Source organism: Plectropomus leopardus, chromosome 10, assembly GCF_008729295.1.
Source record: "Plectropomus leopardus isolate mb chromosome 10, YSFRI_Pleo_2.0, whole genome shotgun sequence".
NCBI lineage: Eukaryota > Metazoa > Chordata > Actinopteri > Perciformes > Serranidae > Plectropomus > Plectropomus leopardus.
Genome location: NC_056472.1, coordinates 896,364 through 1,018,259, shown reverse-complemented (window position 1 = coordinate 1,018,259; position 121,896 = coordinate 896,364). Strand labels below are relative to the sequence as shown.

The 121,896-nt window shown below is 39.9% G+C and overlaps 5 protein-coding genes across 5 annotated transcripts; 2 read left to right on the top strand and 3 right to left on the bottom strand.

The window, feature by feature from the left end:
* Positions 1–1,137: 1,137 nt before the first annotated feature.
* tmprss3a (transmembrane serine protease 3a) lies at positions 1,138–28,955 on the bottom strand. Its single transcript, XM_042494653.1, has 13 exons — positions 28,889–28,955; positions 28,677–28,723; positions 25,102–25,336; positions 23,461–23,574; positions 13,450–13,566; positions 12,767–12,890; positions 11,005–11,124; positions 8,103–8,149; positions 7,500–7,665; positions 5,646–5,815; positions 2,460–2,555; positions 2,207–2,349; positions 1,138–1,302 (listed from the first exon to the last, which is right to left on the bottom strand). The coding sequence occupies exons 1-13, from the start codon at positions 28,953–28,955 to the stop codon at positions 1,138–1,140; spliced, it is 1,611 nt and encodes a 536-aa protein (XP_042350587.1).
* A 5,113-nt stretch (positions 28,956–34,068) lies between these two features.
* fgf9 (fibroblast growth factor 9) lies at positions 34,069–36,494 on the bottom strand. Its single transcript, XM_042494652.1, has 4 exons — positions 36,335–36,494; positions 35,344–35,472; positions 34,436–34,539; positions 34,069–34,251 (listed from the first exon to the last, which is right to left on the bottom strand). The coding sequence occupies exons 1-4, from the start codon at positions 36,492–36,494 to the stop codon at positions 34,069–34,071; spliced, it is 576 nt and encodes a 191-aa protein (XP_042350586.1).
* A 2,846-nt stretch (positions 36,495–39,340) lies between these two features.
* Positions 39,341–58,806, bottom strand: ccdc93 (coiled-coil domain containing 93). The gene is made up of 23 exons (XM_042494989.1): positions 58,714–58,806; positions 57,376–57,489; positions 57,023–57,117; positions 55,446–55,557; positions 55,043–55,141; positions 54,106–54,162; positions 53,790–53,890; positions 51,820–51,856; positions 51,301–51,399; positions 50,866–50,916; positions 50,669–50,755; positions 49,052–49,168; positions 48,616–48,678; positions 47,760–47,833; positions 47,098–47,179; positions 46,856–46,930; positions 46,643–46,714; positions 43,521–43,629; positions 43,333–43,415; positions 43,110–43,147; positions 42,920–43,004; positions 42,523–42,636; positions 39,341–40,014 (listed from the first exon to the last, which is right to left on the bottom strand). The coding sequence occupies exons 1-23, from the start codon at positions 58,798–58,800 to the stop codon at positions 39,958–39,960; spliced, it is 1,908 nt and encodes a 635-aa protein (XP_042350923.1). The 5' UTR covers positions 58,801–58,806; the 3' UTR covers positions 39,341–39,957.
* Positions 58,807–60,850: 2,044 nt separating this feature from the next.
* Positions 60,851–63,779, top strand: si:dkey-251i10.3 (uncharacterized protein LOC553498 homolog). Its single transcript, XM_042494574.1, is given in 3 exon segments — positions 60,851–60,889; positions 60,891–60,931; positions 60,933–63,779. Coding segments are annotated over 3 exon segments (2,502 nt in total). The 3' UTR covers positions 63,355–63,779.
* A 12,591-nt stretch (positions 63,780–76,370) lies between these two features.
* insig2 (insulin induced gene 2) lies at positions 76,371–89,934 on the top strand. Its single transcript, XM_042495098.1, has 7 exons — positions 76,371–76,494; positions 79,502–79,715; positions 79,816–79,988; positions 84,067–84,191; positions 85,180–85,346; positions 86,351–86,450; positions 86,973–89,934. The coding sequence occupies exons 2-7, from the start codon at positions 79,594–79,596 to the stop codon at positions 87,012–87,014; spliced, it is 729 nt and encodes a 242-aa protein (XP_042351032.1). The 5' UTR covers positions 76,371–76,494; positions 79,502–79,593; the 3' UTR covers positions 87,015–89,934.
* The last annotated feature ends 31,962 nt before the right edge of the window (positions 89,935–121,896 follow it).

The following is a 121,896-nucleotide window of genomic DNA, read 5'->3' as shown; positions in this document are numbered from 1 at the left end:
GCATTTAACGGGTTAAAATTCTGAAAATTAATGAATATTTGATATATATGATTAGAACTGATGTTGGGTAAAAAATAAACTCAATAAAAGAAGAAAATGATATTAATGTATAATTTTTTTAAAGCTTGATTTTGGAAAGCTCATTTTGTGTGTAATATAGCGCCCTCTACGGGTTGATTTGTATGATATGAAACGGTGATATTAATGAACAGTTTGTGTCTATGCATGCAGTAGGTCCACTTTAGCAAAGTCCGCCATGTTTCTACAGTAGCCCAGAACAGACAAACCAAATACTGTGCTCTACATGGGGACATTAGTGTTTTAGTGTGGCCCACTGGAGGTCTCCTACATGCTTTAACACCGGAGAAGTTTCAGTTATGTAACCTCAGCACTTGATGCAATAAAATCCCATACGCTAGACCTTTAAATATAGAGTGCTTTTTCTTTTTACTTTTATAGTTCTGGTGAAGCAAAATCAATAATTTATTTTATATGTTAGGAAATTCATGTTGAAAATTCAAAAAGACTGGGAACTGCATGACACCGCACTAGTCGTCTTATTTCCAATCCAAAGCCATGTAGGCGTGTTATGGAGCCATAATGAAAAGACACGCCTCTCTCACGTGAGAGCGGCCACGTATGAGGATTTCACCGAGGAATTTGGGCTTTAAAACTAATGGATGATCCGCTCAACTTTTGAAGAGTCACGTGATGCAATAACACCTCTTGTAGCCACTGCTGCATCATGAGTGAGCCAGTTCCTACTGACAAGCGTGTTTCCATTGCAGTTTTGCATCACCTGGAAATACCTCCTCATGCAAGTGTAAACACTTTTTTGCAATTTTTGGAGTTATTCAAAATGTGTTTCATACATGCTTTTTCCCTTTGCACAATTTGAGGGTTACTGGAAACCTGCCTTCTGCCAAGGTGACATTGGAGCTACTTAGTAGAGCGTCAATGTGGGTTGATGAGGCTGTTGAGTCTGAGTGTGTCTGTAAATTCAGCTGTGTGTGTGCTGTGGAACATGCTGACCATACGCTGAATCTGGTTCAGTGCTAGTCTAAAGTTCTCCAAAGACCAAACCTTTGAAGGTCTGCTCCTTGTAAAGTGGCAGGTCCTGACACAGGACACAGCTTGTCATGTGCTGACCTCCATCTGTTGGCGGATCCAGCTGAGTGACTGTGTGATGCGAGTGTAAACGCCCGGCTTGTTCCTCATAGCGCAGCCGATTCCCCAGCTGGTCGCACCAACCAGCTTCCATACCGACGAGTCTTCACAGGCCAGAGGACCTCCACTGTCCCCCTGAGGGGACACACACACACAAACCAAAGTTACTAAATCACCAGTGCTTCACAGTCTTTAGAAACAGATGCGAGCAAAAAGACAGAATCATTGCACTTCCTGTTGTCATAACAGAATATTTGTGTGTGATTTGTGGGGGTCTTTCAAGATCTGTGATTTTATTTCTATAATGTTTTGAAAGTTTATATACATTTAAGGCTACGATTAGATGAGAACAGCCCTACTAAAAACGAAAAAGTCTTTGCTTTGTTTTTTTTAAAAGATCTGCATTCATATGAAAATGTGTGAAAATGACCCTCGTGTACACGGACCCACAAAAACAACCGAAAACGCTGTAGTATGCATGCCAGGCCAGTAGCTGGTGGTGTAACTCTATAATGACACACCATAAAAGAAAACCACACGCCTGCGCAAAGTGCTGCCATGACATCACTGTTCTCACAGGATCCGCACATTGGCAGTTTACACCGTAAAAAGTGAACTAGCTTCATTAAACCAAAAACCCAGAATTAACCAGTTACCTAAACCCAAAACCTGTTTTATGATTCAGGCCTCAGGTTTCAAACACAAGGTCACCACAAGTAGTTCCTCCTTCACAGAAGGAAATTTTAAAAACGACTTGAAGACTGTGCTGTATGACAACCAGAACATGTTTGGAGCTGAGGTTGAAACTGATCCTGCCTCTCTCCTCATTTGTCTTCCTTGTCTGCACATCATCACTGTTGCATCATAATGTGCAAAAACTAATGACTTCTGATAATCTCCTGTTAGATCGTGATGTAGCCTCAAGCCTACAATCAAAATATTCATTCTCTCTGAGGCAACAAAGACAATCAGATCAGTGAATCTTAGTATATAATAATAATAATAATAATAATCATAATTAATAGGAAACCCTGTGTACCTGGCAGGAGTCTGTTCCTCCCTCCAGGTAGCCTGCACAGATCATCCAGGGGGAGATGAAGCCCTGGTAAACCTCTGGCTGGTTGCAGGTCTTGGTGGAGAGGAGTGGCACCATGGCTGAGCGCAGAACCACACTGGTCTCTCCTGCAAAAAGCACCTCATTTCAAGCATGTGTTCCACTGTTATTACAATATTCCCAGTTTCAAATGTAGTTGTGGGTGAAACAGCAGACCAGGAATGATGTTCACACTCACCTTCATCCTCAGTTGCTCCCCATCCAGAGATCCAGCACATGGTGCCCTCCTCAAACTCCTCCCCGTAGTTCGGCAGGCAGATGGGCTCCACAAAGCCTGCAGAGGACCACTGGAATGAACTACATCTCCCAGACAAACTGTACACAGAAATGTGTTTGTGTAGTTTCCTCTATGACACCAATCAGTCATGCAGCTAAAGTGTGATAACACTCACAGTCTGTTTTCAGATGGATGCTAAGTTTGGACTGAAACGACACATCAGCTTCACACTGACATTCACACTGAAAGGTGAAGGCTAACCAGTGAGAGCTGAGACTGTGACACCTGACACACTTAATGACACTCAGCTGGCAGGAAGCAAGAGACCTCTTTCACATGCATTTAAACTTGTCAAAACTGATTTGATTTCTCTCCAAAACATGGGAAAAAACATGAGTATCTTGGCTCCACAAATTTCAAGAAAATTTTGTAAAAGGTCACAAAAATGACCTCATAATATTATAAGATATTCTAAAAATACAGGGAAAATATCCAGAAAATTGTATTCATAATAATTTCACAGATTATTTAAAATTGTCAGAAATATCTGTATATGTTTTTTTTTTAGCACTTTTTTAAAGCTCATTTTATTTTTTGTTTTTTGCTTTTCTTTTTTGCCTATTTGCTGATAATTTTCTTTTTTACTCATTTCTTGCTTATGTTTTTTGTGCTTATTCTCAGTGCTTATTCACAATTTTCTTGTAGCTTATTACTGTTTTTTTGCTACTTTTCTTCTTATTTTCAAGTAATTCTTTAGTAATTTATTTTCCATGTCTTTAATTTCCATGTAACTTTTCACTAATATCTTACCATTTCTTTTGTAACTTATTTCCAGGTAATTTTTTGTGTGTGTATGTTTTTTTTTGTTTGTTTACTTATTTCTTGCAAATTTTTGGACCATTTCTTGTTGTTGCTTGCCACCCTCTTCCCATGTTTTTTAAATAAATCAAGCCAATTTCTGAATGGTTCAAAGGGTTAACTGGTTCAGCTGCAATTGATGGTTAAAAATATATTTTTTAAGTCTGTGTTTTTCTTGGTTGTTGGGGGAGCGGGGGTGCCTCTCTTCTACTGTTTTGTTCTTTATCGCGCTTTGCTGTACAGGTAAATGTTTCCGTCTTGATTATGTTCTGTTGGTTGCTTTTAAGCTAGAGATCTTAGAAATGTACAAACTCCACTGGACTCATGTATCTCTTGGAAAAGCCATCTGCTTGATGTCCAGATTTATTGTCTGAAAGACCTAGTGCATCACCATCGCTTCACTGTTCAGTTCCCCTGAGTGCACTTCAGTTAGCCGTTGACTCAGTCTGTCATTGGCCAGCAACCTCTCACCCGAGCCCCCAAGAAGTACGTCTGGCTTTGAAACAAATTTTGCATAGTAGCCAAAAGTGGAAAAGACGTTTTCCCATTGACTTACATGATTAAAGAAACGTTTGTGTATCAGCTGATAAATTTTTCTGAGAATACAAACCCCGCAAAATGATAGTTTCACTATCAGGACTTGATCTTGTCAGGGCCCACACCTTTGAATCTACTAACTGAACTGAGTTGGAGTAGACCGGCTGAGGACGGAAACAGAGTTTAACCAGTTGACAAGCTGAAATCAGGCAAAATTTAAACCATTTGGTCTGATAACATTTTGAAAGTCTAGTAGTCATAAGATTAAATCATTTTATCCCCACTCAAGTTTTCAGAGCGCTACACCTGAAGTGAGACGTTCAACCATGCTCAGCCACCATAAGTCTCTACTGCACCTGCTCTGTGGGCACCATAATGTGGGATCATTATTTCAAATCATGGAAATCAAGGTTTTTGGGCTTTATGCACTGCTAAGCAAGTTACATATGAATAAACAGGGTCCCACCTCTAATGCTGGATCCAGTTCTCTTAATTCATCAATGCTCCCACATCCAACATACCCTGATTGTCTCCTCTCTGAGGTGGGAAATTTGCAGAGCTCACCTTTAAATATAGGGTGGTTTAGCTGCTATATACGATATTTCGAGTCTTTACGGAGACTATCTGCGGCTCTCACGTGTCTCGTCAGACAAAAACATGGAGTGCCAGCTGCAATTAGGGTGTTAAGCACTAACAGTGCTCAAAAAACAGCAACAGCAGGTAGTTTTTCATTATAGATTTGTTCAAATTTTAAGCGATATTTTTGAATTGTTGAAAAAACACAAATGCGAGATGACTGCATTTCCACTGAGTGATATTATACGACTTTTCTGGTGATAACAAGAAGCACGGCGATGGATGTTCAAAACATTAGCAGCTTTATTTCTATTGCAACCACCACACTAGCCGTAATTGTTTCCAATCCAAGGCCACGTAGGCGTGTTATGGAGCCATAATGGAAAGGAGGGAAGCAGCCATGTATGAGGGATTTCGCAGAGGAATTGTGGATTCAAAATTTCTAGATGATCTGCTTAACTTTTGAAGAGTTATGTGATGCAGTAACACCTCTTGTAGCTCCTGCTGCATCATGAGGGAGCCAGTTCCTACTGACAAGCACATAGCCATAGCATCATGTGACCTAGAAAAGACAAAAGAAGTGCTTCCATTGCAATTTTGCTAAATATGGCTTTTTTCTGTTTCCATTAGGCATACTTTATATTTGCAATTTCAATTTGTGCAATTTGAGGGTTAATGGAAAGCTGCCTAGTGCTGATAGAGCTAACAGTGGTAACCTGGGTGGGAACTGAAGGGTGGGTGTTACACTTCTGGGATGACCCCATGCAGCCACTGCAGGTTGGTTTTATCAGCTGTCACAATTGTGTGACTTTGGTTCTTAAAATGACAATGAATAAGAGATGGTGCTGAAGATAAAAATACATTTATTACCGTGATCTAAGAACTGAACTCCCTGGGCTGTTTTTAACACCCCCCCACCGATCAAAATGACCACTTACAGACTCACGGCCAGGAGCGACCTACGACCATGGTCTGAGCACAGCAGTTTGACTGGAACAGGGCTAACTCTGTGCCTTGCTGCCGGTCTAGTGACTTAAATGAACCTACTGGACCTTGTGAGTCTGATGTTGGAACTACAATAGAAGAGATGTGAGTGTGAAGATATCAACACAGAGCAGGATGTTACTGAGACAGAGAGTGAGGGCTCGGCAGGGTCTGGAAACAGAACACCAGTACCATTGAAAGCAAGCGGCGTGGCCAACTTCATCAGTGCGATATCGTAGTTGAGTCCTTTAGGTCTGTAGCGAGCGTGATATATAATCTGCTCCACGGCCAGAGACTGAGCCCCATGGACTGGCTGCTCCGTCAGTCCCACATGGACCGCCCACCTAGAGGGGTCTGCAAACCTGATGACACACAGCAGCAGATACAGTGAAACACAATATTCCTGTCAGGAGATGTGAGGGAGACAACGAAATCAGATCCCACCACCTCCAGGGTGGCTTTCTGTCCTGGCCTCAAGGCTCCTCTCTTAAATACTAACCAGTCACAACATCTAAACGTAACATGTTTATTGGACAGAGCTTTGATTTAATTTAATTTAACTTATTTTATTCATTTATTTTTAAGTGCACTTTTAAGATGTTTTGATTGAGTTTTTATGCAAACTGTGTGTATTGTATTGAGCCGGTCAAAGGAGAATTTCTGTCACAACTTGGGACAGACAAATCTATCTATCTATCTATCTATCTATCTATCTATCTATCTATCGTAGCATCCTACCACACAGCCAGCTTAAAGCAGTCGAGGGACAAGCCTGTTTCCAGCTCTTCTATGAAAATATATATTTACTTGATCCAGTTGTCCTAAAGGGCGCTTAAGATTCTTAGCTAAGACTTGTTTTTTTTGTCACAAAATTGACACTTTTGACCCTGTTTCCATAGCTGACATTATGTTTCATGAATGAACCAATGTACCATGAGTGCAGTGATTGGATGGCAGGTGATCGTTTGTGTAAGTCAAAGTATTGATCAAGGTGTCTGCAGAGCTTAGTCCAATACCCCTTTCACACCAAAATTACCGTGTGCACATGGGGTTTTCAAACACAGGTAAACCCACTAAATAAAGTGAACACAGCTCTGCAGCAAATGAGTCTGCTTTTCTGTCAGCTTTTGTGTGCATGTGTGGGTCTTTTTTTGTTGCTATGTCACAGACAAGCTGGAGAACAGGTAAAAGCAGCAGAATCAGAGGTATTTGAAAACTTGTCAGTGTTTCCTCTCCTTATATAGCTCTTACTTATCCAGTCTCTCTTTCAAACTTGGTGCAAATGTATTTGGATCAGTGTTTTAGCGCAGCTGAGGGGGGAGACGGAGGGTAATTAGTGATGGCGCATTGCATCTCACTGATTAAGGATCTGAGGTTAGCGTGTTCATGTGGGCATTGTGTTCCCATCAATAATGATCGGAGCCAGAGGCAATTAAAACCTGTGTCAACTGCAGAACCATTTGACTTGGGTGTGAAGGCAGATCGTACGCATTCTCATTGTATTAAAAAGCCAGATGTTATTTGAACAGTGGGAATGAGTTAGATTTAAGACTTTTAACAAGCTTTTTAATAGCACTACTTAATACTTATTTTATGGTAACACCTGTCAAAGATGGTAAGTATGATAGAACACCAGATGCGATGAACTAAAATTATTCATTATTATATCGCATTTTTAGTAAAGCCCAGAAGTTTACAACAGTAATTCTTAGCAATATTATTGATGAAATGAATGGAACCTGGACAAAGGTATAGGGCAGATGAGTAATACTATGACACAGATAATGGGTGGATGAACTAACCCTCTCAAATCTGTTTGGACATCAGTTTTATTTTTGCTGCGTTCAGACCCTTGTCACAAGCTATTTAACTCTTTGAAAATGGAACAAATTGGTTTGAATTCTTTCAAAAACATGGGGGAAATGCAATTACCAACTTCGAAATTATAAACAAACGTAATTGGTAACTGACCATATATTACACGCCCTCTCTGGATGCTGGCACAATATAACAGCTCACATGTGGAGTGTCTGCAGTGTGACTCACCCAAACACACAGTGTGCTGCAGTGAGGACCCAGCGTGACGTAATGATGGAGCCTCCACACAGGTGCTCACTGTCGAAGTGGAGGCTGACCTGCCAGGGGAACTGACCTGGCCTTGAGATGTTTCCTCCAACGATACGAGTGCTGTACTGGGGCCTGGAGCCGCACTCTGAGAACAGACACAAGGAGGGTCAGATCATGCACCTCTAACATGCAAACACAGCACACACACACACACACACACACACACACACACACACACACACTGGATTAACACCATTCGGTGGAGGCTGATATCAGTAAAGAACTGTCACGAGGAAGCTGGCTGGAGGAAGTCTCTGCAGAAGGTTAGTGACTCCTTCTATGCAACATATTTTTAAAAAATGTGGGCTGCGTTAGTCTGTAAATACAGATTACTTGTTTTAGCAGGCAAAAGTTACAGCACACACACAGATTAACCACACATTACCACACAATTGCACACCATGCAAGAACATAAACACATGCAGGAGCACACATGCTCCTCTTGAGTCCACCTGAAAGCTTTAGAGAAAGGAAAGTGATGGGTTAAACACAGATCAGTGAATGTGCAGTGTGTGTTCTCACCCAGACATTTGAGAGTGGCCACCCTCCCTGAGCTGCACTGAGTCTTACTGGGACGACACAAGAGGAGACACTTAGCACACATGGAGCAGTAACACAAATGAAGGTTTCAGTTTCCAGTGACATTACAGACGAGAAGGAGACACAAAGCTCACATGTGGAGGAAGATTTCTTAGACTGGCCCCAACCCACCAAAATCTGACAAGTTGATTTAACTGAAAAGGATCTTAGAGACTGATTGCAAAAGGAAAGTAAATATAACTACAAATCAAACCAAAAAAATCTTTTTTAGCTAATTGTTAAGTTCATTCCAAATGTAACTGTATTTACTTAATTTCGTGAAGCTGTGCAACCTAAAAATGGCAAGTGGAATTATCTTGTTCTTTCTAAGTGTTAGCAACTTCAGTAAACCAAGTTAGTGTGACTTAACTTGATCATAACAAAGAGTTTTTAGCCAGTGATGAAGTTAAGAGATCTACAAGTTCTGCTTTCTTATAGCACAGTAAACTTGGTTTACTGAAGTGGATAAAACTTGAAAGATTGATTTAATTAAACTTGACATTTTTAAGTTGCAACAACTTCACAAAATTAAATATCACTAAATTTTGAGTGAACTTAACAATTAAATATAAAGTAAACACAAATTAAGATAAATACTTATATTTACTTGTATTTTTCAAGGCAGTTGGTTTACTAGATTTTTTTAATAGTGAAATCAACTTGTCAGTGGAATTTAAATACCACCAAGTTAACAGAACAGTACAGTCAGACTAACTTGGTTTGATTAAGTTGCTATCACTTCAAGAGCGTGTTCAATGTAGAAATTTATCTCATCTGTGGATCTTGAACAAATGACTAAGGACAAAATCTGGGCCCGTTGGCTGGACCAGCTGGGACAACAAAGGGAATTTGAGGGAAGCTATTGTGTATTGCTCTTTAACCCTTTAAGACCTGGATCGACATCAGTTTTCTTGTGCTGCTTTCAGATGCCTTTTAGAGCTGCCTAACAATTTGAAATGTGAGGAAATTGGTTTGATTTCTTTTGAAAACATGGTCAAGAAAGTCAGTGAGCAGCTTGGTGAGAAATGTCCCACAAATTGCAAGAAATTAGAAAAAGTTGAAAAGAAAATGGGAAAAATAGACAAAAGGATAAGAAAATCTATTCATAGTTATTATACTTATATATTTAAAACTGTTACAGAAAAAATATAGATATTTTTTTTTATTTTTCAGCACATTTTAAAATATTTTTTAAACTCAGTTTATGCATAATTTCAGGTAATTTCCTTGTAACTTTTCCTAATTTTTTGCTAGTTGTTAGGCCATGTCTTGTTAAGGTACTCATTGCCTTGATTTGCAAGAAATCAAACCAAACTGGTAAGGTTTCAAAGGGTTAACAAAGGAAACCAACCAGTTAGTCCTCATCCTTAATTTTTTTCTCTTGTAAAACAAAGAAGGCATCAGTCTTGTCTTGTTTTTTTGTGGCATGAGTTCATTGTTTACCCCTTGAGGCTGCTCGGGGAAAAACATAAACTACAGCTGCATTTCTTGGTGAGCAAAAGGCCTCAGACAGCAGACAGCCACGTTTATTTTATCAAGCGTCACAGAAGTCAGATTTCTGCTTTATCAGAGGTGCTTCAAACTGTGGCTTTTGGTTTTACGAGAGAAAAGGTTTCAGAGGCTTTCTTGTTCCCTTGTCCAGTACTTTTCATTGCACCATTGACCCCATGTAAACCTTCATACCACTAATAAAGTAAACCTAAAAATAAAGAATAAATGCTGAAATTGAAAAAAACAAACAAACCAAGAAATGATCCCAAAACATGCTTAAAATTAAAAAAAAGTATAAATATTTTTCTGTACCATGAATTTTAATATATAATTAGAATAATTATAAATGTGGTTATCACTTTGGACATTTCAGTGTCAACTGGACATTTTTCCTATTTTTAAATTTTCAGGTATTTTTCCTCATAGCATTTACTTGTTTCCTGCAGTTTGCATGTTTTTCCCCCCGTATTTTTGAAATAAATCAGATCAGTCAGGTTTCAGAGGTTTAAATGCTTGTGAAGGGCATCTGAGCGCAGCACAAGAAAATTGTTGTCAATCCAGGTGTTGAAGAGTTAACCTCCATTAAATAGCCACACACAGCTGCTGCCCTGAGATTTTCTACTGAACCTTAGGTATCTGATGACCAGGCCCACATGGAATCTGTACGACAAATCTGACCGTCAGCACACAATATTGTCCTTTTGACATGCTTTTAAGTCTTAAACTTAAAAGCATCTATAAAGGACATTATTGTGTGCTGATGGTCAGATTTGTCGTATATTGCTTTTTATGTCGTGCCCCTTGAAGAGTTTTTCAGTTGTGGTTGGAGGAGTGCTCATTTTTTCCTTGCCACATGGAATCTGTGCCCTCAGAGGTCCAACAAACATCTCTGCAGATCCACAGATTCGGGAACAAACATTTGGCAGATTTTCATTCTGGTTCACAGCTGAAAACTGAGAAAAAGAAATCAGCAGATTGTGTTTGTGTCTGCTGATGCAGACGTAAGCTCCAGCTCTATTCTCTGCATCTGTCTGGTGTCAAGGATCCAGTCAATGTGGATCTGCTGTGTATGTGGGCCACCAGGTGGCCAAATAACAGGTACACACTCCTATTTGCTTTTGGCAAATATTTGCTTTTTAAGTTAGCACACAGTTTCCCATTTTAGGACCAAACTAAATCAGACTGAGCTGGATGAGGCTTCATTCTACCCTCTGAGCTCCAAATAGTCCAGTTCTAACAGAGATCCTTTAGATGATTCATCTGCTGCCAAATGTTAGTGACTTTGATATTATTATTATAACACAGTTAGTCTGCAAACTTTTCCATAACATTCACATGGGGCTGTGCTTTCTACCTGAAGGCGGTGGCATTCTGCAGCTTTATAGCGTGCGGCTGGCTCAGGTTGATGGACACCAGGTTTGACTGAAGGTCCTGCTCGATGGAGGTCAGAGAGATGAAGAAGGACTCCAAATACCTGACAAACACACAGCAACACACACACAGCAACACACACACACACACACACACACACACACACACACACACACACACACACACACACACACACACACAGGGTTCTCAGATATTATTCATGTTAGGGGAGACAGCACAGCTGAAAAAAATGTAGAAAATACACATTACATTTCCTACACTTCAGATTTCTGTTCTGGAAATGTTTTGTAAAAGTTTCATCAGATCATGCCTCAATGACACATTTAAATGTAACATTTCCTGCACAGCAAGCAGACATTCCTGGTAATTACCTTTGCCACACGGACACTGCATTTCTGCTGTTAACTTTGTGATCATTGTGGCAAAAGATACAATGGCAGACACTGTGATAACTTTATGCAGTTGTAAAATCCTGTCATGCTATATAATGAACCAGTGTGAAGTGTTTCAGCATCTAATAAGCCTCAAACTCAAAGATCTGTTAGTGAAACTGGACTTTCTAGTAGTAAAGAAACATGGCCCGCAGCGCCACTAGTGTTATTACTGCATACTGCTACCCGCCTTAATGCCCTCTAAACCCTCAGTGTCTGGCTGACTAGTAGCTTGATACAGTTCACAGTTCTCTTCCCCACACATCAAACAAGAAAACAGCACAATCTAAACCATCTCGCAGTACTGTTCCTTCTGTCTGGCTAACCAACCCTGTCTCTAAGAGATTATGTTTGCCTTTTACTAAACTGCTGTCTTAATTATGTTGTTATGGCAACATAATCACTGTCTACATTATGTTCAGAGACAATGTTTTTTTCAAGTAACGAAACCAAACAGTCATCTACAGTAGAAGCTTCGTGTACGGAGGATGGTGGGCCCACAGAGGGCAGGATCTTGTCACCAGGACTTGAGGTTCACTTCTACACTCCTGTTTCTGGTCAGGTTTAGGCAATGAAAGCACTGGGGTTAAGGTTAAGGACAGATGGGGATTTGCAGGACATTTTAATAAGAAATTCAACAAAGACTCTTGACTTAGGTTGAGGCATCTAATGCTCTGTGGTTAAAGTTATTGTAATTTTATTAAATATTAATAAAAAAATACTGCTGTAGTCACTACGAGTGGATACTTGGTACGTTTACTTGATTTATTGTGTAAGTCCGACTAAAACTGGACTTTTAAAATACATGTTAACATATGTTAGTCCAACTGAAATCATACTAAGTTGAATTTCTTGATTTTGAACTAACACGCCTAGATTATGCTGTTACTCTTTCATGTATATGACAGAAGCGGACCTGAACTGGCACACATTCTCATTTGTAGAGGAAAGTAGGGAAGAAAATGAAACCAAGCAAAGGTAAAAAGTTAATGGTAGAGTATATAAGAAATGTAGAGGATTTATCCTCTGAGGACCATGACTGTCTATATAAAATTCCTAAATGATCCATCTAATAATTGTTAGATATCTCCCTTTGGATTATTGTGTTGGACCATACGGTTGTCTGAACAGTGTGGGACAATTCAGGGTAAGACAATAAGCTGTCAAGTGGGACATGGACAAGAATCTCCCATCACACTATATCATGCAGAACCAGCTGAGAAAAGACAACCACGGGACAGAAATGAATAGACAATCGGGACAGAAAAGAGGATGTTGAGGTGCAGTCTCAACCTGGAGTATCCCAGTTGCTTGCAGGCAGAGACTCCCAGCCAGTTGTTCCAGCCATCTGAGCACACTGTTCTCCACACTCCACCTCTCTGGACCTGCAGGACCGAACTCCTCCCACTCAGACGCACTGATGGGCACAAAGAGACAGACAGACAGACAGAGAGACAGACAGACAGACAGGCAGATAGACAGCGAGACAGACAGAGAGTTGAACAGACAACAAACAGACTTCCGAATTACTCATCCATCCTGTCCACTGGAAAGCTTCTCCTTGACATTTCACTGCAGCCTCTTCCACATGTTTACTCAGTTGTGTCATGTGACCTCAGTAACTTTGGTTTAAAAAAAAAAAAAGAAACCAAAAAGACATATTCATATTCATATATCTTGAGCGTTCATCGAGCCAACAGAAAATAGTTAAAGTGCAGCTTGTTGCTGTTAAAAGATAAAGTGTTCGCAATTACAGCAACAGGACCAGGAGGAGAGCTTTATTAAAACGCCACGTTTTCATTTCCATTTGAAAAATGTGTGCTGCTGCTGGCACAGTTAAATATATTATTTTAGAGGACTTATTTAATAACCCTTTCCCAATTTTCGGTTATATAATGGTTGTTTAGCTGAATAATTAACTGATCTTTTGCCTGTATGTGTGCCTGTGTGTGTGTGTGTGTGTGTGTGTGTCTCACCACAGCCGAGCTCGTCCTCTCCGTTGTCACAGTGCACCTCTCCGTCACACTGAGCCGACGCACTGATGCATTGTGACGATGAGCCACAGCGAAACTTCCCTACACAGCTCAGACCCACTGTGGACACACGCACGCACGCACGCACGCACGCACACACACACACACACACACACACACACACACACACACAAACACAGGGAGGTAGATAGAGTGACGGGTCAAACCCAAACTGCAAGATAAATTGCTGACATAGTTTAGAAATTCTGTTAAAGACATATTCCCTGACTAAAGACGTCTTCAAGGATGTCAAGAAGAGCCTTCCAGAAAGAGGGATGGCTTATTCCCCGCACCATCCAGCTAAACTACTAATTAAGCACAAGGGAACCATCAGGTGGTTCGTGGCACCTTCTGCAGTGGTGTAATTTTTGAAAACGATTGACAATGACAACTAACTGAGCACCTGAGAAAACACATTTTATGCATGGAGTGTCTTCCACCTGTTGGCGCTGTTTGCACTGTTGTGAGGTGGAGGGGAGGACGCGTGTAAATTACATCCGGATTATGGAGAGGATGGCCTTATAATATTTGAGTTAACTATTTTTCTTACTTTGAAAAACGGCCTACTGCACAATCTCAATACTGTCTTCTCTTTTTCTGTTTAAAAGCCGGTACAAAAGGACAGTCTTTTTTGTACTCTTATTCTCTACACCAGTATGGACATTTACATTGTTACTTAATGATTTAGTAGTTAAAATAATGGTTGTGCCCACCTGATCTCCTGGAATATTTGTTTTACTTGAATAGCATGATTGCCCAATTATTATTATTATGTTATACCTCAAGTCCAGTTGACATTGATTTACCAGGTTCTGTGTTCACACTTTAAATTCTGACTGTTGTTGATTGAAGACTGTAATTCGTAGGGTCTTTAATGTGATTTGATGCTTATTATATGTCTTTTGTAACTGTTTAGAGGCATTGTAGAGTAGAGCGTAAACGACCCACTCGGGTCTCTCATGGGGGTATGGTATGGTTTTCTTTTATAGATACTGTCATTTACACAGCTCCCATGGTATATGTATGCTCTGAGGTACCCAAAATTTTTCACTTTCATTTTGCATTAAGGTATGACTAGTCAGCTAAAATTAATTTCTTTGAATGTCAGGGCGATCAATTCTCCAATCAAGAGGAAAAAAATTCTGACATATCTAAAGAGACAATATACTAACATTTCATTTATTCAAGAAACTCACCTCTCCGACGCAGAACATGTTAAACTAAAATGAGACTGGGTAGGTCCTGGTTCAGGGCATGAGGGATCTTGGATTGTGTGATATTTGGCGTCAGCGTAACCCAAAAGTAAAAGACTTTTCCTTCTTCTCAAATGTTCACAATTCCCACTCTAGAATTGACATGTTTTTAATATCCTGTAGTATGATTGCCAGGGTCACTGACTGCTCCTATCTAGCAGCTATATTGTCCAACCATAACAATTTAATGATGACATGGGATATGGACGCCACACAACCAACACCATCTACCTGGAGATTTAAATCTTATATGCTTAAGGACCCCGAATTCATTAGTTTTATGAGCAGTCAATTTGACCTATTCATGGAAAGCAATATAAATTCTTCTTATGCCAATATACTGGAGGCCTTATAAGCATATAAGGTAAAATTCTTTCATATAGCTAAGATAAAAGACAAAAGGAAAAATATTACGGCTCTGGAAAATGAGATTAGAGATCTCGAGCGTGAACACGCCCACACCAAAAGTAATGTGGCGCTTAACACTTTGGCTTTAAAATGGATTCAGTATAATAATTTATGTACCGACAAGGCTGAGGCTGATTTAGAAAGGACCAAATACCACTACTATGATTTTTGGAAACAAGACTAGTAAGCTACTAGTATGGCAAATTAAAAGAGAAGAGAATGAGAGGTTTATACACTTGATTATTACAGATGATGGAAGGTCCCTTTGATTCATGTGATATCAATCATGAATTTCAATTAATTTATAAGACACTATATAAGACATACCATGAGGTAGAAAAAGCAGCAGCATTCTTGAAATCATTAACCCTACCTAAACTAGATTCTAATGACTGACTTTCTAGATGCTGATATATCTGAAAAGGAGGTTCTTGATACCATTAAGTCTTTGCAGAATAATAAAGCCCCTGGGCCAATTGAATATTTTAAAAATGTTTCTGTTAAGCTTCTAACCCCTTTAACAAACATGCTAAACAAAGCACTGACTAATAAGACTCCCTAATTATTTGGAACTGGCTACAATAATATTGTTGCCAAAACTGGGCAAGGATCGCCAAAAGTATACTTCTTATCATCTTATCATAGAAATTTATATGGATCAGACAATGCGTAGAATTTTTTATTTATAATAGAAGCAGCCTGCTCACAAAAAGATCCCATGCTATTACTGTTGATGGACACGGAAAAGGCATTTGACAGAATTGAACCCAGCTTTCTTGTCCAAACTCTTAGGGTGATGAATTTTAGAAGTAGATTTAGTCATTACATCAAAACGCTCTTTAATGGCCCTAAAGCACAAATTTAAATTGATGGAGTACTGTGGGATGTCTTTTCATTATCCAGATTTGTCTGCCAGGGTTGCCCTAGTTCTCTGCTGTTGTTTTTGATAACCATAGAACCTCTGGCTGCTGCTATTCGCTCTAAAATTACCGGTATTAATTTTGGATCTAGTGAGCATTTATTAGCATTTTATGCAGATGATCTTTCAATTTTTCTAACTGACCCTGCAAACTCACTCCCCCCATTTTTTCAGTATTTCCAACAATACAGTGCTGCTTCTGGTTATAAGTTAAACCTTACAAAAAGTGAGGTTCTGACCTTAGATATACAGGACAACTATATCAAGAACCTAACCAAACCTTTACAAGCCCCCAAATGGTTTTAAATACTTAGGCATAGAAATTTGTACTTCCATTGATAAAACCTTTTAAGACAACTACATAAAACTAATAGATCAGGTTAAAAGAGATTTACAAAAATGGAGGGACCTTCCACTATCATTAATTGGAAGAGTAAATGTTATCAAAATGAGCATAGTCCCTTAATTCTTATATTTATTCCAATGCATCCCATTTAAAATTCCCAAATCGTTCTTAGATGAACCAAAACAAATGTATATGAAGTTTTCTTTGGAAAGGCAAAGCCCCCAGAGTCAAACTCTCAACCCTTCAGGCTCCATATTCCAAAGGAGGACTAAACCTTCCCAATTTTAGATGCTATAATCTTGCAGCCCAGTTTCGTTCAATATGGTGCTGGTTATATGCTGATAACATTGAGGCAAGATGGCTTCCTATTGAACAACAACAATTAAAGAATGTCCCTTAAAATTCTCTTCCTTTTCTAACCTCTAAGAAAACATTATTTACCATCACCAAGAACCCCATAATTTTAAACTCCTTTTCTGTATGTATATATGTCTGTATATATTATAGAACTTATTATACTCCACATAAACTGCATACAATACACAGCAACTCCTCTCCAAATTGTCAGTGATGTAGAACCTGTGATTCATATGTTGTTGGAAATGTCCTTTTTTTGGAAGAATTACTGAAATACAGAATTAAAATAACTTCAGAGTCTACAAAAACTAAGATCCCACCTGAACCGAGACTATCGATTTTGGTTGATATACATGGGCTCATTGTGAGTTTCACTAAAAAATACTTAATATTACTGGTAGGCACAGATGGTAAAACGTATATTCCACAGAATAGGAAATCAGAGCTTCCTCCATTGCAGAGACAATGGTTAAATGAATTATATAAAGTACACCTGAAAAAAATGTATTTAGTATTAGGAGGAATCTAGAAAAATATGAACAAATATAGGATTCTTACCTGGCTTTATTACCACCATTACATCCACTAAACTAGTGAGTCAGTGCAAAACTTGCCCCCTCTGTCTACCTAATATTTGTGATATACATGTTATCAACACTTGGGACTTCATGTCTTACTTGATTGAATTTTATTTCATTTTTTGGTTGTAACCATGGGAAAATTTAATTTATTGCCGTAGTTATTTCTACCACACCAGTGATGCGGGTGGGGGGTGGGAGGGGCACTGTGTTTTTATTGTGTTTGTTTTTTTGTTATTTGTCTGTCTTCTCTCTTTTGTATTTCTATATGAAAAATGCCTTTAATAAAAATATCTTTAAAAAAAATCTGTTAAAGACTGACGGAGGACTTCAAGTGTATTTCTCGTATGTTTCATTAATGGCTACTAATAAACAATGTTGACACACCATGGCAAGAATGAAGAGATCATTAAAAGGTGAAGTGGTAGTTTAAAATAATAACAGGGAAGGTGGAATGCAGAAAGTTCAGCACATTCTTATCCCAACTTGTCACATGGTGCCGCTCTGTCAGTGACCTTCCCATCTGCTTATGACATTTTAGGTATCCTTCTGCGTCAGCTGTTTACGCTCCCTGATGTCGTTACTGTGATGTCAACAAATGCACATGGTGGGATGAAGCAGCATGGTCCTTATGTTTACTCAACAGTGTAGACTGTCACAATGGTCGGGATTGGGCAGCAAAGTCAAAGCTGTGGTTAAAAGAAGTCTTTGCCAATTTCCAGCCAAGTCTGTGTTAGCATGGTATAGGAAGTGTGTGCAGATAATGGTGTTAACGGCTGACCCGAGCCATGCAGAAATTTCTCATGATAGATTTTAGCTAGCGGACATGTGGGGAGCTCAGAAAGCTGCTAGGTAGGGAGGCGCCTCATCACCTTTCATTTTTACACAATCCCCACACCATGCTAGCACAGACCTGGCTGAAAACCGATAAAGTAACCGTTTAAAGTGTGGTTAGTTTTGGGCAGAAAAACCCTGCCCGTTCTCACTCTGACCTCGTTGAATAGCTCTGTCAGTGCTTTCTGTGTACGAGCATGATGCCAAAAGCCAGCCTCTGCCTCCAACCAGAATGCAGCTGGACGGTGTCAGATGAGAACGCACTCGGACAGAACTAGTGGCGTTGTTATGGCGGATGGCCTATTTTTCTGCCGTACCTTTGTATCATAAATCAATCAATCAGTTAGTCAATATTTATTTCTATAGCCCTTTACAATAACCAAAAAGGTACCCAAAGTGCTTTACAGCGGTGTCAGAAATAATAGTGTAGATAAACAGTGTAAATAACAATAAAATAAACGAACCATAAAACAATACATAAAAAATACAGAGGGAGGTGCTACACAGCTGCAAAGTGTTAAAAGCCTTTCAGAAAAGATAAAACAAGATAGAACAGTATGAACAGGATAGCCTTAGTCAGAGATTAAAAGCCATTCTAAAAAGTAAGTCTTCAGTTTAGACTTAAAAAGGCCGAGATCAGTAGTGGTGCGAATGTCGGGGGGCAGCATGTTCCACAATCTGGGAGCAACGACAGCAAAGGAACAGTCACCCCACAGTTTATATTTCGACCTTGGGACATCTAGCAGAAGCTGATCAGAAGAACACAAGGCCCTCGTGTGATCACGGATAGATAAAATCTCTGACAAGTAGAGAGGAGCCAGGCCTTGAATGGCTTTAAAAACAAACAACAAAACTTTAAAATCAGTTCTAAACCTAACTGGGAGCCAGTGGAGTGAAGACAGGACAGGGGTGATGTGCTCATGTCTGGATGTGTAGGTTAAAAATCTGGCAGCAGCATTCTGTACTAGTTGGAGACAAGAAGACAAGGAGAAGAAGGGAAGACTGGCTAAGTCCGACTTAAAGGGCATTGCATGTTTAATTATAATTGATCCCAGTGGTAGCAAATATAAGGACAAAAGGGTAGGGCCAAGAATAGAACCCTGTGGCACCCCACAAGGGAGAAATGCATGTGATGACTGGAGGTCACCAATCAACACAGAAAAGCTTCTATAGACCAGGTACAACCTAAACCATTGAAGAGCGGTACCACGGATGCCTACAAACTGATCCATATGAGATATGAGGACTGCATGGTCAACTGTATCGAAAGCTGCTGTGAGATCCAGGAGCACTAGCACAATGGAATTCCCAGGATCCACAGACCATGCAATGTCATTGTGCACCTTTAACAGTGCTGACTCGGTGCTATGTCAGGATCAGAAACCAGACTGGAATTTCTCAAGGATCATATTTGACTGTAATTGCATAAAAACAACTTTTTCAAAAACTTCAGGAAGGAAAGGCAGATGGGAGACAGGTCTAAAATTAGACAGCACCGAGGGATCAAGATGGGGTTTTTTAAGGAGGGGCCTAACCACAGCATGTTTGAAGGCAGCTGGGACAAACCCTGAATAGAGACAGGAGTTAATAAAAGCAAGCAGACTTGACCCAACAGAATTAAAAACCTCCTTTAAAAGTTTGGCTGGATTGACATCCAGGGGACAGTTAGTAGGTTTCATGCTACTAACCACCTTAGTGAAAAACGGCAGAGAAATTGTCTGAAACTGCTCAAAGACAGTTAACTGAGCAGGAGGAACACACATCACCAGGAGACATAGATACATTACTGACACTCTGCCTGACGGACACCACTTTGTCGGTAAAGAAAGAAACACACTCTTCACAGGTTACAGTGGAAGCATCACACAGGACAGTGGGACATGGATCTATAATATTAAGTAACACTCTTGGACGATGAGAGCTGTTAGTTATGACAAAGGACAGATATTTGGACTTTGCCTCCTTGAGAGCTCTCTGGTAAGCAGCCAAACTGTCCCTTAACAAGCCGAAAGACACATGTAATTTATCCTTCTTCTTCCTTCTGCTTGGCCTGCCTGCATTGTTGCCTGAGCGCACAGGTGGAATCGTTTACCCAGGGATCTGCCTTGGATTTGGTGTTTTTTTGCCGGAAAGGGCAATAGAGTCCAGAATTGCAGAGCATGTAGAGTGGAACGCGAAGAGCAGGCTATCTGGGCAAAGGGGAGAGACAGTGCACTGTTAGCGTACAGCTGAGTCCTTGAAGGTAGCAGCAAACTCTCCAGCCGTTGACTGGGTAAAGATACAGCATCGGCAGGCTGGTGAAACAGGACTATTGGCAGGTAGGGGAGCAGCAACATCAAAAATAATGGGGAGGTGATCTGAGATAGCAGTATCCACTATTTCTCTGAGGGAGACAGACAGCCTGTGTGAAATTACAAGAGAATTATCAAGAGTGTGCCCATGCATATGTGTTGGACCATTAACTGACTGAGTGAGACCGAAAGAGTCCAGAAGGCCTTTAAACTCATTGGCCAATTGATTTGCTGCACAACAAACATGAATATTAAAGTCCCCACAGATTAAGAGTTTATCAACTTTGGGATAAAATCAGACAAAAACTCAGAAAACTCTTGAATGAAATCCTTATTAAATTTAGGTGGGCGATAAATGGTGGCACACAACACAGAGCAAGTGAGATCAATCACAAATAGCTGCAGTTCAAAACTGGAAAAATTATTTGCGGTTATCATTCGGCATTTGAAGCTGTCCTTGAATATAGCAGCCAAGCCGCCACCACAACTGAAGAAGGAACAGCCGGGAGGGAGGAGGGAGGAAGGAGCTCCGAGAAGGTGCTGTCATCACCTGGTTTCATCCAGGTCTCAGTCAACAGGAGGAAATCCAGATCATGCTTGATGAAAAGTCATTCAAAATAAATGTCTTATTAATGAGAGATCCCGTATTGGACAACGCCATTTGGACTGAGAATTGGTCTGTCCGCTCAGACATGCAACCGAGCAGGCGGAGATTCCCCGGCACATGGCCCCACTAAGAGAGATCCGCACTGGCCGACAACACGGAAGCGGCTCCCTGGTGTCCCAGACAGCTGGCTGGAGTCACCGGTACCTGTACTCCGTGGAATTCAGCAGATCGTAGCCGCCGTACTCCATAGAAGATCTGGCTGAGTGATGGGGATCGTGAAGGGAAGAAGCCAAGTAAGTCTTCAGTCTAACAGGACTCCTCCTCTCTTACCACGTCTTATTAGGGGGCTCTTGCGAGGTAACCAGCATGAAGGACGCCATAGAAACAGTGGTATGGACGCCAGGGAAGGTGGGAGCGTCTTAAAATGCCCATCAAAGCCACGAATAGGCAATTTTTGCAACGACGCGGATGTTGAGAAGGGTGAGGCGATCATACACTTGCAGAGGTGGCACACTCCATGTAACAAGTAGCAGGTACAGGAGAGGGAGCCGACAAGCCCACAGGGGGCACAGGGGCGCCATCTTACGTAAGTGTGTGTGACTATATATAACTATAAATGAGGGCCACTGTGAGAAGAAAAAACACCTTCTCTGCTTGGTTGCATCTCCTCAGAGTTGAATTCTGTCAGCTCCTCTCAGCTGTATCCAAATGACTAAGTGCATGGCCCGGCAATGCTGTTTATTGTGGTCGAGTTGAGGTTACTGTTGACCTCTTCAGAGACATGAAGTGAAACTGAAACTTTAGGTCTCTGTTCCAGAAGGAAGAAAGAATCTCACTAAAAATCTCCAACATCACTAACAACACTGAAAATCCAGCCCTTTGTTTCTTGCAGTATGTCATGTTGCTTGCTTCGTGTGTCTGGATAAGAAGAGTCGGTCTCTATAGAAAGGATTTAATCTTCAAAATTTCAGCCTAGTTGTAATAAACTGAAATTGTGTGCCTAGTTGAGCTGACTAAACTCATTGTCCTGTCAGTCTCTTTGAGAAGAAGCTGATTTATTGGAATACAGCCTCACTTTTCCTCAGTGAAAACCACCCACATTGTGCAAACCTGCTAAACACACAGAGGAATCTTGCCTGTCTCACTGCTGATCGACCTCTTCATTAACCTTTTAATGAACACAGTCAGCCAGTGTTTAGCTCTTCATACTCGGTGCAACAAACATTGGAAATAGACCTCATAGTGAAGGAGGTCACACAACTCAGAGTGAACTTTCAAACAGACACGTTAGTTTGGAGCACAGAAAGCAGTTTGTACTCATAATATGTGTATTGCTGGGAAATAAAACGCATTAACGTAACATGGAAACAACCATGATATGTTTATCACAAAAAAAACACATAGAGTTCCTTTTAAGTTGCGAAATTGTTTGAGTTACCCAACAGACCAGGTAACTGCAGGTAACAGTGGAATGACTGTCAGTGTGTCACCTGATCTGGATCCAGCTGATCATGTGTTTTACCAGTGACTAAAACCAGCCTTTGGCCAAAAGGTTCCAAGCAAGTAGGAAGAACATGAGCTTAGATTACTGACACACATCAAAACAATCAAAGATTTGGAAAGCTGAAAGTAATGTTTTATTTCGAGTTTCACATAATTTCCCCAGCTAACATTTGCCAGTAATCCCAGAATGTAAAGCCAAACAGCAGATTAGAAGCTCTGCAGTTTATGTTTTCAATGTGACAAATGTGTTTCCTCAAAGTTTTGAAACTTGCTCTGTAGACATTCAACTCACTCTTTTCAGATATTTTACTTAAAGAATTATTTCAGACATTCAAGTCAGACTTTAGAATGTTTATATCCTATTCTTGTATTTTGAAATAAATTTACACTGTCGAAATTTATTTTCAACCTTTTCAAATCTTAGATGAAATGATTTGATATGTGATGAGGATCTGACATCACAGAGGGAAAGATGGTGGCAGTACAGGTCCAAACGTGTATCAAAGGGAAAAATGTCAAATGTCTGCTGATGTCTGTGGGTTAGAGACATCATCAGTATCTGACTGCAACACATAATGACTTTATCATGTTAAATTAACTATCAAGGACATTTTCTCTCCCCTAAAATTGTGGCACAGTGTAAAAAGGACAGTTTGTGTTCAACCAACACTCAAACTCAAGCTGCAGGTGGGATACATTGTGTCAGTGACCTCATATGTTCTCACTGCACTGTGTGGGAGGGACCTACATTGTATAACAGGTAAGGACCACATCAAATATTGATGGAGCCAAGACAGTCCATGCTACAGTGGCTCTATTCTAGCCGAATGGAAGCACTCACAGTGCTGAGCTCCTTACCTCCGAGGCCGATGCCGAGAGCAAGAACAACCACCACGATGAGGCATGAAGCAATCACCAGCTCCGAGCGGTGGGCCAGCAGTCTGTCCTTCCAGCTTTCCTTCATGTCATCCTCTAGGGACACAAAATAGCCCATTATCATTTACACTGATTTAAAATTATACAATATGAGCTGCTAACACTTCAAATGCCAAGAAGAGATAACATCCGAGAAAAGAGACATACATTAATACATAATACATAAAATAAAACATGAAATGTGGTGTTCTTAAAGGTATTGCATAGCCACAGAATTGAGAAACTTTTGAAACACCATTTAAGAAATAAACCACTGTGTGTTTAAAAGAACATGTAGTTTTTGGACAACAATTAAGTTCTAGGGCTCAGAGGAGGATAATATATCAGGCTGTAGATACACAGCCTGATATATCTGCAGGGTTATATGACTCTGCAGTAGTCTCCAGTATTTATCGGCTCTGACTGGCAGTAATGGAAGCGCAACACTAGAGTGAATGCACTGATTTTGGCCCAATTTCTGGTGAAATTAATGACACACCACCACAAAATACTGTGCGTCTGTGTCCAAGCAGCACTCAAACATCGTTCCAAATGAGTCTGCACTGAGTTTGACAGAGAGACTGATTAAGTACGAGATATATAAAGACAAGTCATCATAGTAAAGTTTTCACAGACCTCAGTCCATGCTGCTTTCTGCTGTTTACTAACCTATTCTCCAGCCTGTCTGTGACATCAAACATGACACACAAATAACACACGCATGCACGCACTCACACACACACACACACACACACACACACTCACACACACACTCACACAAAAAGAAAAGGATACTCATCTGCTGTGAATTGAATGACGCACCACCACAAATCACCATTTGTTTCCGCCATGTACACGGCTCTGCTCTATTGGCAATGGGAAAGCAGCCTGTGGCCTATTTTCAGTGGGTTTACCCATATTAAAAAACTGCATACACCCTGTGGAGGCTTGTGAGAACTTTAAGGTGGTTACTTTTTATATATCTCTTACTTAATGACTCTCTCTTACAAACTTGATTATGTTATTATTATTAATTATTTGGAATGATGTTTGAGTGCTGCTTGGATGGAGATGGAGGATATTTATTGGTGGGACACCAGTACGTCTTGTCAGTTAAGGGGTTAAATTGAGACGTTCACCTTATTGTCGTGTTTCCATCAATGGTTATCAGAGCCAGAGCTGATAAATACCTGTAACTACTGCAGCGTCATTTGACACGGGTATGACTGCTGACTGTACACTTTCCTATCACAATAAAAAGCCAGATGTTAGCAGGTGTTTTGTGAAGTGGGAAAGGGGCTTAAGTGTTAGCCCCGTGTTAATAACTATTCACTATATACTAGCCAATCAAATTAATGCCAAAAGCAATGGCATGATGTCAATATACAGAGTGACTTTCTCTCAGCAGCTCTGGCTGACTACAGCGTCTTGTAGGAAAGTGAGGAGGACTTAATCCGGGACAGATGTAACACTGTTATCCTCGTAATGCCGTGTGTCTGTCACATCATTTCACATTTCAAGCAGAGCCCATTGTTACTCCACCTGAGAGCAGTCATACCCACACAGAGGATTGCAGGGTCTCACCGTGGATGAAGGGCTGCACCTTGGTGATTGGCATGGTGGGGCTGGGTGCAGCTGGAGGTTGCGGCTCCTCAGGTTTGGCAGAATGGTTCTCTGATTCGGGGTCAGCAGCAAAGCTTCCCAGGGGGCTGACGTTCAATGTGTTGGGGGTTTCAACAGTGGGGAGGTCTTCCTCCGTCACCGAAATCACTTCTATCCTGGAGGGGTCTGGTTGTCCAGGTGCCGCTGTCTTAGGTTCCTTAAATTGGGTGACAGAGAGGAAAATATCCCATGAATCTAACATTTGATGACTTTTGCCCGGAGTGACAGCAGAGACACATGTATGAAGACTTTATCCAAGCTATCCAAAATCTATGAAAAACATATTACCAAAAGAGATGTTAAGGCTGACGGTGTGACTGTAAGGCCAGTCTGTACACACAGCTCTGTGGTAAACCAGTAGTATCTGGGCTTAACTGAGTGAAAAGGAACATGTTGGAGGGTTCAGTATTGCTTCAGTGCAGCGTTCTGCTCCTGACAAGATCTGACAACAGTGCAAACTACAGTATCAGAGTGCAGCGGTAGGAGGATGCAGAATGTAGACAGAAAACCAGAAAATGTCCACATATTACGTATTCTAGGTATTCCTATGCTGTGACGTTCCGAGATGCTGCAACCAAAAGGGATGTCAACAAAGGCACATAGGAATAGAATGAAAAGCACTAGCAGCACTAAAAAAATGAAAGTCTGGGATTTGTTGGACCCATTCACTTCCCCACTTGCCCACCCTAAAGGGACCTTTCTGCTTCTTATATTATGTTTTTACTGGCAGCGTTTCAACCTGACACATCATACTGCATTGCTAAGTGCCATCCGTGCAAGTGCATTGCATCATAACCAGTTCAAATTTGATATTTGTTGTACATATTTTCTAACATGGACCTCCAAACTGTCACGTGTTAAAAAGCAGATAAAGGAAAGCCAAGAGTGTGTTCTCTGGACCAAAGAAAGTCTCTGTTTGATCACCAGCGTGTCTTTTGGATGGTCTTGGTGTCTCACCTAAATGGTGGCACACAGACAAATAATAAAATAAATATAACTACATGGTAAATGATGAAATGGACTTGCACTTCTGCAGCACTTATTATGTGTTTTATTTATTTTTGTTTCAGAATAGAGCGACATCACTTTTCTTGTGCTTTTTTCAGACACCTTTCACAAGTATTTCAACCTTTGTTGAAAGTTTTTTCTAAAGGAATCATGCCAAATTGCCAAGGTTTCAAAGGGTTAAATAAAATGTTTATATTTTTTGTTCATTTTTGCCTCTCAGAATGTCATATTATGCAAATTAGTTGATGACGTCACCTAGCGACTTTTGAGAGAGCCAATAGCAACTTCCCTAACAGAGGCGTTGGCAACACCTCCCACAGGTCCTGAAGGTATCATCATCAGCCTGTGAGGCCTACAGGAAAGAAGGACACCATCACCAGCTACTTTATACACACACACACACACACACACACACAGTGACAGGGGTAACTGTTAGCATCACAGGGCTAGCGTTACTTCATTAATAACAGTTAACAATTGAGTCATTTCAGCTCAATTGAGCTAGACAGCTTGGTGTCGGATGTTAGCTGCTGCTGTGTTAGCTCTTGCTAACTGGGCAGACGTTCAACTGACACAGAGGAGAGCAGCTCAGAGAGGGTCCTTTAGTGCTGCGCTTAACCTGGAACGAGCTAGAGAAAGTGTGCAGATTTTTCTCATGTTAACTTTCAATTTATGGTTTAACAAGATAATTAAGGTCTGACTGTTCAACACATTAATTTGAAATTGCACCCGTTTTCCGTTATTAGCCAATTTACATCCCTGTTCTAACATCACCTATTTAAGTGCACTTGAGTTATCTATGATAATTTAATGTGAGTACTCTGATAGGGAAGTTACGTAGAATGTCCATCCCAAGTTACTGCAATACTCAGCATATAACACCATGTTTAAATGAGCAATAATATAGCATCGTGAGCCAAATACAATCATAATATTGTATTGTTTGGTCTCTGGTGATTCCCACTGTTATAAAAAATTTGTTTTTTTTAATTTATTTTAGTTTATGCATTGTTGTCCCCCGCTGGCCAAGCTATTTGATAGACGCTGACAGGATACAGAACCCCTATTAAAAGGAAGTGAGGCCTTGAGCCTCTGAAATTTGAAAGTGGAGGCCTGCAGCTAGGACAGAGGCAGTTTTTTTTAACACACTTACACTGATTCTTACTCACATCTACTGCCAAGCTCAGTGCTACTTTTATTTAAAGTTATAAAGGCAGTTGATCCTTGCCTATTTTTTGTTGTGTTAAACACTGCAAAAATGTGTTACTTTGTTTGAGCTGCAACATGCGTCCGAACTCCCCCACCGTCTCTTCTCTGGCTGGCAACCTGAGAAAGGTAGGACATGCCTCTATAACACCCACCCCTAGTAAAAAATGAAATGATGCAATATGTTTCAATTAGTATAATATTACTAAAAACAACGTAATAAGATGGGAGAAGAAAAAATAGATAAAGAAAAAACCGAAGAATAGAGGAAAAGAGGTGAGATGGATAAATGCAGAGTTGAATTGATACAGATTTAAATATCCAAAGATCATCACAACAGGGACCCTCAGTGTTGATGAGTGGAAGTGCAAAGTACCCCAATAATAAACTCTGTTAACTCTGGAAACCACAACCACAATCACAGTTTGTCTAGTGCATCCAGTGAAACCTATTTACCTTTTGACCTCCTATCTTCATAAACACCTCCAATACCTTGCTTTATTTCACAGAAAAATATCGTATGATAGCAAAGCTATTTCAATAAATCAATCCACAGTATATCTGTTTCCCTGTATAAAAAGCACATTTTGATTCAAAGGTAATCAGTTTCCTGGTGACCGTGCTGTGTGGTTAAAATTATGATGAGCCATTACTGTTTTTATAGGTGTAGCTTCACACTGAAAGGCTCATGCACACTCATACATAAACACACACAGGGGACGGAAATGTGCATGGAAAAATACACAGCAGCAGAAGCTCATATATAGCTGTACACACACACACACACACACACATCTAGGAGTCTTCCTCCATCAACACTCATGCTACCACACTAACACTGGATTTTTTTCCCTCTGTCAGCAGCCTCACTGTTTGTTGTGGTCAGTGTGAGCTATATGAGATGTGTGTTCTGTATTAATGGTCACCTGTTGATATGGGCCTTTAAAGCAAAAACAAGAGTCCACAAACAGTGTGTAAACATGCAGAGGCCCCTAAATGATGGAAAACAGGTGTAACTTTCATCAGTTAGTTACATGTCATTAAGATGAGAGAATCAAACTGACTTTATGATTAATCAGTTATTATTTCTGTTTATGAAATGTCAGAAAAACCTTTAAAAAATCACAATACGGAATTTTCTCAAGGAAATTTCCCAATGTCTTGTTTTTTTTTTTTTTAAACTAACAGCTCCAAACTCCTGCAGTATTCAATCAGTTCACAAATGTGTAACACAAAGAATTTTCTTCAGCACTTATTTCACTGGCTGTATTTTGTCCACTTACTGTCAGGGCAGTGGATGTGTCAGCAGCAGCAGTGTTGGCAGCAGGATCTGTGAAACAGAGATAAGATGTGGTGGATTTGTGGAGAGGACGGTGTCAGAGGAGAGACAGAGACAATGGAAGTGAATGAAAAAGAGATGATGAAAAGAGAAAAACAAACAGGCATCCTCAAGAAAAAGCTGGTTCAGTCCATTTCCAAATTATGTCCAACATACTGATCTCCACGAAGCTTTTCGTCATCATGCCATTGTCCACACTCAGCTGTGCTTTTTCTAAGACCATATCCTCCTTACTCCCTTTATCCCTCTCCCTTTTTTTGTCTCTTTCCTCTTTTTCCTCTTTGTCTCTCTGCCTGTCCTCCTGCCGTGCCTACAATGTGGTACAAAGAGACACCTGAGCAGGTGAGTGCAGCCACTAGCAGTGGGGATCGGGTGACCCTACACCACCCACTCTGTAGGTAGGATTACATACTCGTGTGTCCCCTAAGTGTCCTGGAGTCTGTGTGGACAGGCAGGTGGAGGAGGAGGGAAGCTTCTGGTCACCGTCCAGTGGATTCACCATCCAGCTACTTCACCATCAAGCTGCTTCAGAACTCCCGATGCACAAGTGTTCTTAACCACCATCTGCTCTGATCAGGTTTGCTCACTGATGAATCCCACATGATCTCAAGTAAGGTATTAGCACAGGTAACACCCTCTAAACACTCTATAAGGGTGCTGCAAAGATGAAGAGGAAATTCAGCAGTGGTGAAATGAATGTACTATTCAATAAAAGTAAATGTGATGCTGTGGTCCTGTCTGACGCCTATTACTACTGCCATTATGCCTCCACTAATGTAATGTAATGTAATTTTATTTAGACAGGGACAGTGCACAACAAAACATTAACCTTATATAAAACCATTAGAGATGCATTGTACCAGGTTCTAGCAGAGCTGCTATTTTCCCCCTGAAGTCCCTAAGCAGGTTGGTTGAATAAATAAATACATAAATGACAGAATTTGATTAAATAAAATACAAAACATCAGTTCATAAAATTTTACAAACATTGTTATCATCATATCCCACCTGTTGGAGTATGTAAGTATGTAACCTAAATCTCTATAACCGAACAATGATTTCAGCTAAAGTGTGATTATAATGCTAGGATAGGGAACAAGTTTCATGTGACATGAGCCCTTAAGGATCTGTCTAAGAAAGGTTAAAATCGTCATGCAATTGCAAAAATTATGAAGTGAGAATGTTGAAATTACCGATAGAGGAATTGAAATGCTATTGTATAGGTCATTTAGGAGTGTCATGTTAAGGTCATCCGTAAACAGAGATAAAAATGAGGAAATATTTTTGTATATGAGACAAAAAAGAGAGAGTGTGGGTGTCTGGTCTCTGTGACTGAGTTCAACAGGTCATGCAGAAAAGGAAAAAAAACAACTCCTAAAAAGGGACTGTCCTCGAAGTTGACCAATCCAGAGAAAATGCCACGCTAAATGGGGAGCCAGATGACGAGGGGAACCAACCAGAAGATGATTCTACCTTCATTCACATTTCCTCATTGTAAATAGTATAAAATACTGGATCAGGGAAAGACAGGTTGTCAGAATGCAGGCTGACTCGCTGATGTTATCGGCTAGGGAGATGCATTTCTGATCCAGAGCTCTGTAACTGCTCATTGCTTGCTTGAAAAAGATTCACTAAAAGGTTTGAATTCAAGATTCTAAATTTTGTGTGGACATTCAGTTATTTACTGTTTATTGAGTTGCTTTTAAGAATTCTGAACATTGCGCTCACCCTGGGAGGGTGAGAGTTTTTCTACTTGCAGCAACCAAGAGAAAAAACTCCTTCACACCCCACCTGATCAAGAAAAATCTCAAAGTTGTGCAGAACTGCTGCTACAAAATTATGAACGTATCAGGGCACAGTCATTCCCGCATCCTAAAACCAGTTTGCCCCCCTCCCACCCCCTAACATTCAAAAATACATGCAAGATAAAAAATTTAGATATGCATAATGCTGTACAATCCTAAAAGCTGAACCCCCCCCCCACGCTGAAACACAAATGTGTGCAGGTCTGCTGTGACACTATCCAAAAATTAGTTAAACATGAAAAGGTATGGCAGTTGGTACATGTTATAAGCTCTGTGGGAAGAGTGCTTCACTGATTTATGGCTACAAAAGAAAAACATGATTTTCCTAAGTCTTACATTTTGGAATACTGCACTCTCCCCTGGTGGCTGACTGAGTGGCTCTTGTTGTTTTTTTTTAGCGTAAGTGTAACAAATGTTTTTAAAGGAGGAGCAGGAATATTAACAATGATTAACAATTTTAAAGAGTATGCAAAGATTATGCATTATCAAATTTTCCAAATTTTAAATATTATATTTGGTGAGTATATGACAGTGGTGGTGCTGACGTGTTTTTTTTTTGTTGTTTTTTTTTAGCGTGGATCTTAAGAGCCCTTTTATATAATGATTCAAGTGGTCTTAAAGCTGTTTTACATTCCTGAGACCAACTTGTCATGCAGTACAAAAATGTGTAAGAATAATTGCATTTATTTAGATATTAGAGGCCTCAACAGTAAGAGGTTTATGTATAAAGTTTGTGAGGTTGGTTTCCTAAAGCCAACTACTAACTATTATTATATACATATGACTGTTATTGCCTCATACATGAATTACAATATTTACATGTAACATTACATGCTATCATATATTACATTTATAATTTTAATGTCTATTACTATTGTTAAGCGTTATGTTAGGTCTGTCTGTCCTGGGAGAGGGATCCCCCTCAGTCACTCTTCCTTGGGTTTCTACCATTTTTTCCCTGTTAAAGGGTTTATTTGGGGATTTTTTCCTTAGTTGATGTGAGGGTCTATGGACAGAGGGATGTTGTATGCTGTAAAGCCCTCTGAGGCCAATTGTGATTTGTGATAATGGACTTTATAAATAAAATTGAATTAAATAGAATATTTTTTAAAAAATATTTTCTTTAAATTAACCTGCATGTCACGGTATGCCCTAACTCAGGTATGTTAAACTAATGGTCATTCTAAGTACTGAAAAAAAGACTAATGAGTGTTTCAAATGTGGTAGGTGCTAGACATGTCTTTCAGCAAAAGCAATAATTGACTGAATCAAACGCCATTAGAAGGAGCCTGCCAAGCTATCTACCTTAAGTTGATTAGCCTGGCCAATGTCCAACCAGCAGGGGGCGTCTATTGACCCTCCAATATAACATGTTCAACAGTAATGGCGCTCAGGAGGTAAATGTGTTGTCCTCTGATCAGAAGGTTGGCGGTTGATACCCAGCTCCTTCAATTAACACGTGGAAGTGTCCTGGGTCAAGAAACTGAACCCCAAATTGCTCCCATTGACTGTCCCATTGGTGTGTGAGTGTACATTTAGGTATGCTCAGTCGGTAGTGTATGTGGATGTATGTGTGAATGGGACAAGTTAAGTGTTGAATGACTGGAAAAGTGCTATACAAGTCCATAAATTACAAAAAGTGTCTCTATTTCACTTGCATCAAACTAAACATAAAATGTATTTGCCCCTCTGAATTTGTGCAAAGTTTCTGTAGCTTCAGATCAAATTCAATTTAGCAACAGATGGCTTCAACTCAATATGATTATAAAAATATAGATTTTATTTGACACTGCACTCTGAAACAAAAATGAATAAAGCTGCACCTTCAAAATAAATAAGACTAGTAATCAATCTAGGTTTCAGTAATAATATGCTGATAAACATACTGCTCACTACCTACTCTGCAGCACACACCACACACACACACACACACACACACACACACACACACACACAATCTGAGGAGTTGTATTTAGAGAAGTTAAAGCTACTGACACAAAATGATTTGTAATGACAATGAGACACATCTGCACTTTAGGAGTCATAATGGATGACAAAATGAAATAAGGTTGGCTGTTCATACAGAACTGGGTTTGACTATAGTGACAAGCAAAAAGAAAAAACTTTTAGAAATGTAAAAAGTTCTGTTTTTTAAAATCTATGCCTAAGGCCCCCTCTTGCTTACACCAAGAGGGTGCCTTAGGGACCGCGGCCACCCTGATACAATCACTGGTCCCCCTTTATGAAAATAACTGGAGGCCTCTGTGTGTTTTTTTAACTTGAGTTGGCTTCCCAGTAAATGTTTTGTTCCTTACAAGCACTGTGCTTACTCACTGTCCTCTACTCATATTAAAACTGTATACTTGTCTTTTTTAGAAAAAGAAAACTAGCTTTTTAAAAGAAAAATGAATCACTTAGCACAAGTACAGATACATGTTAAAACAGGATTGTTGTGAAACTGGTCACAAATGAGTCTGTGTCCATCAGACAATTAGTAATATTACCTGTTAAGTAAGAAACCAAAGTAAATCAGTGTGTGATTCCTTCACTCTCATACTGACAGTTTTCAACTAGCCTAGCTGGTAAAACAGCATTATAGAATTCCTAAAATTTGAGTTATGGCTTTTGATTTCATGTGCCACCCAAGAACAGCCAGTGGCCCCATCTCGCCACCCCTGTGAAAACACATCTGTGGGCCCCTCTGGGTAACAGCCGTATTTTCTGTTTGGTTATTATTTAAATGATTGTTGATATAAAAATAAAGATTATTACAGCTTTAAGGACTGTAACAATCCTGCTAATTTGAAGACAGAACTGGTTGCAAACAAAGAACTGACTTTCATGTGAGAATCTGGAATTGCTTTACTTGTGGATGTGTGATGTTTTTTTCTACACCTTAACATGCCCCTCTTTTGCCTAAACCTGACCATCCGTGACTTCGTTGACTAATCCTAATCCCATTGTGACAGTCTGTGTTGATTGCCATGTGCTGTTGTGTAAACATAAGTTTCTTATCCCACCATGTGCATTTGTTGTCACAGTAACTGCATCCCGGAGCGTAAACAGCTGACGCAGAAGGATACCTGAAAGTTGATAAGTAGACGCAGAAGGTCACTGACAGAGCAGCACCATGTGACGAGTTGGGATGAGAAGGTGTTGGAGACACACATGCCTTATCCTTGTAGCTTCTCCATGTATTTAATGGTAGAGTTCATGCATTGACATGTAGCTGCATTGCACCAAAAGCATCCTCAGACTGTGTCAGGTCTGATGGTTCATCTGGTGAAGGTGCAGGTGCAGTAGATGGGTGTGACACAGTGTTAAAGCTCAGTTCACTGTCCTTACTCACAGTCAGTAAAGCTCCACAGAATCCCAAGTCATGTCTCTTGGATTTGGTTCTAGTTTTACGCTTGGGGCCCAGTTGCTGTGTGGAGGCTCATTTCTAGACTTGCTTTTCTCGCAAGCTCTAGATGCAACCATATTCCTCACATGGCTCTAGCTCTGATGGAGCTGGCTGGTGGTGCAACTTGGTCATGCTGTCCTCCGAGGTAGAAAGTGGGTGCAGGCCTGGTGGCGGCCCACGCTGTTTCCCCTCCTGAGCTCTCCTTTGTGGGACAGAGCCAGATAGATACCCGGGTGAGACAGGGAGGAGTAGGTGGTGTAGTGATTCTCCTCCAGGTTCTCCTTCAGCAGGCAGTCATCAGAAAACTGCTCCTGGAGAAGACAGTGAGCAGGACATGTAATATTATCTGCCAGCATTTGGGTTTCTCTCTGCAGCCTGCTGCTTTAATGAGGACAAGCTATGTAACAGTTGAACCCAGGACTGACAGAGTGCCACAACGTGCATGAACAACATACTGAAACGCTGCTGTGTTACTGTGTGAGCTGAGCTACATACTGCTCCATATGCCTGTCCTTGTCCACTCATGCACAGGTACAAGCCACTGTTGACCCCTCTGATCCCCACCACTCCATGTTTCATCGCAAACACCTTCAGCCAACCTGGAGGAGACAAGTACAGATACAGATTCAAGCAACACATAAAGGCTCGGATGCGTTCCTCATCACATCACAGATTTGTCTATCAACTTTCACACACGATCTGAGTCTAAAATTACAGAAGTTTAAAACTGCCAGGCCAGAAAAAAAATAAGAAGGAAAGATGAGTCTCAGGTAATAACAAGATGTTGGTTGTAACAAGATGTTTTTTTTCACCTTTTTACAAGACAATTTCCTATTCTAACTATGTGTATTTATGTTAAAACAAGTTGTTTTTTCACCTTTTTATAAGATGATTTCTGTTATAACAAAAATATACTGTGAGAGATTTCATGTTATTATGTGATATGAGATCACGTTATTTCAAGAAATATTTTATGTTATAGCAAAATATATAAGTTCATTGTTATAACAAAAACCATATTGTAAAAATGTGAAAAACATTTTGTAAAAATGTAAAAACAAAAACTAAAAATGTTCATCTTGTTATAACATAATTACATCTTGTAATAGCATAAAAACATCTTGCAAAAAGGTGGAAATTTTTTTGTTATAACATAAAAACATTTTGTTATGAAATAAAAAAAAAATTCTTTTGACAAGAAATGTTTCATATTATTACCTGATACTGACTTTTTTTCCCCGTCTTGGCAGGTCTATGTTTCCATGTAAAATATTGGCCATATCTCCAGAAAAAAAAGGAAAAAAAAAAAAAACAACACACAGGTAAACAATGCAAGTTTTAGAGCCTCTACACATGAGTATATGGTCATGTTGAGGGGGCCTATACGTGTGAAGTGAACTCACAGTACTCGGTGGGTTTGTGGATGCCTCCAACAGAGCCGCTGGGCAGGATCTGCAGATGGTAGCCAATCCCAACACGGCAGTACAGCAGTTGCTGTTTGACCCCTTCTCTATTTGGATGAGGACCAGAACCTGCTTTACAAAAGCATGATTGGTTGTTTGGAATAGATGACTCTTTGACAACCAGTTTTCATACAACAAAGGACAAACCAAAAAAATTAGCTGGTAAAAATGGACTGCACTTGTACAGTGCTTTTCTAGTCTTTTTGACCGCTCAAAGTGCTTTCACACTACATGTCACATTCATCCATTCAGACACTGGTGGCCGAGGCTACCGTACAAGTTGCCACCTGCTACTCAGTAACAGTGGCAATTTGGGGTTTTCAAGGACAATTCAACATGTTGACTGGATGAGCCGGGGATCGAACCACTGACATGCCAATGAGAGGATGACCCGCTCTACCTCTGAGCCACAGTGGCCCCAGGTTGTGATTTATCGAGTCATCCTTGATTCACCGTCAAGACCTACCTTTCACACATAAGATCTTGACTCACATTTAAATTCAAGAAATTCAAAGCCCAATATTAATAAATCTAAGACATTCTGACTTTTAAAGGGCCTGGATACCCTGATAATAAGAACTTACTTTTGGTGCTTTCAATATACAGTATGTTAATGCTAAAATGTATGTATATTTATTTAAGGAAGATTTTAAAGGCAGAATTGTAACTTATTACAGAGTACTTCTACACTGTGGTTTTACTACTCTTAATTAAGTAAGTGCTTCTTCCACCTCAGCCGAAACAGAATGCAGCCATGATGAATGTTATTAATAACACCTGTGATTGTTTCTGACAGGATATTTTGGCAACTTGAAACACAGAAAAGTAAGATTTGGGGAAAACAGTTTGAAGTAATTCAAGAAAACTTGTGTCGACTGACAGATTCCACTGTGGAAGCACAGGGTCAAGAGTTTTCCAGGTCCTTGCTCACCTTTTCCTTTCAGCAGGGCGTCCCTCATGTGCAGCTTCCAGAGGCCTCGCAGGCGAGAGCCGGGGTCCTCCAGTGGAACCACTGTGTCTTGTTTCTTTGCTCTCACACTGGCCATCAGGAGCAGCAGCAGCAACAAGGATGCACTCATAGTGAGACACATCAGACACCTGCCTGCAGACCATGCAGCGATGTCCCACAAACACTCATGTCCACACTCCCCAGGCTAGACCTCGTCTTCCTTTGCCGAGCTGCTACTCTGCTCATCACCTCTACACACATTTCCTGCTTTTATCTCCTCACCGCCTCTGTCCACAGTGAAGCACTGACTGACAGTGACACAGTCAGATACTCAGCTGAACACTATCACTGTCAGTGATATGTCAGTAATCTTTCCAACAACAGCCTCAGCACATGGGATGTTCTCTGAAGCTGCTGCAGAGCGGCTCCATGTATTTGCACTCAGACGACTCCTCCAGTGTGAACCTGCTGGAACTGATCCTCTTCCTTCAGCCTCTGATGCGTGGGGAAAAGTTCAATCATGTCAGCTTTGGCACTTAGTCGTTTGGGTGCTGCCTGCGTACATGAATGTGTTTTTATGTCGTCCAATCAGGCCTCTGACGGCTGAGAGACACGCAAACTGTCTGTTCAGTATCACAATCAGTGAGATTGGAGAGCCAGCTGAGCTGATAGTGAGAGCACAAACACACTTGTAATACACACACACACGTATGTTGCAGGAAAAAAAATGTATCTACATTTTTTTTTAACATTTACAGCAGTAATTATTTTTTTTCTTTGTTTTTTTTCCTTTTATTCATTCCTTTTTTTCTTATCTTATTTGCCTATTTTCAGGGAATTTTTTTGTAACTTGAGTTAAAGCTGTACGCAGACTAGTCATTCCTGTCAGACCAGTTATTCTGCATCAAACTGGGAAAACTTGGAGTCACTGTCACGATGATACAGGAAACATATTCTGCTAAACATGAAAAAAAAATCAGTTTGCATAAGAAACAAAGGGTCAATCTGATGTAGGTAACATGATGATACACAAAGGAGTTAAAAATTCCTGTTTGTAAGATATCATGTTCACAAGAATGAAACATATGCAAGGTTACATTGACTTTGACCAGATATATTAAGTTGTTCGTTTTTGTATCCAAAGGTATGTTTGTGCTAAATCTGAATGAATTTGCTCAAAGCATTATTTTGCCATGATTGGCAAAACAGATTGACTGACATCTTGAAAATATAATGCCTCTGGCTGATGCCATCGCTGGTGTGGAGGCATAAAAATTATAGCAGGCCAGTCAGGAGCTATGGTTACGCCTGACAGTTAGTCTGCCCAAAACCAAGTTAGATTACCCAGCATGAGGTGCTTGAAGCTTGAACTATGTTAAATTTGTTTTATGGAATCCAATCATCAGAAAGTGAGTCAGACTAACCAAAACAATTCTAGTTTATTTGCAAAACTGGCTCCATGGAATGAATCCCTGGTGTGTTCTGGTGTTCAGCCCGATGGGTTAAACCACCATCTGATCCTCCATGACTGTGAAAGCTATCAGGAGACGTGCATGTAGAGCTAGTTTTAATCTGATCTGACTCTGTCTGCCGTACACTCTCCAGGTTTTTGCCTGGCTGGTGGGAATTCTGGTCACTGTGTTGGAACACGTTTTTTTGGCCACCCAGTGCATCTGCACTGACAGGAGATGCTCTTATGATTCACAGGATGTTCCCTCACAGATTCATCATGTGACTTGTGATAGTACACTGTCTCCAATCAGCACACAGTCTGTGACTGAGCACATCTTGTCTGAAATGAGTCACAGTAAAGACACTAAAAAGCTTTTATTCATTAAACACTGCTGCAATGGATGATGACGAAGGCAAATCTAAAACATGAGGTGAGTTCAAACTTCAGAGGCACAGAGCAACATCACGGGCAAAGAATTTCACATACAAAGAGCTGCAATGGGAAACTCCACACATCACATGTGACACTGGAGTTCATAAAAACCCTGTAAGATAATATCAGCAAACACACAACAGGTTCAGGCACTCTGTCATCTCTCTTAGAGCCATTTTTCACCAAATCCTCTTTGAACCTGGGTGTTCTTTCGGGAACCTGCCTGTGATTCCACGAGTTTAGACTAGAGTCATTGTAATAAAGGATGTGTAATTAACTGAAGGTGTTTGACAGTGCACAACAGAAATAAACAGTGGAAGCTAAACGGCAGATAACACTGATTACCTGCAAACTTTTGTTCAGTTTTTATAGATATCTGTTTCTAACCATAGATCCAGCATGGATACAACTACATGCTCTTTTTTATGACTTCTCCATTCTACAAATAGGACACACCCACTGATGTCGTCACAGTTCACACCCCAGGTTAACCCTTTGAAACCTGGATGGATGACAGTTTTCTTGTGCTGCATTCAGATGCCTTTCACAAGCATTTAGACATTTAAAACCTAAACAAATTGCTGCAAAGTCTTTAGAACACACGGAGTAAAAGGCAATAGGCAGTTTGGCAAGGGTTGTCCGGCAATATGTAAGAAATTTGTAAAAGATGAAAAATTAGAAAGATGGAGAAAGAATTATTAAAAAAAACAAAAACAAAAAAAATCTAGGGGAAATATATAGTTATAGCTATTATTATACATTTAACATTATGTTACAAAAAGGATGTATATTAAAGATACATTTTATTATTATTATTATTTTCCAAGTTATTTTCTAGTTTATTTGATTTTTTTCCTTTTTTTAAAAAATATGTATGCTATTTTTTCTTGTAACTTTTACAAATTTCTTGCTTATTTGTTGGATCATTTCCTGTTAAGTCGCACATTGCCGATTTTCTCAGGTTTCAAAGGGTCACAGAAAACCAGCTATTTTTTTGGTTTCAGCTGAGAACCAACTTCTTTGGCTCAGAACCAATTTATTTTAGCGGAAATGCTGTGAATGGTTCAAAATGAGGCGTGGGAACCAGAAAAGACTCAGTTCTCTGTAACAGCTCCACTTTATGATCAACATGATTTCATACAGCAAGCACCGCTGCCCAGTGCAGCCACAAATAAAGGTGGAAAGTAAATGTTAGTGGACTTTTGATGAGCTCTGACATTTACACTCCTTTTTGTACAGTCCCAAAGCGCAACATTTGTCAGATCTTATTAAACACATTATCAGGATTTATAGGATTGTTATGGGGCCCCTCCACATTGTTCACTGGGAAATTAGAAAAACATTCGGACTCGCTGCTAAGAAAAGGGAGGGACAGACATTAGTGATTAGTGTAGTGAAGCTGAAGGCTCTCCCAGAATATGTGAAACACTCAGAGCCTCTTATGACTCGACCAAAGGAAAGTCATGTTTGTTTTGTGTTTTGTGCTTTTTAGTGGGGAGAATTTGGCACACATGAAGTATGAAGTATAGAATAAGTACAAATGTCATGTACACTACTCCTCCCATAGGGTTTTAGACACAAGTCATAAACAAGAATGATGAAACAAAGTGTGGAATGTTAAAAAAAATCCATACATATGCAGATAATCTGTCATCAACTCATCATCATCATCATATAGATGACATATTTTCTTTAAATCAAAACAGTTTAAGGACAGTGGTTAAGAGGCTCCTTTAGCTCTTAGTTTGGACAACAGCATCTCATTCTTCCGACACTCCTGGAGACACAGAAAAAAGGAAAAGTCATCATTGCTGTTTTATCATTATTTGTCATGTGAGCTTTTATCTCAGGCCAACCGAGGAACAGAAATGACACGATGAGTTTTTGGAAAAGGCTGATAACAATCATGATACACTCGGGCTGATATCTGCTCACCAGCACACATTTTAAGGTCACTAACATATATTTTTCCCCAAATTGCTACAACACTCCACTGCTGCACACATGTCAGTGCATCAATTGATATGATCACAGTTAGGGGACATGGAGGGCAGAGTCTTGTCCCCAGCCCAAATGTTGGGAAAGAGACACTATTACATTTTTATACTATTAACTATAGATATGATTAATGAAAGCATCCCACCGTACCCTACAGACATTAAGGCTGTGTCAGAATAGAGCAGCATATTTTAGTGAATTCCACGTTTCCAGACAGTACTAACGTTTCTCAACAGCATTAGCCCGTTTTTTTTTTTTTTGTCAAGGTGCTTTAGTGTTAACACACAGGGACTTGCAACCTCAGCAGCTACAGGTCCTTGGAGGTTTCTACTGTTTTACCAGTGACTAAACAACCCATCACTGTTTGAATAAAGCATTAGATTCTTTATGTTTAACCAGAAACAAAGAGCCCCAACCTCACAACTGCCAAACCCACCAGACTCCATTTCAATAAATAGTAATTTAGGTGTGTTTAGAGTTAACATATTTTCACATCTGACTGGATGAATTATGGGTTTATATGAACCAAACCAGCATCAGTGACTATTGAAAAAGTGGAAAGACAAACCAAAATGGCTTTTGTGAATTTTAATTTTGGTCAGGGTTCCTGCAGCTCAAGGCGAGGTAGACTTTTTGACACTTTTTTAAAGCCACTCAGAATTAAATTTAAGACCCTTTTTCTAATGAACAAAAAACATTTTGAACATTGAACATTTTGTTCAAAACATTTTAGTTTTACTTTGTCCAAATGTTCATGTAACATAAAACATGACTTTTTTGTCCACTGAAGAAGTTAGTACAACCCTTTTCAGAGCGCAATTATTTGATGACAATTAAATAATTATATTATCACAGAAGTATCTACTTGGTTTAGCGACAGAAGAGGGAAACATCAGGCATTTCTGGCTGGTTTTCTTGGTGATTTTGTGTTTCTCAATCTGCATGTGGGATTCCAGTGCTTGCATTCCCTTCATGACTAGTTTAAGAAAAGGAATTTATTCAATTATTGAACAAAAAAAAAATCATTACTTAATATTTAGAAATTTTGAATGCAGCATCAGAAAAGATAAATAAAATAATAAAATCATTTTTTAGACTTTTGAAAGATTAATTTATGTCAATTTAACACCAATTAAGGCCTTCTTTTTAGTTGAATGAATTCTGTGCCTTTAAAGACTTTTTAGGAACAATGTTGTTTCTCTCAACTCTGAATAAAGTGTGTTTAATGATGATAAAAACTACTGTCTATTTAAAGGGAGTCTGGTGGGTTTGACAATAGTGATTTTAAGGCAGTTTTTGGTTAAACAAAAAGGACCTTGCTCTTTAACAAAAAGGTTAATCTCTGTGGGGATCCTTGAAATAATCTTGTCAGACTTCTAGTTCTAATTTAATCTTGTTAGATTTATAAAATCAGTTTCAGCCTGTCAAAGGACGTAAACTGACAGTGCAAACATGCCCGAGTGTTTACACTGCAACCTGGCTCTGCTTAATACTGAACCACTTTGAAAAAACATTTTGGAATTAGTTACTTAACACAAAAAGATGGCAAACTATGGCCCAGGTTGAGAAAAATCTTTTAACTCTGGATGTTGATGCTTATTTGACATGCAGAAAGCCCCACAGCAGCTCTTCCCAGACCAAGCTGTTGCACAGGATTGTTTAGAGCCGACAGGACACAAGACTCTGATGCAAATTCAAAATATGCACTGCAGGAATTGTATGATGCCATCAGCAGCAACATGCTTGAGCAACCGGATGGAATTTTTATAGCAGCTGCTGATGTTAATCAACTCATCCTTCAACTCCAAAGATGTAGCAGGATCAACGACAAATGCAATTTCATTTTTTGAACTTTTTATTTAAACTGTGTTTAAAAAATGACTAATAAATCTACCTTGTACCCCTTTTTCAGTACAGCAGTCATTTTATTGCCCTGTTCTTGGTGTTATTTGGCATATTAACGTGCTATGCCTTTGCAGTGTTTTTATGTCACTGGTCTTGAAGCCATAATATGCACATGTATGTTTTTGGTTGCTGTGATATTTATTTACCAAGTTTTAAATATCTGCACTTTTTTCTTACAGTGTGTTTTCTTTCATTGTGTTCTGAGCTCACATCATTTATGTTTTGTGGAATGAAATTGAACATGTGGTAATTTATCTTAAGTGTGGACCTTGACTTAATGACTAAGGAAAGATTTTGGAACTCGTGGCTGGACCAGCTGGGAACCACTGCTTTAGTTCATCCATAACTAACAAAGCACAGCTGACACTTCACTGTTTCTCACCTCTTTAAAGTCCTTGACAGTTTTGAAGTAGAGCCTCTGCTTGTCGAGCAGCTCCAGGTACTCATCGTTCAGCTGATCTCTCCTCATTTTGTTCTCCTGCTTCTTCTTCTCCATCTGGAAAAGCAGACGAGCAAGGAGCAGGCATCACACACATGCTGCAGCAGCTTGTGTTGAAATTGTGCAAAGACTGTTAGAACTTGGCCTCTGAATAATTGTGCTTTATTACACTGCAGCACCTATCTCACTGTCTGACTGCTTCTGTTTCTGTTCAGCAGTGTCACCATGTTCCCAAATCTCAGCATTTAACTCCATGAGTACAGGGACCATATACATTAATTAGAGAACACAGTAAAATCCAAGTTTTACCCAGTGGAATGATCCTTCAGGAGAGTTTTACCTTGATGCGACTTTGTTTGATTCCCTCCACGATCTGCTCCATCTGCCTGAGGAACTGCTCCTTGGCAGCTGAAGAGGACATGGCCCTGACAACAGCACAGCAGGTTACATCTCATTCACACTCTCACTCACTACTATACCATCACATCAAATATATCAGACACCCAACAGATGAGTGTGTTCATACTTACTGCTGGAAGTTGTCGTGAATGGAATTCAGTAGATTCACCTACAGAAAAGAAAGTTGTTTTCTCTCATTAACATTAATAACACGCATTTGTCTGCAGCTGACTTTAACCTTTGTCAACTAAATTGGAGATGCTAAAATCACAGACAAATCCAGATTTAAAGCCATATTTGACCAGACTTTGGGATTCTACTGGCAATTATTTCCTGACTGCTTTGATGACTAACCTCCTTCTCCAGATAGACCTTCTTGTCGTCTAATGTGTTATACAGTGTGAAGAACTGCTTGGTCTCTTTGTGTGTTGCAGAAACTGGAAGGCACAAGAAAATTAGCATAGATTTATTGTCTTTGTTTCTTCTTTTTGGAGACATTTAGCACAAACGGTGGTTACAGTGGATACTGGGGAGGAACCCACCTTGACTGTAGAGTTCAATGAATCTCTTCTGGTACTGGGTCAGCTCAGCTCGGCTCGGCACCTCGTCAATCTTCCTCTGCAGGATGGCAATCTCACGGTTCCTCCGAGCCTGAACAGGGTGAAGGAAAGTCCTGATTTACCTCAAAGAGTTTAACTCTCCCCACAGAGGGGAAAGGGTCTTGGTGCTGGACTGGGGTGAGGTAAGTCTGAAGCTCTTTCATGTTTACATCTGTATTGTCTTGTTCAGAGTTTTGTGTTTTGGTCAATATGTGATTTATTCTTAAAAAAGATTTGAGTGATCTGACAAGCACTCATAGAGGCTCATTAAGAAACCACACAGGTGGCTGAGGGGGCCCTCTGCCTCCCCCTAGTGGTAGAAATGGTTCTGCCTTGCCTACATTTCAGGGTACTATATGGGAGATTCTGCTGAACTGCAACATAAAAATAGAGCCCTTCTGCAACTTTCTCAATTGCGTATAATCACCAAATGTCCCATTTCTAAGTGAGGGGAGTGGGCTGGATTTTCTGCTAAAATCCTGAGGATGTGATGTTGATGCACGCATCCAAGTCTGCTCACCTAACTAATAAAGCTGGCATCAAAACTAACACACATTGCAAAAGAAAGCTGGCAGTTTTTGAAAATATATATGGGTAAGCTTCATGGACTTTTTGAAACAAAATGTTGACCAGCACCAATAAAACCAAAGATGGGTCGGGGGAATCGGAAATGAAAATGTTGAGTGTTGTAGCCAATGTAATCTTCAGGATTGCTCTACATTGTAACTACTATAACAACAGCTGGTTTTCACCTCTGCTTTCAGTTTATTGTTTTGTTTGGTTTTTGGTTTGCCTTTTCATTTTATAGTATATCACATTTGCTGCCAAGACTATTTTATTTAAATGTAATATCTGTTATAAGTGAAAACCCCATTAACAAAATTGTTGAAAAAAAAATAAAGTCAGCATCACCAAATGGTGACTGCAGTGGACCCAGTGATGTTGCTATCTAAACCTGTGACCAATTTCTGATATGCAGAGGTCAGCTTAACGGTAATGACAAGCCGGTGTGGTAAGCTTACTAGAAAAACATTAAAATCTCAAAAAGTGACAAAGTGACTTGTCACGAAGTGACACAAACATTGGTGGTAGTGATCTTGTCTTGCCTCAAACACTGGATCAGACTGGCTTTATAAAAGGTGGTGGCAGCCTTATGCTACCATAAAATCTTCAACAACTCACATTTTTACAGTGTGTGGGCATTGTTTTATTGATGGTAGGGGATACACAATAACATTGGTACATCATTGGGTTTTTTTTGGTATTGTTTTGCCCAGTGAATGTCTACAGTTTGAAAAGCAATGTATTTTATGTTTTTTATCTGCTGTATATTTCTGCAAGCCACCATTTCTGTAGATGTGCCACGGCTGACAGGCATTTGATACGTGCCTGACCGGCGCTGCTCACACAGCCAGTATGACTGCTCTAACTTGCTTGAGAAAAAAATCCCCACAGGCTTCACGACACACTCATGTGCTGCAGGCAATGTGTTCCACATTTTACACCTGACCTGAAATTTTTGATAAACAAGCACTATTTTAGTGCTTCTTTTATGCACTCTGGCACCCTCTTTACATTCAGTGCACATACCTTTATCTTAGAAAGTTAAAACGTGTACCTCAAACTGTCAAATCTGTGAATTCTTCGAAACAGCTATCTTTAATCATGTATTGACTAGAGATGTGTTTATGTTAACAATGGTGAGATGTAATTACAGCTCTACATTTATGTGATGGTTTTAGTTACTTTACAGATTCAGATTATTAACACAAAATGTAAATAAACTAATAAATCACAATGTATAAATTACAGATTCACCTACCCAGCAGTAGGCCGACATTTAAAATGAGCTCCACCTTTACCAGCAGCTAAATTAAAGTTATGAACACATCACTGCATTATAGGCCATTCTGCATAATAAATACTTTTACTTTTGGTCGGCTTTTTTAAGTACACCTTCATGCTAATACTTTTGTACTTTCACCTGAATGATATTTTGAATGAAGGGCTTTTGACGCATCAGAGTATTTCTTCTGTTGCTACTTTTAATTCAGTAAAAGATCTAAGTACTTCTTCCACAGCTGTATGTCAGTATATTGGGATATTTTATGGCTTTTCTTTCACTCAAAGAGCCTATTTTGAGACTTAGTTGATGCAGTGTAGTGTGTGCACTGTTCACCTCTTAATGACCTGCAGCTGCCTGTCTGTCCCCCTCTCTCTCTGCTGTCACCACAGAACCAAGTCCACTGTCGCAGAGTTTTCATGGAGTAAAATGAATCTGTCGTGTACCGTTTTAGTCCATTTTAGATCCACATGGCAACATTTTGTCATGTGACTTCTTTCAGAAAACATTAGTTGGTTCAGTGTGTCAGGGCTACAGTCTAAAGAGAACAGTAACAGCAGTACACTGTCAGTTTGTCCTGGTTTGTTGCAGTTCTGGATGGGGAAACAGTCTCTGACACTGGAGCCTTGTAAACTTTCTCTGATTGGTCGGGTCCTGCCCCTGTTGCATTCACTGAAGATGCAAAATTGCAACACTGCTGTTTTCCTTGGTGACAATAACTGCTCAATATGCAAATTATTGAAGGCTTAAGATGCCAACGTGTGGCATCAGTGTGGCAGGTATTTTGGTGGGCATTGCCCCCCCCCCCGTAGCCATGTCTAGAACCAGCCTCATGTAGGCCTGCAGCTGAAGAAAATGTTGAGTGTTTACATGAGGCCCTGATAAACTCAGACTAGTGTAAAAAAAAATTTTTAATGAGTTATTATGCACCCGAGTCTATGGATGGGACTTCTGTTATATGGTATATAATGTTTATGCAAAGGCTGCCTTCATTTCTATAAAAAATATATTATAAATCAACCTGCTTTGATGATGTCATTCCATTGTTTTTAAGCTCAATCAAAACAGATAATATTTGACTGGAATTTGTCCCTTTGTGTGGGACAATGAACAGCAGTACTTGTCTCACTCTTATCTGTAGTCTGTTATCTGCTGCTGTGACCTCATTTCCCACAGAGATCACTCTTCTTCCATCTAATCTGGTGTCATGTGAGGTAGTTACCATGAGCAGACGGATCTTCTGTAGTTTCTCTTTGTCTGTGTTGTACTGTTTGTCTATTAGCTGGTTCCTCTCCTGAGAAAGGAAAAAGAGAAGTAGAGAGGGCAGTTCATACCAACTGAGAGGGAAAGCTACTCAGTCTCTGGGAATCTTAATGTGTTTTAGACTGTGAGACAAATGCTAAAATACACAGTGTGTTGGACAGTGAGTGTGTACCTTCTCCTCCTCTGTATCTTGTCCTGATGCCGTCTTCAGTTCCTCAATGTTCTGCTGCAGGCGTGTCATCTCTTCCTGGACACACCCAAAAGACAAAAGTAGTACCAATTTACCACAAAGCAGGATTTTAACTCACTTTCAGCTCGTTTTCTGTACAAACACCCAGCAGCATCTACTGGATGTAGATACCCAGAGTGTGTGTGTGTGTGTGTGTGTGTACGTGTGTGTGTTGATGTACTTACTCTGCAGTGTGTGCGGAACTCCTGCTCCTGCTGCTTCAGGTTCTCATTCATCATCACCAGAGCCTTCAGCTTTTCTAGCAGGCTGTTCAACAGATTAAAACATTATTTGATGGACTGTCCTATAAATCAGAGATCAGAGGTTTCATCCCGGTGACAACAGTGTATGTATATAATCTGCCTGACCGAGGTTTTGATGCTCTTAATCAAACAACATGATACCAACATACTTCTACTGTAGGCAATGAAGAGGAGAAGGTGAGCATGCGGAGCATGCACAGAGATAGAGCAGCCAGAGATGAATCAGCTTCATAGTTTACATGATACAAATTTTCTATGGATCAGTTTATGAAAAGGTTTAAACTTTTTCTCTGCGACCAATTGAAATTTGAATCAGTTTGGGCCTGTTTAAGCACACTGAGGTGTTTATATGGCTCATATTTAATCTGTTTGGTCTTTCAAACCTATTCTAATCAGATTAGTAGGCTCCATGTAAACGTGTCTATTGAGAGCTCAATCATTCTTTGAACTTTTTCACTGTTGAGGCTCCAGGATTTTAAACAGGTCTACCCAGAGGACTGACACTGATCACAGAGGGAGATTCTCTGTGTCATGAGGATTAAGCGACACACAGAATTCAGAGATGATTGGTCTCCAGCACTCACCTGATATCAGCCTGCTCCTCCATCGTATCTAAAGACTTTAGCTCTTTCTCCAGTTTCTCTGACTGCTCTGTAGCCTGAGGAGAAACACAAACACCTTTGTGTGGGCAAGAAAATGAAATGTTGAAGAAATGTGAAGAAAACCTAGAAATGTTTCTTATGCTCACTGCTTATCACCTGCAAACACACATCCCTGATCACTTATTTCAACTAAATAATGAACAGATTATGTCAATGAAATCAATGTTATTTCTTGATGTCCACAGCCAAATTGCCCTGCAATATTCTTGTATGTGACGTGAAAAGATTTGTTTGCTGACAGCTGTGACCTCTGACAGTATTTGTTGTCAGGCCCATCTCAAAACACAGGATCAATTACCAAAATGCCCAACAAACCTTTGATAAAGTTTAGTGCTTTAAAAACAATAAACATTAGTATTCCACTTCAGTATTCAGTCTTTCATAACAAGTTGTCAATTGTTCCATGTGTCAACCAATATAATACAGATTCTTACAAACGGGCAAATGTCTCAGTGGGCTGTGTTTTCAGGAAACACCTTCATAAGGTGTCCCAGGGATGATTTTTTTCTGTAGGCTGATATTGACTTTAGCGTTGCCCTGGTTTCCTCTTCAAAACACCTATGGGATTTTTACATTGGATTTTGGATTATCGCAGAAAATAAGCTCTGTAGTGTAAATGCAACTTCCAGGAAAAGCTCATGTTTGGCTATAAATGAACGTCACTACTGTTGCATTATTTAATGTTGCCACCACAACTACACTAAAGCTGTGTTTAGCGTGATGTTGTTCTGTAGTCTCATTTAGCCACTTAATAGGCAATCTAACAGTCACGCCTTACCTCAAGCAGTTTTCTCTTTGCATCATCACAGCTTGTTTTCACCTCGGCATGCTTTGCTTGTAGCTGTCCAAAAATGAAAAAAACAACAACCACATCAACAAACAGCTTGTTACTGATAGATCCGACACCTTCTGGGATCACTGATATGTATCATAGTTCCAACGTGTCGTCCTCACATCTAAGAAAATGCTGACTGTATATAATAAGTCCTCTGTCTTATGTTCTGCACATGGATCCTGTAAGTCAAATATGTAACTATATAAATAAATAAATGTATAATCTAAATAAAACTGTACATGTTGGTTTGTGTGATGCTCTGACAGATTCCTGTATAGATATATAACACATGAGGATCACAGTGGCTCTGGTTGTAATGAAGTGTTTGACACAGCGGTGTGCGAATGGACTCCACAGTGGAGCACAGTGACCTGCTGACCTCCTCCAGTTGTTTGGTCTTCTGCTGGATCTGTTTGTTGAGGGAGGCCACAGCCCTGCGGTGTTGCTGCAGTGGGCCGTAGCGCTCTGAGCGCTCCTCTGACGACAGCTCTGACTGCTGCAGGGACAGATGGGAGATACAATTTAATCTAACAGAAAAATGTAAACAGCAAAGTACAACAGCACAGGTTTATTTTCAAGTCCCGGGTCACTATGAGCTGTCTGAACAGGTGTGAGTTATACTTCTCCTGCTATGTTCAACTTCAATAATGTGTTGCAACAAAAATGCATCAAATTTTTTTAAAAAAGTCTTGCAAATGATTTTTATTACTGTGATTTAAAATGCTGAGTTTTCTTGAAAATGCTGAGTTTAGTTGAGATCAGGGTGCCTCTCTTCTTCCTTCTACTAAGATCATGATATTCCAGTTTTTAGGTGCCAAAATTATTAATTAATTATTATTTTGGTTTGAATCTTCAGAAATACAAGGGTTGAATTAATATTTAGAAAAAAATGAATTAGAAGTAGAAAACAAAATATCCTCTGCACCTTTTTATCAAGATGACTGTATTGGCCTGAATACAGGAAATTCTGGAAATTATGTTTGAAAAGTGGGGCTGTCCTATATTCAAGGACAAAAATAATGACTTTTTCACAACATCAGATTCTCTTGTAGAAAAGAGAGAGCATCCTGACATCTTTACTGCAGAAACACTCTGTGAACTGAATCATCTGTCAAGCTGCAAAGAACTGCTGCTGTCACAGATGAGAAGCCCAAAAAGACAGACTGAGTGAGACAGCTACCCAAACATTATGCTTAAATAGGATCATTTATGTGTCATTTCTGTTCCACATGTAGTCAATAATCCTGTATAAATAAGTGTATTTGTGAACAAGCTCAAAACTAGTGGTAGTGGTTGGCTATGGGAGCCACTGTTCCTCCTACAGCAGGAGGAGCTTGAAGACTGAGATCTCTGGGTGTAACAAAATATCTACAAACACTCTCCCAGACAAAAGCTCACCAAAAAGTCTATCTCTGAGCTGAATTTGTCCAACAGGCAAAAATAAAAACTTTCAGCAAGTTGTCTTTAAATGCTTTTTGGCTCTAACACAACCTACTGTTTATTTGGAGCCTATGCTTCACTTTTTCCAGGAGTACAGGCTTCATAGATGAGGACACTTGTCTTCTGGGATTAATAACATCTCAGGGTAACAGGACTTTTTCTATGAACAGATGTTGGGTCGAGCCCATCCTTGCCAGTGATGGCATGTTTGGTGAGATGGTGGCGTGCACAGATGCAGTAACTCTGAGCTCTTGCAGCCGTGGTTTTACATATGCACTCACCATGAACTAGAGACTTAAATATAAACACTACATGCACTTCAGCACATGCAACTTGTAGATGGACTACTGCTGATTTACAATTACTTGATAACTTTCACTGATGACTGTTATATTTAATTTTCTTTCTACGGTGTGAATGACTGTGGTATCTCAGCACTTACTCTTCTTTTATTTGTACTGCGAGCTGTTTGTTTGCTCCTTGTTTTTTATACAATGACAATAAAGACTCTGTTCTATTCTACTCTTCTCTATTCTTAACTGTGAGTGTGTCTTACCCTCTCAGCGTACTCAGAGGCGATCTGTTTGATCTCCTCAGACTGCAGTCCCACTATCTGACCCACCGCACTTGCTGTCAGCTTCCCCTACACGAGGACACAAACAGAAATCATTGTACAGTCCACGGACAAACAGAACTCTAAACAGTCCACGGATGAAAAGAAAGACAACAAGACAGGACACAGGTTTTGCTTACCTCTTCATTTGCCATGGCAGCCATGCTGGTCATCAGGGTTTTGATTCGGATCTAAGAGGAAAAATAACCACAGTTACATCCCGTTAAAGGCAGAAAGTTCATGGTCAGGTTCATTTGTAGAGCAAATTCTCATACAGTGGCTTCAAAGTGCTTTACAGAGGAGTGAAACAGAAAATGAGTTACAACCCAGATGCATGAAAATACATGCACACACAAGGTTCCATTTTCTTCAGCCTTGATTCTTAACATCCTGTTTATGTTCAGCATGGCAGTAAGCGGGATACTTCATGTTTCACTGCAATAATTAGGATTTATTTAAAGTACAAAGGGATTTGTCACTGCTTGTAGGTGTCTTAGTTGTGTCTCCATACTCATTCTTAAACATGTATATTTTTTCCTTCCATGTGTCACTCACTCACTGTGTGAAGCTCTCACCTCCTCTGCTGCCCGCAGGTCGTCCTCCTCTGACACCTCTGCCATCCCAGGAGGTGCTGCCTGAGGGCCACTGGCCAGCGAGACCTTCCTCTCATCCACCTAGAGGATGGAGACAGGACAGAGAGGCTGAAGACAAAGGGGCAGTAAATGCCGGTGCAGACAGAAAGAACCACACTAGATGTAACTTCTGTTCTCAAACTCTCAGTGTTACTCAAGTATTCCACTGGAGGACAGTTTCCAAATCAATGCAGCAGAACCAGAGATATGTCTTCTCTTATTGCACACATTCTTCTTTAGGGACTAATGTAGGTTGGGCCAGCAGCACAGACGAGTAGCAGGCTTCATGGGTCTGCCTTACTTACTACTCTCTAACTCCACAACTCTAGATCTTTTTAGCTTTCAAACAAGTAGTCTTCACATGGCTTCCTCTGGAGACACTGAACACATCATACAATTTTTCTCACATATGCAGGAGTACTAAAGGTTCCTTTGAAAAAGACATATCATTGAGGCACCTACCTTGTCTTGTTTGGACTGTTTGCTGAATCCATATCGCCTAAAAAGAGAAAGAAAAACCTCAGTGATTTAGCATAGGGATGAAAAGAACTTAACATTTTCTTCCACACACAAAAAGGAGTTTTCAAATACACCATGCCACATTATAACATCAACACACGAAAAGGCAGTAATCCAGTATGATAATAAACAGCCCTCTGATTAAATTAATAACTCAATACACAAGTAGATGAAAGCAGCACCACAGTTTGCATCCATCATGCCTGAAATACAGCATGTGACAACTGCTTGCATTCTCCAACAGACACATCCAACCACAAAAAAACAGTGCTGTGAGTAGACACTTGCAGAAAAAGAAAGCTGCACACGGTCATTCAGTACTTACAGTAGGAAATCTGACATTCTAGCACAGCGGTGGGGATAGATGGATGGATGGATAAAAAACATCATTTCAGACAGATAGAAACTAGACATGATGAGATGTAAGGATTAGAGACTACAACAGCACATGCCTGGGCTTCAGGTCAAAGGCCAACAAAGAGGGGACTTTTGCTCAAGAGCTTTGAGCAAAAGTTTGTTTTTAATGCTCAGTTTGTATTTTACTGCTTTATATTCCTGTGTTAAACACAAATATACTGATAGAAACGTGATGGTGAAGGATCTGGATATGGCAGCTTAATCCGCAACAAGCTTGGTACAGAAAGGCTGAGTTCAACCAAATTACAAAATAATACATTTTTCAGGGCTGCAACTCAGTTATTTTCATTGTTAGTTTTTCAATTTTCAATCAATTACCGAAAAATTCAGAATTTCCTAAAGCCAGAGCTTGTTTTTTTCTAAGCAACAGTCCAAAATCCAAAGACATTTGATTGACTACCACATTAGACAGAAAGCCACATGGTAGAGACAGCAGTTTGTCCTCTTGCTCAGCTGGTTGGCAGTGTGCTGAGACCAAATTTCAAAGTCTGTTATGGTGATGACACACGGTATGCTTATCTGGTGACACATAAATTACAGTGTGTGCTCAGAGTGCTTACAAAGCTAACTGTTTTTATAGTGGCGATCCATGGAAGTGTGAATAGATGACAGTGATACTGTAAAGCCACAAAAACCACAAAAGATGATTTACAGGTAAAATGGCAGAGCGCGTGCGCGCGCGCACACACACACACACACACACACACACACACACACACACACACACACACACACACAGGCACACACGCAGGCAAACAAACAGACAAAGAAGTCCTGTACAATAAAGCAGATTATTGTAAGATTGGGAGTTCTATCTGGTTGACTCTGGGTTTTCAGGGTTACGACGGTGGATCACTTCTTACTGGACTACATCGCCATAGTAACTTATGCTGCAGACCTAAGCAGGATATGTTGGAGACAACAGATCAAGCAATGGAAAGCACAACCTACTGACCAATCAAATCTTTTGGAAAATGGTGTCACCGTTCCTAGTTCCCGTGGAACTCGGTGCGCACATCTTGACAGGGTCACTCAGGACAGCAAAAGCATTCAGAGACCATTTTTGATGTAAGAGATTTAGATCCTCGGCAGAATGAGTAACTTCTTGAGCAACTTTGAGCTTTTGTTTACAGATATCCTGCATCGGAGACTGAACAAAGCCTTATTCTTTATTTACTCATAAAATATGATGGTAAGCCTACTTACTGCTTTAAATTATGTTTTTATAGTGATTTGCTCCCAAGTCTGGTTGACACAGTCAGGATCGCAGTGATCTTAAAGGGATACTTTGCCAATTTTCAACCAGCTTTGTATCAAAACAATGTGGGTATTATGTGTAAATGAACTGTGGTAAACTTCCCTCCATCTAACCAAAGACTGGATACCTCCTGGGTTGACTTACTGAGTGGATAACGAGCGTCATGTTACCAAGTGAGTTTTGTGGTTAAGCTTAGTGTGGCCAGAAAACATAAAGATCTCCTGGTGGGAAATCTTACCTGCCATATTCAAGCAGGGTGGAGTGAACTCTGGACTCCTCATCCAGCAGCTCCCCTGCATCCCTCTGCCTCCTGTACTTCCTCTGGGGTTTGTACACTTCCTGTAAAACACAACAACAGTGTAAATTCATGGCACAGGAATTTATATTCAGTATAGAAATAAAGGAACAGGGCAGCTTGAAGACTTCTCAGAAACTCCTTGTACTTGTTTTTTTTAAACATCCAGTATAAAGAGATATCTTAATAATAACTTGTATGTGATTTTATTTTGTCAAATAATTAAATGCAAGTGATGCCTGATGGTGCTGCAACTCACCAATACATCGAGAACTGCCCTCACAGCCTTGTCTTTTCTCTGGAGGAACTCTTCATCCTGGACCACAGGGTTTCAGAGCACATGTCAACACCAGCACTCATTTAATTTATCACTGGACAATTTATGCCCACAACCAAATAATGTTCATTATTCTGACTTATATATCATAACTGACCCTGATTATGTTTTTTGTCATTCCTGAAATACTATTTTTTTTCTTTTGTTGGCAAAAAGGCCTCTAAACTTTGAGGTGTTCAGACCAGTTCAAACACACTGAGAACTGTATGCCATCCAGACAATGTCTTTTTCAGGGACGTCCCTGCTTATTCCAGCAAGACAGTGAGTGACATTCTGCACGTGTTCAACAGTGTTGCCTCACAATAAAAGAGCCAGACCAGTCTCCCACTGAACATGTGCAAAATATTATGAAGCGCAAAATACAACAACAGAGATCCTGGACTGTTGGGCAACTTATCTTGTAGATAAAAGAAGAGTGGGAAGGAATTTCCCATTCAAAACTTTAACAAATACTGTTCTCAGCTTCCAAACACTGACTGGGTGTTGTTAAAGGAAAACTGATGTCACACGTTGGTTAATATGCTTCTGTCCCAACTTTTTTGAAGCTTGTTGCAGGGATCAATTTCAGAATGAGAGCATATTCTACAAAAAAACAATTAAGTTTGTCAGTTTGAACATTAAATATAAAATATATATAATATAAAAATATATATGTTTGTATTGTATCCAGTTGAAAATAGGTCAAAAGGGTTTTGCAAATGATTGTATTCTGTTACATTATTATTTTTAGTATTTTTTAAAAAAAAGATCAAAACAGTGGATTCTCTTAGTCTTTCTAACTTGTCCATCATCTGGATGTTATTCCACCAAAAACTACAAATAAGCTCTGGCTCTAAGGCCGACTCCTAACTACAGTTACCTCTGGGAGGCTGTGGGTCTTCTGGAACTGAGAGATGGAGTAGGCTCTCACATAATCCCCCATCTCCTCCCTGGTCTCTATGGCTCGCTTCACCAGCCACTGGGAAGAGACACATCACACAGCTGATCACACACAAGTATAACCCACAAGGTCCTCTGCACAAAGGCTGAATCATCCGAGAAATTCCTAGAAATCATCCTCTGACTGGGCCTGTCATTTGAAACACATTTATGAGCCAACACTAAGGTCATAAAGTAAGTTTATGTGGAAATCAAAGATCCAGATCACAAGCCAAAACTTATCAGCAGATATAAATTTTACTCAAATTATGATTTAATTCTTATTTGAAGCTGAATACTAATATGAAGAGTCTGTGCTTTTATTTAAGACTGAACTGTCTCACCTGTATCACTGGAAAAATGTGGATAAAATCCAGCCCCTGGATTTGATGAGGCTCCAGACGATGAGGACACTTCATCTTTGGTAACACAGACACTATTTTCTCTGTTAGGGCTCTGTAAGAGAAAAGCACTTAATCTTTTCCCTGCAATGACTTCAGAAACTACATTTTTAAACCAATGGGAGTGATTTTTAGAACTACGAAAATAAAACAAGGTTGAAAAAGCAGTTTCCTTTATGAATAAAATAAGAAAAATAATAACATTGCTCTGCTTGTTACATTTCTTAAGCAACTAACTAAACTAACTGAAAGAGCACACTGAGGCTGCACTAAATTTGAAAAACTGTAAAACAAAATGATAAACATACAGGAGCATACAGTATCAAGCTTTGGTCAAAATGTTGCCACCGTTTTATTTTTTTAACTGTGTTTGAAGTAATACTAACGTTCTTGCGTTTGTCAGTTTCTTCTGTTTCAACTCAAGCCATATTCTGAGTGTTGGTTGGTTGATGTGGGTTGTAGCTTTAATCTCAAATTTCAGACAATGACAGGATTTCTGACTTTAAGAGGTCAAATGGCCTTTTAAAAACTAGTCTGTCTCTGCAGTAGAAAGATATGTATGCTTTTGAAATTGGTGCCTCATGACCAGAAAAAACTGAGACATGGGACACTTTTGCTCAAAAAAAACCTACAACTACCAGAATGCACTGTGCTGCACTAGACCAATAAACGCTCCCGCTGGTGGTTGACGTAATGCACACTTGTAAAGAAATGATCTCGTGTTACAGTTAAACAGTGAGTTAAAACATGCTTCTGAAAACATTTTAGGGAAGAAATATGCAACTCAGTGACAGAATCTCTGTTTATATATGGTCTGCTTAGTTTTACTGTTGAAACTATGTTTTTTCAGCCTCTGTTTCCACTATGCAGGAAGCAGTATGGCGCCGACTTCCTGTTCACAAACTCTCAGTTAAAGCTAAACAGGGCACCAAAATGTCTTTCTGAAAATATTTAAGGAGAGAAATAGGCAGCACAGCAACATAATATGATGTACATTTGATCGGCATTGCCTAGTTTAACCATTTGATTGGATTTTGGTCTGAGTGTGTTTGTGTGTGTGTGTGTGTGTGTGTGTGTGTGTGAGTGAGTGAGTGAGGTGGAGGGGGGGGGGGGGGGGGGGGGGGGGGGGGAGAGTGAAGACAGTATCTCTTGGTTCACTTCTTTACTCTTGCAGCCAGTAGTTCAAGCAAAAATCTGAGAGCAAGGAAAACTTTAAAAGTTTAGCTGGATGGGGGTGGGGGATATGTAAGCACTATTTAGATGGGGGGAGGTTTACCTCAGTTCATCTACACATACTATGCACACTGTTTGCACATCTGCAAAATATTCCTTTAAGTCTGTCTTTGGCTCCTGAAACTGTAAAGTGCCCACCAAGTGATAATGTCTCGAGTGCAATCCATGATCACTGTTTTGGACTGATGACCAAAGACTTGACAAAACTTTTCTCCAAACCATCATTGTCCATCTGGGACAGCTCACAATCTCACAGTGTATAGAAGCCAGCTGAAAAAAATGCTTACATTTTCTGGCCAATAGTTGAGTTTTCTTGGAAGAGAAGATCCACATCGATGTCAAAGTTACATGTGGTGATGCACCAGGTCATTCCACCCACCACCTGAGGGGGAGAAAAGAAGGAAAAAAGCTGAGTGAGGGTGGACGTTTACTGTTTTAAAAAATCAGATGCAATGTCTTCTGTGCAAAGCTTCCTGAGCTCACTTGATACTTAAGTTTACAATTTAGCAAAACTAAACTGGACAACTGGACAAGAAAATGTAACTAGTAATGACTCCTTTCTCATGATTTAGGACATTTTTCTTTTTCAAGAAAATGATGGGAGCAGCATGCAGAGAGCACAAACAGGTCCTGTGTGTACCTTATCAAAAGGTGACAGTCCTTTAATCCGTGCTCTGAAGTATCCAGCTGCCAGCAGGAGCTCCAGGATCTCCGCCAGTTTGACGCTCTGCTCCTCATCCTCTCGGGTTTCCACCTGGGAGCCAAACACAAATCGTCTTTATCACCAAAATGCCCTCGAGCAAGACACTGAAACTCACACAGCTGCAGAAGTGCTGTTTATAGCTAAGTTAAAAGAATAGTTCTGATTTTTAGAAGTGGGGTTGTATGGGGTACTTATCCAAAGCCAGTAAATTTTATTCAGTAGATATCAGTCAGCACATCCAAAGACTAGAGAGGCAGTCCCGACACAAAAGCTAAGCAATATGCTGCTGTAGATGGGGGTCAGCAACAAACCATGTTTAAACCACCTATAACAAGTACCACCTCAAAAAAATCATTATCAATTTAAGTGTACACTATATTGAGAGTAATTTCACTACTTTACCATTCTGCCCATTACTGGCTTCAGTTCCTCTATGCTCTCATCAAAGCCACCTGACTCCATTAAGAAAATCGGTAATTTTAGCTCTATGAGCACAGGAGCTGCTGGTCTACTGCTGCTACAATTGGTTGGTTAGTTTGTGTTCATGTGTTACCTCGGTGAATCTGAACTAACCCTTTAAGTTACACAATAACAAAAAACTAACCAACTTAGGCAGTGGTAGACCAGCAGCTCCTGTGTTCAGAGATTTTAAAATCACTGTTTTTCTCAATGGAGTCTGGCTTTGAAGAGAGCCATATAATAGCCTCATTTTCCTGTTGTAAATCACTGTCTGACATAAAGGCAAAGCAGTAACACGACTCTCAATATAGCGTATACTTACATTGATATTGATTGTTTTAAGGCAGCTAAAATAGGTTTTGTTGCTGCCCCCCATCCACAGCAGTAGAACGCTTAGCTTCCTTGTTGAACACAAGCCTGACTCTCCAAACTGGGGGTCTGCTGACTGACATGTCCTGTTTATAATACAGCCTAGTATCTGTAGATATCCATACAACCCACTTCAAAACACATGAACTATCCCTTTAATGTCTGAGGAGAGAGCCAGGCAGTGCGGCGGGGATTGTCTGCCATCATGACGTGGCTTTCTTATTGTTCTCTTTAACGTGTAATTGAATGTGCTGCTGCTTTACACGGTTAACGTTAAATGACATTTCCATTCACCCGTTATGAGCTAACTATATTTTTCCGACTGTTAGCTCGACCGTTAAGTTAACTAACCAGCCCCCGAGTTATATGATGACAATTCCATTAAAGTCTGTTTTTACAGTCAAACCTCGCGCAGTGCTGAGAACAAAATAACTTTAATAACTCTACCTGAATGAGGTTGCCTTCCTGGTCATACTGAGCTCCTATTTTAGAGCCAGTTCTGACTCTGTGGAACACAGACGCAGCCGTCGCCATTATGAACTGTTGACAACGACAGGTCACATGACCGTAGCACGTGACAGTCAAATGTCCCGTGTTATATTAACGCCTAATGTCGAATGCAGCGACACACAAAATAGGAATTATAATATTTACTATCTTATATTGTACTTGAAATTATAGTTTATGTTTTAAACACGTGACAAACGCCACGAGGAGCATAAACATGTAGACGGTACACCATGCACGCGCACTTCCACCCAGCAGAGGGAGCGCCAGGGAAAACATCAGTTCCAAACTGCTGTCAGAAGAAGAAATATTACAAACTACGTCATAAATGTAATAATAATAATAACAACAATAATAATAATAATCACAATAACAATACTGATAATAATATTAATAATAATAATAATAAAATAATAATAATAATAATAATAATAATAATAATAATAATAATAATAATAATAATAATGATGATGATAATATAAAATACATCTTACATCAGAAATGCATCTTAAGATGTATGGTGTGCATGGTGGGCACTACAGATTAAAAGATTCCTAAGAAATCCATATAGAATGTAGAATATTTTTGTAAACTTTTGTTAAAAAATAGTGGATGATGTTAATTTTCTATTTATGTGCCCTTATGGTGATATTAAACTTTCAACGAAACTCTCCACCTTTCATAAGCAAGCTATTTTATGTTGGTTCCTTCTTTATGAGCACAATTATTCTCCTCACAAATAGTTTCTTTTCAATTTTATTTTAAATAATGGTAGCATTTCTGTAACATGTGCTCCACTTTGTCTTTCTCTCTCCATCTTTTTATTCTTTACACATTGTCACGAATTTCCTATTCATTTTTTTAAATTTATCACTATATTTGCAATAGATAGCAATATTGAAATTTTAATAATTTCAATCAAGATAGGAAAGAAAAAATGAAGGAATTCAATTTTATACTAGCAATAATAATTAGGTAATTTAGACATTTCACTTGAATTCCATCTTTTTAGCAGAGCCTGGATATTTTTTATTTTTGTTATGTTTCTTTATTTTCTCTACATCTCATTTATTATGCAATTGTCTTTATTTTTTAATATGAATGTTATTTTGATTTCTACTAAAAAACAACAGATGTAGCTTATATGTGTTAAATGTATAAATAAAACTTTAAAAAATCACAACATGCACGTGCACTTGCATCCAGCAGTTTTCATTAGAAAAGAAAAGAGAAGAAATATAATCAAGTACATACAGTTAAAGAAATGCATTTTAAGATGCTACATAGATATAATTGTTGCAACACGTATAAACATTTAAAGTCCACATCTCCTCAGACTGCTCCTTTTCTGTAACATGTGCTCCATTTTCTCTGTCTCTTTCTTAATCTTGTTATTCTTCACGTTTTTATGTGACATAAATTTCCTTTTTTTAAAAAAAAAAAAAAATTGTTATTTACAGGCTTCTCCGCAAAATTCTATCACTGTTGCATTTGTGTATTTTGATAAAGAGAGCGAAAAAGGAAAGAAACCCTTTCTTGCGGACTGGATGTTTTTATTTTGTTATGTGTCTTTATTTCCTCTACATTTTATTTATTATGTAAAAGTCTTTATTTCAGTCTCATTTATTTTTTCTCTATTTTTAAAACATCGAATGTAACCTATATGTGTTAAATGTATTACTAAAATTTTAGAAAAAAGATCGCAACATGCACACACACTTCCACCCAGCAGAGGGAGCGCAAAGATCACTTACAGAAGGAGAAATAATATTAAATACGAAGAAATACGATTTTAAATATTTTAAGAGGGTACACAGATATAGTTGTTGCAACACATATACACATTTGAACTTAAAATCTCATCAGACTGCTCATGTTCTGTATTATGTGGTCAACTTTCTCTTTCGCGCTCTTTCCCTGTTTTTCCTTTTACGTTTTTTTTTTAAATGTCATTGTACATTTCCTATTTTACTTGTTTTTTTTATTCGTAGCAATCAACGCACACACTCTATCATTGTTGCCTTTTTTGTATTTTTAATATTTTCAACAAATGCAGAGAAGAAAAAAAGAAAAGGGGATGTTTTGCGACAGTGCTGCTCACGATGTGGCGGCTGTTTTACGACACCAGCTACGTTCGCGGCACACGTGTGTACAGTCTTACAGCCGGGCGGTGTTTACTCCAACATGGCCAAAGTTTCCAAGAAGAAAGCGAGTAAAACGCGACCAAAAAAGAGCTCCAAGGTAACGGCTGAGCCCGCACCGGAGCAGCAGGATGCACTCTACGAGGACGACGAGGAGGGATTAGACGGAGAAAATGAAAACATCACCAGTGAAGAGGAGCAGGAGGAAGACGGTGAGGATGAACGAAAACGCCAGAAGCTGCTGGAAGCCATCAGCGCGCTGGGAGGTAAGAGGAAGAAGAAGCTGGGGGAGAGATCCGAGGCTGCCCTCAACGTGTCCGAGTTTACGGTCAACGCGGAGGGGGAGAGGGACAAGATCGACCTATCGGACCTGATCGGGACTGTGGAGACAACCCCGGCTGTCCCCGCCAAGACCAAGAAGCAGCTCCAGAACCTGCAGCGGAGCAAGAAGACCATCGAGTGTCCTTTGAGCAAGCAGGAGAGTGAGAGGATCCAGAGAGATGTGGCGTTTCAGAAGGCTGCCTCAGAGGTGACCCGCTGGAAGGGGATCATCAAGCAGAACCAGAGGGCCGAGCAGCTGGTCTTCCCTCTGAACCAGGAGCCCTCTGGCCCCAGACCCATGGAGAGGGTGGTGACCAGCTGGAAGGCACAGACCCCGCTGGAGCAGGAGATCTTCGCCCTGCTGTCTGCCAACAAACAGCCCATCAATGACCCTATCCTGACCCCCGCAGAGGAGGCCTCCATGAGGGCCATGAGCCTGGAGGAGGCCAAGATCCGCCGGGCAGAGCTGCAAAAGGCCCGGGCCCTGCAGTCCTACTACGAGGCCAAGGCACGCAGAGAGAGGAAGATCAAGAGCAAGAAGTACCACAAAGTGCAGAACAAAGCCAAACGCAAAGACTTGGTGAAGCAGTTTGACGAGATGGTGAAGACGGACCCCGGCGCAGCCCTGGAGGAGCTGAATAAGATGGAGCTGTCCAGGATGCAGGAGAGGATGTCACTCAAGCACCAGAACAGCGGCAAGTGGGCCAAGTCCAAGGCCATCATGGCCAAGTATGACGAGGGCGCCCGCAAAGCCATGCAGCAGCAGCTGGAGGTGAACAAAGAGCTCACCCAGAAGCTGGTGACCTCGTTGAATAATGAGGAGGAGGACGAGGAGGAACAGCAGGAAGAAGCAGGTGACCCAGAGGTGCTGCCAGATTTTGTCAATGATGCAGAACAAGGAGTGGATGCTGCAAACCCCTGGATGAGAGGGAAGCTGTCTGAAGATCCTGCTGAAAAAGAGATGAGTGACACTGTGGATCTGACAGCAGAGGAGCCCGGAGCACCAGAAAATCTAGCACAAGAAGAGGAGGAGGTCATGGAAACTGAAGAGGAAGCGCTTCTCAGAGAGTTTGACAGCAGGAGGAAATGGCGTGCAGCTCAGGAGATGGACACAGCAGCTGTAATAGCTGTGGAGGAGGAGCAGGTGGAGGCTGCAGCAGAGGAGCCGGAGGTGTCAGACAGAGAGGAGGAGGAGGAGGAGGAGGAGCAGAAGGAGGCTGCAGCAGAGGAGCCGGAAGTGTCAAACAAAGAGGAGGAGGAGCTCTCACAGTTCACGAGCATTTTCAGAGGATTAGCGGCTGAAGCTGCTGCAGACGCCGGCCACACGGACTCTTCAGCTCAGCTGGAGGAGGGACTGATGAGGGTCAGGACTCTGGAGGACATGGAGCTGCTCAGTCAGGAGACGGCTGCTGCTGATGAAGCGCCTGATGAACCCCAGCAGCCCCCGGCCACAGACACCCTGCACTCTGAAGGTCAGACAGCAGGCAAAGGCAGGAAAAGGAAGAGAGGGATCGAGCTGAAAAAAGTTCTCACCAAAGAGACAAAAGTCATCCAAGGCCCCCTCACTCCAACCATCGAGGATGCTGAGGACTCAGATGAAAAGTTGGACCAGAGAGGGATCATCAAAGAGGCCTTTGCCGGAGACGACGTCATCTCCGACTTTCTGAAGGACAAGAGGAAGCAAGAGGAGGCGGGGAAGCCCAAGGTGGTGGACCTGACGCTGCCTGGGTGGGGCGAGTGGGGAGGCATCAACCTCAGGCCGTCCCGCAACAAACGCAGGAGGTTCAAGATCAAGATGGCGCCACCCCCACCCAGGAAAGATCAGCACCTGCCCAGCGTCATTATGTCAGAGCAGAGGAACAGCTCCATCAGCCTCCACCAGGTCAACTCGCTGCCCTTCCCCTTCGAGAACCATGCGCAATTTGAGAGCACCATCCGCTCCCCGCTGGGACGCACCTGGAACACCGAGCGCACCGTGAAGAAGATCAGCAAACCCAAGGTGCTCACCCAGCTGGGCGCCATCATCGAGCCCATGGCCCGGGAGGAGCTTATGAAAGACAGGAAGCAGGGGCCTGCTGGGAATAAAAGCAGCATGGACTCTAGGAAAAAAAAACACTAACGGCTTTTACTGATAAAAAAAAAAAAAAAAAAGCAGGTTGTTAGCTCCTGCTGAGCTTCTGTTTGGAGCCTCTGTGTGTGTGTGTGACTGTCTGCGTGGGATGCTGATCACTTTACATCAGTCTATATCATGAGAATATTTCAGCGTTAAGCCTTTTTCTGGAGCCTTTCATATTGTATATTTGATATCAGGATATGTTAAATGAAATCTAAAAAAGAAATCAACAAATAATGAAGATTGTTTAAAATAAATTTCATCTGTGGAGTTAAAGACATGCGTACAAGCCTGTGAGTTCAATTATTCACTGCTAGTCTTTATTTGCTCACTTATTAAAATACATTACAGAGGGACTCATGCAACAACATTCTCTTAAATTTCTCTCATATTTTCTCTTCACCCTTAGAGACTGTTTGGTGCATTTTACATGCTTTTCCTTCTTCATTTTTTTGATCATTTTGACTGCGTTCATGCATATGGCATACATTTCAGGAAGATTGTGTATTTTTGTTAAATCTTGGAATTTCCCACTGAGCTCCTACAATAAGTCTAAAATACACTGCAGAAATTAAATTGTTACATTCCGAATGTTAAGGTAAAAAATGCTCCATTGAAACCTATTCAAACTGACTTTTTATTTCTGGGTGTCATTCTGGACTTTTGACTTGGAATTTGTCATTTTTGAGTGTTTTCTACATGATGATGTCATTTTTCACCATGGAGAAAATATATGCTAATTCCACTAGGTGCACTATCACAATCATTGTTGCTGCTAATCATTGACATATCACATATCCCTTTGGTGATTTAAAAAACAACAACTTTGTAGTATACTGAAAAATAATAAAAGATGTTTTATCTAAAAACATGGTGGCATCATGACGAAAACCTGCCATTTAAAGTGTTGATGTTTATGATTAGGAATGATGAAAATAATGACTTAATGAAAGAAGAAAATCATATTAATAAATAATATTTTTCAAAGCTTGATTTTGAAAAGTGCATTTTGTGTGCAGAGCGATTCACTCAGAGCTTGCACAAAAGCAGTTCCTTTGTACTTGTACTGCCTGTGCATGTACAAAAGTCAAATAAACTTCTTTAATCTTGAGTCAAGTGTGTGCAATATTAAAGCTGGCCCTAGGGTTTTATTTTGTGGGAAGAGAAAATATAAGAAGTCAACTCCCGATGCACCAAATGTTCTTAAATATCCAAAGCTGCTCTGACCAGGTTTGTTCAATGATGAATCCCACTGATAATAAGTCACCTGTTGGCACAGGTAACACACTGTCTGTACCATGCACAAAGACTGTGGCACATGTTTAAGATTGGAGAGATGCCACTAAAACAGGCTGTGAAAAGAAGAACTTCTGCAGTGGTGAAATTTACATACTGTTAAATAAACTTAAAGTAAATGTGTTTTTCCAGAGTGTCAGTACTGATGTTACAAGAAAATCTAAACCCAGTGTGACAAAACATCTGCAGTGTTAGCAGCAGTGGTTGAGGAAGTATTCAGATCCTTCATTTACCCTAAGTATAAGTACAAATACCACACTGTAAAAATACTCTGATACGAGAAAAAGCTGCGCATGATAAATATTACTTAGTGCGTAAGTATAATCAGGGAAGTGTATTCAAGTAAAACTATTACAAGCAAATTACTGAATGCAGAAAAAAAAAATCAATAAACCAAATATGTGTGTGTGTGTGTGTATGTATGTATGATAACTTGCTGCTTGTTTGTAGACAACCAAAATAAGCTACCAAAAAGTATTGCAATACTTACTACTGTACTTAAAATAGGGTATTATACTGGTACTAACATAAACACATTTTGAACAAAACCCAGCTGTATTTTCAATAATGTATAAAGCTGAAATGATTAATCCATTAATCAAAAAGTCAATGGAAAGAGAAAAAAAATCTGCAACAATTTTGAGAATGATTGATTGATTTCATTGTTTTTTAGCATAATCTGGAAATAATCCTCAATCACAACCCTTATAATAATAATGATAATGATGATTATAATAATGATGGGGAAAACATCCCCATCTTCTTTCATCTTTAGATCTTTATTTCAAACATGGGAGAGTAAAATAAAATATAACACACAAAAATGCCCATTAGACATATTCAGTAAAAATCATATTTATTTCATGTCTTTAGAAAAAGTTCATAATACTTTTAAACATGAATATTCCCAATTTCTGCCCTATTATTCACAAACACACCTCGATCAAATTAAATTATAATTAAAGTCAAGACAAAGTCAAAATAAGAACAGACATGTCTGAATACACACACACAAAGAAAACACATCAAAACAAAAAACCAAGTCACATTATCAAAAGCATCCACCTGTCATGTACCCTGTGTTACTGTGCCACTCCCCCTTTCTGTTCAACCAGCTCAAATCCCTTCAATATGTTGTTTTGAAAAAAAAAGTTTAAATCAATTAAATATTCTACATGTATTCAATTCTACAGCTGTTCTGTAAACTCCCCTCTCAGACTGTAATACAGTGATATTTTGTGTCAGGCCTCACTAATTGTTTCTTGAACATAAAATTTCCTCTCAAATCGCGTAAGTTCCTTTCATTTGAAACAGCTCTTGGATAATATTTGGTAGTAGTTGACGTCGGCATCATTTGCGATTCTATTGCGTTCACATTTCTGTTTAATTCTTTTGCAGTTACACGAATAAAATCCACTTTTCATTTATACATAAAATGTTTACAAGTTGTTGGATCAAAATGTGTCACTGAGAGCTATATGAATGATGTAAGGAGCTGCGGCCGGCTGAGCAGCAGGTCTGCAGACGTGCTGCAGCCTGGTCACACTTCATTCAGCAGCAGAGTGTGTAAGCTGCTCTTGCTCTGTCTGACAGAGGGAGAGGGTCACAGTTATGAGTCATACAGCATCTAACAACAGCACCTTACAAGTTTGTGCTCCACTTGCCTCTCCTTCTCCTTCTCTGTTGATTTTCAATGCATTTGTAAGGTCTATTCAGCAGTGTCTAAAAGAAAAGCTATTAGAGTTGGGTTAAACCTTCACATATGGGTAAGAGTGCATGCTTTGGCACCTGACATCTCTGTATTTCACATGATGGACACTCTATTAAAGCAGGGGATCCCGTAATGGACTATGCATCAGTTCAGGTAATGGTTGTCAGCCTGAGTACCCGAGAGGCAGGGGAGAATTCCATTAGAAAGCTTATAGTTACTAAATCAGTCATTCTCCATCTTCCTCTCTATCGAACCACCTCTTTGGGGCAATTACTACAGCTTCATACAGCTCTCAGCAATGAAAAGAGACCTAGTCCTTGGACTTCCTCCTGCCCGCTGGACTGCAACGAGATCAGACAGTGATTCTTGCTGAAATATATGAAGGCTGCTGCGGCTTTAATGGGGGGGGTGGCCTACAGCCCCTGTGATGAAACATGTTTTTCTCTGTAATGCCCATTTATGAGATCTGCTTAAATATTTGTTTGAGGATGAAGGAGCATTTATGCCTACCCTATTGGTTGACTGCAAAGCACTGAAGATGCAATACTGACTTCTGTTTTGTTCCCTGGTTGGTTTCTGCAGCGTGTTTGCAGAGGACAAGAGGACTCACTGCATTTATCCTCATCCACAGTTATTCCATTCTAATTAACCTGTTTAGAACCCAGTTATGTTGCAAATACAAAAAAATTTTTAATGATGATTTTTCTACTCTAAATGCACTCATAAATCATTAAGTTTTTTAAAAAAAGTTTTCAATTTTCTTCTGTCCATAAAATATATTCAATAGACAAATATGGTAAAAATGACAATAAATGGTCTTAACAGACCTTTTTTCAATAGTTATTTCCATAAAAGATTAACTCATATCAATGACACATTACATATCTATTATGATATTGTTTTTGTCACTGTGACTGAACATATTCTCAATTTCAAAAGTATCTTCTGAAAACAGTATGTGGAAAACCTCCAGAGATGAATATTCTGTCAACATAATCAAAAAGATGCATTGAAAGTTGGCTGAATCATTAGAAAATCAAATTTTAACAGTATTTCCCTGTTAAAACATGATTTTGTCTTGGTGACATTTAGATCTAATATCCATTTCAATGGACAGATATTTTTTAAAGAATTATTTTTTGGGCCTTTTCACTGTTATTAGACAGAGCAGGACTGGGGTGAAACAGGGAGAGAGAGGGAATGCACATGCAGCAAAGGGCCAGGGCTGGAGTCCAACCTGTGGCCGCTGTGGCGAGGACATAGCCTTTATATATAGGGTGCCTGCTCTACCAAGTAAGCGAATGTACACTCCTAAGTGAAAGCTGTAAGTCTTTCATGGTATTTTGACATGTATCAGTAATATAACATCTCATGTTTACTTTAAATACAAATTATGCACTTTAACAATATGATAAATGGATAAAACGGGCCTAACGTTCCCTCCTTTCCTCACGGTCAGCCATGCTTGTTAAAAAGGGGCATGGCTCTACAGTGGTCGACTGTAGATGATGTGGAACACTGTGATTGGCTTACAGACATCCCATCAAATAAGTGGGTGGTGTCAGATGACAGTAATCACAGATCTAGGCTTTGTAGAAAAGTCAGGTTCATTGGAATGGATGAGGGATCTGAATGGGTTAAAGAACAGCAGCGTGGAATTAAATTGACATATGAGTGACTTTGTGTCACACACTGCACTAAATGTTGAAAGCTGCAGATTTATTTCTCTGTGGCTTCAGTACAGTCCTACATGCTGGGAGGTCTGTGTGTGAAACAATCTGATAGAGGACTCTTAGCCATTTCCCCTGTAATCCAAGGCCCAACTCCATTCCCACCCTGACAGGTGTAAGATTAACTTAGTTAGGTGCAGAGGCGCTCATGCGCACCAAATTAAATTAATGGAACAAATTTCCCTCCTAATTAAGATGAAAATACGTGTCAGTTGTAACCTTGCTGAGCACTAATTATGTACAAATGATTTATCATCTGTTTCGTCCTGAATAGCAATGGGCTCACCTCTCCGATAGCCCTGGCTGGCTGTTAAGAGATGGCCCCTGATTAACAGTGACAGGTTGTGCTGCGGAGAAGCTGCACGTCGCCGGACAGCCAATGGGAGCGGGCCTGAGCTCAGACTCTCCTCCCTTCCATTAACCTACATTGAGTGTGCAGCTGAGCATCACTGTGCCTCGGCTCTCCTTCTTGTTTCTCTCCTCGGAATGAAAATAAAGTACATTGAAAGAGGAGAGGTGGGGGGAGACAGTGTGACTGATGCAGGCTGAAGGAGCAGGGAGGGATGAGAGGTAGAACCTGAATCCCACAAGGTGTGCCATGTGTACACTGTAAAATCTGACAGTTTGATTTTAAACTATCTAGGAAACCGACTGCCTTGAAAAATGTAGGTAAATATAACTATTAGTTTTAATGTATGTTTACTTGAGATCTAATGGGTAAGTGTACTTAAAATACAGTAATATTGATCTGCTGGTTGCATACTAGTCAATCATATTTGTATTTTCTTAAACATGTTAACAAAACAGAACTGGCAGATCTCTTAACTGCATAGTCAGCAAAATCCTCTTTTAAAAACATTTTTAAAAATCTGTGTTTCCTGCATGAACAATATGTAGTCTGCTGTTTTTCAAGCACAGATTTGAGCAAACAGCAGTAGCCAAATCATTTCATGTGTGCCTGCCCACCTGTTTTAATGGTTTGTTTTCTCTACAGCTTTCATAATTGAACCCGTAGGGCCCACTTTAATATTTCACACCTGTATTGCCCTGAGCACAAAATGCACTTTTCAAAAAGGAAGCTTTAAAAAATATTATAGATTCATATTATTTTTTATTTTCATTGAGTTTATGTTTTAACCAACATCAGTCCTAATCATAAACATCAAATATTAATTAATTTTCAAAATTATAAATTATAAATGATAAATTCCAGGTTATTGTCATGACGCCACTATTTTACATGAGAAAAAAATATTTTGAATATTCCGCATGCAAATAAATTATTATTTTTTTACTATCACAGCTTGGGATATTTGCAGCAACACTAATTGTGACAGTGCACCTAATGGGAATATCATCTTTTTTCTCCATATGCTAACTATAGTTAAGAAAATGACACCATGAAGTGGAAAATAATAAAAATAAGAAATTCCAAGGCCCAGAAATAATACAAGTCATGTTTTTATGCTTTGATGACCGTGGGATCAAAAATGTCAGTTTGAATGGGTTTCAATGGAACATTTTTTGCACTTAACTGTATGAATGAAACAATTTAGTTTCCACGGTCGCATTTTAGACTTATTGTAGTGGCTGAGCAGGGAATTTCAAGATTAAACAAAAACTCACACTCACAATCTTGCCTAAATTTATACTATATGCATAAACACAGTCAAAAGTATCAAAAAATTAAGAACTGAAAAGTGTGTAAAATGCACCAAACAGCCCCTGAGGGTTAATAGTTACATTTACTTTACTTAACAATTTAAGGCAGTCAATTTCCAAGATTATTTGAAGTAAAATCAACTTGTCAGATTTTACAGTGAGACTGGATTAGCATGTGCCTGAATGATCTAACTAACCGAGGAAGATGAAGCATCTTTAACACTCTCCTCCTCAAATAACAAATTGAATAACACAGAATACAGTCAAGCTCATACATCAACATTTTACGCCCGGCGGCGGATAATTGCCTCTAAGTGCCTTAGAACAAAATAAGCTTGTATCACCCTTGTAGCAGCCTGAGGCCAGCAGGTGGTGCAATAGGTTAAGCCTGCCAGAAGTCACTATGAATTCCTGTGGGCTAAAATATCAAAATAAGCAGGGCTTCATTATACAATTACAGCCTAACTGGGATATTCCATCTTATTTCCTCCTGCCTTGCAATTACAGATATATTTCAATGGGCAGCAGCTCTGATTAGCATTAGAATCAGACTCCCTTGTGATGCTAAGGACACACCGGCCAATCTGTAATCATTGTTCCGCAGGCTTGCTCACAGGGGATACAGCCCGCTTTGTCATTATCATTCAATATGCCACACACATGCTGGCATAGCTTCCGTGGTGCTGCCAGCAACAGGGTATTTGCATTTTCCTCCTCATAGTCCCAAGAAATTGCACAGACAATCGTGCAAATGACTCCTCTCTGTTTTCCACAAGCTGAAGATGAGAGATGCCTTTAAAGACACAGAGAAGCTCCCTCATTCTATGTCTCATTTCCTCGTCGTCTGATTCTTCTCCTGCAATTGTCTGTGTGTGCGTCCTCAAAATGTCATCATGTACAGATGTCAGCTCCAGCCATTAGGGATCATTTGACTTTCTATTGTGATTTGGGGTTATTTAGCCAACTCCTACCTCTGCCACAATTTGCTTGTTGGATGCTTCATTGTTGTGTTAAATGTCAGTATGGCTGCACAGAGGAGGTACCTGTTTTCTCCAGCTCATTTCTCTTTTCTGCTCTTAGCAGAGCTTGTCTGTCCAAACTTGGCTATTCCCTTGCTGCTGGAGACATGGCACAGCTGTGCTTAATGCAGATTCAGAGCATGTCAAGCACACAGGTACACAGAGAGAGAATGTCAAACATTCATTGTGAGAGGGACCTCCACTTTTCTGCAGCGTGCCCTGTGGGTGGAGGATGTTGTAACGGACACAATGAAAATAAAACTCTGCTGTGACAAAAACATATAAAGGAAATGGAAGTCAGTCTTTATTTTGATTTGAAGATAAAAACAAATGATTTTACATTCTTGTGTGCCAGTATGACCAAGACTCCTTCTCATGAAAACATTTACATTTTTTAAAAGATTTAACCCTTTGAAACCTTAAGGAATGGGTCTGATTTCTCTCAGAAACATGGGAAGCAGGGAATGAACAACTTAACAAGATGTGGCCCAAAAATGAGCAAGAAATAAGCAAAAAAGATACAAGAAAATGAGCAAATAGATAAATAAATAAAAATTGCCCACAAAGTGATATGAAATTATTTTTAAATTATTTAAAATTTTAAATGTTGTTTGCAAATTTTTACTATGAATGTTATTTTTTTTCTGTGCCATAATTTTTTATATAGAATTATACAAACTACAGATGTAGTTTTGTGGACATTTGTCCCATGTTTTTTGATATTTTTCTCCCCCTTTATTGTCAAATAATTTTGAGTTCATTTTTTCATTACCTGTCACCCTTTTCTTGTCACTTTTTTACTAATTTCTTGAACTTTGTGGGAGCTTTCTTGTCAAGTTGGTCATTGCCTTTTCTCGTGTGTTTTTTCAAAGATATTACACTAGTTTGCTCAGGTTTCAAACAGGCCTCAAATTGCAGAGTGCTCAGGTCATCCCAAACCTGTGACACATTCACTGCAGCATGCGCGCAGCAGCCATTTTCTTTTGTTGCTCCCACACCCTTTTCCCAATTTACGCCTGGTGCGCCTGGTGAGAGATCCCGGAGCCGCGGCTTGGCAAACAGCATCTCCCACATCATGGCTGCCTGGGGATTGGCGGATGAGGCAGGGAAGAAGGGGGTTAGAGGTTAATTATAGACAACAGAGAGGTCACAGGGCCTATTATTTTGGAGCCGGGACCTGCAACGCTCCAATGGGGATGACATTTACAACGAGGGCTCGGCCCCACCCCTCCATCACCACCCCGCGCATGCCATCACTCACGTTTATACCGAAGCAGCCGACAGTGGGACTCAGTGGTCTGATAATGAAAAGGCCCTTAGCGTTTGGCACAGGCAGGATGATGAATTGAATCCCTGGCTGTTCTCTGGCTTCGTCAGGGGGCCTCCAAGTAGCCCTTGACAACTAATCGAAAGCCCCCATACCCTCCTCTTACGTACCACACTTCCTTTATCACTCTAATTATTAGGGTTAAGTGAGTCTCCCATGGGACTGAGAGCAGTACAGTGCAGAGAACCTGTCGAGTCATCTCACTATATTCAAAATAAATGGCAAAAGCGTAAATGAATCACTGTAGCCGCCTGGATCTGAGGATAGTGAAGTTGTAGCCATGGGCCAGTCGTTCAAAACAAAACTGTTCAAAATGAAAAAAGGTTTTTTTTTTAAAGATTTGACAACATAAAAGAATGTGAAAAAATGATTATTTGCTCAGGACAGGGGATACTCTTTTTTTTTTTTTTTTTTAATTTTGTGCACAAATCTGATATGCAGAGCCAAACTAACAATGAATGCATGTCTCTGAACAGGTTTTGAGTGTGAATCACATTAGGTTTCCAATGCAGATCTGCCTAAAACTTATTAAAACTTACTAAAACGTTATTTTTGAAATGTTGATAGAACGCAATTGCGAGATGACTGTGTTTCCACTGAGTGATGTTCTGCAACTTCTCCTCTGGAGTTAACATTACAGTAACCATGGTGATGGATGTCGATAATGGAAAGGCAGGCCCCTTATACATGGGAGTGGCCACATATGAGGAATTTCTGGGAGGTGATAATCCACGATTTGTGGATTCCAAATTTCCAGATGATCCACTCAACTTTTGAAGAGTTATGCGACCTCTTGTAGCTCCTGCTGCATCACGAGGGAGCCAGTTCCTACTGACAATCACATAGCCATAGCATCATGTGAACTAGAAAAGCCAAAAAAGTGTTCTCATTGCAGATTTGTGAAATATGGCTTTTTTTAATCATCTGAAGTACCACCTCATGTGAGCGTAATTTTTTTTTGCAACAAATAGGAATTTTTTCAATATAGATGTGTTTCCATTAGGCATATTTTATATTCACCGTTTCAATTTGTGTAATTTTAGGGTTAATGGAAACCTGCCTGCTGTTGCACTGGGTTACATGTTTCTGCATTACTATGAACACACTCTGTAGTTTATTTTGACTCAGTCACACACCTTAAATACACACTAGACACACTGTATATGAATTAATCGCTGTTTAAAAACTACAGCAAGCAGCTTTGAGGAAAATTACGAGCATTTTTTTTGCAATTAATTACATATTCGTGAGCTGTTTATAGCCTGCTGACCACCAACACTGTCAGATGTTAATATTTGGTTGAATACAGGTTGTGAAGTTGGGTGACCTAAATTCAATGTCAGGACAAAGTCTAATGGCAACTTTCATTTGACAAAAAATACTGAAGACAGCTTTTAAGTTGTTGTTAAGTAACTACAATCCAGCGTCTTCCAAACGACTCATGCCAATGTCATCTTGACATAGAATAATGACAATTACTAGTGAGGTATGCAGAACAAAACCAGGTGTCTGCAAAATATCACAATGTTTACACCCACACAATTTGAAATTCTAACATTGCTAGACATTTAGAATATTCTCAATAATCTCTGATTTTCATCCCAAGTGAGTTTATGGTCTGTCAGATGAGTGCAGCATCTTTCTTATATTGACGTCTGATGCCAGCTGGGTCGGAACCAAAGATTTTGGGGTCACCACAGAACAGGCAGGCAGGTGAAAAAGTACTGGGAGATGGACTAACATGTTGGTGATTTATGTAAGTGTTGATTTGTTGACTCTAAAGAAAATACGGAAAATTACAAACTGTAAATGTCAGTGATGAGGCTTGTAATGGATGCTCTTTTTTATTGTTTGGTTTATCTTTTTAGGAAGATATCCTCCTCTTATTCTGCATAACTAGGCATCTTTTGTCATTTTTGTGCAAATGCACAACAGTTTGTATGATTATATAATATAACACATATGCCATAGCCAAGTCTGCACACAAAAGAGTTTTGACCAATCACTAACCAAACTTAACTGCAAAAACAGTGTGACATTTCAATTATTTATTAAACTGTGTTAATATATGTTCTGTAAATCATATTATCATATTACTCTATGGTGTCAAGTATGTAAAACTTTGATCAAAATGTCCTTTAATTTCTTCTTATTTAATATATATATATATATATATATTAAAATATATATATATATATATATATATATATATATATATATATATATATATATATATATATATATATATATATATATATATATATATATATATATATATGACAGCATAATTTGACAGCATAACAACTTTTGTCTAAAAGCATATAGTTCAAGAGAGTGAAATCAATACAAAGTCTAAATTCTAGTGTTAAAGATATTTTTAAATATAACTTTACTTCAAGCCAGACTTTTAATAAATATAGAAATAAAAAATTAAAGGTATATAGCATGCAGAATTGTCAGTTATTGTTACTGCACACTGTGCCCAAGAATGTCCCAAACCCAGCATAATAAAAAAAAAACAACAAAAAACATGCAGAGTGCAGTGTCTGCAGATGAATACACTGCCACACTCTGAGGGTGGCTCATAGTGATGACTGGGTGTTGTTACATGGACATGAATAATCTGTTAATGATGCTTATCCTAATTATGATCATAGTCAGAACATTCAGTGTATATGTCCAGCTTTTTTAAAGAGTAGGCTACTCGAGCTAGCATGTGGTTTTTCATAAAGAGAATATGGTGTTTACATGCTTAAACACATAAACAAGTTATTCCTGTCCATGTAAACACACTCAATTGAGGGGGATTACTTTTGTGTGAGTCTATAAATTGTTTTTGAGGAAAATCCTGTGTAGCTCTAATTGGTTTTAAGAACAAGTCTAGCATTGTGTTGCCTTTTTTCTGTCTTTCTTTCTGCTTCTTTCAGTTTGTTTGGCATCAGCAGAGGCTGTGTGATCATGTTAACCATGATCATGTTCACTCTGAGCTATGCTGGAACGAGAGAGCATGGATAGTCTGTTTATATTCAAACTATTGTGTAGCCAGATATAATCCCTGAAACCCCATCATGAGCAGCAGGCCTCAGCATGTTGAATACAAAATGGAGTGTAAATGGGACTGAGGATTAAAGTGATCCACTCTGCACTGTGACTTTCTCACCTATGCATCTCTGTAAGCCTATTAGACCACAAGAGCAAATCAAATATGTTGCAGAAAAAACAGAGTAACCTGTGTGTGTGTGTGTGTGTGTGTGTGAGAGAGAGAGAGAGAGAGAGAGAGGAATGACTTGCCTGCAGCATAGGGCTGTTGATTTTCTGTGGCTGAAAGCTGAAACGCTGCCCTAGCCTTTCAGAGAGTTTTTATTAGCCATTTATCATTCTGTTCAATTGTTCAGGAGAGCCCATTTTATTCACTATCTTCATCAAACATGTACTGAATTCAGCTCAACCTGGCTGAGCCATCTCTACCATTCAGTTTAGGTGTTTTATGCTAAAAGTACAACAAAGTAACAAAAACAAAAGGCACACCAAACATTAGGGCTCTGTGTGGCGGGATTTTCAAAAGTAAGCATATTTTATCAACATGTTAGTTTCAGAGGTCTTACTGAACAGATTTTTGGAAATAATACAAGTACTGCTAATTCTACTAAATCCATGGTAACAAATTGATGTATGTTTGTCTACGTAACACACTGCATGCATAATTATTTTTCTGTTTTACCCATAGACTGCCACCTCAATTGTTTGGTCTATAATTAAAAAACAACAACAACAAAAACAACAAAAACAAACTATTGGGTCTGTTAAACAAAACAAAACAAAACAAAAGGAAAAAAAACATGGATTTTTTTTATTACATCCCAAAGGAAATAAAAAAAATGTAAAGAAAAAAATATTGTTTTTTTATTCTCGGTGAAGACATGACAGGGACAAGATACATGTTTGTTTTTACTGCGAGAAAATATCATAGTTTCCTTCGAAATACTACTGAAAAAGACCATATTTCGAGTATTACTCAGTTTTCCTGTTTAATTAATGACATTGACATGTAACATTTACGAGCCATGTTTGTGACTAGAGCAGACATAAATTCTTTTGTTGGAGTATCTTTGAGAGTATCTCTAATCGATGGACCGTGAACCAGCGATGTATCAAAGTGAGGTCGCCGTGAACACTAATCACGTGACACGTCAGTTTTTTTTGGTAACGTGGTTACGTCATGCCTATAGACGCCGATTGGTGTTCGGTGTTCATTCATCCTCTAGCCGGAAGTAGTCTCAACAGGGAGAGAAGCAGAATGCTAATTAAATTTCCCTGAATGGCAGCCTGGTGTTATGAGCTGAGCTGTGTTTAATGACATTTGAAATGTCCAACTGTATGGGGACGTGTCTTTAACATAAGGTAAGAGTTATCTTTAACCTCAGCCCGTGTGCTACGATGGGTGGCTTTAAATGACAAATGCTGTTAAGCTAGCTGTTACATATAATCAGGCTAGCAAACTAACGTCAGGCTAACTAACTTAGCATATGCGTCGCTGTCACAACTGCTTAGTGGCTTTTACCGTTTACTGTCGTTTTGTTGTTTAGTCGTCGGTTGAACTTATTCAGAAGCAGTCAGCAGGCAAAGACCTGTAAATGCTGCTCAGTGATTAGCGGTTTGACTGCTTCGTCCCGGTAGCCAGTTGATTGCTATACAGTGCTTACTGTTTAAAAGCAACCCATTAATAGCTAAGTTATCAGAAAATTAAAGTTTTAAATTATACTGCGTGTTAAAGTTGGTGAGATGAGCACACAGTAACATGAGGTGCTGTCCTCAGAGTGTGCTCCCTGTGTATCATGAGAGACACACTGAGGCAACGCTTTGTTAAATTAACGTCACCTCATCATTATTTTAATAAAATACAACGTGTCTTCTGATGGAAACGTGGTGCAGCTTAGAGGCATCAGTATCATCAAATAGTACCATAATGTTAACTTTTTAAACACTGTCTCACATTGAGACATTGTGAACACTGCACAATGAAGCTTTTTCACAGCAGACATTTTACTTGTCCGAGCAGGAAAAATACAGATGCAACTGTGAATATTAACAAGGGCTCATTTGTATTTATTTATTTATTCATTAATTTGTACCATTAAAAACAGTAACAGAAAACAGGTAAAAAAGAATACAGAAAAAATCTAGGTACCAGAGGGATTTGAAACCCAAATGGACTAAGAGAAATACCTCACTGAAGGTTATGCAATGAATTACATCATAATTAACAGAAATGTCATTAAATACACCTGTGCTTTTCCTACTCGGACATGTCAAAATGTCTGCTGTGAAAAGGTCTATGCCCATTATTGGGCCTTCATAGAAATGACATGACTTCTCTGACGGCAGTGGACAAGTATCCCCTGAGGACATGAGAAGTGTTCTCATTTAGTGACAAATTCTGGAGCTGCTTAAGGTCTTCACCACTTAAAGGATATAAAGAGCAATATTCAGTTTTTCAGTCTGTCCATCCCTCCCTACCTCCCTCCCTTTCCCTGTTTTGAAGTAACCAACTAAAATGCTGAGGGGAAATGTAGTGGAGTATAAAAGTGAAGTATAAAAACTCAAGTAAAATACAAACACCCAAAAAGTCTTCAGGACTGTAATGAAGTATTATTACTTTGTTACATCATACCACTGCAAGTAGCTATTATATACAGGCAAGAAGTTGTGAAACACTAACAAAAAAAGAAAACCCAAAGCAAAACAAAAAAATGTATGGATGAAATGGAACAGTGCAACCTTTACAGAAGGCAGGAGCTATTGCAGGACTGATTGCATTAGTTTCCCTAAGCCAGTGTTTGGCAACCTTTACTATCAAAAGAGCCAGTTTCCTAGGATATTTAAGAGTTATATGAAGGTAACACAGCCGATTCAGTCTGCAGTAGCCCAACAACATTAATAATGGGTCTAAATGAGCATTAATTGAAGGGATACTTGGCTGATTTTTAACCAGCTTTGTATCAAAACAATGTGAGTAGTATGTTTTCAACTGAACTTCCCTCTATCTAACCAGTGCCTGGATCTCCCTGTTGTCTGTGCAGCAAAACGTGTCATTCAGTGGGGTCATGGTGGTTGTTGGGCTGTTGCTTAAACTACAGGCTGTAGTTTAGCGATTTTGTATTACCAGCTACCCATGGATACAAAAAGTATAGAATTGTATCATTATACAGACCCGTACAACTGTCTTTCCCTCTCTCTCTCAAACTCAGATCAACTCTGATCAGAGAATAAACATAGGCAATGCTGATTGAGTGTAAACTAAGATAATTTTACTATTTCTTACCTAAATGTTTTCTGAACATATTTTAATGTTGTCTTTAGCTGTAAATAGTGAGAGTTTGTGACCAGGAAGTCGCCATCATACTGCTTCCTGCAAGGAAAAATGGAGGCTGAAAATCAGAGATCAAACAGCAAAACTAAGCAGCTCTGATCAAATATAAACCAAGATCTCGTTACCGAGTTGCTTATTTCTCACCTTAAATGTTCTCAGAAACTTGTTTTAGCTATTAACTGTAATGTTAGATCCCTTGTAACCAGCCAGCCGCCATTATGACAAACAGTCAAGTTTGCAGTACATTACCTACCACCAAGAGCGTTTATTGTTCTGGTGCAGCACTGTGCATTCTGGTACTTGTAGGTTTACTTCCTCTTGAGAAAAAGTGAATGCCACAGTCCTTTTCACTGTTTTCTCTGGCCATGTCGCACCAGTTTCAAAAGTATTGTGTCTTTCTATTGCATAAAGTATGAGTTACGAGGAGAGTTCAAAGCATCAACCTGGCCCCCAAAATCCCCAGATCCCAAGCTGACCGAGCATCCATGGGATGTGCTGGTACTCCACCTCAAGACCTAAAGGATCCCCCACCAACACCGTAGTGCCAGGCATCACAGGACAGCCCAGAGGTTTTGAAAGGTCAGAGCCAAGTCTGATCCAAGAAGGCCCCACCCTGAAGTGGAGGGACCGCTGGGGTACTGGCACGTCCCACGAATGCTTGGTCAGATTGGGATCCTGTGCATTTGGAGGCCAGTTCAATGCATTGACCTCTGTGTCTTGTTCCTTGGGCCATGGGGGGACACAGCCATCAGGGAGTGCTGTTGCCATGTTGGGCAACCTGGTCTGCAATGGTGTTTGGGTTGGTGGAGCATGTCAGGTGGCATCCGCATAAATACAAGGAGCCAAGTTTCCCAGCAGAATGCTGCATTAGAACAAGATGATCAGTGTTATTCAGCCAGAGGTTTTACTGTTTTGTCTATTCAGTGTATGTTTGTGTATAAAGACTGTCTATAATCACTGAAATAGCACGATGTAAGCTGTGGTCTAGGGTGGATACTCCAGTTTTTACTTGATTCCGTACCTGTCCTTGTTTTGCAGCTTGTTCTGGGATGTCGGGGGAGGACACTGAACTCACTGGTGGATAAAGTCGTCACAAGCTGTTCCAAATTTTTCCTGACTGAGGCCTACGAATGTCCCTAACACTGACAGCTATGAGCGACAGTGCAGTGACCAGTGGCCAGCAGCAGTGGTCGGGGCCCGGGCAGACACCACAGCCTTCCAGGGGTCCCTATATCTCAGTCATCACAAACAGGTTAGCTCCGCGTCTTCTCCTCACATTAGCTCATCTTAAGAGGAACAACATAATGACCAAAGGCAGGGACATGTTTGACTCCTTTTGCTTTGCATCATAGGACCACCAACCTGATGATCCGAGGGGCCATGCTGTTCTCCGTGGGTGTCTTCTTGGCCCTGGTGCTAAATTTACTTCAGGTGCAGAGAAACGTCACTCTCTTTCCCCCCGACGTCATCAGCAGTATCTTCTCCTCAGCCTGGTGGGTGCCTCCCTGCTGTGGCACGGCCTCAGGTACATGAACACACCCCGCATTTTTTTGAAACAATTCCTGTCTGGTTTGTTTTCATCTACATTTTTAAGTGAGAGGAAAGGAGAGAAGGGGGAAGTGTTCTGAGAGAGGTCCTTTAGAGTTCTGCCATGAAGGCCTTTCATGTAGCATATAGCAAAATTACTTAATAACTCTGAGTACTGAAAAGAGTCTGTTCAGATGGCCACATCAATAGCCACTGAGGTTTGAATACTCATGTAAGGATACATATATCTGGATTTCTATATTGATTCAATGATCAACGATCCATTGCCATTGATGTAAAGGGAAAACATGGATACCTATCATCATCTATGAGATGATCCTTTATTTTGAATAACCAATTCCATCCAATCACATCACTTTCCTAAACATTCAAACAGGGCCAGGGGGCCTAGCACCAGCCAAGAAGACGACAACAAGGGTGTTTACTGAAATGAATAGCATCGCAGTTGTATCGTGGCAGACTTTGTGATATCAGCAAATATCATGTCACTATCCAAACAAACAATATGATACAGTATTGTGATGAAACTAGTGATTCACACATTACATAATTGTTAACTGCTGACATTGACTGACTCGGCATGTTAATATAATCCAAATCGCAATTTAAGCTCAATGTTATGCTGATGGTAAATGGACTATACTTGTATAGTGCTTTTCTAGTCTTATTGACCACTCAAAGTGCTTTAACACTAACTTTAACACTGTCACATTCACCCAGTCACACAAACAATCACACGCTGGTGGCCGAGGCTACTGCATAAGGTGCCACCTGCTACTCAGTAATCATTCACACACACTAACATTCCGATGATGCACCATCGTGAGCAATTGGGGTTCAGTATCTTGCCTAAGGATACTTCGGCATGTTGCCCGGAGGAGCCGGGGATTGAACTACTGACCTGCGGATTAGAGGACGACCCGCTCAACCTCTGAGCCACAGCTGCCTCTAAATACAAACTCATTCTAAATTTAATGCTGACAACATGTTTACTGCTGTGTTACATAACTTTTTCTTGAGCAATACTCAGTAAGTGTTTGGGAACTGATGATGCTACTTGCTGAAGTATAAAAGTGTCCATTTCCAGATAGTCTCCACTTGAAGGCATCCATAGTGTTGCACATGTTTGTACACATGAAAAGTGACTGAAAGAGTTGTGTAAAGAATAAAAAGAGAGAGCTTGAGAGAAAAGTTCAAACTCTGCTTTCTCTCCTGCACACAGCTGGTTAACCACTGTGTGAAGTGAAAAGGAATGTTGAATTGTGTATTGTAAAAGTTAGAAAAGTTGTTGGAGACAGCCCTCCTAATGCTGACACAAAATTGTCTCTGTCAATTAAAAGATGGCAGCTTTTGCAAACTGCTGTTCTTATTGAAGACAATTTGTTATAAGTGGAGGTGCCACAGATTGTTTCATATTTTTCTCAATTAGTTTAAATTCTAAACAGCATCTAAAAAATAAGAAGTTGTGATTCTTATCTGTTCATAGATTTATAAAATGGACATGTTGTTACTAATGTGATGTAGGCAGAACAAAAAGAGAACTGTATGTGAAGGCACAGTGTAAACATGGCAGTCAGCTAACTGCTAACAGCAACCCTTTACAAAACTTCAACCAAAAGTGTAATTTCAAAAGACCTGTGGCCCTCCAACAGAGCTGTTGAATAGGAGGGCTTACTGTTGTACTAGCACTGCAGTGAAGAGTGGAGACAATGTGGATACTTGTGGAGTCATTAATGGCATGGTGAAGCACTCTGACTTCAGAGCACACAGACCAACTCAGTAAATTGCACTTTAAATTAACTTTAATCATACAGACAGAACACTGTAATATGCTTCCAAAAGTAATTGCAGTTAACTTTTTCAATTAAAGTCTGTGCACTCTAGTGCACTTTGTCTTGTTCATTTATCCCTTATAGAGATCACTTATCTTACAACTAGTCAAGTTTGATGCTGCCTGTATTTCAGTTGCCTACACACAACCTACATGCAGGGGTGGGAATCACCCAAGGCCCACAATGTGATATCATCACGACCTTTATTGTGATTTTAAACATGCTGGGGTACGCTGTATATGCTGTGTCTTGTGATAACATATATTGCAATAGGCTTTTATTGCGATATTTTACCTCAGCTGCTAATAATGTTGATTTTATTATTCTAGCAGGCTACCACACGACAAATTTGTATTTGCAATATTTATATTTTATTTAACAAAAAAACAATACTTGGTGTGTGTGCATCAATAGGAAAATATTACAAAATATTGATATTATGCTGTATTGAGTTTTTTCCCCAACCCTACACACGAGTGAATGGTTTAGTACACCATGCACTAGACTAAGAGCCAGAAAAAAGTGCCGACCTTTATATGTAATAAATCAAGAATCAGTTTTGAGTTGCAGATGGATTATGAATCAAATCCTGACGCAAAATATACTACTAATAATAATAATAACTTTATTTTTATAACACCTTTAAAAACAGTTGTTTACAAAGTGCTTTGACAAGCAAAGGCAGCAACTCAGGGAACATTAAAATAAACATAGACAAACATGCCAAACAGCGAAAGGGCTAAAACAGTCAAACTAAGAGGCAAGAACAAAAAGTATACATGAGGTCAACAAGATTACAGCACTAACAGGAATAAAAGTGATAGGGCTGGCAGATCTCACACAGCAGTTAAAAAACTGAATGAATCCATTTAAGAAAAATAAAGAGTTAAAGCAGTAGAAAACAATAAAAATAATATAGAAGTGTAAGAGGACGACATCAAAAAACCAAAACCATACTTTAAGATTCCATAAGAAACCCACCCCGTCATACACCTCATTACAAATGAGTGCAGCCTTACTATAAGACCTGCAGACAGCAGAACTGTAATGATGACCTTGATCTGTATTATGTCGACACCAACATTAATGAAAGTACTGAGCTGAACAAATATTATTGCAGAATAGTTTTATGCTGTTACATAAGAGAATACATACAGCAGTCTGCACACACACTTACACTCAGCCTTCCATGTGAATGCACAACATGCCCACCAGGCTCGACTAGCCAGCGTTATTGAAATGTTGTCCCCTGGGTGTAGAGCTGTGGACTGAAATGCAGCGCAGTGCCGCTTGTTCCCAAGCGGCTCAGCACAAAGCACAACAGCCCGAGGCTCTCCTCCTCCCCAGACACACCGCGCCTCCTGCAGGAGCCCGTCGCTTCCACTTGTTGCTAACACACATACTACACTTTGTCCCTCAGGGAAGGTCTACTGCATTTTGTTGACAGTGCAGAATTAATTTGTTTTGAAGCCACATTAGTTAGGTTAGAGGTTATCTGCAGTGATGCAGATCACTGCATTGCATTACTGTTTTCCATTATACTTAATAGCAGAGTCTGAAATTGGCTTTTTGGCTACCTTTTGGGCAAAGAAATAAACTAATTAGCAATTTCCGTTGAAGTACATTCAACACATTCAGATTCATCATACTCATTCATTTATGCATTCACATAAAGCATGTGACACTGTCCTTGAAGTGGGGAAAAACATGATTCAAATCAGTTGACCTAAACTAACGACTCTACAACTCTATGTAAAGTAGCATCCTGTTTCTATATATTCTATGTACAGCCACAGTTTGCTTTAATTTGTATTGCTGATTGGCTCATTGTCAAAAAAATGGTTGGCCAACAAATGAAATGTGAGACCTGACTAATATTAGATCATATTTAACAGAAGCAATTAAGTATCACCACCTCAAACATTTTTACATGTGTTACCCCTCTCTCTGCATTCATATTGAGTCTCTTTGAGGTTGATTTGTGTCACATCAAATGGAGACTCTGGTGGGGCCCCCTTACCCTTTGGGTCCAGTTGGCTCACTCAGTAATCCCTCCATGGCTGTGTGGCTGTACGGTCAGAATAGCACGGATGCTATCTGAATGCCTTTTCTCAGGAACAATGTCAGCAGACATGTTGACTGTGCCATGACAGTAGTGAAAGCTGCTGATGTTGTCTCTTGTTTTTCTGTTTTGTTTTATTGTCTCTCTCTTTTCCCCCACAGCAATGATTGGGCTGTTGTACCCATGCATCGACAGCCGTCTGGGTGAGCCACACAAGTTCAAGCGGGAGTGGTCCAGTGTGATGCGCTGTGTGGCTGTGTTTGTGGGTATCAACCACGCCAGTGCTGTATCCTTAAAGTTGGGGGCTTTATGCGTCTGTTGTTGTTCTGTTCAGCACTTGATGCCTGCTGTGTTGCCTCATGTGGCCAGTGTCTTGGCTAAAAAGCACATGAACACACTGCAAAGACTACAACCGATGGCCATCCGGGATGTACGTACTGCACATGTGAGAGGAAATACCATTTGATACCAGCAGGTGATGGTAGCCTGTAATACACCTTTTCCATTAAAATTAGCATGTGTATGCAGGCTTTTTTTTAACACGGGTAGTGCAGACTTAAACTTGGATTGATGTTTGTGTGCTGCTTGGGCTGAGACAAACAATATTTTGTGGCAGCTGGTTAATGGTAAATTAGTAGGGCTGCTCCCGATGCTGCGCCATCGAAGTGTGAGTGCGTGTGAAGGGTTCCTGAGTAGCAGGTTGCATCGTGTATAGCAGCCTCGGCCAACAGTGTGTGAATGTGTGTGAATGGGTGAATGTGAGGTGTGAAAGCGCTTTGAGTGGTCAGAAGATGAGAAAAGCGCAATACAAGTGCAGTCCATTTACCAGCAACACAAACAATCAGGAAATGTTTCCTTCTTGACTTTAGCTCTTTGTTTACTTTCCCAACTTCCATTTCTCTTCTTGTGTTCTGAGCTGAACAGCCAGTCAGAGTTATTTTATTCACTGTCAGTGGTGAAGGACATATTGCTGTGAGTATGGTGACAGATGCTCACCAACAGCCCAACATTGACTGACCGCTGACTGTCAGGTTGGTGTGTCAGGGCCTTAATATGAGGGGATAAACAATCAGTCTTTCCCAAGACTTTGATAGGTTGGAATATTCCTCTGCTGTAAGTGCAGGCTTTTGTTCTCTTGATTTGATGCCTCATAGGTTAAAGGTAGAGCTGAACATGTATCTTTCACAGCAGCCCTGCTCTCCAACACAGCTATGTAAACAACGTTTGAAACTACCAGCTGTTGACTGCCTGGTCCTTGACCCTACCCCTATCAGAAAGTGGACTTTGCCAACAACGTCCAGCTGTCGCTGACTCTGGCGGCACTCTCCATTGGTTTATGGTGGACGTTTGACCGTTCCCGGAGCGGCTTCGGCCTGGGAGTCAGCATCGCCCTGCTGGCAACACTGGCCACACAACTTCTGGTTTATAATGGAGTCTTTCAGTAAGTTCCCTCACACCTAATTCTTGTATTAATATGGTGTGGAAACAAATGGATGAAAACAGTGAAATATATACAGGGAGGAAATAGAAGCAGATGCAGGTGATATGAAAAAAAAACCCAAAGTCAACCTAAGTATTGTGTGTCAAGGCTTTGGTATGGATTACAGTAGCTACAGAATATTCTATTGCAGTACAGTCTACAGTCAGAATCTGGTGTTACCTGTACAGTATGTAGTTACATCATCAATAAAAATGTTTGCAGGTTAATAGAATTTAACCCTTTAAAACCTGGACTGACATCACTTTCCTTGTGCCGCCTTCAGATGCCTTTCACAAGTATTTAAACATTTGAGCCCTGAGCAAATTCATTTGATTTAGAGACATGGGGGACAAAGGCATTGAGCACTGATTTGGAAATTATTTAAAAAAATAAAAGCTGAGAAAAAATGTTTAGAGAACTATTTATCAAAATTATTATTATATATTTTAAGTAGTTTTTTAAAATTATTATAAATTATTATAAATTTAAGCAGTTTTGACAGTTTTTTTGTTCACTTCCATTCCATTTTGGTGAGTTTTTTTGTGTGTGTGTTTTTTAAATGCTATTTTTTGTCATTTTCTTGCATTTTTAAACAAATTTCTTGCCAAGTTTTGTGTCATTTCTAATTAAGTTGCACATTGCCATCTCCCCATGTTTTTGAAACAAATCAAGACTATTTGCCCAGGCTTCAGAGGGCTAAAAAACTTAAACTGGTAATTCTGTTTGACTTTAAAAGTGGTGTTGTATGTTTCTGATGACAAATTGAACTTGTCACAAAAAGCTGTCTTATTTTCTTTCTGGCATTCAGAAACGTTGCTGTCTTAAATGTTGTGGTGTATTTGACCTTATTATTAAACAGTCAGTCAAACCAAGATAATCTGACCAAACCTGAGATGAAAGGTTCATTTTGGTCTTCATTGTTAGAAGAATTAGGAGTTGCTCTCATGCTCTTCTTCTCTGTGCAGGTATACTTCTCCAGATTTCCTGTATATTCGCTCCTGGTTACCTTGCATCTTCTTTGCAGGGGTGATAACTATGGGAAACATAGGACGGCAGCTTGCTTTGGTAAGGAATCATCTCAGTAAATCTATTTTGCTAAAACTCTGTTGAATTAGAATTAATAATACATTTGATTTATAGTGCCTTTCTTTAACTCAAGGTCACTTTACAAAACAAAATAACAACAACAAAAAAAAAACAAACAAAAAAAAGGTGGGATGGGGGCTAGGAATAGGCAGAGGAGAAGAGATGGGTTTTGAGGCGGGACTGAAAGACGGCGAGGGACTCCAGAGTCACAGATCTCTTTGGGGAGGGAGTTCCAGAGCCTGGGAGCAGCCCTGGATAAGGCTCTGTCCCCAAAGGTGCAGAGGATAGATTTATTGGTGGAGAGGAGATTTGCGGAGGTGGATCTAAGGGGCCATGAGGGTTGGTAAGGAGAGAGGAGGTCAGTCTCTTCTTTAAATCGGACTGTAAAGCAACACAAGTGTCATACAGTGTTCTTCACTCAAAGAAAGCAGCCATTAAAGTGGATACCGCTGATCTGTAACTGACTGTTTCTCGCTGTTGTGTTTTTGTTTGTTTTTTCAGTATGAGTACAAATTCATTCAGGAAAAGAGCCATCAGGACTGAGGGATCTCTCCACCAGGACTGTGCTCAGAAGGACATATACTCTGCACCTCCTCAGAGCGAGAGGCAGGCTCAGAACACCTGCCTGCAACGTAGGCCAGGACTGGCTGGCCCTGGACGAGCCAGGATGAGGCACGTCAAACCAGAGCCGAGCTCCTGATTGGCTGCCTGCTGCTTTCTGCTGTACAAGACAGTATTTTTGATTGGCTCTTGTCAGACCATCCAGAGCTGGGGGTAGCCACCGGCCTGAGCTGAGCTGAGCTGAATAGTTTGTTGTGTTTGTGTTTTTTTCTTTGGTGCAGTTTATCTCAACTTCCCTGTGAAGGGATTAGCAGTGAAGCATCTATCGTTCTTAAGATCAGCTCCTATGTTTGAAACCTTTGGCTCAGTTGTGCCAAACACACTGACACGGGGGATCAGTTTTAAAGTCTGCTCTTATCTCCTGAGTCGTTCACATCCTTCATGTATCAGTGGAGAACACACAGCCTAGTTAACTTATATCTAGAAAGACATGTATCTATACAGCAGGCCTTTTATTGTATGTAATAAGCTTCTATCTACATTAGTGTCTTGATAAAGGAAATGATGATGAGTAGTGTATGCATGTCTGCACTGGCTGTGAGGACAGGTCAGTGTGCACCTGCAGTGGACCTCACAGCCACACCTGCCCTGCCTGCCACCAACATGTTCAGTATCAGCGGATCCAAAGAATCAAAGGATACATGAAGGACTGTGCTCTCTTATTGGACAGTAATTTACAGCAGTTTTAAGAGATGAGTTTTATCCATACATGAACACAGGCTTGGTTTTTAAGCACAGTAAGACTTTTTTTTCCTGAAACATTCTCAATAATATTAGGAAATTGTTTCTTAATTTCAGGAAGTAAGATTTATCCAAATACATATCTGTAGCCTTCACAGTTTCCTGATTAAAAAAATGGGTGAAAAGCAGCATTTGTTTTCCCCAAAACAGAAGGAATGCCAAATTACCCAGCTTATTGTCATCTTAGCACTTGATGGGTATCACTTATGAACAATAGCTTTAAAAACAGTGGTTCCCAATAGATCCAGCCATGGGGTCCCGAACAGACTTGAGCAGTACATATTTTATACATTCATTCATTCCTGAAATTCCATAGGGGTGCATGATATGACTGTTAAAGTGTGTGGAGCTGACACACCTGTCCTGACGGTGAATGCGCTACCTACTTTCAGCTTTTCAGACTAATAAATACACAGTAGAAACCCACAAAATGTTAAGAAAGTTAATACTCACACCTATTTTCCTTATTAAACAGAGAAATATAACTGCACACCTTTTGGATTCAACTTTATTAACAGAAAAGAAATAAAACTTTTTTTTAAAAAAAAGAAATAAAAGAATAAAAGAAATACAAATCTAGTCAGTAAGTCCACTGTTCCAACATTCACCAGCTCAGATTTGGTCCGAATAAATCCTTAATTCACTAAGTTAGATGTGAAAAACATGCTGTTATTCCCCAAGGTCTCTCTGTGCCTGCTGGTCGCCAGCTGTTCACAGTCCTGTAACTTCTGCCTTCACCACTAGATGTCGTTATGTCTTTCATCTCAGCTGCCTGTTCGACCAGAAGAGACCAGAGACAGAGCTCTGGTGGTGCGTGTTGTGCACTAAATACATTGAGTTTAATAGTAACAGGAGTCCCTGTATTTGTGACGGTATTGAAAAAACATAACTTCAGGATTATTAAATACCCTGGTATACTCTAATACCGCACAAGGCTAGTCCAGATTTCTCTTAAGTTATTGTTTCAATGCCCACACATGAGAGAAATGAGCACATACTCAATTTCATTTCACAAAATATAAACAAAAATAAGAAATATATCATATTAGATGAATAAACAGAAACAACACTTAAAAATAAAAGCTCTGTTCTGTAGATTCAGTGTTACCTTCAAATAAAGTGTGTTTTTTACTAACTTTACACATTCACCAGTCACTTAAATTGACTTGCGACCCACTTTTGGACAGCAACCCACCAGTTGGGGACCACTGACCTAAAATATGTTATAGCAAATAACGGAGATAGACAGATACAACCTATAGAGTCAAATAGACTATCTTGGGTGTATGTAAAGATCATTTGTATGATCCTATCTAATTAAATCTGTCTAATTAATATTTACTGATATAACCCACAAACAGTAGCATCAAACTAACATCATATACTGTTATATTTGCATTGTGTTTGTACTGGGTTACATATGGTGTTATGAGTCTCTTGATATACTTTGAAGCACATTTGACAGGTTACAGTCATAAACGTGTTCCTTTGCTCTGAGCTTGGTTTGATAGTTCACTGCAGGAGCTGTTTGTTGTGATTTAAATGCAGCTGCATTACCGTTAACTGTCCACAGAACAAACCCACGTACAGGTTTTAGCAGTGTTAAAGTCTCCTCTGTATGCAGTAGGTGTTAGTGGAGTGGCTGGATCGAGAACCCTAAACTAGTACATAAAACACAGAATACATAAAAACAGGGAGCTCTTCTGTGTCTGTGCGAGGGATGACTGGATCATTCAAGGGACATTTTTATAAAAAAATAGTGATAAAAAAAACTCCAAAATGTTGGGTCAAATTAGAATTACAGTATTTAAATCTATAAAACAGTGTTTTGTTATATGCCATGATGTAGGTTAGACAATATTGAAAAACATGATGGGGGAACCTTTTTGATGCATTTTTAGGAGGGTAGCATATTTTATATCAACATTGCAGCGACTGTAACTTTTCTGAAATCCTTCTTTGTTATTTAACTTCCTATAGGATTCATTATGTAGTGGATAAACAGGGATGAGTGGCTCCATTCACTTCACTCACCTCTGAAACCTGGACATGTGCAATTTGTTGGTATAATAAAGACAATGGCCTTTTGGTAACTGTCTCTGATTTCTGTCCATCTGATAAATGTCTCATGCAGACACTAACATGAGCAGTTAACCTGCAGAGGAGGAAGCTGATGGTGGAGGATGAGTTTTGTGAGGTTAAAAATCTACAGAGAAGGAATAAATAATAGATTATAGTAAAAGTGGAGTCATAGACCCACTTCTTTAAACTTTTAAAGGGATAGTTCACATTATTTAAAGTGGTCAGAATGAGTTACTTACAGTCAGAGTGTTACATACAGATGGTGTCAGCATGCTCCCAGTTTGGAGGAGAAGTGCACCACCCCAGAAGCTCAGCAACGTACTGCTTTAAATCAAGGTTAGCAGAAAAATTTATTTCAGCCATTGCAAAAAAGGCCTACCTAAAAAAATCCTATCAGTCTAAGTGGAAGCTATATAGAGAATATATTTACAGCTGCACCTTGCAGTCAGACAGTCTTTCCTTTGGCTCCATATTCTCTAAACGGTAGTACTTCTGTATTCTTACGCAAAAGCCCAACTGTGCCGTGCACTGTGTAACGCTGCATGTCAGCTGTTCAGGTCGGACTCCTAGCGGTTTATAAAGAGATAAGATATACAAGAAAATCAAAAGTCATTATATCAGTGATGATGAAATGCCAGTTACTGGAGACAAGTTTTAATTTCATTGAACAGCCTAGTAAAAAAACACAAGCATGTGGAATTTTATGAAATGTGACGTTTGCTTCATCACTAATAACATTTTCTGACCCAAACAGCTGACGTGCAGCATCATTCAGTGCATGGCACAGTTGGGCTTTTGTCCAAGTACCTCGGTTGGGAAAATGTTGCGCTAAAGGACAAGGCTGTGTGCCGGCGAGGTGAAGCCGTGGAAATATTCTCAATAAAGCGTTCGCTTCATTTTTTAGGTAGACTTTTTTTATACGGCTAAAATACATTTTGCTGAAAACCTCTATCCACAGGCTGCACTCAGTCTGCTTCTCAATACTGAGGTAGCACACTAACTATGAATAAAATAATAAGAAAAATAAATTCTTTACAAGCATTGCTGACAGTGATGAAAGGAGTATGAGTAAGGCATATTTCAGTTTATAACTCATATTGTTACATAGCACAATTTGTGTGTAAACAGATTTTAAAGTAAACATCTGATGTTAGATCACTTATACAGGTCAAACAAACATTTACAGCTTTTATTCAGGATTTGTTAAAAAATTGGAACACACAGTGGATCTGAATGTCACTGAAAAATGATCAAGGGAAACAGTTTGAACAGGGGAATACTGTTTTAAAAAAATGATACAATCAGCTTTTATTGCATATCATTGATTATGTACACAAATATTCATCTTTGAACGTTTTCCCAAATACTAATTAAAAAAAATCATTATTTAAGTAATTTTTGTTTGGAACATACATCTGGAAGGGTTAAAGATTCTCTGTGTCAGATTTAGGGGGATTTTGTTTTCTAGCCCTGAGGGTTACAGATTGCTACCAGCTGAAACTTCCCCCAGTTAGACTTCCTTCAGTGCTTCATTGGTTGACTATAATGTGTTTTTAACCCTAAAAAACCTTGATTGAAATGAAAAATAAATTAAGGAAAATGATCCAAATATATTGAATATAGAAATATGGAAAAAATATCTAGAAGACTATCTTAAAATTGTAATAATTTAATCTAATAAATATAGAAAAGGAATACATATTTATTTACTTTTACTTTTTTACTTCATTATTTTCAGGTAATTTTCTTTAATTCATTCATTCCTTCATTTTCTGTAACTGCTTGTCCTCGCAAGGGTCGCAGGGTTGCTGGAGCCAGTCCCAGCTGTCATCGGGAGGAAGGCGGGGTACACCCTGGACAGGTCACACATATAGACAGACAACCTTTCACTCTCACGGTCACACTTTCACCCGGGAGAGAACCCACGCAGACACAGGGAGCACATGTAAACACTGCACAGAAGGGCCCCCACTCATAGACCGAATCCCATTCCAACCCGGGTTCGAACCAGGGACCCTCTTCCTGTGAGGCAACAGTGCTAACCGCAACGCCACTGTTCTGCCTTGCCTTTTCTTTTCTTTTCTTTTTTTTTTTTTTTTTTTTTTTTTTAACATTACTTTGGTCATATTTGAGCCATCTCTTGTTAAGCAGTTCTTTACTTTCTCCCTGTGTTTTAGAAAGAAATCAAGGCAATTTGCTCAGGTTTCAAGGAGTTAAATCAGCTGATTTGCTGATTAAAAGTCTCAACCCTATGTAAAGCTGCAGCTAATTAAGTGGAGATACTACATATCTGGCACAAACGCTGAAACACAAACTGTACTGCCACTGCAAAATTGCACACATCAAGTGGTCCAGTGTTCACTGCTAATGTGGATTAATGTGTCCTGTCTGCTAGCAGCTCCCACAGACACAAGCGCATATAGGCCAAAGTAATTAAGATGAATAATCAGGATTTAAAGAGCCTTTGTTTGCATTATTGCTAAATTCCAGGATAAGGACACAGTTTCTCTGTGGTTTACATGAGTGTATGAGGCAATTTGCTGTGTGAATGTTATTGTTCAAGGCTAACTAGCTAGTAAAACAATAGGCGTGATGTGTCATAGCGGTAAGTGCTGCTCTGAAGAGCAAAACTCCCCACCACTAATGAATTCATTAATCTCTCTATTTATTCCTGACAAGCAATTATCTCCTCTCACAGAATAAGGGTCAGGAGGCAAGGTTGAGAGCTCTCACATATTTGCTGAGGAAGAAAACATTCAAAGGGAGCTGATCGCTGCTGTCCTCCTCACACACTTGCTCCTGCTCACTCTTCTGTTTTGGTCAACACTTTGATGCATCTCTGTAAGGGATGATTTAATGGGGCGACTGGTTTGGAACTTTCATGCAAATGCAGACTTGAGTTAGTGACATTAGTGGCCACATGGACAGGGGCGTATCTCTGGGGTGGCAGGGGCTGCCATACCAGCTACCATCCCACCTTGCTTGCATCCAAGTGGCTGTTTACAAGGCAACTGTTTTTGCATGAAACATGACACCTTTGTTAAGGTTTGGCCTTTCATTTGCAAGACAATAGCATTTTGGGGGCCTGAAATCGCAAACTTTGAAACTTGGTTCCAGAGTGTAAACTTTTGAAAATGCCACCCCATAGTTTAGTTCGAAACCATTTGCATTTGAAATAGTGTACTATATAGTGTGTTTGCCATTTTGCAGTAGTGTTCTCAGCAGTTAATGTCATCCACTATATTGTGCATTATAGAATACCCAGCAAATTTGAGTGTGCATATGTTGTACCCTACATTTTACACCTGTATACCACAACGCAATGTGGCCATGTATTTCTGGAGGAAGAAAATTCCAGTGTAGTGTCCTTAATCACATTTAGTTATTCCCTATATAGTTCACTATTTACTACGCACTTCACAATGTTATCATATGACTGTAGATTTTTTTAAGAATGTAAAGGAAAAAAATTCCTGGGGGCTAGAGGGGTCGTTCTCATCTAAATGTGGCCTAAATCTATGACATAGTTCAGTTTCATTCTGAAACAAATGCACTGTTGATCTGCAGATTTTAGCAAGAATTTACATGTATGGAGCTTAGTGAATTTAGATCATAAAAGATCAGACTGAATGGAAAAAGTTCAGTGATGCCCCTTTTCCTCCAGATCCTTGGAACCTTGGTGTCATCCGGTGAACCACCCCGCGCTTCCACCAGTTTTGAGTGGAACCACTGTCATCAGCGGAGACTTTGCAAATTACACAACAGGGGTAAACAGTAGAAGAAACACAGCAGATCACATTGATTATGAGCAAACCTTTGATCTGTTAGTAAAGATATTTGTTTTTACCTAAAAAAAACAGCAATGGACCAACTATTAATCAGAACACTGAACTTTTTATTTTTGACATTTCTCATTTGACTTCTCCATAGTTTCCTTCTCCATCTTTCTTTCCAAGCATTTGTAACACTTTTCTAGTTGCTTGACCATTAAAAGCGCTATCAAACTACATGTCATATTCACCCATTCACACACACATTTACACACTGGTTGATGAGGCTACCATACAAGGTGCCATCTGCTTACTCTTTGCACTTCTTTTTATCTTTTTGTGTTTTTTGTTTGTTCTTTGTACATACTGTACATATCTTTATTGTTATTATTGTTATTTTATTTTATTTTATTTTTATTCTGTTCTGTTTTATTTTATGTTAAGAGCCTTCCTTTGTATATATATTTGCATTCTTTTGCCTTTTTAACAAAATGTTATTCAGTTGCTGCTCTCTTATTTGCTGCTGTAACATCACCAGCCTGTCTACTTTACACAGACACACACACACACACACTTAAAGGGCACAGTCAGTGTGTCCTTTGCTAGCTAGCCCACAGCGAGCATCCGTACAGTTGGCACAGCAGCAGTGCATCAAGCATACAAACACCAGGCCGTAAACACGTTTATACTTTAAAGTTAAGGGTTTATGGGGATTGACTCTGTTTATGAGCCAGCGTCAAATGGCCGCTAGAGGAACTGCAGTTTTCGGCATTTTTGCACTGGCGTCATTTTTCAGCCTCAGAGGTTGCTGAGGCTTGTTACTGCCATAATACATATCTGAAGCTGTAAAATATTAACTTAGAAAAAAGACAAACAATCAAAATCAATATCGTGTCTCAAATGATGCAATGAGGCTGCTGTATGTTGCACTTAAGAGAGTGAGGGAGGGTATGCATTGCACAGTCTGCATGTACAAGCATATCCAAGTGAGGCTGGAAGTTGTCAGATTGTTTTGTGTAATATTCAACCTGAACTGGAGGCCTGATGAAACTGAATTATAAAAATAGACAAAAATAGTCTTTGGCAGTATCATGTTATTACAGTACATCAGGGTATTATTAGGAATCGTAAATAAATGTTTTTTCAATTATGTCATAAATACACATGCTCCTCTTTCTATTAAACTTGTTGTTTGTAGTGCACACACCACAACATGACACCTAGTGGTGGAGGGAGAAGTTACAGGACTGTAAACAGCCGGCGGCCAGCAGGCAGAGAGAGACCATGGGGAATAACTGCATGTTTCTTACATCTAACTTGGTGAATTAAGAATTTATTTTTACCAAACCGGAGCTGGTTGAAACAGTGGGCTAACTACATTATAGGAAAGAGTAACCAAGACGGTTTGGCTGAGTTTTATTTTGTTTCTGTCCAGTTTGAATGAAGTGTGCTTATGATGAGTCAAGAGATGAATATAACCTTTCTTAACTTTTGTGGTCTTGAAAGTAAGCACTTACCTGGGGGATGGGGATGGCAGTGGGGGCAGAACATCACCGATAGAACTGTTAAGAGAAACCCCCAGCAGTTAGTCTCCAAGGGATAGACACTGTAAATCATCTTGGGAGTCAACGGCCTTGTGGGCAACTTTTAAAGCCAATCAGGTGTGTATGTGTAAGTGTGCGTGTGTTGATTTGGTAAGGTTCAATTGCAGTCCCTATAAAATGAAAGTCGTGCTACATTTGTGCACTATAGACCTTAAATTTTTAATGGTGCAGACCTCACTAAAATTAAAAGCAAACCGATGCACGTGGTGTTTAGATGAACAATGCACTGGCCTGCTATACAACAGCAGGACTTCACAGTGCTCATTAATCATGTACTTCCACAATAAAACTGAATCTTAAACTACCTTTCAGGTGCAAAATTCTCACACCTGAGCGTGGCTGCATGCGGAATCCATGGAGCCAGATTTTACATAATACACTGATTTACATTTTGACTTGCTCATTTTTATATAACCAGCAGCAGCAGCAGCCTGTGCTGCCCTGCCAAAACCTCCTGCCACCTTTCTGACATCCCACGTAAAACTTGCTTGGTCTGCCACGGGTGCTGGAACTCATAAAGTTTGACCTTGCACTCGCTTGCATGTTTTTCACACATAGTGGGGCACAAAACCTATAAAAGGCACACAGTAATCGCTGAGGACAGGCCTGATACAATGAAATAGGTGTTAGCAGGGAACCACAGCGCTCCATCTCCAGCTCGTCTCTGAGGGATGACCGTCTAAACTGGAATAAAACCCTGTTAAACGGTGTCACAACATGAATCACTGCCCCGGGAGACATCCATCACTGCTTAAAAGGTGACCACAAATGATCTGTGAACCACTAGATATTGATTACTCATGTGCTGCAGGTGTCAGGTTTAATGTTGCAGCGGCTTGATAGTGTCGCCTCTGACAGTCGCTGCCCTAACTCTCCTCTGATAGATTTTAATGGTGAAATATTGATTTCTTTCTGGCCAAGGTCTGCCAGCAAGGGCCAGATCATTTGTTGGGGTAATACAGGACACTCTGTGCCCTGGTCCCAATCAATCATTTTGACAGTGAGCACCAAAGAGAGAAGAAAGAAGGAGGGGGAAAAAAATCAGAGCTGTTGAAGCTACAGCGGATACATCCACAATCAGGACTTACAGACAGGCGACGGAGAGAGAGAGACAGAGCAGTGCAGATATCTCACACTGGCTCCAGTTAATATGAATACTAATGATGTGTTTATTGAGTGGGAATGCTCAGCAAATCACAGCTGACGGGATAACAGTCGCAGTACCTTGAGCGGGGAATGAGGATCTCGGAGAGAGGGTCTATATTTTATTTAAGCGGCTCTAGGCTGGGGCTGGGGAGAGAGACTCAGGTAATGTGTTGTGTTACAACTCAGTGGTCGTTCCCCCCAGCCGGAGCGATAACAGACTTGCTAATGGGAAGCCATCAATCACAATCAGCCTCCTATTCCACCAGTGTCTCCACTCTCCTCAGCTCTGTAAGAGGAAGCTGGAGTTGAGGTAATAATGGAGTTTTGTGGCTTCACTGCAGCAGCAGCAGCAGCCTGTCCTGGAGTCATATTTCCAGCCAAAGCAATAGATTCTTTGCCATGTCAGCATGTCTTTTAATAAGAGAGCACAAAACGGCCATGAGAAGCAGTTAAAGCCTGGACGAGGCCTTGGAGAGAAGAATTAACAGCGAGCTGGTCTCAGGTGGGATGAGTGTGTTGGCTGTTTGGTGCCAAAAGCAGCTAATTGGTTTTTCATTACACTGTTCAGTCTACTGTTCTCTCCACAGAGCACAGGCAGCAGACAAAAGACCAGCCAATGAATTAACAAATGAATGAGTGTAGTCAAAGGGACACAAGTGTTTCAAATTTTTCTAAACCACTTAAATGATTGCTTTTACAATTTTGCCTGTGCCATTCTTGACCACGTACCAAAAACAAATCAGTACACATGACTGTGTGCTGAAGCTCTGTCCCAAACAGTTTACAGGTGAAGCATTCTGTATCATCATTCCAACCAAACAAAACATGAACCTGGAGGGCTCCAGCAAAACTCAGAAACTCATCAGTGGGCGTGGCACTGCGTTGGCCAATCAAATTCATGGAAGGGTACACTCCTGGTGGATGACCCATACCCATTTCCAACCAAAATTGGCATGTTTATGCATGTTTTTTAAATGTGAGTAAACCTGCTAAATATATCCTTTCCCAATGCCAGTAGAACAGAGCTGTGTACAGGGCTCTGCAGCAGATGAGGATGCCTTTTTGCATGTGTTTTGCCATCACAGACAGGCTGGGAAACAGGTTAGTAAACAGAAAGTAGCATTGAGGCCAGTGAAAATGTTACAGTGGTTTCTTCTTTTAAATTTTTCTTAGTTACTGAGTGTCTCTTCAGAAGTTGGTGCAGATTAATTTGGATAGATTTTTGAGTGCTGCTTAGACGGAGACGAACAGTGTTTGATGTTTGTGCATGTTTGCATCTTGCCAGCCAAGGGGCCAAAAGTAACATGTTCACCCGGGTGTCTTGTTTCCATCGATGGTGAATGGAGCTGATAAATCCTTCACTGCCGCAAAGTAATTTGACTTGACAATTATTATATATTCATAATTCCTCCAATTATGTTTTTAAAATCATGTCACAGAAAATGTTACAGTGGTTTCTTCTTTTAAATTTTTCTTAGTTACTGGGTGTCTCTTCAGAAGTTGGTGCAGATTAATTTGGATAGATTTTTGAGTGCTGCTTAGACGGAGACGAACAGTGTTTGATGTTTGTGCATGTTTGCATCTTGCCAAGTTGTGTGTGGTGGTTGGGAGGTGTGTTTTGATTAGATATGGTATTGTTGTGAGGTTTTTTATTATTTACCTTTTATACGGTGTTTGTATTTTACGAGTTGTGTCTGGTTTGGTGTTTGTATGGTTGAATGGTTTATTATTGTGTGATTCGGGATTGGTTACTGGTGTTATGTGGTTCTATTGTGGGGATGCATGAATTGTTGTTGGCATTCATTTGATATTCGTGAATCGTTGTAGGGGTGTGAGTGGAAGTGCAATGTTACAATGTAGGGAGGCTATTGTGTGTTTTTGGAGTTACCATTGCTATTGGGTTTGGAGTAATTGTGCTTGGGTTTGGTGTGCTGGTTGGTTTTATATTAAAATTGGTTGATTTGTAATTTGCTGCTGTGGAAAGGGAAGTGGCTGGTCGGTGTGGTTGGTTTTTGTGTTGGGGGTGGCATGTTTCGTTAGTGGAGTATAATAGTTGGGGGGGGGGGGGGGGGGGGGGGGGGGGGGGGGTGGGGGGGGGGTTGGGGGGGGGGGGGGGGGGGGGGGGGGGGGGGGGTTGGTGGGATCGTTTTAGGGGGGGGGGGGGGGGGGGGGGTGGGGGGGGGGGGGGGGGGGGGGGGGGGGGGGGGGGGGGGGGGGGGGGGGGGGGGGGGGGGGGGGGGGGGGGGGGGGGGGGGGGTTGTGGTGTGGGTTTGATGTACGGATGCGTATCTTTGATCGGATTGCTTGTGCTTGTTGATGCTTTACCTTATGAAGTTCCGTATGTACCGAAGTGTTTCTTTTTTTTTGTATATGAATCATAAATACCAGCTGTAATTATTCCGATAAAAACCCCACTCAAAATTATGATTAATCCCCTCATATATACATATCCCCCCCACCCCAATCGACCTCCACTAAATGGTATTAATTTACCCCCCCTCATGAAATCTAGCTCAATAATAAATAAATTATATATGGTATTTTATATAGAAATGATTTGATCTATATTACATGGTCTTAAATATCTTATGGGAAATGGTAACAAGCAACTTAACAAAAACAGAACCAAAAATTGTATAGATATATGTAAATATTATATTGAGGTGATTATCCTTTAATTAATTAATTAATTTACTTCCTTCTGTCTTTAAAAAAAAACCTATGAATTTTCAATTATATATCTTCTAACTTTTTTCTAATTTCTTGCCAATTTTTGGGGCCATTTTTGTTAAGTTGCTTGTTACCATTTCCCATGTTTTTGAAAGAAATCAAGCCAATATGCTCAGGTTTCAAAGACTTAATTTGAAGTTATATACGTTGAGTTACACAGCAATTAAGTAAAAGATGAAGACGAGGACCAATATGGCCACATGCTTACAATGAAATCTGTGTTGTGCTGCAGGATGTTTCACCGTTGACTCACCACTAATAACTTACATTATACACTCAACAGTAATACATGCTATTCTCTGATATATACTAATATTTGGAAAATGCTTTGGCTCCAGTGAGTACCTGTCTCATATGTTTATAACAGTCTGTGCTTTTTCAAATGGACTTCTTTGTTCAATGTACTGTTGACAAGTGTGCATAGAGAAGTAAAGAGTGTGTGTGACCAGAAGGGGGCACAATACTACACGTCTCTGCAGCCTCACTGGTGTGTCAGCCCTCTGGTACTCCAACACAGCCTCACTGTATTGATGTGATTTTGACGAGGATGGATAAAAACACAGGGGGTCATGATATAAATTACAACACTAATCCTGATGTTTTTATTCTGGGGAGTTACAGCACATAATAAAATATCTCATTTTAAAAGGATATAACAATTTAATATGAATCTATTTTTGTCATTTATCCAGTTTCTTATTGATGAGCCTGTATGTTATGTCTAATAAAGTTCATTATGAAATTATGGTAGAGCTGGTGTTTGATATGATTGGTGCTTTGTAAGTGGACTGATGTGATGCTCTTACACACATACCCACACACATGCAGCTTCCCAAGAAGGATCAAGTGGAGGTTAAAGACTTGCAACCAGACTAATGGCTGACTTCCGCCCGGTATTGTTTGGTCGTCTTCAGGCTGTCTGCGTGAAACATGTATGTCAATCACAGAGGCGTCTGCATGAGGCACCACGTTCCCATGGCAACCTGGTAGCTTCAGAGCAAATGCAGCCAGACAGGGGCCTCAACCCACACACCCTTGAAACCCAAATACTCCAGGGGCCCCGGTAAGGTGTCTTCCTTCCAGCCACAGGGACTGAACATTCAGCTACTGACAACAAAACACTAGTGTCTTCTTTTACACTCTGAGTCTTTTTACTGTATCACTGGTCATGTTTGTTTTTTATTGATGTGTATTATTTTGCAGACATCTGTTTCATTTTAGGGAAATATCAAAGCAGTTGTACCCTGCAGCTGTAGTGGGATGTGTTGAACCAATAGGAAAAGGCTTGTTTTGGCAAATCAGAAACTATTTAGCACGGCCACATCCACAGACAGCAAGAGTCACACACATCAAAGTGAGGACTTTGTATGAGAGGGAACAATGGCTTGGTCACACATGAAGGGCTGTGTTTTGTGGCCAACGTTCAAGTCCCTGATTCTCCATAGACGTCCAGCCAGTGGGGATCCAACAGGCTGGGGCCGCTGCAAAGACAGGTCAAGACCAATGTCAACAGAGTGGGATAAAAAAGACCCACACTCACTTTTTTAAAAACACACAATGGTCACCTGTGAAGATAGATTGGCAATAATACTCTATGGACTGAAAGATCTGTGGGGTGAAAATGCTGCTACCTCTTTTGTTATCCAAAAAACTGTAGCATAAACTCATAAGAGAAAGTCCCAAGACAACCACTGCCACCTGACAGAAGACAGAGCTAAATCATCTCTTAACAATTTCCAAAAGGAGTCAGGGGAGCAGTGAAGGTCTTTCATCGAGACGCTTGTCACCAAGAAAACCCTCCTCAGTGCCTGGGCCTGAGCACAAAGGCAGACTGTGCTCCTCCTCAGGCACAAAGTCAGTTTGTGTCTAATCACATATGGCATTGTCATCATACAGTGATTTCCTGCCCTGACACAAACTCCACAGCCACTCGGTCATGGAGGTCAACCGAATTTTCTCAGAGAGGGTCTGAAGATTCAAAGGCACTGTCACGGTCCCCTTAGTGATTTGGACTCCAACCCCCCCCCCCCCCCCCCCCCCACCACCTCTCTGCTGGGAATCTACAGGGCTTAATTTCAAGCAAAGATGAAGTTCGTCACTGTCGGGATGTGTGTGCAGCAGCAGTTTGAGACATGGTTTGTGGCCCAGAGGTCAACATATTTGGGGAATGCACAGTCAGAACACGACCGGTGTGTGGTTGTCCTCGGATTTTTACATGAGACAGTCACTGCTCGGCTTTCTTCACCTCACATTTAAACATCATCATTAAAATTTTTATAATATATATAATATAATATTTCATCTGGACCACTTTCATTTTTCAACTAAATCACAGTTTGCAGGGCCTCAGCACAGAGGACACTGAGGTCATGTCATCTCTGCAGAGTATTAGCAACATGGTGGAGTTACATACAACAATGAGAACAAATTGCTTATTTACATAAAAAAATGTAAATAAATAATTCAGATCTTCTGCTTTAAATTGTATTTCTTGAGAAGGCTCTGAAGCACAGCTGTGACTACGTGGGCAGACAAAATATTCAGAAAAAGTGATCAACCACTTAAATGTAATGAATGTGACAAATCTAGAAATAATAATAATAACAGTAACCTTTTTTGGTCAAACTTCCAGCTAATACATTTGGGGGATGGACTCCTGTCGTCCCTATATCTAAAAATCTTGCTCCAGTGCTGGTAGATTGAACTTTGATTTCTAGATGTTTTTTTCTTTTAACCAGAAATAACCAAATGAACATTTTATAAATATGGCAGGGGCATTTCTAGAATTTTAGGACAATGGGGGCTTAGTTGTAGATCTAAGAAATTTCCTGGGAATTTTTTTTTGACGAACAAGGTCTACTTTTATGTTTTTTTTCATGGACTGGCATCTTATTGATCATTAAACGGTTTGTTTTGTTATTTTTCAGATTAGATACGAATTATGATTTTAAAATATATGTCGTTATTAGTAAACAGTATTACTTATACCACTTTCCCACCAAATTCAATGTGTGCACGCAGGTTTTTCAAACAAACCTATTAAAAATCGGCTACAGACTATAGACCATTCTCATTGCCAGTTGAGCACAGCTATGTACATGGCTCTGCAGCAGACATTTATGCCTTTGTATGTGTGTGTGTGTGTGTGTGTTTTTTTGTCTTGGTGTGTCACATTTAGCGTCATGAGCAGACCAGTAAACAGGTAAACAGTAGAAAGTAGGATGAATGGATACGTGTGAAAACTTCATGGTTGCTACTTCTCTTTATGTAGCTCTTAATTATTCGGTCACTCTAAAACTTGGTGCAGACCAATATGGATGGATGTTTTATTTTTGCTGCAGTGGAGAAGGAGGGTAATTGGTGGTAATGCAACCCTGCATCTCATCGGTTAAGGAACTGAAATTACTGCGTTCACCCAGGTGATGTGCCCAATCAATGCTGATCGAAGCCAGAGGTGATAAATACCCATGACAACTGCAGAGTTTTTGGCCTGGGTGTGACTGCTAATTGTACACTTTCCCATTGCTTTATGAGGCTCAATAAAAAAAAAGGAATAATTAACATCTGCTATCATTACAAATTTATTGACTTGAGTTGCAAAAATAACTAAAAAATTTTGATTCATCAGTGATATATTATTTTTTAGAGGTTTTAATGTATTAATGTATGAACAGAGTGACTGCTTAATAAATCTGGGACCTTTTTATAATTAGACCTAAGCCTAATTTTTAAATCTATCTATCTATCTATCTATCTATCTATCTATCTATCTATCTATCTATCAGATAGCCTAGGACAGATAGCTTCCATATACTGTATATATCTAAATCTGGGCTATGCATAAAATATTCTGGGCTTCAGGGCTGAAGCCTCTGAGGCCCAGGCCTGATGACGCCACTGGTTTGACTAGTTCCAGTGTTTTGAAATATTAGCACTTTAAATTGTTCCATATCTCAAAAATGTAGTAGACATGTTGAGTTTTTCTCAGTGACATTTCAACAAAGACAGGACAGTGAACCCTGCACTACTGGAGCTCTTTCCCAGCAGCCCACAGGATGACATACTGCAGTGCTACACAATGGAAGGGATTCATACCTTGACATGTTTAACATAAAAAACATGTAACAGTTAAACTGATTAATCTGTAAGTCAGCTGAGTCATTAGTGTGCTTCGGAGGAGTTCAGAGAGGATCCTCCACCATACTGCTGTGTGGCGGTTCCAAGTCTGACAAAAATAAAATAACTGGTGCTGGTGTTTGTTACATCTGGTGTCAATGTGAACTGAAGACCTGAACCCTGAAGCAGGAGCTGAACTCTCTCAGCTCTCTTCCTCTGTTCTCTGCTGTTTATCCAGTTGCTCTCCTGTCGGACGCCTCCATTCCGTCCTGTTAGCGTGTATGCTGACAGACACATATGACATGCTAAATCACTGACGCCATTAGACATGCTTGCTGACCAAACGGATGACATGCTAGGGTCCTAATCCTTGGTTTGAATTGCTGTGTGCGCCGTGACTAAATGCTTTTGGTCAAACACAAATCATCAGTGTGTAATCCACTTAGCTGTGTGTGTGTGTGTGTGTGTGTGAGAGAGAGAGACAGACAGAGAGAGAGAAAGAGGGAGAGAGAGACAAAGATGGTGTGTGTGTGTGGTCTAAAATAGCATAACAAACTGTAACACAGCAGCTTTAGGCTGTACATGACCTGCAGGTCATGAAGGAGCTGGGATTAGCTGATGCTAAAGCTTCTGTTTATGTAGAGTCTGGCACTTTGTCTGGGCCTATTCTCTGACCTTTCTCATCGGATAACATTCTTTCTGAGCTGGTAGCCACATGGTTAAACTGCCACTGAAGATGAAATATTTGGCACCTTAAAAAAATTAATAAAACTGAATGGATAAATGAAAAATATGAACCAATATTGAACAGAGTGATGTCGTATGCTGTAAAGCCCTCTGAAGCAAACTGTGTTTTGTGATAATGGGCTTTATAAATGGAATTGAACTGAATTGAACCCAGTGGTTCCAGCCATGCCGTGCTAGCTTGTCAGTAAGGGGGCTAAATGTTTGGCTAAATACTAGCAAGGAAAAACCACATGGCCTTTTTCCTTTGACCTCTGACCTCAAGATGCCTGATTAAAAATGAGTCCTATGGGTACCCAAGAGTCTCCCCATTATAGACATGCCCACTTTATGCTAGTTCCACTTGGTTTGGTTAAAAAAAAAAAACATACAGGTTTAATAAAAATATTTTGCATGCGGATTAAATTCATTATTTTGGCCTACTGTATTTGAATATTTCTGCATATTGGGGTCTGTAAACCGTCTTGAAATTGCTCCCACCTACGCGCTGAGCACACAGCTGTAGCTAATCAGACTGATGTCAACCACAACCACATTGCCAAAGACAGCAAAGAATCTCCACAGAGCTATGGATGAAACTAAATGGAGGAAGTTCACTACAGCACTGCTAATGGATGGAATCTGACTGCAGAGCAGCCAGCATCAGTCAGTCAATGCTGGTATTTGATTCCCAATCAAGACAATCTGATAAGACTTGCTTTACTCTGTCAACATGGACTTCAAAACTGTTGTGAAATGCAAAATATTGGAATTGTAAACATGCGATAAAAAATGTGATTAATTATAATAAATTATTAAAATTCAGCAATAAATCACAATTTAAAAAAAAGATCATTTGACAGTCCTAGTTTCAACCTTAAAGGTATACTACACTTACATAATTACCATTTGCAAATCAGTTACTCACCCTATTTTACATTTGTTCTTGATGAATGGAAGAGATAGGGGTTTTTTAATGTGTAGGTGCTTGCCCCCATGCAGCTATGCCAGCATGCTGTTCTGTATATAACATACAACCGCTGATAGAGGGGACAGAATGGTCTCGCCTCCGAGCCAGGACAGAAGGTAGTAACAGCACTGAAACAAGGCCTATGTGAAACATAAAGCTGGAAAGATGTGAACATGGGTGTGGTAGGTATGACATTGTAACAACGTGTTATGGTGGTCGTGATGGTTGTAAAATGTAAAATTCTCTTCAGCTTTTTTAACCACAAACCATATTTCAGGCTTCTAATCAAAAACACATTCAAAAAACCAAATGACTTTGAGATGAGGGAACCAGGTGAGGTAAAATGCTAACTCTTTCCTATATGTGCCCCGGTCTGTTTGTTAAAGTTTGCTAAAAACTAGGCCTGTCAAATTATTAATGTGATTAATACAATTAATCGCAGAATTTCAACAGTTAATCACGATTAATCCCATTTTTAATCACGTTTTTCAATTCTATTATTTTGCATTATGAAACAGTTATGAAGTCAATATTAACAAAGTAATTCTTACCAGATTTTCTTATAGCAGTCAAATGACAGCAAAAAACTGGATTGGACTAGCAACTGGGCATGTCAGTGAAGGGGAGACTCATGGGTACCCACAGAACACATTTTCATTCAGATATCTTGAGGTCAGAGTTCAAGGGCCCCCTGTGAATTTTTCCATTGACAAAATTAAGCCTAACTTTGGAGCATTATTCAGCCCCTTTCCTGAGAAGCTAGCATGACATGGTTGGTAAAAAGAGTTCAAACTCAGCCCGATGCAGCCTCTTCAGGAATGTGAGCTGGTGATTAATGCAGTTTTTAAAGAGAGTGTTATGTATGGACCCCAATCACATCATGATTAACGTGTTGCAGCTGACAGTCCTACTAAAAACAAAACTATGAGGTGAACCAGTGTGTACCGACTTGGGAGATCAGTACCTTTATTTGTGATTGCAAGAATAATCTAATAGTGAGGAAATAGGAAAAAATTGCTGCAGATAATTTCATGTTTTCCTTCAGATTTTTATCCATCTGTATTTTCTACCATATGTCAGCAGGGTTTTGAATGATGTCATCTGACTGGAACAGAACCCTGAAGATCCACTTTCACTTGTGCTTTCCATACACTCACAAAACAACACTTTTAATAATTTTCATAATAACTGAGCACTTATAAGGCAGTTGATGTCGACACTGAAAGCAAAATTAAAAGCAATAACCCTGAACATGTAAATAAGAACATCCAAATCATGTTTTCCTCTGTTGGTTTTTTCATCAACAAAAACAAACAATAATGTTGCAGCCTTATAGTGCTGGTGTATGTGTGCTTGTTCACATCCTCAGTGTGCTTGCCAGTGCTATGTGACCAGCTTTCATGAATATCAAGGTATTCAGGGGCACTTAAAGGCTTTAACACTGCGCTTAATCCCTGCTACAGAAAAACCAATTTAACTGCCATAAAAGGCTCTCCCTCGCCTTCTCGGCTCTCTTGCCTCTCTTCCTCCATCCCAATGATGGAGATTAGGCTTATTAAGAGGGCTTATTGTCTGTGGTGTCATGGATACCCAGTGATTACACACTCCGTGGCTGCTCCTCCTCTGTTCGCCCTCAAACCTCGCAGGGATTCGTTGCCTCCAAAGTCAAATCAATTATCCCCCCCCCACTCCACATTCACCTCTGATATCGTGCCAGACAGGCTGCGCACTTCATTGTCAACAAGCAGAGATGGCAAAGGCAGGGGAATATTTGAAAAGAGGCTGTGATTGGGATTGCAGAGTGTGAATTTCACAAGGTCTGCTCATCCCATCTTTCAGAAGAAGAAAATTCATCTCTGGCTGCTGATGCTGATTCATTCCCATCACAGGCTGATTGCTTTCCAGCAGAAAGATGGAGACACATGTGAAGGTGAAAAATTATACCATGATATTCACTTGTATGAAAAAAATGTTAACCCTTTGAAACCTGAAGCAGGATCACTTTTCTTGTGCTGCTCTTTTTTTTTTTTTTACAAGTAGGCCTATTTAAACCTTTGAACCCCTAAACATAGGGAAAAAAGCAATAAGCAACATGATAAAAAATGTTCCACAAATAAGTAGACTTGAAAAATTATTTTTAAAAAGCTAGGGAAAATGCCAATAGAAAAAAGAAAAAAGCATTAGGAAAAACTATATTTATAATTATCATCATTTGGTTTTTAAAATCATGTTACAGAATTATTCTAATTTTAAGGTACTTTTCCCAAATAATTTTCTTTTTTTTAAAAAAATTTTTTTCTTTTTCTTTTTTTTTCATGTGATGTTGTTGTACTTACGAACTTCTTGCTAATTTTTTGAGTAATTTGTTCTTTTGTTGCCTAATGATGTATTAATTGATTGATTGATTGACTGATGTCTTTATTTTGAACATGTTAACAACAAAGAAAAATAAACATAATAAATTTCATCCACAGTCTCAATTTACGTGTGAGAAGGAGTAGGAAGAGGTAAAAATATATTTAGTATTACCCTTTTATTCAATAATAAAATTAGTATCTATTACTTTATTTTATAATTCCTATGCTTGTCATATATTCACTGGCATACAAACACACACACACACACACACACACACATATAAATACAATTCATACATAAGGTGACTTAGAGAATTACTGTATTTAATAACCGTATTTTGTTGTATTTAAACAACAGCAGCAATAACAATAAGTGTTGCTGTTGTTTGTGTTCATTCCCCTCTTGCACTGACTGCACATGAATGAAACCTACTTCCTGAATTGGAAGTGATTTCACCTCTGACCTTGCAGTTACCACGGCGGTGATGAGACAATGATTTGTGTTATTCAGGAAGCCCCTGCTGCGTCTGTGTGCTCACAGGCTGGATGTTAAACCCTGGGGGAGCCTGTGGCCCTACATGGAGCCCGTCAGACCTGGTCTAAAGAGGGGTGACAGAGGTGACGGCTTTAAATGTTCCCCTGCTGCGGTAGCACTTGACCCCAGCTGGCCCCTTGGAACCCTCGTTCACAGCTGATGCTATCCTCTTTTTCACTGCCACCAATATTTCAAGGAGGCTTGTTGGAAACATAGTATCCGCTGAGCTTAAACTTAATCTGCCTGGACACCTACAGCACTCACAAATCATAAGAAAATGATTACTTGGCCAAAATAGCCACCCACTCACTGTTTCCATGAATGTCTTTATAAGGACCTCTTTGATGGGTCACGACAATTGCAGCTGTGGAGTTAAGAAGCATCATGACGTCTGACACTAGCTGTATCTAAGTCAGACCTTTAATCCCTTCCAGAGCCAAGTCTAGATGCACCAGCCGGGCAACATCACATCAGCTGTATGAGTGCTGAGATGTCTCATGAGAGCTTGTTGACCTTGAACTGTGAACTGTGCCAACCCACAGACAGAGCCGCTGTGAAAACCCTGTAGGCAAACAAATGAGATGGAGAGGATCCATAGAAGGGTAAGCAGGTGAGGAAGACAGAGACAGAGATCGGGAGAGAAAAAAGACACAGGATGTATAATTGAGCTTGTGCATGAACGGGTTATCTCCCGTCAATAGACCCTGAACACAAAGGTTTGTGTGTGAGGAAACAGAGAGGCTTGGCCCATGTGGGACCCAATGGAGTGTGTATGTGTGTGTTAGTGTGTGTGTGTATGACCAGACAGCAGAAAGGTCTGGAACACAGGAGACCCTGGCCACTGATAGGCACTCATGAAGCCTCTTCAGCAGGTTGGCGGCAACATAATTAAAAAGATAAACCTTATGAGCAGGGCAAAGAGATAAGGGGTGTAATGAGAGCAAGGAGGGAGATCATCCAATGAGAGGGGAACTGGGGGGTTAGAAGTTAGAAGGCGGCCTCAGGGGAAATAAACCCCGACCTGTCAATCATCTTCCTGAGATAAGTGCGGATATGGAGCCCCCGAGCAGATCTAGGAACGCATGATCTGTACCCTAATGTAATCTGGGGTCTCCTCAAATGAGGGTTTTTAAAGGGAGATGGGCCAAAGTACCAAGAAGACATGTAACACCGACCCTGATGACACCACGTACACTTCTGATCAGTTCCATCAGATGCATCAAATCAAATCAAACTTTATTTATAGATCACTTTTCATACATTTAATCTAGGACAAAGTGCTTCACAAGTTAAAAACATAAAACAACATCTGAACATATTAACCAACTCCTCCCTTCCCAGGCCCTCCCACCCCAGAACACATGTAGAAAGAAGACATTAAAAGGGCACAGAACAGAATGGCTTTGGATAAGAAACATGGCTGAGCACAGAGGCATAAAATGAGGAAACGCCATCATGTCTGCACATGGTGTAAAAGTCTGACTCATGTTTGGGACTTTATTTGACCATGATGCATCTTTAGCACAATAAGTCATCCACATCATCATCTGAGCTCCCAAAAACACATTTTAGGCTGATGTTGTACAGTGGTGAAATTCTTGCTATCCACAATAAATGCATATATGGTATGATTAGTATTAATACCAATATTTATTTTAGTTTTATTTTCAGTCTCCATACTGCTGAGAAAATATGTGACTCTTTAGCTACTGAATGCTTATATGTTTTCTACTTGGTGCTACGACTGTAGACATGTCCTCATCAGAGCATTTTTGTTCTTCTGAAAACAAGTTCCTGTTGTGGCTGAAAATGAGTCTGTGACAGTGGTGAGAGCCAGTGGTGGATGAAGCCCGTTCTCACTCCAAACTCGTCAAATAGCGTACGAGTCTGACACCAAAAGCCAACCTCTGTATCCAATAGGAACACGGCTGGATGGTGTCAGATGAGAATGCGATTGGACAGAACTGGTAATGTTGTTATCATACACTGACGGCAAAGGCACCGGCATGTAACACTTGACGTGGTCACATGCGCATGAACTGCTGAAGGACAGCGTCAGGTAATAACGCTGCTGGTAACAACGTAATATAAACAATAGCGCTTATAGGGTAGGCAGGTGGATGGGTCAGCAAACAACTGACAGGCACCCTTAGCAGTTAGGTTATGGTGCCTTGTTTAACTCAGCAGGGCCTAGGAGCATGAACTATCATCTCTCCAACTACCAATCCACACTCTGTACTTTGTCTATATGGGGACTTGACCCGGTGGCCCTCTGGTTCCCAAGCCACAGCCTCACAGACTGAGCTGCTGCTGCCCAAAGCAGTGATGCCGCAGGCTGGGAAAAAGAAAAAAAAAAAAGATTTTGCCCCTCTTTGGGGCTGAGAGCACCATGCAGATTTGGAAGATAAGTCACTGTGGGTTCATCACTATGAGTGTCCGCTTTCTCATCGCGCAGTCATTAGATCCATAATGATCAAATGACTAAAGAAATAATAATTATAGCTGCTTTCAAAATTTTGTAAATATTGTGGTTACAGTTAATAAAAATGAATTAAAATGCAAGCGTTGGTCTCCTGTTCTGATGCACACCTCTCCTATTCAACACCTTGACCTCCACACTCTCCACCCTGTTACATAAAGGTAAGTTTCCTACCTGCATTTGCACTCAACACTGGCACTGCTCTGGCTCTTCTCATTCACTTGTACCATGAGCCAAGAGGTTGTGATCAGGTGACCAGCGAACTACCTGCTGTCCTCCCTCCCAGAGGAAAAGTTTGCTACCCACAATAATCTTTTCTTTGTGTCATCAGAAATTAATTAATCTTCCTGATTGAAGCAAAAGAATCAATCAGCAGGAGTTCTCTTGCTGTTTTCATAGAAGTCTTCAATAGGAAGTCAGGGGCGTTAGTATAAAAAAGTGACATTGTCTGCATAGTAAATGAGGGGGTGGATGGATGGTCACATAAACACAGGACTCTGAAAACAGAATTACAAAGTTTTGCATTTTTCATTAGTTTTTTTTTGCATTTCATTTGCAATTTTTGTTTTAATTCAGTTGAGTGTTCAGAGTTGATTCATTCATTCAGTTTAGTTTTTAATGTTTACATAATGTTGGTATAGGTTTCTCTAGTACTTTTATTTCCTTATTATGATATGCAGTATATTTTACAAGGGAAATATTTAAGAAGTTTAATTTCAATTATTTTATTTATAAGGACAATACAAAATAATAAATGTTCTGTAAATGTGCCAGTATTGGCCATCAGGCTAATTTTCAACTGTAGTTCTTTGGCAAGATGTTTTGAAGCCTGTAACATGATAAAATCCACTTTACAACGGCAGCAGGACACCATGAAGACAGCAACAGCTACAACAAACAGAAACTCCCAAGACAGAACACAAGCCATGTGAAGCAACAAGAAACAGCAGAACACCAGCACAAAACAATAACACTGCAACAACATATAGCATTTCAACACAAATAGCCATGCACGCAGCATGAAACTACAACACACACTAAGCATGCAGACCTGCAGAGCAGCAACAAGAAACAGCAACAGACAGAAGCAGAGATTAAATACAAGAGTCATAATGAAAACCTTAATAAAATATTAAAAGATGCAGTTGGGGGTTAACAATACATTTGCATGCACTAAAACACAGGCAGGCCATGCAACACAGAGTTAGGCAGGTCTTTAATAAAATAGATATTTCATACATACCCATGCAAAACTGGTCGCCAGTTCAGAAGTGTTACAGAACAAACATTTTGTGACGTCATACAGACATCCCAGATATCATCTGAACCGTGTACATCATTTCTTTTGTAAGATATGATATGAAATGATATGAATGTCTGTAAGAGGAGAGGCTCTGCTCGGACCTACACTGTAAGTTGAAGAAACTTCCAAAGGACCTGACTGTGTATTACATGAGTATAAACACTGATAATTTTTCAATATTTTGGCCATTTAAGCATTAATTAGAGATAGCGAGATGACAGGAAATGAGCCTTGGTGGGTGTCTTAACCCCCAAACTGTTTAGGTGCCCTGTTATAAATGTCCTGACACACAGCATTAGTTAACTTCAGGAGAAAAACGGCTCCCTCACATTGTGCACATTCAGCACAGAAGCAAATATGACATGAAAAACACGCCACAGTTCTCTCATCCCTCACTTCTTTATTTCCTTCCAATTCCTGGATTATTATGACTGAAAAGAACTCCGTCTGAGTGTCTGTGCACGGCTTTAAAGGGTCACTACCATCTGAGCATGGCTGCACTGATCCGGAGCTTCCAGCAGAGGTGTAGATGTGTGTTGTGGCCCAGAAAGATTCAGTGCCGTCATGGCCTGCAGCTCTACTCCTGCACAGCCGCAGCAGCAACAGCACAGCCCTCTCAGCTGCCTAAATAACAGACATGTATTCGTATAGCGAATAATTCCAGCCCTTCAAAACACACATATAACAATCTGTTCCAGTTGCAGCCATATGACTCTCTCCCACTCGGGTGTGTAAATGATCTGGGAGCACATTGTGTTTTGGTGCACCAGCCTACCATGTGAGCCGTGCACAGACGGCTGCTCCTGATTGACAGTTAGCTCTTCTGTGCGACACTCGGCTGCTCGTATGTAGAGTTTAGAGCCGTGAATGAAGGCGTCTCCTGTGAAATGCTTCTGCTCACTCCCTCCTCCTCCCTGTCTCTCTCCCTCCACTGTCTTTGACACCCCCGATTAGAAGGGAAACCTGTGTGGAGAGAATGCATCTCTAACAGGAGCAGCGTGTGGTGCTGTGAGCTGGAAAGTGAGCTCTCTTGTTACAGAGCCTGCAGTAAGCCTTGTTTACATGAGCACCTGAGGAGGAACAGGCTGTACAGGCTGACAGCCGCTGCTCCATCTGCAGCCCCCTACCCCACCTGCAGGAGCAGGAGGAGAAGCAGGAGAAGGAGCAGGAAGAGGGGGAGCAGGAGGAACAGGCTGTAGAGGCTGACAGCCACCACTGCTCCATCTGCAGCATCCTGCCCCACCTGCAGGAGCAAGAGGAGGGGCAGGAGAAGGACCAGGAGCAGGAGAAGGAGGAGTAAGGTGTACAGGCCAACAGCCACTGCTGCTTCATCTGCAGCCCCCTGCTCCACCTGCAGAAGTAACAGGGGGAAGAGGAGCAGGAGGAGCAGGAGAAATAGGAAGAGTGAGAAGAATATGAGCACCTGTTTGAGGAGGAAACATGAAAAAGGTAGTTGAACTCCTGCTGTTCCATCGCTGATCTGCTGGCTGTAGAAAAACAAACATGGCTGTCTGCGTTTGAGCCGAAGCGAGCTAAGTATCACCTACAGCTCATCTCTCAGGTTATAGCCTTATCAGAAATGCCAGTATGGAAACACCTTAAGGGCCTTGAAGGATATGACTTATGACTGAGTGTGAGGAAATATGCAGCCAAGTGTCATTTATGTGGACACTTTAATGTGGGGGTGTCTCAGTGCGTAGTCTGCAGAACTGCTGGCCTCCACACACACCTCCCCATCACCACTGTTCCACCAGAAGGCAGACACACACTAACATCTCAGCACTCTCCTCCCAGTGTGAAATCCATCAGTCAGTAACAGTTTATCTGACTCACTTAATTGGATGAAATTATGTAATGTCCTCTTAGTTTATCAGCATTACTGAAAATATTATAACATGAGAAAGAAAAAAGACAGGGGCTGTTTTGGTCCTCCCAAAAATATATCAATATTGTTTCCCAGCTTGTTTCTGACAGGTTTTATCAGCTGCTGCTGGAGAGGAGGAGGTGAGAAAGGAAAACCAAAACTATGAACAAAAAGAGGCTAAAAAGCTCTGCTGAGCTGAGGCAACTGCAGAGCTGCTGATAATTCACAGTGGGTTCGTCATCACAAATATAAATTTCGGAACCATAATTAATATTGGAAATATTGATTAGTGCAGAGTTTTGTTTGGCATCAAATATGAAAATTAAATTCAAAGAAAAGGAATAAAATTTAATAATTCATCTAATCTGCTGACAAAATTGTTACAAAGAAATAAGAGTTTACAAAGGCAATAATGTAAAAGAGAAAGTTAAAAGAAGAGGACAGGAAATGCAAAATGCAGGACACAAAATGTTTAAATAAAATACACACATACACACACACAAACACACAATTGAAGTGATAAAATGACAAAATAAAAAGGAAATGAAACACATTAAAATCAATGTAAAAAATAAATAAAATTGTAAAGTTATATATAATAAAAATCTTTTGATGAGCAGTGAAGACCCTCTCTTTTGCCTATTCTCTGGTACAATGATACTGATGTAATGGAGACAGTACTGAGCCAACATGGCGACTGCTGACAGATCATTAGCATTATTCATCAAACAGAAGAAGCCTTGAAGGTGTCGGAGAAGCTTTGATCCTGATGAGAGGCGAGTCCCCCTCAAATCATGTAGAAAGTACACTACATCATAGTAGTAATACTGTCTCATACAAAGCATTTTCTAATTTTTGTTTTCTGGCTTAACCCTTTAAAACCTGAGCAAATTGGCATAAAAAATATTTTTTGTAACATTATTTTAAGTATATAAATAAAAAATTTATAAATTTAGTTTCCTCAACATTTTCCCTTTTTTGGATAATATCTAAAAACTCTCCACAGATAATTTTCAATTTTTTTTTCATCTTTTTTTTTTGCACAGTTTGCAGTTTTTGCACATTTCGTGCCATGTTGCTCATCGTCTTGTTCCCACATTTTCAAAAGAAATGAAATGAATTTTCTGAGGCTCCACAGACTTAAATGCTTGTGAAAAGCATCTGTATGCAGCACAACAAAACTGATGTCAATCAATGTTCTAAAGGGTTCAAAAATTAGCCTACATTGTATGAAAACCCCCAAACAAACAAACAAACAAAAAAAAACCTTGGGAAAAAATAGATTTGAGTAGACAAATAGAATCATTCCAAAGTTACCTCAATTTGTCTTCTCAAATCCAGTCAACCTTAAATTTTATGGCAGCTTGGACTGTAGCTTTTTTTAAATGAAAGCAATGCGTTTCTTTTTACAGTGTAGTTTATCATGTCTGTGAACAAGGTGACACTGATGCCACAGTGATGTGCAATTTGTTGCCAGTGGTATAAGCTTATTTGACACGGCCATGTTAACGAGCTGTTTTACTGAACACAAGTAGCACACAGAATCAACACGTCTGCAGTGTTGCAGTCTTGGCCGAAGGTCCCAGCAGCTGAAAACTCGTCTATCAGAGGAGACACTGTGCCAAAAGCCTTGCCTCACTCAGTTCAACTCTCCGTCCTCTGGGAACAAAGTTCATCTGTACTGTCTGTCAGACGTATTTCAGTTGTGCTCTCTGAATGACAAGCTGTTATTCCAAACGCTAAATTTACAGCAGACAGCCTTGTTGGATTAGTCATTTCTGGGAACTCGGAAGGATCTTTATTATCCTGTTTATTGTGGTTTGGCGTGCTCTCGTTACAGAGTCCCAACAGTTCACCATTTATCCTCGCTTTGCTTTCATTCAACAGTTATGGGGAGAAAAGAGTTAAAAAGGGGAATAACCACTTAAGATAATGTGTACCATCTTCAGAATCTGAGAAGTCACTCCACTCATGACACCATGAGACAAACTTCAACACAACAAATTAATGATAAATCAATGATTTAACAACAAATAACATTAAAAGTGAGTGTATGGGCAAAATGGCCTCAACAAGATGTCTTATATTGGTCATATTAATATTCCAGCAAAAATGAAACAGAAAACAAACAATATATGACGACATTTATTAATTTAGTTTTTTCTGTTTTCTTCGCAAAATGCTGTAAAGCTTACAGTACATGTATGTGCTCATTTCAGGACTGTGGATGGATTTGACAAGACAGTAATGAAGTCAAAGGATGAGACTGGTATGAAACTTAAACCACCACTTCAAACATTCAGTTTAACCCTTTAATGTCCTCACTAAGAAAAAAAGCAATGCATTTTTTCTTTGAAGTTTTTATTTTCTTGGGGCTGAAATAACAAAAATCAGTGTTCATTTTTTTAAGATGCCCCCAAGGTTTTTTCTTTCTTTCTTTAAAAAAAGCCTCTACCAAATGGTTGAGATAGCTGTTCATGGAAATGGTTAAAGAGAAATAGATAAAATCTAAATTACAAATCCTGTACAATGCTTATAATATGTTAGCATACCAACATGTATCAGTTTGTTACTATATAATTCGTAGAATAACTAATAAGAATAGAATAACCAACTAGTAATATTTCTTTATATGTATATATGTATTCTTTTCATCAAATTTATAATGTACAAACATTAAATATATGGCATGAACAACAGTAAATATATATATTATTTTTACTTAATAAAAAATGTAAATTTATTATCTGAGCCATTAAAAAGTCCAATTCAACCGCTTGGTTGAGCATGCATTCAGTCAGTACAAAGTCAAATTACAAAATTATTTCACGATATATGTACTAGATTACATAACAAAATGTATCATTTAACAACAAATTATCAGAAGATTTTTTATTTCTCTGCAAATAGTGAATTTTAATTTCATTAGCTTAGCATCACTACCTCTACCATTTAAGGCCAAATCAGTGGATTGGTAGAATATATTTTATTTAAAAAAAAATATTTGACCCTGATTAGATTCTAATTTTTTCTATCATCTTTCTATCATATAGCATTAATCTGTTCAGTAAGACCTCTGAAACTATAACAAGTCAAGTCAATTTTATTTATAAAGCCCATTATCACAAATCACAGTTTGCCTCAGAGGCCTTTACAGCATACGACATCCCTCTATCCTTAGATCCTCACATCAACTAAGGAAAAACTAAGAAAAAAATGCTAGGAACCTCAGGAAAAGCAACTGAGGAGGGATCCCTCCTCCTTGATGGACAGACGAACATGTTGGAAAAATATGCCTACTTTTGAAAATCCCCCCATACAAAGCTTTTCTTGTTACAAACTTCCTGTAGGAGGCGAACTAAAAAGGCAGACTGTTTAAAGACAAAGCGACATCTAATGGATTTTTTTTTTTAGCTTAATAAACCTAAACTGAATGGCTCAGTCGGGTTAAGTTCACATTTTTATTGAGATATATTGACTCAAAATGTGCTCTATCAAACAGTTGAACAGGATGTTAAAGAGTTTCTTCATGTCTGCACATTTCTACCAATTCTTGATTCAAAGTTTAATTTCAACTGAGTCACTTGAGTGTTTCAGCGTCCCATGGTGAAAACAGTGTTTAGAGGCTCTTCCTTAATGCAAACATTACACTGATGGAGTGAACATTAAATAAGCAATCTTTTGATACTGAAATAATTGTTTTCCCCCCGAATATAGTTTTGCATAAATAAAGGCTATAAACATTCTTTCCATCAGTGCAGTCCCACTGCATGATGCCCTGTCCTGAGAGATGTCATCCCACACAAGAAAGCTCCCATCCTTAACTGTGAGACTGTGACATAGCTCTATTCTTAGAGCAGCAGACTGAGCCACTCATCACCAGGACATCGGTTACATACATATTATCTGTACACTGGCGCCCCAAATAGAGGATTTCACAGCCAGAGCCACTGAGGATGACATAGCCACTGCGCTATGTGGCCTCTTGCCTTCCTAAAAGCACAATAGCAACTGTGGGATTGATAATTTATCTTCTCTCTGTGCCTTGGGGCTCCTCAGAGAAATGCGGCACACAGTTGCTCCACGGTGATACCAGAAACTGATGCATTATGGATCAGGATTGATGCTGCTGATGCTCTTGTCTGGTCTGAGGTTAGAAGATGAGCCACCAACACAGTGTTAGCACAGACAGAACTACAGAGCATGTCGTCAAATGTGAATTTAAACAAAGAAATGGGTGATGAACGGAGGCTGGTCCACACCCACTCAGTCTGAGCCCAGCAACACAGTGCTGATGTAATCTACCTAAACTCTAAAACAGGGCATGTTGCTCAGTCATTCCAAGTGTTGGTGTCCTACACATGAGAACACCAGCTGATCTTAATGTGCACTGGCTTTTTGAAATTAATATTAGCAGGGTAAACTGTAGACCCAAAGATTTGTTCAAAGATAACCTAAATCCTGTGGTGGCCAGTAGCTTAGTTGGTAGAGCGGACGCCCCATGTACAAAGGCTGTGTCCCTGCCGCATAGGCCGTGGGTTTGATTCCTCCCTCCGCCCTTTGCTGCATGTCATCCCCTCTATGCCCCTTTAATGCAATCTGTCCTATCAAATAAAGGGAAAAATCCTCCCAGAACAAGTCAAAATCCCAAAATTCCAAGGCACACTGTTTTACAAAAGTTAGAAAACCTTTAATTAATGGGCTTGACGCCAAAATGTTTCAACATACAATCTTCATCAGGGATTATGCTCTGAAAAGGTTGGCTGGGTTTTAATTACTGACAAAGAATTAACACCTCTAACCTCTCCCTCCTTTTTCTGGTCATTTTTGTCCTTGAATTCAAACAGCACCTGTTTTTGAAACCTACATGTGAAGATGCACTCCTAAGCTTAAGTTTTTTATTTTGTGAGACCTTAATTCTCTTTGTGAATATGTGGAAAAGGAAAATATCACTACATTTTTCACATGTAGACCACACTGAACCCGGTCTACTTTAAAAAACTATCTACCCTCTACTAGGGTTAAATCTGAACTACTTTTTTATTTTGTGAAAATGTAAAATAATGGAGATTTTACCATGTTTTTCCACAGATAAGTGTAACATTATATACCATTACACTTATCTTGAGTGCACAAATTCCCCAAAATGAAGTAATGAATTATTAAAAATGAGGGGATCTATCTTGAGGCCATGTAGTGCCATCCCATTTGCACAAATTTTGTTGTTCAATTGTTTTTATTTTCTTCTCTCTCCATAGCACCCTGCAGGCTCCATATGTTACATTCATTTCCCCAAGCAAAACCTCAGTGATATAAAATAATCACCTTGATTGAATCTCTGTGCTGTTCCTGCTACCTGTTTGTTGAGTTTGAGCAGAGGCGTGCAGGGTTTAGCCTGATCCCACATGCTAGTCCTCTGTTGTGCCACTAGAAAGTGCTCTTCAGCAGCTTATCATTCATCTTACACCACCCCTCTGCCTCTGCACTCTCTCCCTCTGCCTTTCATATCCCCATCTGTCTCTCTTTCCACCTCGACACCACACTTTGCTCCTCAGACTGACTTCTGCTTCTAATTTTGTACAGGAGGCAGAGAGAATGTGATTTCAAAGTGTGAAGAAGAAGAAGAAGAAGAAGACTACAGTCCGCACCACTAGCACTGCACACGCTCCCCGGAGTCTTCTTCTCCGTGTGGTCGACGAACACACAGGAAGAGAGGTAATGTGTCCACTGGGAGCCTCTACTCACAGTACAAGCTTCTTCTTCCCGTCGTATTCACATGATCTGTGCTGTGAGTTCCACAGACGGCTCCGAGGTCAGTATGTGTCCGTAGTGCAGGTACAAGCCAGGAGAAATCTTTCACTGCTACTGCAAGCACTTACTCCACTAACAGCAAAGAGAGCAGAGTGAAATAATGTAGTCTCTGAGCAACAACAAAAGCTGTGACCAGTGATTCCTTCTGAGCATCTGCCTCGCAGTGGCAGCTATCAAAGAGGCTCCTGGTGAGCAGCGAGCCTAAATCACTGAGAGCTGCAGTGTCAGAGGGAGGACAGACCACCTCCACTGACACCTTCAACTGTTTATTCTCGCCTGCTGGAGCAGACAAAGCCTGGAGATCACGGAGAAAAAGGCCCCTCTGTTGAAATGCGTCGTCAGTAAAATTCAAGGTCCAACATGTTTGACACTTTTGATCCTGTTATGAGCCATTTACAGGCAGGATAATAAAAAAAAGGAAAAAAGTAATTTCAAAAGTCAATCTCATCACACTGTTGTTCTGCAACTTTCAGCTATTATCATCTGTTTGTTATGACTAGCAAATAGATAAGGAAATGGTCAGTAATGACCAAAATAGATTAAAGCAAACCTACCCACTAGGCTCACACAGTGTTAGAGGTAGAGGCTGAGATGAGACGCTGGAATCACATTTTTTGTTTTTGTTTATTAAATTTTTATCCACGACCAACCCCATGACATGAGAACCAGGAGTGGAATGGAACCAAGTACATTTACTCAAGTGTACTTGAGGTACTTTATACTTCTACTCCACTACATTCCAGAAGAAAATATGGTACTTTTTATTTCACTGCAGTTATCTGATAACTTAAGTTACAAGTTATCAATATTATAGCATGAAAAACATGCAATTTTTGTTGCATATAATATATGATGTTTGGTTTTAAACTTTACTACCCAACAGTCAACTCAAGTACAGCTGAATCAATCAGTTGATTAATCAATTATCTAATTGACAAAAAGAAAGAAATGAAGAATCATAATGACTGAAAAGTAGGCATATTTTTGAAGAACATTTAAGTTGTTTTCCTTTTTAATTTTAATTTTTTAAGATTTTTAATACTGGACCAGCAACAGAGTATTTTTTGTAGTGTGATATTAGTACTTTTACTAATGTAAAGGATCTGAATACTTGCTCCACCACTGTATAGAACCATTACTAAAGTGTAACTAATTATTCTCCAGCATCAGAATGGAGGTGAGTAAGAAGCAGACAGATGACAATGATGACTGAAGCGGCATTATTATTAAAACTCAAACTAAATCAAATCAGGTGCCAAAATTAACACTACTGTCAGTTAATATAGGATAAGAACTTTTTCTTCTGCACAAGAGAAAAAAGTCATTCACAAAAATAATCTAAATTTCATAGTAAGCCAGTGGTGGACTTATAGACCTCCATACAGGAGTAGAGGTCCAGCACCCATATTGACTCAGGCATACGGCAATGTCCCTTTATCTTCTCCAGAGTAATAAATGTTAATGGCACATCAAGGGGACATTATGGAGTCATGGTACAGCGAGTCTTCATTTAGAGCCACATATGAGATGAACTAAAGGCCAACTGTTTTAGGGTGCCCTGTCTGCTGACCTGTAATGGCCGATCCATTCTGATTAATTGGATTCTTTAACGAGCATCCAGTGACAATTATATGTGTGCTCCAGAGGGAGAGGTGTAGGATGTTGGGGTGGGTCCCCTGTGGAGTGCTGCTTCACTGGTCCCAGATCCTTCCAAGGGGCCCCTGAGAGCACTGAGGCACCCCCTTATTGAGGAGGAGCAGAAGGCTAGGGTGAGTTTACCACAAAAGACGGCTGGAGTCACTCTCTGGGGAGAGGAGGACAACACTGTAGCTCATTCAGATGATAAATTTGTAATCAGGCTACTGTTGGTGTGATGTTGAAACAGTTTACTATGCAGTACTTTTCTCTGAAATGTGTAAATGTGAAATCTCCATCAGTATTATTTCTGAAGTATAAGTATATGAAAATGGATAACTACAATAATTACAAATGTAACACTCCTACTATTAATATTACCAACACATCTAATTTATTAAATTCATTTTCTACATTAATTGAACATGTTTCAAATTAAAGTGCTTTGATTTGTTGTAAAGGTAGAAGATTAGCATAAAAATTGTTTCTTGGATGCCTTCACATTGACAGACAGGATATTTGGTTTCATTCAGAAGCAGAAAATGTAATAAAATAAAGCATTTATCATTTGCTTAAGTTCCTATTTTTCCCCAGTTTTTAAATGATCACCTAATAGTACATTTTTTTGCAATGGCATAAAGCAGTATCCCATATTAAGTAATGTCATGGAACAATTTTCAAGTCTAGCAGAATCTTAATTTTTTTTTGTAATGTAAAAAGAAGATTCTCAAGTTAAGAAACTTTGAATTATGTGTAAAATTAAAGAAGCAACTATTACAAATATCTGTGAAATAAAATAAATGCAACCATTTCAAAGCTCAGATAAACAGAAAAAAAATTGCAATATCAAGCCATGGTTTTAAAATTCTAAAATATCTGCAATACTAATAAGGGATTCAGAATAATATTAGCATGTCATCAGTATTGGCAGATGTTGG

Excerpts from the sequence above, each read along its gene's own strand:
- insig2 (XM_042495098.1), top strand. The coding sequence starts at position 79,594 with ATGTCCCTAACACTGACAGCTATGAGCGACAGTGCAGTGACCAGTGGC. Across the intron at positions 79,716-79,815 it reads ATCTCAGTCATCACAAACAG|GACCACCAACCTGATGATCC; the intron begins GTTAGCTCCGCG and ends TTTGCATCATAG. Across the intron at positions 86,451-86,972 it reads TAGGACGGCAGCTTGCTTTG|TATGAGTACAAATTCATTCA; the intron begins GTAAGGAATCAT and ends TTGTTTTTTCAG.
- ccdc93 (XM_042494989.1), bottom strand. The coding sequence starts at position 58,800 with ATGGCGACGGCTGCGTCTGTGTTCCACAGAGTCAGAACTGGCTCTAAA. Across the intron at positions 47,834-48,615 it reads CAAAGAGAAAACTGCTTGAG|GCTACAGAGCAGTCAGAGAA; the intron begins GTAAGGCGTGAC and ends GTTTCTCCTCAG. Across the intron at positions 43,005-43,109 it reads ATTCACGACAACTTCCAGCA|GGCCATGTCCTCTTCAGCTG; the intron begins GTAAGTATGAAC and ends TGCTGTTGTCAG.
- tmprss3a (XM_042494653.1), bottom strand. The coding sequence starts at position 28,955 with ATGGTCTTAGAAAAAGCACAGCTGAGTGTGGACAATGGCATGATGACG. Across the intron at positions 11,125-12,766 it reads AAGCAACTGGGATACTCCAG|GTATTTGGAGTCCTTCTTCA; the intron begins GTTGAGACTGCA and ends TGTGTTTGTCAG. Across the intron at positions 2,350-2,459 it reads GGGAGCAACTGAGGATGAAG|GAGAGACCAGTGTGGTTCTG; the intron begins GTGAGTGTGAAC and ends TGCTTTTTGCAG.
- fgf9 (XM_042494652.1), bottom strand. The coding sequence starts at position 36,494 with ATGTGTCTCACTATGAGTGCATCCTTGTTGCTGCTGCTGCTCCTGATG. Across the intron at positions 35,473-36,334 it reads CGCCCTGCTGAAAGGAAAAG|GTTCTGGTCCTCATCCAAAT; the intron begins GTGAGCAAGGAC and ends TTTGTAAAGCAG. Across the intron at positions 34,252-34,435 it reads AAGGACAGGCATATGGAGCA|GAGCAGTTTTCTGATGACTG; the intron begins GTATGTAGCTCA and ends TGTCTTCTCCAG.